Source organism: Zonotrichia leucophrys, chromosome 5 (genome assembly GCF_028769735.1).
Source record: "Zonotrichia leucophrys gambelii isolate GWCS_2022_RI chromosome 5, RI_Zleu_2.0, whole genome shotgun sequence".
Taxonomy (NCBI): domain Eukaryota; kingdom Metazoa; phylum Chordata; class Aves; order Passeriformes; family Passerellidae; genus Zonotrichia; species Zonotrichia leucophrys.
In genome coordinates, this window is record NC_088175.1 from 24,002 (window position 1) to 145,897 (window position 121,896).

A 121,896-nucleotide genomic window follows, 5' to 3' on the forward strand; every position below is an offset into this window, starting at 1 on the left:
ATAAGTTCAGTCTAAGGTGGAATTCCCAGCGAGGATTTCTAAAGGAATTCCCAGTGAGGCAGGTAGGAAAGCCAAAGCAGACATCCAGCCTTGAGCCAGTGATTTCCAGTTTGTCTCACCACTCATGCATGCCACAGGCAGTGCAGGATCAAGCTCTCAGCAGGTTCTGGCCCCTGCCCCGTGGCAGCCAGTGGTTCTGGTGCCATCCTTTGCTCCTGCTCCTAATGGAAGTGATGACTCAGGATTTATCAAGGAGCACACCTTCCTCAGTGTGCGAGCAAGCTCCGTGTCATCTTTGCTTTACCATGGCTGGTGATGCATCAGCCTCCAGGCTCAACCAAAAAATCTCAGTTCTCTTATTTTGTAAACAGAATACAGAAAATAATTTGCTTGGAAATCACCAACAGATTAACAACCTCCAGCTGTAACTTTGATGACTAACTCAGCCTGATCTAACTCAGCTGTGCCAAAGTTCTCATTTGTTTAATTTGACATTTTCCTACGGGTTCTCCACAAGGAGGATGGAGAGGAGATGGGTTGTCAGATGGAGCTGAGGTTTGTTTGAGGTTTATTTTGAAGCTGTGCACTCGATGGGTTTTGAAGATTGTGCAGATCATGTTAGGATAACCTGCTGCAGACCTGTCTGAAAGGAGAAGTAGAAAGGGCTGATCTAGAAATCAGAGAGACATTTTTGCAAAGCTGCAGGCCTGCTTTTGAAAAGCAGTGAATTCAGTTCCACACTCACAAAAAGAAGTCTCCAAGTTAAACACTTCTAATATCTAAGTCAATTCCAGCCTGTTTTCAACATGAAGGCATGTGTAAGCTTTTGTATCAGAAAAAAAAAGCAGGATAAAAAATTGAAATGCGGATCTGTATTTCTCATGGCCTTCAGATTCTTTGTTTCTCTTCCAGGCTGATTTACTGTGTTACTGTGGATTTATTCAAACTAAGAGGGTCAGCACTTCAAGAAGAACAGCTAGATAAGCCAAATATGCCCAATCCAATGCCCTCCATTTTCAGCATTAATTCAGAGCAGCTTGCATGTTGGGCATGGGTGAATAGATCCTGGATGAAGTTAAAAGCAGAAAATTCTCTGTGTGAGCTCAGGGTACCTTTCACCTCTGCATCACAAAAAGCTGTAATATTCAGGAAAATATGCCCTCTGCCTTCCTTATGGCTGACTTAATATCTAAGATCAAGTTGTAAAGATACTTTTTGACCATGCAGAGTGTGTCTCTTTGCAGGAAGGGAGAGAGGAGGCTGAGGAACAGCCCAGATCCATGAACAAAGGGAACAATAGGAACTATTCTGCAGGCAGAGGCTGCTGCATTCTTGAACACATTCACATGGATAAAGGAGATCAAATAAGAACTTCCAAAGCTGCACGATGATAAGAAAAAAATATTACAGCGCTGTTCTGCAGGCTGGACTGTGCAGTGATTATACAGCAGTTTGTCCAACACAGCTCCCCAGGGCCAAAATGCAATCAGTAACCCTTCCCTTAGAATCCTGGCTTCTCTGCAGAGCCACAAGAGCATCTGATAATTCCCTGGCCTTGTGCAAAGGCTCAGTGAGTTGAATGTCCGGTTTGTGCACTTTTCTCACACACAGTGGAGCTGTCAGGGATGCACAGCACAGGCAGGGATGTCCACAGCGCTCCTCTGACACTGATCCACTCCTTGCACTTGGGCAAGACTGCTTCCAGTCCAAGCTCCAGGAGCTGCTGGAGGCATAGAGGGCACCAGGACTTGGTGCTGGACATCTGCACCCAGGGAAGGTATGTCCCAAAGGAAAGGGATGGGTATGGGAGAGACAGGGAGCAGATGGAGCTGGGCTGGTGCTGGCAGCGGCTGTTCAGCAGAAGAGCCCAAGGTGGGATGTAGGTGGGTGTACCACAGGTGGGGAGAGGGATGGAGATTCCCCTTCTGTGGTTCAAAAGAAGGGACAAATTCAAAATTCATCCCTTCTTGCCTGGCAAGAGCTTCAGTTAGAGGCAGTGCCAGGGCATTACATTCCTTAGCAGCTCCAGAAAGCTGGAGCTGGGATTTTGAAGGGGAGCCCACAAGCAAATATTATCCAGAGCTTCTTCCAGACAGCTCTGGTTGATGTGGAGTACAAACAGCAAGCAAACGAGCAGTTTGTGTTGTAGCTCCATTAGGGCTTCGTGCATGTGCTCTGGGGCTGGCAGGCTGCCCCTGGGCTGGGCTGGGAAGGGAGAGGTGAGTCTCCCAGATCCCCTGTTTCTCTGCCAGGGCGTTTCCAAGCAGCTACAGATTGCACCACGTCTGACGCAGGAGATCCTGTAACCGCCCTGCTCTGCCTCACTGACTCTGAACTCGAGTGTTTATACCAAACCCCAGGGATGTGGCACTGCTCTGAGAGGCTTGAAAGATGGATGATGTTAAACATCTCTAAAAGGAGTCCTGGATGTGGAGATGATTTCTGAGCACGTCCAAAGGAGCCTCTTCACCTCTGCTTCCCGCCAGCAGAATCACTCAGGGCATCTGTGTTATAAACACATGGATAGCAGCCCAATAAAAACAATGGCAGCTTTTATACACAGCCTCCAGTTCAGCCTTCCAGGAGAGACTGCTTCAAACAGCAAAGAAATACACATCAAAGCTGGCCCCCAGCATCTGCCAGGTTTGTTGGGGAGCCACAGCATCTGTGTGCTGGGTGCATCACAAGCAGTCACTCCCCAAGTGGGAATCCTTCTTACAGGAGTGAAGTGGGGAGAGCAGGGCCCTTTGGGGCTGTCAAGAATGCCCCACCTCTGCTGGGCTCAGGTGGGGGATATGACATTCCTAGAGCGTCCTGCCCAGGGAGTGGGTCAGGTGTCATGTGGGGCTGTGCTCAGCTCTGGAAACAATGGGTGCCAAGAGCTCACAGGGAGAATGTGGGCCAAAAAAAACCCAGTGTCATGTGAGTCCCTTTAATCCAGACTGAGCAATGTGCTAATAGGATGGTCAGCAGCTCTGATTGCAAAGAGAGTCACTTGGAAAGAAATTGAGAAAGTGGAGTGCCCTGTGCCAGAAAAGGTGCTTTGCATCCCAGGGAGGAGCTGGTTGTCTGAGGGGTCAGGCTGTCAGCTCCTGTTTTCCATGACAAGGTCATAAGGATAGGGCAAAGGTGAATGGATTCTCAGCTGCTGTCATCCCCCACAGTCATCCTCTGCAGTGACACAAAGTCAGAGGAAAATCTGGACTTGGTTACATCACTAGCACACAGTGCAGGACCTCCCAGGCAGCCCTTCCAGGAGCCAACTCCTTGTACCCAGGACTGGTTCTCTGGGCTGCCACAGCTTTGCAGTGGCCCAGGTGCTGTCTTGGCTGATGAGCAAGGCCAAAGCCAAGAGCCCATGCATTTATCATTAAATCAGTCTAATTCCTTTTTCAGGGGAGAGTGAGGGAGAATGCCATCTTGTTCCAGCCAAAAAAGCGTTGGTGCCAGCCTGTGCAGGGACAGGATGGATGGCTGGAGACAGACAGGTCATGGGAGCTCAAGAAAAACACCCTAGTGAATTGTGCCATGAGTGTCAGCTGTCCCTGGGCCAGGAGCAGCCCTGGCAGAGCCAGCACAGCAGGTAACAGGACACAAACAGTCCATTGCCTGGGCTGAAATTCTAGAAAATTATCTTTCCACACTATTAGCATCTGGTAGGTCACTCAAAACACCTACAGCTTCCATGAGCCAAAAAGACCTCACTGGCAAGGGTACTTTTGTCCTGGTACTCCTTCTACACAGGATCTTTGCTCCTGTAAAAAGCAAATGTTTTCTGACAAACTGCTGTTACTGTTTCAGCGAAAGCTTTGAGTGTTCTTGACTCAGTGTAAATAAATAATGTTGAAAGAATAATACAGAGCTAATAAAGCTATTATCTGGGAATATTGCAGCCTAATCTTCAGCTCAATGAAGATAATGAGTGCTGAATCATGCCTGGAGCATCCTAAGTAGCAGTGGTTTTGATAAAGGATAGGAGCAGATTTTTGGTCTCACCCTGTTGCTTGCCTATAGATTTCTGGAGTGATCTGTGTGGGTCCTTAAGCTGGCCATGGGTCCACATTTCTCCTGGTGGCAGAGCTGGCTCAGCCTCCCATCACCTTCATCCTGGAATGGCCTAGGGAACTGGCTGGCTTGGCCACAGCAGTGTGACCAAGCAAGTGGCACATGGCTCTGGAGCAGGATGGAGATGCCATCCCCAAAGACAATGCCATGTCACACAGACACTGCTAGACCCACAGGGTGGCTGTGTGTCACCAAAGGGGATCAGCCTTCCCCATACAACTGATTCCCACGAGGGAATCATGGCACATGGCCCTGGAGCAGGATGATGGGGATGCCATCCCCAAAGACAATGCCATGTCACACAGTCTCTGCTGGACCCACAGGGTGGCTGCGTGTCACCAAAGAGGATCAGCCTTCCCCATACAACTGATTCCGATGAGGAAGGGCCTCCATCTGTACCCCACAGATGTATGGGCTGCAACTGCAGCTGGGGAAGGACACTGGCCTTGGCTGTTCAGGCACAGTGAAACCTTTCCACACCTTTCCCTGGGGCTCCTGTGATGGTGAGCCCATGGCCTGAGCAAATTCCTGCTTGTAAAATCCTTTATCCTCGCAGAAAGGCAGACACAGTGCAAAGGGTTTGCAGGGGCTGGACTCAGTGGTGTTTTGGAGCTTACATTGTCATTTGCAAGGAGCAGAGTGTGGCAGGAACAGGCTGCTAAATGGACAGCTTTGCAGCAAGCAGCCGTCCCAAAATAAAACACCTCCGGACAAGTTGAGAATACACAAAGGAACTGACAGCCTCTGAATCTGGCTTCACATCAAGGAGTCGTAACTTGAAAGCTTTATTTAGACTACTAAGAAAAACAGCTGCAGAAGAGTACTGATGATGTGCTTTAAAAGGGGATTTCTGCAAGGAGAGAAGTGCTGGACTCCTGCTGGAAGTGGAGCACACAACCCCTTCAAAAAACCCAGCATTGGACTGGAGAGCATTGCAGAAGGGCAGGATTTGTATTACCTGAAGAAAATAAAAAAACTTCTGGAAAAAAAAAATCCCAAAACAAAAAACCTCACAACAACTTAAAAATAATAAAAACCTACCTGGAGGAGAGCTTAGGGGAGTCGTGAGCAAGGGATAAGTCAGGGAGTGGATGCAGTGCTTGGCAAGATTTCGGTTTCCATCTGCCCCACACCAATTCGAGCTTCCCAGTGCTGGGTGGTGGAAATGCTGGCGAGAGCAGCCCGAGCAGCACACGGACCTGTGCAATGTTGGAGAAAAATATTTGCAACTGTCAAACAGAGCGAGCTTGTTACATACCCAGCAGGGCTCTATCGCTGAATCCCTTTCTGCAGAGCCATAAAGAGCGGGGAGGGGGAGATAACTCCAAGGCGAGATTCTTGTGAGCTCATAAATCTCCACAAGCTGGGTCCCAGGACTGATGAAATCACTGGGAAGCCCAGTGGCCTGGTTTCTGCAGCACTGCCCTCCCTGCCTCCACTAGCGACGGCATCGCTGGGAGAAAAATGGAGCCAAGCTTTTGGGAGAGGGGTGGCGTTTTCCGAGCAACGGGGAAGCTGTTACAGCCCAGGGCTTTCTTAGGATGAAATGATTTAAGCACCTCTCTGGCATCCTGCTGATCTTTTGGAGGCGGGGAGCCCGATAGCTGAGACTCCTCGGGATGATAATTGTGGTGTATTTGTAGAATCAAAGGTTTCCCCTTGGAGCGGGGCCAGCAAGCTTTGGGAAGAAGAATGGATCCAATACAAAGGGGTTTTTTAAAAGCCCATTAAGTCGCCTAGGGGCTGAGCTCAGATTCCCACCGCCTCGGCAGCCAGGGCTCAGGGAGCAAGGTTTCATTCCCATCCCCTTTGCCCAAGTGGGAAAGTCCTTCTTCCCCATTCCTCCCTTTCCCAGGTCTCCAGAGAAAGGGGGATCATGCTGGGGTCTGGGTGCAGCCCCTGGTCCTGGAGGGAACTGGGGGCTGCCATCTCCTTCTCCTGCACCCCAACAGCCCAGCTGGCCATGGTGAGGCTGAGTCGGGGTTTTGAGGCTCCTGGGATACCCATGGCTGGGAGTTGCATGAAACCTGTGAGAGCTGGTGTGTGTTTGAGCCCTATGCTCATCATTTGCACTGTCCCTCACACATAAACCAGCATCTGGGAGATATTGAGACACTCCCAAGATCAAATCTCACTCCCAACTTGCCATTGGTCAAAACAGGGACAGAGCTGGAGGGGCTGGGGGATCTTCTCCAAGGCAAGTCCATGTCCCAAATATAATCTCTGGAGGGACAGAGGTGCTGCAGATACTGTGGAAACGGCTGAACCGTGCATGCCCATCCCCTCCCAGTGACACTGCCTTGGGGGATGCTTGGGGCAGTCCTCAACATCCCAACCCCCCAGGCTGGCTCTGTCCTGTACCTAAGTCACCATCCCAGTCCTTGCACAACCACATCAGGGGATGAAAAGCCAAGCCTGATTGTCCCATCAGCATTTCCCTCCTTAAGGGTTTCTGGAGGCAACAGACATCCCTCGGAGTCAGCTCTTACTCATGCCGCCCCCATGGAAAATATAAGGATGGAGTTGGTAATCCAGCTGTGACTAAGGAGGTTGCAACTGGGGAGGTCCCTCTTGCTGTTGTTGTGACTGTGATTTCCCTCTCTGCCAGTTTAGCAACACCCTTGTGTCATCAGTAACCTGAGGCAGTGAGGGCATTTTCAGGCTTCCATCCACCACAGTGATACAGAGAGGCTGCTGTTACTGCCACACCTCCTAATGCCCCCAGGTGCTCATCCCTGCACTCCCAGGGGCTCCTCCTGTGCTAGGGAGGTGCTGCTCTCCCAAGGCTGCAACCTGAGTCTCAGACCTCTGAGCATCACCAGCCATGGGCAGCTTTAAGATACTGAGGACTTCCTGCCAGGATATCAGCCAGAGTCTGTGCATGGACCTAAAACTCCTGCAAGGCAGATGGGGGAGGAGAGGTTTGTGTGCTTGGCAGAGAAAAGGCTGAGCAGAGGAAAGAGAAGATCTTTCCTGCAGAGTCCAACCCCTTGCCAAGCCAGGAAAACTTTCCTAGTAGGGCTATTGCTGTGGGTACAGCCTGGATCAGCCAGAGGTGGCTGCAATACCTCCCCATCACAAACATTCCCAGCACAGTGGTTCTGACAGCTGATGGAGCCACAGCTGCATGGAGACCCTGGGCTGGAGCAACATCTGGGCAGCATGGAAAAGGGAACATGAGCCTGTAGAAATCCTGCAGCAGAGAAATGCAACCAGAGAGTAACCAGAAGCCCTCCAGGGAAAACCTGTAAGAAAATCTAGCCAGTCAAGAGAGATGATCTCATGGTGCTTATGTCACCCCAGGAGTGCCCAGGGATGGAGCAGGGAGGCTGGAGCAGTCCTGTGCTGCTCCATCCATGCAGGATGTGACCTCTTGGCAGGGATGCAACAGGACCCTGCTGCTCTGCTGGCTGCAACATCACTGTTCAAGTCCTGTAACAGATCTATCCTGAATTCTGCTGATTATGGAAAAATGCAGCAGCAGGACGTGTAAAAGCCACACTGATGCTCTGAAAGATACCAGGAGCATGTATGTCCAGTTACACAGCTGTCAGGGATGGGAGAAATATTCCTGCCTGTGCTGCTCGCTGAGTCTTCACATTCCAGCCCTTGTGCTGGGAGGAACAAAACCTCTTAGCTCTGCAGTTGCTGGAGACAGGAGGCACAGACTTTAAGTCATCTGGAGTCAGGCACTGTAAAAATTTAATGATGCAGGACAAATCAGGGGGACCAAAATAGTGAGCAGGATGGAGAGGGTTTTGTGATTTATTGTGCTCAGCCAGGACTTGGGGTATCTGTGAGCCATTCCACCGACTGAGTGACCTTGGCTGAGTCACTTTGGACAAATTCTGCCTAGAATTTTCTTAGGCATCTTGCAAAAGTGAAATAGGTACAGGATATTGAATCGTGTCAAAAATCATGAGGATTAAGACATTCCAAATGCAGGTAGGCCTTGATGAGGGCTCCTAATTCCTTTGGGTAAGTTTCTTTCCTTAATGGATGGCAGAATTGAGACCCACCTGGTGACCTGGGGGTGAACTGGGGGTTTTATGCTCCAATAAGAGGCTGGAGGCTCATCATGAGTGTCAGGTGACTTGGCACTTCCTCACTCTGTTGCTGCTACAGATCTGGAGCAAAGGATGCTCCACTGATAAAACAACAGCCTCACTTGTCCCCATGTGGATTTGTATCCCACTCCCCCAAGCAATGGAGCCAGATCTGGCCAGGCTATTTCCACCTCCCTGTTCTCCCTTCCTGCAAAGCCTTAATCTGAGGTTTTAAATGGGATTTAAGTGATGCTCTGGCTTTTTGCTGGCCCCTCTGCAAAGGCAATAAATTCAACCCCTGCTAGATGTGAACAAATAAAAGCAGCTCTCCCTGTAGGCTGTGTGTGCACACATCCCTGTTAAACCCTTCTCTGACAGCCCCAGCAACAGCTGGTGGAAATCTGCAGCAGTCTCTGGCCTTGAGAGAGAGGCACTGATTTACATCCCTCTCCCACCCCTTCACTCCTCTTCCTCCTGCCTCACCTCTTCCCTGGATGCTACCCCTCATCTCACCTCCCTTCCTGCTCTCAGCAGATAAATAACCAAGGATGGGAGGAAGAAAACAGGGCACTGAACTTTCTTCCATTGAGAATTTGTTCTGGTGGTTTTTGTTATTGTTGTTTGTTTGGTATCTTTTACAACAATTCATGACTTGAGTGCAAGTCATCTCTAGGAATAGGGAGGAGGAAAAAGACTTGGGCAAAGTCACAGATCCCTAATCAGGAATGGCTTGTTTTCTAGCCGTGTTGGGAAGAGACAGAGACAGAGCCCTCCAGCCACCCTGAACAACACATGTTCCCCCAAACCCAGCATGTGAGGCTGGCACAAGGCTGTGGGTGAAGCCTGGCACTGGCAGGACAATCCAGGGAGGAAGATTGACCTTTGGCTTCGTGAGCAATCAGGAGCTGAGTGTCAGGAGTCTGCCAAAGACACACCAGGTACCAGCAAGATGATCCAAACCAGGGCATGGCCACACCTGCAGCATCTCCCAGGAGACAGGCAGGAGGATGGATGGCCAGGGCAGCACAGGGGGCTTCTGGCAGCTCCAGGGACCAGTGGAGAGGGGAGGAAGGCAATGACAGAGCACAGAGAGGGGTGGGGTGAAGGGCCCTGACCAAGGCACTGCGATAATTTAAAGCTTCCTACACCCCAGCACACTTACAAGTGTTTTATATCTCTCTGCCACTCATCTGAGTCATCTGTTTCCCACAGGGCATGGTGTTCTTTCAGGTGGAGCAGCCAGGAGAGGCTGTGCTCTCCCAGCAGAGTGGCTTTAGACAGGGCAGGGCTGGAGTAAGACCTTGTTATAACTGTTTACAATAAGTCTCACAATCTGCTCTCCAATTATTTCTTACATTTTTTATTTCTTAGAAAGACCAGCTGGATGGGGCACTGAGCAACCTGGTCTAGTGGAAACTGTCCTTGCCCATGACAGGGGGACTGGAACTAGATTATCTTTAAGATGCCTTCCAACCCAAACCATTCTATGATTTTGTAATATGATTCCATGATTTTACCTTTCTCTGAGCACACTGGAAAAGAATTTGGTTGCTTGCACTCCTGATATCCCCACCTCCAGCAAGGTACAGCTCCCTGGTACGCCATAAAGCACTTATGTACATGTGATTAAATGCCACTGAAGCGGATGGGAATTTGCTTACAAGCAAATTACAAATTCCTTACAAGCTTAAGGACTTTGCAGAATCAGGGCCTAAATCCACTGAGTCTTTGCTAATGCTCCCAGCCCGCTGAGTCCTGCCTTGGGAACGTGTTTTATTTTCCCTTCTGGGGCTATGAAATGTTACTCTGAAGCTTTGCCTCCCCCTGCCAGCTGCTGATGTGAGCCCTGGGGTGAGATTGGGCTCGGTGCTGTTGGAGATAACATTGGTTTAGGGTGTGGTTTGTTTTCACACAGAGCATCCCAGCCCAGATACAGAACCTCTAAATGTCCTCTAAGTACTCTAAAAAGCTAATATCAAAGAACAAAAAGCATAATGCTGTCTCCTCCCTTTGAGCCCAAACCAGCCCTGATTGCTGTGATGGAAATATTCCCACAAGCTCCAATGGTCTGGGATGGTGGTAGGGGCTCAGATGGTGATTTTGTTCTTTTGGTGCAAGTCTTTGGTTTAGAGCAGAACAACAATTAAATAAAAGCTGTGCCCTGTTTTTCTGCTGAGCATATCATCTGTGCAACGTGAAAGACTATAACCTCGAGAGGGCTTTTTTCCCCTCCAAAATCAATTTTACTTAATTTTTGTAAGGGGATGGGTTCCATATTCCATTACTGTCAGCTGAATCAAGAGTGTCCTTTTAGGTTTCACTGGAACACATAAAAACTCTTCCCCAGGGATAAGACAGTATTGATCTGACATGGATTGGCCCCAGAGAACATTTATTAGGGTCTAGTGAGCATCTAAAGACGAAGGCTACCAAGTATATTCTTACAGATTTAGAACAAGACACCCATTTTCTTTCCCTCAGCCCTGAGAAAGTCCTGGTTTAGTTTTTCATCCAATGAGCAAACCCTGCCAACCCCCTCCTGTTCCAAGGCATTACAGGGATTATTTTCCAAGCAGGCTTGGTACCCATGCTCTCCCCTTCTCAGGGCCGGATGCTCATCAGTCTTGCACTATGACTATTGCATGTGTCCTACTTATCCAGAAAGGCTCTGGGCAGCTGTTTATTGGGTTTTCCTGTCTGAATACAGGAGCTTAATTTAATAGGCGGCTGTTGGAAAAACAAGCAGGAAAGCAACACAATGGGGCTTGATAAGCAGCGTCCAAACAAGCTCTGAGGAGGCAGTCACCAGAAAATGGCTGAGCAGTTTCCATGAGGAAGATGCAATTCCAGATGCCAGCCATTAAGCGGATACTTACCCAGCAGGCTGGAAGCCTGCAGATCAAACCATCACTATATGGTTAACAAAAATCTTTGAGGAGGAGAAGAATGGGAAGGGGGGTCCTGGGAAGGCATTTTATGGAGGAAAAATAAGATGAATGGAAGAGTAAAAGAAAAGCTGTGCTGGGATGGAGGCAGGGACCATTCTGCCCAGCATACTCTCATAGCCAATGGTGTATGATAAGCCAGGGGTATGAGAAGTGTTCAGGGATATTTTCCCATAAACTCTCCAAGCCCACAGCAGGCTGCACGCAGCTCCAGGACTTCCTGAGTCTGGGGCTTGTATAGAAATACTGGATTGAATATTCCTGGCTTAACCCTTTACCTCAGTGAGAAATGCTCCCTATCTTTAATCACTAGTTCTTTGGTGAGAACAGAGGCCACAGCTGCTCACAGCATTCAAGAGGAGAGCAAACCAGGAATTTGTGCAGCACTTTTCCCTCTTTCCTCATTAACTCCTATCCATCTATTTGCTTTCTCGACTGCTGCTCAGCAATGAGTTGATGCTTTCATCAAATTCCTTGTTATAACCCGGGATCCTTTTCCTGAGGGGCTGCAGTCAGTTCAGAGCCCGTTGCCATTTGCATGATGTTAGGAGTGCTCCCTGTGAGGCTCATCACTTACATTTGTCTCCAGAGAATTTCAGCTGTCATTTTGTCACTGAGCATCCTGAGGTCTCACTGTGGTTTGGTGCCATTGGCCTTTCCAAGCAGCTCAGTGTCACCAGAAGCCAGCACCATGTCCCCACCCACCCCTACTGCTACATCACTGATGAAGATGCTGAGCACAGACCCCTGCTCAGATCTCTGTGAAACTCCCCATCTCAGCTCCAGAGCACACTGACCACCCCAGTCTGGCCTTTGTGGTTTCTGTCTAAAAACCACTAAGGCTTTTTTCATGGCTCCTTACTCCCCTCAATATCTTTCGATGAAGGATTTTGTCAGAGCCTTTAGGAAATCAATATCTCTTATCTCCATTAGATCTCTGTTTTCCCACCACATATTTGGCTCCATCAAGGACTGTGGTAGATTTTGTGAGCTATAATTTCTCTTGCCAAAACCTGTGCCTGGGTACAGATGTTTATCCTCTTATCCCACCAGTTTCACAACACCATCCTTGGGTTTGCTGCTCCAGAAAACCTGCACTTGACACCTTTTGTTCCAAAACTGCCTCTGTGATTGTTGCCTCCCATTTGCTTCAACACCCAATGGGCAAGAATTAAAGCAAGGCAGGCTGGAGGCCAGCATGGCTGAGCAGAGACCTGCTCCTCTAACTGAGGAATGAGAAGCAAATGCTCAGGGAGAGGTGACCCAGAAGAGTACAGATTTTGATGTTTAAGGATGGGGTCAGGAAAGCTAAGGCACAGATGGAAAAGGCCAATGAGAACCTGGTCTAGTGGAAGCTGTCCCTGCCCATGACAGGATTGGAACAAGATGATCTTGAAGGTCCCTTCCAACCCAAGCCCTTCTGTGACTCTGTTAATTTTACTCCACATTTTGGTATCAACTCCATGGATGCTCTTTCTTTACTTTCCCAGTACTGGCTTTTCCTTTGTCCCTGCATCAATTTCTGTGCAGACTCCATATGCAATACAATCACAGTAAATCCCTTCCTGCCTTTCAGACCTTCCTATATAGTTGTTGCCAAGAAAGAAAAAAAAAAATTATTCAAGATGTAATAGCTTGACCTCTTCTCAAAAAAAAAAAAAAAAAAAAGGCTACTTAAGGTACAATGTTCCACGCTATTAATTTGATCTGAGTTTTGATTTGCACCAAGAACACAAACCGCTCCTTCTGCCATCTCATGCAGCGAGGTTATTCCCATGCATGCGGGAACCCAACCGCGTATCCAATCGCTGCTCTGATTCACGTGAAATGGGAACCGCTGGACAATTGATTTCTTAAATCCAAGCGGAGACTGCCGCATCTTGGGAGGCCTCTGCCGAGGCAGCTGCAACACAGAACCCGCGCGTCCGTGTCGCCAGCCGGCTGAAACTTTATCTTCGGCGGGAGCGAGAGCGGGACCCTCCTCTGCAGCACGGGCAGCGCGGGGCCCGCAGCGGAGCGTGCCGGTGCGGTGTCCCGGGTTTGGTGTCCCGGTGCGGTGACCGCTTGCCGTACCCTCGGTGCGGTACCCCCGGTAGACCCTCCGGTAGCGCGGTACCGCCGGCAGGGCAGCCCCGGCGGCGGAGCCCCCGCCCCGCGCGTCACTCGCTCGCAGGGCCGGCGGCGGGCGGGCGCTGACGCCAGCGCGCCGGGCGGGGCGGGCGCGGCCCATTGTGGGCAGGGGCCGGGCGGGCTCCGCGCCGCGCAGCGCAGCGCCGCGCCGGCAGGTACGGCGGGCAGCGAGCCCTCCGCCCCGGCAGGAACGGCGGGCGGACCGGGAACAGCCAGCCCTCCGCCCCGGCAGGAACGGCGGGCGGACCGCGGGCAGCGAGCCCTCCGCCCCGGCAGGCACGGCGGCCGCGCTGCGGTGAGTCCTCCGAGCCCCTCGGCGCTCCTCCCCTCTCGGTTCGGCGGAGTGTGTTGCCCTTCTCCCACAGCCCGCGGCCGTGCTGGGGAGGGGTTCGGGAGAGCCGGCAGCGGGGCGGGGGCCGGCGCTTTTCTGCCTTTTCCCCGCCGTGCGGAGGGCGGCGAGCCCGCGTCCCACCCCGCCCCGGGCGCTGCGTGGAGCTGTTGCCCTGAGGGGAGCCCCGGGCCCCGCGGCGCCCGCCCCACTGCCGGCGCCTCGGAGCTCGGCGTGTCCCCCGGCGTGTCCCCCGGCCCCGGCGTGTCCGGTGTCCCGGGCGGTGCCGGGCAGGGGGCGCCCACGCGGGGGCGTGGGATGCGGGATGCTGCTGCTGCGCTGCCTTCTCCATGGCAACGCCTCCGGAGGCTGCTGCAGCCCCGGCGCCGGCTGGCACGGCGGCTCCCACCCCTGCGGCGACTCCCACACCACCGATGTGACCCCCCCACGATGGGGCTCCCGCGGGCTTTGGGGGCCCTCAGGCTCCTACAGCAGTTTGGGACTGCCGCATGGTGTGTATGTGCCGAGCCTCTGGTGCTGGTGTCACACGTTTTGCTTGCAGGCGTGCTCTTGTCCAGCCGATGCTTTGATGTGGGAGCTGGGGTGGGAGTAGGATTTTGGCAAGTGCCGGTGTTGGGCTGTGGCTTGGCTACAAGCAGGTGTGTGGCTCAGGCACCAGGTGGGGAGCTCGGGTCTGTCACTGGTTGTACCCGCCCGAAAATTCTGGGAGGGTGGATTCCGGTCAGGGGTCCACCTGGAAGAGGGACAATGCCCTTGCTGTGTGGAGCCTTGAAGGCTGGCACCCTGTGCCATTGCTGTGCGATGTTTGTGTTGGATCCTGGTCTTTTGCTTGTCCCGAATTCTTCAGTGTGAACAGTGGGGTTTGGTCCCTGGGGTCTGCAATGCTCATGGCTTTCACACCGTGCTGCCTCCAGCATTGGTGCTGGTGTGAAACAGTCTGCATCTTTAAGTGATCAAGGTTAATTTAAGGCAAAGAAGGATGATAATGGACGATAATGTGCCTCCTGACAAAAGCCACGTGAATCGACAGGGCTGTGCTGCCAAACTGGGGATGCAGAGCTCCCTGTGGAAATCTGAGGCAGGTGGAAGATCACGGGGTGCAGCCAAGTCCCCTTTTCCAGGGGACTTGGATTCCATGTCAGATCAATACACTTCCCTGCTGGGGAGAGGGCAGCCCCTGGCACGGGGTGCCCTCGTGGTTCTGACCAGGCCTGAGCACTGCAGATGCCCGGCATTGTACAGCCAGGCAGCTTCTCCCGGCAGCACAGAAAGGGAGAAGCCAGCGGTTTCCTTTTTTTTCCTCTCAGGAGGTTGATTCTGATACTGAGTAGAAAATCAAGTGCTACTGTGTATTAATGCCTCAGTGGTCAGCTGTAGTGCAACCTCTTATCCTCCCTTGCCAAAACCAATGTATTCCAAAGCTATCGGCATTCCCTGCCTGCCCCTCTTTGAGTCCCATTCGGAGCAGAGGTGTCCTGCAGCATCTGGACCTTTTTCCACGAGCGCTGGAGTTTGTTTTGGCGTGCATTTCCCCCCAGACCCTGCGGGTCAGGCATCCACCTTGCTGTTCCTCGATTAATGAGTGACTCACCCTGCTCTCCCCATGGCCATATGCCGGGACCTGCCTCTGCTCTGACAGGAGCAGGAAGCAAAAGCCAAAGTCCACGATCTCTGAACGCCCAATGTTGTGTGACACAGGGACAGGAGGAAGCAGTGACACTTCCTGGCCCTGGCTCAGCTGGTGTGTGGCTCTGCTCCTTGTGCTCTGACACAGCCCTGGGATTTTTGGTCCAGCCAGCCAGGCGTGCACCCTGCTCCGTGCGCTGGCCTCTGCCCCGGGGAGGCAAACAGGATGGGTGAGGTGTAAAATCAGCGCTGAATCCGCTCCCCTGGGCTTGAAACGGAGTCAAACCGGTCTTGACCTGAGCTGGCTCCTTATCTGACCCTTTGTTTGTGGCAGGGGTGCAGGAGGGAGCAGGAAAGGACAGCCACGGCGGGCGGGCTCCTCCGGTGAGGACAGGCGGGACCTGGGGACAGCTGGTCTGACTGGATCGTGTTTATCTCCCTTTGCTTCTCTGCTTTGTTTTGGTTCCTTCCTCCACGTTTTCCCGCGCTGTCAGGTCACAGCTGAGGAGCCCAAGGCACTGGGGACATGGAGATGTTGGGCAGCTGAGCTTCCCAAAAATTCTGTTTTGTCAGCCAGCCAGCAGCGTGGCTCCTCTCGCTCCATCTTCCTGCTTTGAAGTTTCCATCCCTGGAAACTGGGGATCCCTGGGGTGCTGGGGATCCCTGCTGGGTCCATCCCTAAAAGCTGAGGATGCACTTGGAGCAGCCCAGGTTGCACATTGGTGCATTTATAACCTGAACAGGCTGCATGGGGACCCTGACAGATGCACCACCCAGAGCTGGTGGTCTGCCCATCCTCCTGCTGCACAGACACCCACTGAGCTGCTCCTACACGGCCACTTTTATCTCTGAAGTATTAATAAATGAAGCCAGCCTATTTCTGTGAGCCTTTTTAAGAGGCTGGCAGGGCTGCCTTGAAGGCTTGCTCGGCACTGCAACTATTCAGAGCTTTTTTCCGCCTGTGCTCTAGCAGTCGATAAGCCAGGGCATCCAGCTGTCAGCTTTGCAGATTGCCAAAGCCTGCTCAGCGACATTTCTGCAGCCTTCGCTCACAAATGAGGATTTTGTTGGACGCTTTGGTTTCTGACTTGATGCTGGTAATTAAATATCTTAACTTGGCTTCAGAAAGCTGCCACTGCTGTGGAGTGACTGGTGAGGCCATGTGAAGCAGGATGTGCTTGTTCTGCTGGAATTGAGTGTGACCTAACTATGATTCTTCAACCTGCAATTTATTTTCTTATAAAAATATACTTTTTTATATAAGCAAAACCCTTTTAAAGGGGAAGAAAAACCTTGTGTGTTACTGCTGTGCTGTTGAGCTTGCATGGACCTGCTGGGACAGCTGTTTATTTGCAAGTCGTGGCAGCCAAATGCTATAAAATTCAAGTCATGTCCACATTGATTTTTTCTCCCCCTCTCTCTTTTTTCCCCTTTCTTAATCATATATGTACTTTTTGCTCATGCAACACAACAGATGTCAGTGCCATGCTGGAAAAAAAAGGAGCTGATCTGAGCAAAGGGCCATAAATTGGGGCAGAAATACTGAATGCTTGATCCTGACTTGTGTGTTGGTTAATTTAGATGCTAAGTCACATAGATTTACTTGCACTGTGTATTTAGCATACTAGGGGATGAGAGAAACAGCTAGTTAAGGGTTGGAAAGTCATTAAATATTCCAGTCTTCTGAGTATTGCATTAGTTCCCTCACCCTTCATGACATATTCTTTGAGCAACTTAAACTAGGGGAAGGGGGTTGGAACCAGATGGTCTTTAGGGTCCATTCCAACCCAAACCATTCTGTGATTCTATGATTTCCAACTTTCTATTTAATGCAAAAATTAGAGGCTCCACAGTCCCTTGCCAGATACATGTTGTAATTTGCTGTTTGCCTTTGATTCGTCTTTTCTTTCTTCCTTAATTGGGAGAAAAGCTGTGCTGGTGCCTACTTAACCCTCCTGCCCTCTCAGGAGACCATTTGCACTTGGTGTCTTCTGTCCTTGAGGCATGTCATAGCATTCTGGCATTCACTGAGGAACCAGGAGTTCTGGGGTAGCACAGAAAATCTCAGCTCAGTGAGTCATGAAGCTTTCAGATCTTTGTGGCCACTGAGAAGAAAACCAGAGGAGATGGAAATGAGAGAAATGGCCCTGGCACACTGTAAGGACGTGGTTAGTTGACTGAGGAGTTTCAGGATCTGAGCTGACAGCACTTTGTTTCGTGATTGGTGTGGCCTGAGCACCAGCCACCTGAATTACAGCAAATTAACCAAATTAATGCCTGAAGTTGTCTGAACATCTGGCCTGTGTTTTCCTCATGGTGGGGTTGGGTGGGGCCATTCCCAAGGGCATCTGTCCCATGCTGTTCCCAGGTCTGGAGCAACCTCTGTGCCCTCACATGAGTCTCTGATTACCCCATCCTGTTCATGCTCCCTCCTGTGTTTACCCCCAGCCTTTTGGGGGGCAGTTTATTGTAAATGTGGGACATGGAGGAGGTTTGTGCTGCCTGGAACACCTGGGAGATGAGGCTGCTCCTGGTCTCTTCCTGAGTCAGCCAAACTGGATGGGGTGGCCCAGCCTAGAGGCACTCACTGGTGACTCAGTGTGACCGTGACTCAGAAGGTTTCTCCATGTTCTTCTCCTCATGCCTGAGTTGCCTTGAGAAAAACTGTTCAAAACATTGCTGTGACCCGCTGGAAGGGCGGTGTTGGATGGGTGTGTTCTTATCCACCAGTTTGTGGAAACCTGGGAATATTTATTTCCCTGTCTGCTCTGGGGTGTCCTAACCCCTAGGGGAGCACTGACTTTGACTCTCATTCATGGATAAAGTTTCCTAAACTCCAGCATAGACTGGAATCCACTAAGGTGTGAAGTAGATTATAGAGAGTAGTGTAGGTGGATCACTTAGGTGGGAAATTTGGGGTTTGGGATTTTTATTACATTGTGGATGGAAGCAAGTTGGAGGGCACAGGGTGTTGTCCTGGTTTTCTTCTTCATGCGTCTTCTTCCTTCTTCTTGGGTTTGGGTGGCATTTTGTAATTGGGTGGAAAAGTCTGCATTGCGGGCTCTTGGGGATCAGTTATTGGGTTAAAAGGGAAATAATCAAGGATAAAGGGAAATAATCAAGGTTATTAATTGGATAGTTTAGCTTTAAAGGACATTGTAATTAAAGATTGTTGGCCATTTTTGTGGTGCTTTTCCAGCATGCTGAGCCTGGTTCGGACAGTGTGCAAAACTCTAGATAATAATAAACAAGAACCTGAAGACCAAAAAAATCCACTGGGTCTTTCTTTCCTTACAAAAGACCACTCCAGGAGGGTCTGCCCTAACAGGGGAGCCTGTGGGAGGGCCCAGCTAGAGTCCCAGAAGTTGGGGAATCAGCAACAGGTACCCTGACACCAGCGAGCTGCTCACCATGCCAGTGCTGATGGATACTAATGCTGCTTTTCAAAGCAATGCTGCTCTTCAAAGCTTTTCTAACATTGCTCTTCAAACCTCTTCTCTTCCTGCAGTACCTGCCACTTGCTTGGATTTTTATTTTTGAGTTTGGAGCTCGCTTGCAGGCTGGGAGGAGGCGCAGCAGTGCCTGGTGGTGCGGTTGGTGGGAGCTGATGGCTGGAGACATCCTCTGCTCTCTTTCCCAACCCTGAGCTCCCGGCAGGGCCTGGCTGCTGGATGACTGAAGGATTATTTGCCGTGCCAGACAAGTGGCTTCATGTTTCCCTTCTGCATTCCTGGGGCTGAGCACTGCATAGCGATGTTGTGCTTTCAGCTACGTGCTGCTTACCTGAATCATGGCTCTCTCCTGGAGTCTGGGCTCTCCCTGTCCAGGCTGCCCTGTCCCTGTGTCACCGAGTGCTTTATGAGAGGTAATGAAATGAGGTGTGCAGGGTGTGGTGGAGGAGCTGCAGGAGTGTCCAGCTCTGTCTGTGACTGTGCCTGTGTTCACCACACCTCCTGGAGGAATGGTTTTCGGAAGCTGAACCCAGTGACCCAATTACCGACCTCTGGGTTTGGGCTGCTGCCAGGAATTCTGTGCTGAGGCTCCTCATCGCCTTTGTGCAGGGCCTGCGTGGAAAGCAGCCATGCCAGAGCTCAAAACAACTTGGCAGCAGCCAGAGATGGCGAGATAAAGAGAGGGGAAGGACCCAGTTAATCCACCTGACCTGTGCCCATCCCTGGGGGAGCACAGTGGGATCTCCTGGTGTTCCTTGCTCCCTGCTGCTCCTCTTTCTCATGGGGCTTTCATCCTGTTTCCCTGGCGATGGGCAGGGCTGCTGGCAGCTCCTGCCTTGGGGCAGCATGGCAGGAGGAAGCAATTCAGAATTGTGCCATTCAGAGGCAGGCTCTGGGGGGTGGTGTGTGAAACACCAGCAGCTGGGCTCTGTACCAATATGCAAAACTGAGCTGCAGAGCTTGGCAGCTTTTGGGGAAGCTCTGCAGGGTGTGGGTTCCTCCAATGCTTTGCCGGAATGAGGATCAGCTTGTCTCCCCTTCCAGTGAGCAGAGCATCCTCAGAGGTTGTAGGGTCGAGCATTTGAGGGCAGACTGGCACCAAGCAGGGAAGTCCTCACACTGGTTTTGGGCAGGAACACAACTGTCCATACACTGAGGCTGCAGGGCAGGGCAGCTGGGGCTGTGCTCTGCACTTAGAGCCAACTTTGCACCACTTGGGCTGGGAGGAAATTTTAAAATTTTTAATTAAAAAAATAAATTTAATTTAAAAATTATTTTAAAATAAATTTATTTTATTTCTTTAAAATTAAAAACCCCTGGAGTATGAAAATGGGGGATGTAGAGGGGCATTGTTCAGGGGTGAGATCTGCAGCAATTCAGGTCTGAGGTGTGAGAAGGAGGGTGCATTGTGTTACAGGGGTGTGTGGAAAGATGTTTTATGCTGCTCAGGTGATTTTCTAGCACCTTGGTGCCTGTTACAGGCAAACTCTGTTGGCAGGCTTTCCTCCCAGCTCCAGCAGGGAGGAGGAGGAGGAGGATGGAGGAACAGTCCAGAGACTATTTCCTCACCCCAAACAAGCAAGATTAATTGTTTGCTGTGGCATGGCCATGGAGGCAGCGCAGGAGGATGCTTTCTGTCTGTGATGTGTTATATGACAGGAGTTCAGTCCGTGGTGGGTCTGCCCTGCTGCTGCTCCCTGGTGTTTTTCTTTTTTCCAGACTTTTCTGAGGTGGCTTTCTGGAGCTGCACATCCATCTGACTTTTACCTAGCCATGACGTGATTTAATTTTTTTTGGTTGTTGTTTTTGGTTTTTTCTTTTTTTTTTTTTTTTTTTTGAGTGCTTGTTCTTTGCCTGGCTTCAGCATCAACTTAATGAATGGTGCTTAGAGGAGCTGTGAACTCACGTCCCATCCTGGAGAGTTTGTGTCAGCTGTGCTCCGGTGCAGCTGTTTCCTTCAAGGATGCTTGCATGGATGGGAGCCGCTGTAAATCTGTTTGTGCAAAGCTTTCCCTGCCGTGACTCCAGTCATCCTTCATGTTCCTGTTGTTTCGTGCTGCTGGAAACCACAGCACCTTCTTGCCAGGGCTGAGGGTGGGGGAGATGTGTCAGGGAAGGTGGGTGCCCTGTCGTGCCTGGCTTCCCCAGGAATCGCACGCCAAGGACGCTCCATGGGCTGAGCTCTCCTTCCCTGTGCCCCCGAGGCACGAGCAGTGTCTTGGCTTGTGTGCCCAGTGCAGGGAAGAGAGGCTGCTCTGTGCCTTGATGTCAGGGCAAGCCTTTAGGCTGCCTGCTGTTTTCCAGCTGCCCTGTCTGGCTTGGCACCATTCCCCTGCATATCCCGTGCATTGCTTTCAGCTGCTGTGCTTCTGCAGGGGGACACTCGTGTGCCCAGATTGGTGTTGGATCTCATCCTGCAACACAGGGAGAAAACAGCCCCACAGTGCTGCCTCCTTGGGTTTTCTTCCACTAAGTCCTGTGAGCAAGCACAGGGCTCCTGCCATGCCCATCCCTGTCTCTAATTCCATGTAGGAAGCAGCAGGGTTAAGGCTGTCGGAGCTCTGGTGTTGTTCTGAGGTGCTGGGTGAGCGTCAGGCAGGAGAAAAGCTGAACTTGCAAATCTGTTCCTGGGCTCTCTGGGAAGTCATGCCAAGGACTGTCTGAACAGAGCTAATCCCAGGTGCCTCTGGAGCAACCTTGTTTACAGTGCCAGCGCTTCAAATGGGTGTTCTGACAGAAACCTTACGCAAACCATTTGCTTACCAAAGCTCTCCAGCTCTGGGAGATTGGTTTTCAGACCTCAGTGTGTCACCTCCTTGTCCCAGTGTTTTGGAGACACCCTGCAAAGACACTGGAACCTTTTTGGGGACCACCTGGATCCATTTACAAGCTCCATCTATTTTTCCATGGAGAGTGCTACTAGCAAATTGCATGTGAGGTAGCTGGTGGCTCTGGAGGCACAAGAAATCCCTGTCCATCACATGGAGCAGAAGGATGTTGAGGAAAATTTTTGGAGCATGCTAAATATTGTAATCCCTATAGTCAGTTCTGCTTTTGGGACTGGGGCTTGAATTGAGCCTTTATGCTCATTTTTTCCCCCATTTACTTATGTATTAAATGCTGCTCTTCCACTTAGCAGGTTCAGCAAAATTTGTCAGTTCTTAATTGATGCAGTGGTGGTCATAGCTGTGTTCAGACTGCAGTGATGTGTGACAGGCTGTGATTTGGGTTACCTAGTCATGAAATTGTGCCATTCCTTTAGCTGGCACACTAGGACTTAACCTTACATCCAGGCTTTTCAAGCCATTCTATAGCATGACAGCTTTCATCATGAGAAAAAGACAGTAAAGAGGGACTTTGGCCTCAAAATTCTCTGGATTTATTCCCAAAGGATTGCTTGTAGTTGCATCACAGGAAGCTTTGTTGGTTTTGCTCTGGGGATGAGGCTGAGCTAGGTGAGAGACGTGTGAGACTGGTGATGATGTGTCTCGCAGCTGTAGCTCAGCTGCCTCATGTTCGTGTTTTTATTTTACCTTTGCCTTGTGGTTTGGACTGTGTTTTTCATTTTGAAAAGTCAAACTCAGACTGTGTCTTTGGGGTCTGGCATCCCCAGTTTGCTGTGAGGTGTGGGATAATTAAGGAGGGACCCATCCCTTGGGGATGGCAAGACCCGAGCTCCAGCTGTGCTAATGGGCTGTGACAGTGTGCTCTGAAATGTATGCCCTTACTCTGGGAAACTGACTGCAGGCAACACAGAGTAGGGGAAAAAAGACCTGTGAAAAATGGGTGCTCATTTTTCCAGAGGGGAAAAAAGCCAAGGAAAACAAATCCAACAGTCGTCTTGTCAGATCTGTCACGGGAATGTCCTTATCCAGCCCCTGGGTCGGACTCAGTGCTGCTAATTACAGCTTGTCTCGCTGCTGAAAGGAAAAGTTTGAATCTGTTCACCCCGAGTTTCCCACAGCAGCGTTTTGGGACAGCACCAACCCCATATCTCCATGCCAGGAAGCTCTTGTCCAGTGCCAGAGCCTGGGCTGCTGTTTGCACCAAGCCTTGGATTTGTGCTCACCCATTGTGGCTGAAGACCTTGGAAAAACCCTTCTCTGTCTCTCTGCACTGTTCTGAACTCGCCCTGTGAAGGTGCTCTGGAGCTCAGGGGACGTTGCTGTGAAGATCCCAAGCACAGGACCCCCCATCCTTTGTGGTGCTGGCCCTGGTTTTGGCTCTGTGCTGCCAGAGGATCCATTGCAGCTCAGCTCTCCCGTGGGTGCAGTGCTTCCCACCCAGCAGAACTGGCTGCCTTTCAGGAAAATAAACAGCCCTTCCCTCTCTGCTGGAGCTGGGAGTCCTGGGCTGCTGCACAGGGGGAGAAGGGTGTAACCAAAGGACCCTTTCATCACCTGCCTGTACCTGTGCTGCTGCTGCAGCTGCTCTGCAGCGCTGGGGCTGGGCTGTGTCTGATTTATAACACTCTGTATTCAGGGAACAGCTTTATGTTCTTGGTTCTAAATTCTAAATTCTCTAAATTTTCCAGGAGGGGAAACCATCCCCAGCCTTTCCATTTTGCATGTGGCTGTGTTTGTGTTGGGAATCCAGTGTTACAGAAGCCTGTGAGATGTGAGCCCATGGGCAGAGCAGCAGGGCAGCTCTCACCTGAGCCTGTGGGATGTGAGCCCATGGGCAGAGCAGCAGGGCAGCTCTCACCTGAGCCTGTGGGATGTGAGCCCATGGGCACAGCAGCAGGGCAGCTCTCACCTGAGCCTGTGGGATGTGAGCCCATGGGCACAGCAGCAGGGCAGGCTCTCACCTGAGCCTGTGGGATGTGAGCCCATGGGCACAGCAGCAGGGCAGGCTCTCACCTGAGCTTGTGGGATGCTCAGTGCTTTCCCAGCAGCAGCTCCAGGTCATGCAGTGCCCAATACAGATGAATGTTCTATATTCAGCTTGCCAGTGCTGGTCTAACCCCAAGCTCATTAAAAGCCCACAGGACCGTGTCTTCCCCTTCCTCCTCCTGCTTCCTCCCCCCTCCCTTGGCTTTTCAACACCAGGCTTTGAATAAATCATCTAGGATGTGATCACACAGGAAATTCGTGAATTTAATTTTATTTTTTTTTTACAGCCAAGTTCGGAAGTGAATTCAGCTCTCCAGGGTTTCAGTCCTGTGCTTTTTAATCACAAGGTTCCCCATCCTTTCCACTCTGTCACTTGTGACATGACGTCTCCTTGGCCGTGTAAGCTTTTCCCCTGCCCACAGAAACAATAGCTGCTGGAAATGCTCTTCAAGAATAGCTGGGGATTGCCTGTGGAAAATGCAGATTTAATCTATGTTAGGTCTTTTTGTTGTTATTTTGTTTACTGCTTGGTTATCCTTTTCCTTCAAAGAAAAGCAGAGGGCTTGTTCTTGTAGAATTCACCACTCGTGATATGTTCCTAGCTGGAAGTAACACGCTCAAAATCCTGCATTCCTTTGTGCATCTTTGCTTTATTTTCTTTTTCTTTGTGGGTGGGAGCTTAGGGAGTATAATGGGCAGATTAGCAACTGTATTTGTGGAGTAACCCATCTTTGTGCAGGTCTGGCTAGAAACCAATTAAGCTTGTCTTGATCTCTAAATGAGATTTTTGTCCAACGCCTCTCCCAACCTCCTTCTGCATCCATTAATAGCAGGGTGGGATGGAAACAGCTGAACGAGTGGAGATGGAGTGTTGGATAAACACAGAGGCGTTGGCTGCAGGGAGGTTCCCGGGATGCGTGCGAGCTGCTGCCTCTTTGTGTGGTTGTTTTGCAGCTCTGCTTCTTGAAACCTGGGATTAGCAGGGTTGGACTGCAAGTGTGCAATCCCCTGTGGAAGCAGGAGTGGGGTTGGTGGGAAAAGCTGCTGGATAAAATGGGAGCATCCTGTGGACTTCATTGCTGTGCTGATCCCTATTGCTGTGACATCCCTGGAGTGTGTTTGGGAGCTCCTTGTGACTCCCAGCTGCAGGTCCCCCAAAGTGCCTTGGCTTGGGTGTATCTGTCTGGTCTTAAGTTGCTTTTTAGGCTGGAAAAACCATGTGGCTTTCCAGGGGGACACAGGACCTCGCCAGGCTGGGGGTGTTTGGTGCTGCTGTGATGAGAACCAGTCCGGGAACGGCGCTTCAGTGCGGTGTTTTTGAAGAGAGCTGATTAAGGAAAGATGCCTTTAATAAGCTGTGCCTTCAGGGAGCCCTTCTATCTCTGTCCCAGACTGTTTCTGCATCAAGATAAGCTTGCAGAGCAGCTGGATCTGTGTTCTGCTTTGGGAGGTGTAGGAGGGGGAAGGGCACTGGGGTTTCTTCTAGGTGTGAATGTTCATTATGATCACTTTTATTTGTAAAGTAGCTGCAGATAAGCCATGCACAGGTGATGCCTTCTTCTTCCCTGCATGCCTGGCCTCACTGTCAGGGGACAAATGATGGCAAAAAAGTGATTTCAGGGAAAAGGGGAAAGGAAAACTTACTGGGTGAACTTGCAGGGTGTAGCTGCTGCAGATGTGCTGTAACATGCTGCAGACCACCCTTGGAACTCTCCTAGGGACAGGAAAGCACAAAAAGCGCAAACCAGCTTTCCCCTGCATGCCTAGAATTTTGCTCTCTGTCTCCCCACTCCCTAAATTCCAAAAGCTCTCGGGTTATTCATGTAAGTCCTGCATTTATTTCTTCTCTCAGTGTGAAAGTGCCCAACAAGAGATGTGGGTCTAAAGACATGGAATGCTGTGCTGACGCCCATCAGGGAGGTCATGCTGTGGACCTTGACATCATGGCATGGCCAAACCCAGTCACTTTCTGTGCTGGGGAAATTTGGGAATCCTCAATCCACAAAGATCTGGGTGTGGATGAAGCAAGTGTTCCATGAAAACTGCAAAAGCCTCAGAAAAATCTAAAACTGGGATGGCTGGAAGATGGTTTCAGTGCTTGGGTGGGAGTTATGGAGAGAGGAACTGGAACAACCTCCAGGACTGGTGCTGTTTTGCTTCTTTGGGATGCTCTTGACTGAAAAGCTGCTGAGTTTTGATGCCACTGAGACAGAAAAATACCTGGTGGCAGAGTGTCCCCCCGACTTCATCGTGCTGTCGTGGGGCTGAGGCAGTTTGGTGCACTGATCTGATGAGGCATGGCAGCCCTGCCCTGTGGAGATACCATCTCCTGGGAGGAAAATATAAAAATAACCACGGCTTTGGCTGCGTCTTTGGGTTGCGTGAGAGCGCAGCACAGGAGGTGGGGGATGAAATTATATCCATGGAAATGAGGCAGGAGAAATGAATCTTTTCCTGGGAGGCAGGTCTGAGGGAAGGGTCCTGAAGACCATGAGGGAATTGTCCTCCTGTACTGTGCTGGGGTGCAGGGGACACACTGGAGCTGGGCTCTGGGGTGGTTTCAGGGGGTCCCCCAGGGCTCCCTGTCATCCTCATCCTCACTGTGGGCTGAAGGAGGTGCAGCCCCATGTGGGTTCCTGCACTCATCCCATGCCGTGGCTCCAGGCTCTAGACAGATGACACAAACCCTTGGGAGAGACTGTGTTCTGCCCAAGGCTTTGGAAACCTGTTGGACCCATTCTTCCACCTCTTTGCTTTTCAGAGCTTTTGTGGAGCAGGTCTGTTCCTCCATGGGGGACCACTGAAGTGTGGAGCTGGGAATAAATCCATGGGAGCTGCTGTGCATGGCAGACGGGAGCTCCTGGCGTAAACAGGCTCAGCTAATTGAATCTGTGGTGGACATGATCTCCTTTGTCTTCCAGTTGAGCTAAATATACCTTTGGGTTGTGGTTATGGAGGCTAACTCCCTTTTTGATTATGGAAATCACACTAACAAGGGATGCAGCTGGCTGCCTCCGGATGGAGCTGGGAGAAAAGCAGGATTAGGCATCCCATGGCTGAAACTCCCTCCTGCATACCTGTATCTGGACCAGGGCCAAAGTGTGGGATGCTGGATGGGCATCTCTGTGGAGGGTTCCAGCTCCAGAGTTTCATGTGATGGAGGTTTTGGAAGCACACGGAATTCCAACATAGCCATGAGCTTTCCATTGTCCGACAGGTTTTGGAGTTTGGTGGCTGAGCTGCACCTTCCTGGGCATGGCTGGTGGCTTCAGGACAGAGAAAAGGTCCCTCTCCATCTTTGCATGATTCCCAGAAGCAGCAGTTCTGTATTTTTTGGATGCAAATGAAAATAAAAAGCTGTTGGTCAGCTTGAGCAGCAATTGGGAGAAGTTTTAGTCTTGGAAGGCAAAAGGGAAATTAAGGGCCAGTGGTGAAATTTGATGTGTCAGTCCAAAGGTGCCACCTGGCAATGTGTGTTCCTGGGATTAGGCACACAATACACAAAAGCTGTGTGGTGGAGGATCCATTCTGTCTTTGGGGTGCTCTGCCAGAGCTGCTGGGTGAGTTTTGGCTTTATCTCCTGATGTTTGTCCTGTGTGACAGCATCTCAGACTCTTCTGTGTGACAGCATCTCAGACTCTTCTGGTTTGGCCTTGAAAGACCAGAAGGTCACAACAACAGGTAAATTTGCTGCTGCATCTTCCCTGCCATGCTGACCTCAAAGCCAGGAGTCACTTAATTTTTTCAGCCCTCAGTGTTGCTTCAGAGGAGCCAGGAAAGTAGTTCATCAGCGGGAGAACTTGAGTGAAATGTGGCTTCAGGCTCTCTAATATTGGCAATTTCTGAGTTAAATACCCAGTGTCAGCCATGCAAATGCCTTGTGCAGGTATTTACTGGAGGCTGGCAAACCTCTGTTCCCCCATGTGCTGCCCTGGTGTGTAACCAGCTTATCTCTGAGCAGCTGGATTTAACCCTCTTATCCACCTCTGTGCCAGCCCTTCACACTCTGCTGCTCCTCCCTCCCTGGATGCCAGGAAAAGCCTGGATGGCTTCCATGGGAAATGGATGTTTGCCCTCCCTGGGATGATTACTTGTTATTTAAAAAGCAACAAAACAAAAAAATGCACCAGCAAACTTCTGGATTGGGATAATTAAGCCAATTGATGTGTTTAAGTAAATTAGTTTCCTTTTAATTGAGAAAAATATATATAGTCTCATCATGGTTCCTAAAATAATGAGCTACTGACCTGCTTTATCCCTGATTTGGCTTACAGATGGAGAGGGGAGGTGAATTATCATGGAAGCATAGAATGTCCTGAGCTGGAAGGGACCCTTAAGGATCATTGAGTCCAAACTCTGGCCCTGCACAGGACATCCCAAGAATCATACCCTGTGCCTGAGAGTGTTGTCCAGATGTTCCTTGAGCTCTGTCAGGCTTGGTGCTGTAATCACTGCCCTGGGGAGCCTGTTCAGAGCCCAACCACCCTCTGGGGGAAGAACCTTTCCTTAATATTCAGCCTAAACCTCCCCTGACATAACTTCATCCTGTTCCCTCAGGTTCTATCACAGAGAAGAGATTGGTACCTGCCCTAAATCTAAGATAAAAGTGGGGGAAATCAGCTTCACATTGAAAGACCAGCTCCTTGTCTTCTGTGTCAGTGCCTGAGTCTGTTAGCTCAGGGAAGCAGAGACTTGCTGTCCAGGGACAAGGCAGTTTGTCCTTCCTGTCCTGGTATCTCTGGAGCAGAGCAGCATTCCATGGTGGGACCAGTGAGATCTCACCTCCCTGCCCTTTCCATAAGCCAGGAGGATGCTGGGGAGGCAGGAGCTGTGCCCCGGGGCTGGGAGGAGCCAAGGGACCACATCACACCTGAGATTGCAGAATAAAATGCTGATGGCTCTCCCAAAGCCAGTGCATGTGGGAATGGCACCCCCTGAGCGGTGGGTTCAGTGATGTGATGTGATGAGACACGTTTATTTATCCAAATTCTGATCAGTGCCGAGGGAAAGGGGTGTGTTTGGGGGAAGGGGTGAGGCAGCCTGGCAGGGTGGAGGTGCCTGAGATCAGCAGGGACCACAAACACAGCTGTGTGTGCCTGTGTGCCCTGCTAACTCCAGCTCATTGCTGCTGGGAGCCCCTGCCTCACACTGCTGCCAGAGATGCTGTGCTGTCGTTAATCTGCTGAGATAATTGTGGTTTTAGTGTTTCCAGCGGGGGAGTTCACAGGAGGCAGAGGCATTCCTGGAAGGTGGGTGCCATCCTGGAGGCATGCAGCAGCCTCCAGTGACTCAGCTGGTGCTCTGAGTGGTGCTGATTGTCAAAGCTGGGAGGTAACATGAAGAGGACAGGGAGCACAGGCAGTGATTTGGAGCTGTGGAATGGCATTTTCACAGAATTCACAGAATCACTGGGTCACAGAATTACTGGGTTGGAAGAGACCTTCAAGATCATTCAGTCCAGCCCATCCCCAACACCTGAACTCAACCCTGGCACCCAGTGCCGCATCCAGGCTTTGTTAAACACACCCAGGGATGGTGACTCCATCACCTCCCTGGGCAGCCATTCCCAAACTTTATCACCCTTTCTGTAAAAGCTTTTTCTTAATATCCAACCTGTATTTCCCTTGGTGCAGCTTGAGTCTGTGTCCTTCTGTCAGTGCTGCTTTTTGAGCTGTGATTAGCAAAAGAGGGAGTTTGGGAGCAGGGCTGCTGCTGAACCCATGGTGTAAAGGCAGTGCCTGACCCCTGCTTTGGCTGATGAGTGTGCAGGGAAGTGCTGCACGTGCATGAAATCTGGGGAAATGTTTTGTGCTGGGGAATGGGAATGCCCCTCTTGCCTTTTCATCAAGAATCTATAAAATGGCATCCAGCAGCTCTTCAGCCCATGCCTGGAAGCCAAAGCCAGGTGCATGCAATCCTGAACAAGGCACGGGGACATCTGGATGTTTATTTCTATTTGAGCTGCATTTGGCTACTGGAACAAACATTTGCAGAAAGTGGCCTTAGCCTTGGCTCAGCATCCTGAATGCAGAGCACAGGTAGCCCTGAAGGGAGTTTGAGCTTGATGAAAGCACATTAAGCCATCAGTAGCAAGAAAAGCAGATAAGATCAACAAGCTGCAGTGTTTGGGAGCCCCATCCTCTAGGAGAAATCACTTTTAGAGCAAACACTCCTAATGTTTGCTCACAGGGTTGGAGTAGGATAATGCAGGAGAGATCCTTATGGATCTGTGCCACATCCCCTTCCCTGTCCCACAGTGAGCAGACCCCAGAGGGATGACTGGGGCAGTGTTTGGGAAGCTGTTGGGGGCAGCAGCCTCTGTGTCCCATCCCACCTGGTGGCTGCAGCCCTGTGTAAGCCAGCAAACAGGTGTGGATGGAGTTTCTGCAGCTGTGAAAATGATGTCAAGCGGGTTTTTTCCCCATTTGCTTGCAAAATCATATTTTGGCTCTGCCTGCTGTGGGCCAGAGAGGTGGGACCAGGTGAGATGTGACACAGATCTGCACTGGCCCCTGTGTTGCACTCTGCCAGCCCCCCCAAAAATGTAAGAATGTCTGAAATGTAAGAAATGTCTGCTCTGAAAAAGTGATTTCTGCTGGAATGTGTGACTGAAAGGGCTGCAGTGCAGCCTCTCACTGCTGAGGAGAGTCCTGGTTTTGTCTTGTCCCGTTGATGTGAATGAAGTGATTTATAAGGACGTTTTCCATGAATCAATAAATCCATGCTTGCTGCTGTGCCTGGGAGGTTTAATTTGCTCTAGATACTGCACAGAGTATCTCTGTCCTGAATTGCACTGCCAAGTTCTGCTCTTTGGGAGAGGATGAGGATACAGCTGGATCCTCTGGGGATATGCTGCCAGCATCTGATGGTGCCTGATCCCTGTTAATTATTGTGCACCTTGTGGGCTACAGAGTTCAGGCAGGGGTAAAAGCAATGGTTTCCCTGTGTGTGGAGTTTGAGGGCTTAGTCCATTGTGCCAAACATTTCCTGATGTTACAGATCTTGGGGAAATTGAAGCCAATAATAAAAAGGGAGAAGTGGGATCATTGGCCTTTGAAGAGACCACAGTGCAGAAATCTGGGTTACAGGTAGGTTTTCCTTCCACATCTCTGAGTGATGCTTCCTCTCAAGAAGAATTGAAAAATTCCCGTTGCTCTGCACCACCTCCCCTCCCAAAAGCTGCTTTTATGAGCCCCTTGGAAGCAATGCGCGTGTGTTTGCAAAGCCTGCCACTGGATCTGGCTGGAAAAAGAGGGTTCAGAAACACAGCTCTGCTGCACAGAGAGAAATCAAAGGTACCCCCAACTTCCTCCAGTCCTGAGCTTGCTTCTCTTGCTTTATCTGAGCACTGTGGTCATGGATGGATGAGGGGACCTTGCTTTATGCTGTACACTGGGATTTGGCGTTGTTCCTGACCTATTCCTGTGCACAATGGGTGTTTTGAAAGCTCCTGAACTTTTGGGGCATGGACTGGCTCAGCTGTCCCTCCCTGTGAGCACCTGGATCCCACCACACCTCTCACGCTGCTCCACCTGCCTGGCTGAGCCCCCAGGGACCCCTCCACTTCTCCTCCAGAGCAGCTCTGAAACCATTTTACATCTCTTGGAGGTCAGAGCTCAAGCTGGAGGATCCAGAAACGTTCCCAGAGCCAAAACACGCCGTGGCAAGCGGGTGTGTGCCTGCTCTCTGCTTCTCATTTCCTCCAGCACTGTGAGAGCACTGCAGCTGCACATGGGGTTTCAGCAGGGTGTCCCCTCTTTTGTTCCTATACATTAGAAAAGTCTGTGCATGTGTTTATATTTAAAAACAATATGTGTATATTTCAGCATGGCCGTTTGTGAGCTGGGCTCCTCAGGACTGGTCTGGTTGGGCAAAGGAGGGATGAATTTTACAGCTGCCTACCTGTTGCACTGGCAGCTGTATGATGGTCCTGATGGTTCTTGCACTTGGAAATAACAGGGAGTGATCCCAAACCTGCTCAGACCCAGCTAGGAAGGCTCCTTTAGAAGTGAGCAGGCTTTGGGGTAAGTCTGGCAGCACCAGTGGAGAGGCTGTGTTGCTGTGATTTGTGTCACACAGCCTGGGCAGTCCATTCCAAGTGTGCCCATCCTGCATTTTCCATGCCCTCTTTCCCACATGCTTGCTGGTGTGTTGGAAAGAAGCAGATGCAGCTTCTGGAAGCTGTAGGGGCTTCATGTTGGGCTTGTTGCACATCCCCTGGGACAGCAAACACAAGGTCAAACAATGGAGCAGCTATAGAATGTTGTCATTTTAAATAATTGCCATAATGGCTTCTCCTCCCTTTCTTCCACCCCTTCCCCATCACCATGTCCTTCCCCACCCATAACCTGGGGGCTGCCTGGATCTCTTCAGGATTTATGTTAAAAGGGAAGTGTTTTGTGCATAATTAAAGCATCCTATTGCTGGATGGAAATGGGATTTGGTGCTTACCGCTGTGACTCTTTCTCATGCATGAGGGTGAACTGATTGATTGCTGAGGTTTGAGATTAAATATTCCCCTGAGCTCCACTGGCATTTAGTGTGCTGGGGAGGGGTGGAGGGGAATTCTGGTTTTCCTGCAAGGCAAGGAGAGCACAGGAACGTCTGCTGAGCACATCCCCTCGTCCTGCTCTGCAGCATTGGCTGTAACAGGCTCCTGGCATGGCTGCCTTGGGCACCAATAAAACAGATGCCTTTCTCCATATCCACACTGGTGGATGGGATGCTGGTGGGCTTTGCAAGCTCCTCTCAGTGCTGCATTGAGCATCCCATTGCATCCTGCCCATTCCTGGTGACTCAGCTGCCTCCCCACCTGCCCACACCTAGCAGTGGGGCAGACCCGCTGTCCCAGCCTTTCTCCTTCAGAGTGCACCTTATTTGTTTATTTTCCTTACCTTCTTTTCATCCCCAAAGCCCTCTGTGTTTGGTTTCGATGGGAAAGGAGGAGAAACCCCCACACTCCTCTCCTGGAGTGCGTGGTGGGTTGGAGACGCCGCCTTCCCCCTTCCCTTGAAGTCTAATTTTAGCTGAAGGCGTCGGGATCCCTCCAGGGTATGGCAGAGATTTCCTATCAGCTGCCTAGACCTTAAGAAACAAAACACACAAACAAACACAGCACAGAAGCACTCGAGGTTTATTTGGGTGAATTCTTTCAAAAAAAAGGGTGTGACTTTTTATTTTTTATTTTTTTTTTTATGAGCAGCACACGCTGGCTTTGTTCTGCTGCAGTCGGGAATTTCAGGTCTTCCAAGATTTAATCAGAATAATTAGTTACTGTCTGTTTGTACCTTCTGTTTCTGTTGCAGGGTTACCAAAGGGTGTATTTATCTCCCAGAGGGCTGCCTAAGTGTGGCTTAATCATTAAAGCATCCGATTTCCTCCAAGTTATCTGCCATGAGGCTTATGTAAGTAAACAAATAAATAAATAAATGAAAGCAGGGAGGGTGGGGATGGTGTTGGTGGATTCAGCTTGGGGGGGGGGAGCTGTACGGATTTTTCCTGATTGTCACGGGTTTAATTGTGAGCTGCCTGTGGTGGTTCCCAGCCCGTCATGTGGGGATCAGAGGACTGAGTGTTTGGGCTGGCACTGAACAGCCAGCCAGTTTAATGAGGCTGCTCCCAGCCAAGCCTTGACCCCACTAAACTGGCAGGAGCTGTGTTGCTCCCTGTCATTTCAGGAGCAGGGGGGAAAAATAGACCTTACAGGAATGAAAGGCTTTTGCTTTCACTCATACAGTTATGGCTTTGACTCCTTAACCCACTGGTATCCCTTATAAAAAATCACAGCTCTATGTGGATGGACATAAGTCACCACTGTAAGTTTGGCAGGATTGGGAATTAGCTGTTTGTCAGCCTGTTTGCCATGTTTGGATTGGGGAGGGGGGCTGTTAATGCACACATTTCCCATCTCTAGCACAGGAGATGAGAAAAGCTCAGGAAGTCACTGCAGAGGAGGGAGGGATGGCAGGGGAGCCTCACAGGGAGAGAGCAGTGAGATGCTGAACCAGCCCTGGTTTGTGCCTGGAACCTGAGTGAATTGTGGGATGTTTTCCCTTCAGTGTTTGTCACCAAGAGCAGATGAGTGGCCCTGTTCTGATGGCAGTATGGAGCTGGACAGTTTGCTTTCTTCCATTTGGCTTCTCTTTCTGCCTGAGCTAGTGTGGTAGAGGTTGGGTTCTGAGGTGCTGCCTTATCAGCTGTCTTTGCTGCCTCATTTATCATGTGCAAACCCTGGGAGTGAGGGTTTGGGGTGCATGCTGCTTCCCTGGTGGATTTAGATACTTCTAAATCCAGAAGCAGCCTTTGCCATCAGTTTCTCTGCTTCCCTGTGTGAGAGGGAGCATAATTTTTTGAGGATGGTAGCTTTGTGTTAGCCTTTCCTAGAAATACAGGTGTGCAGCTGGGCTTTGTTCTTCCTGGGAGAAGCTCTTGAAAGGGAAGGGGCCTGAAGGGGACAAGGTGGGACCAAAGGCATCTGCAGGGCTTTGGTGGCTTCAGGGAGAATTGTTTGTGTGCAGGTTGAGGTTGAAGTCCATCTTCTCTCTGCGTTTGTTGGGAAGAGTAGAGACAAGTGATGGGGATGTGTTGGACTCTGCTGTGGCAGAGCTGAAGCTGGGCATGATCCCACATCCTGTCCCAGCTCCAGAGTAACAATTTGGAGAGACAGATCCCCTGGTAAATCCCCTGTCCCCTCTGGGAGTGATGTGAGGCTGTCACAGCCAGCAGCGTGTTGCTGATGCCCTTTGCTCTGTCTGCTCCGGTGTGTGTGGAGTGGGAAAAGTCCTGCTTGATGGAAATACTCCTAAGAAAGCCTGTCAGCCTGATTTGTTCCTTGATGTTTGCCCAGCTGGAAAGCTGGTGGCAGCTCAGACAACACCTCCTGAAGCACTGGGAGTGTGTGATGTGCAGCACAGCCAGTGCTCCTGCCTGGCACAGGGAGGGCTGCTGGAGGGCTGGCAGGTCTCTAATCCCCATCCCACCCCTGTGTGCCTGCCTGTTTCACTGGGCCTTTCACAGATCTGCTGGGTTTGGGCACAGGGAGAGCTGGGGAGGAGAAGCAGGGCTGCTGGAAGCATGGAGGGAAAGGGAGATGATAGACGATGGAGAGGATGCTGGGAGGAAGAGGAGATGATGTGGCTCATTTGCCTGATGCTTTGGAAGTTGCTTAGCTAAATTAAGTGCTCACTAGGGAGTCTCATTTGGATTTTAAATAGCTTTGGAGCATTTGAATGCTCTGTGTTGCTCTCTTCTTCCTGCAGTGTCAGCCACCTCCTGTCTCCATCTCTGAAGAATATCCCCAGAAGTCAACCTTAGGATGTGGGAGGGGAAGCTTGGTGGTCACCTGCTTTCCAAAAGCTTTTCAAAGTTCTCTCCAAGCTCCTCATCATTCCAGACCATCCATCCCTTGTTTTTTCTTCCAGTCTGGACACTGAGCTTTGGTGATTGGGACTGACCACAGGTTCCCTCTCCCACAGAGGCCACAGCATGCCAGGAGCTCTGTGCTCATCACACAGCACCAGCTGCTCTGGGATGAGCTCACTGGTCTTCCACCATCCCTCCTTAAGCATCCCACTGAAGGCAGAAGTTGATGCCCCTTTGGCTTTCCTGTTCATTTGCAGGACTGTGTATTTTTTCTTTCCTTTCAGCCAGCTGAAAACCTGCTCCAAGAGCCTGGAGAATGATTTTAAGTACCTTATTTCCCTGGTTCTACCTTGGTGCAGAGCTGGATGTTATTTGTGCACTTGATCATCCTGCTACTTGGTAAAGGAAATTCCTAGTAAAGGAAATTCCTTAGTTTTATTTAATTTCTGTAGAAAATGAAAGTATCTCAAGATATTTATTTTTCTTTGTCTCCAGAGTAACACGCTCAGTGATGAAGGGTGCCAAAGGCAGGCACAAATCCTGAGGATGGGGATGCAAACCATGTTTGGTCTCCAAAAAACTGTCTCAGTCAAGGATGGGGAATATTCCCCACACCTTGGGGGGTTCAGCTGTGTCCCCCCATGCAAGGAGATGGTGGCCACCAGGTGCCACTGAGGTGTCCCCAGCCATGGGGCTGCCTGCCTGTTCTGCTCCTCCACCATGTGCCCACCAGCCATTCCCAGACGTGCTGGGGGGAGCTTTGGGAGGAGCACACCCCGTTTTCCTCATAAAACTCCAAACAAGAGGCTTGGCCTGGTTTAGATTTTAAAAATAACTTGCACATTTGGAAGCTAAAGTTTCAGAAGGGCTCTGGATGGGATGATGGCTTTGATCGTGACAGTCCGAGATCAAGGCAGGGCTTTTTGGGTTTGCTGCATCAGCTGGAAAATATATTGTAGTGTCTAGACTTTATCATCCTCAAGAAAGGCTCTTTGTTTTTTTTTTTCCTACTCTACAAAAGCCCATGTACAGTTGGTAGGAGGGGCTCTGATTGTGTCCAGGAGCATGTTGGAAGAGGTGGAAATGAGCTTTGGGCTTTGAAGGGCTCAGACCCTGCTTTGCAGGCGCTGCTGTTTCCAATGGAAGTTTGGGATGTCAGCAGTGGGATGAGGATGGGCACCAGCTGTGTGCCAGAGGGGTCAGTCCCTGCAGCTGAGCCCTGCTGACACCTCAGTGCTCATCCTTTGGTTGCTGTGCCTGTGGTCACTGCTCAGACCAGCATCTCCGACAGCTGAGTTTCCTCTGTGTAAATAACCATAAACATCCATCTTTGATGATGTGTGGACAGAACTTCAGCATTTTTAGCTTGAGTGTAGAAAATATACAATTTCCTCTCCTTACCATTCCATAAGTAGGTTCTCAAGTTTTTTTTTTATTATTTTACTGAATTCTTTTATTACTTATATCTTTTTGTAATTCCAAAAAAGAGGCAGGGAAGGATCTTCCTAATTTGCTTGGAATAAACTCAAAAGCCTGCTGAGAAGGTGAGGACATCTGGCCACATGTGTTTATAGAACCATTAAAGTTGGATAAGCCCTCCAAGATCACTGAGTCCAGTCTTTGATCAAACACCACCTCGTCAACCAAACCACAGCACTGAGTGCCATGTGCTGTTGTTTCTTGAACACCTCCAGGGATGGTGACTCCACCACTGCCCTGGGCACTCTGTCCCAATGCTTAACAACCCTTTGAGTGAAGGAACTCTTCCTGATGTCCAGCCTGATCCTGTCCTGACATAGCCTGAGGCCACGTCCTTTTGTCCTGTCCCTTTTCCCTGGGAGCTGAGCCTGAGCCCCACCTGGCTGCACCCTCCTGTCAGGGAGTTACAGAGTGAGAAGGGCCCCACTGAGCCTCCTGTTCTCCAGGCTGATTCCCCCAGCTGATCCTTATCAGATGTGTTCTCCAGACCCTCTCCATCTCCTTTCCCTTCTCTGGACACCTCAATGTCCTTCTTGTTGTGAGTGGCCCAGAGCTAGACACAACACTTGAGCTGTGGCCTCACCAGTGCTCAGTACAGAGGGACTGACTCCTCCTGAAAGCCCACACAGCTCCTCTGTCACACTGGAATATGCCCTGTGGAGGAAGCAGAGGTAGTTTTCCTTTGAAACTCTGTGTTTTGTGTGCAGGGCTCTGGGGTGTGTTTTGGCAGGTGTGTCATTGGCAAAGTCACCCCCAGCCATTTCCTTGGTGTCTCTGCTGCAGCACACCATGATGCCAGGCTTAATGCCCCAGGCTTTGGAGGGGTTGCAGCCTGGTTATGAAAGCTTCATCTGGAAGCTTTGAGGAACATTTGGAAATGTTTTGGAAAACATTTGGATCGAGGATGCCTTAGCTCTGTGCTTGGTTGTTTTACTTTGCTTTGTCCTTGAGCGAGAAAAGTGCTGTAGGGTTTCTGTTTTTTTCTTTCCACCAGTTTTTCTTTTGGATAGACTTATTTCCAGGGATAAATCAGAGCAAATGCCAGTGTGAAAATAGTTTGTGGTGTAAAATGGCACTAAAATTGTGCTGGAAGGGATCTTGAGAGGTTACCTTGTCCCCAAGGGTAGCTGAATACGCTCATTGGTCTGGAAAGTGAATGTCTTTGCTGGGAGTTGTTTTGTCATAAATTGTCTCAGGAGCAGAGGCAAAAATCTACCAAATAATGCTGTCAGAATGTGTGCACGAGCCTTCCTCAGTTTATTCAAATCATTTGCTGAATAAGTGTTGAAAATTAATGCTGGGTTTGTTCCCAGAGCTATTCAAAGTAATATTCCAGGGTAACCTTTTCCACCTTGGCATTTGCCAATATACTGAAACCCTTATGGATGAATTGCAGTTACCCACAGTCTGTATTTGACATGGAGCCATCCCTAGTTTACCCCATTTCTGAGACAGCAAGTCCCCAGAAGTCCCACTGGGATGAGGAGCAGGTTTTTCTTTGTTTCTTGTGAATTAGTTGTGACTTTTCAGTTTTCCAGGTGGTCACCAGCCCTGTGGAAATCCACAGCAGCCTCTCCCCTTGACATCTGCAGGCTTAGATAAAGCTGTAAGATCCTGGGCAAGGATCACCAGAAATCCTCATCTGCTTTGAGACTGAGCCAAGTGATGACTTTCAGTTAATTTCAGTTAATTTCTCCTTCATCTCCCTCTGTCCCACCTTTGTGTCTTTGAATGATGAATCCAAAAAAAAAAAAAACCATACCCAAGAGCCCTACTTTAATGCCCCAACCTTTTAAAGGTGCTGCAGAGCTCCATAGGGTTTTTCACCTTGCTTTCAGCTCCCCACTTCAGTGATGGAAGGTTCTGAAGGAGATTCACCTGCAGCCAGCTGGATGCAGGCTTGTTCTCCAGCCAGCAGTGTGTTGGTGTTGCAATCCACACAGCCCACATGGAGACTGGTTTTCCTTCACCTGGTCCTTTTCCCAACCAGTTTCCAGTAGGTGATAGGGGAATTCACCCATTTCTGGCTGTGGGGAAGGCTTGGCAAGCCCCCCTTGGCCCATCTGCACATTCACAGTGAGGATGACTGGCATCAGCGTTATTGTTTGGCCAAGTGTATGCAGGGATATCACAGCTTAGATTTGTTACAGATGGGTTTCTGGATATAGTCTGAGGCATTCTGCCAGCCAATTTTATATCTGTGTAAAAGTGATTGGCATCTCTATAAATAAAGCTGCTGTGGGATTATAAATCTAAATATACTTATTCATTAAATTATTTTTACATTTCCACTGGGTTGTCATCCTGGCTTATCACAAGCAAGCCATGCTCTCTGCCTGAGTATTATCCACAGCTCCAGCAGTGCAGCTTCTGAGGCTTCGAAATATTTTTTCACTTGTGTGTGAGCTATCCATGAGTCCCTGTGCCATGGATCTCTTCACTTGGGCTTCCTCAGAGTCATCACTGGGAATGACTGTGTCCTGGACACTTCTGTAAATGGCTGTAAATACAGGAATGTGAGTTTTTCTTTCTTGCTTCACAAGTGAGCATGACTTTGCTGGGCTATTTAGTACCTATGACCTGGTAAATGCTGTTTGCCTGGCTCCTTTGGTGCTGGAAAAGGCTCCTGCATAAGATCCTCCATCTGTGTCCTCAGGCAAGGAGTCTCACAAAATTTCCACCTTCTGTGCCCCAGGCCAGGCTGGATGGAAACAGGGCTCTGTCCACCTGGTTTAACCATCCCTGCTGGTTGTTTTGGCTACAAGAGCAAGGAAGAAAGTCCCCCAGACCAGTTCCAGGTGCAGCTGTGAGCTGGGGAGGGGCTGGAGGGAGAGCAGCAATGCAGGCACTGGTAAATCTGGCTTGGGCTTTGAGCCGGTTGATGAGAAGGAACACTGAGAGCTGCAGCCTCCTGTTTCTCTGGGTTTTTTTTCCTTCTCTTTTCAAAGCATTTGATTATTAATTCAGTAAATGGTGAAGCACAGAGAAACATGTGCCTGCGTGGCAGAATATCAGCTGCCTCACTCTGCTTGGTAATAACATTCATTGTTGAAAGTTAACCCATGATTTTTCTAATTTCCTAATGAAGGGAAGCTTTAAAGTCAGTCTGTCCATCTGATCCTCCTTCCATCACTGACAATTCATTAAGTTCATTTCCTGGTTTTGTCCTTTCTTTCAGTTTGGTTTTTCATCTCAAATTTGTGTGGGGCTGTTGCAGTTTTGGTCAAAACAGCCATCGAGTTAGTTAGAAGGGTGTTAGGGAGGTTTTTTATTAAGGAATGCAGTGAAACCTCAGCCTGCACTAGACACCAGGGAGCACACATAAATGTTATGAACATCCCAGCCATAAAAGAGTGCTTTAGTTGGATTTGCCACATTATGAGACAGCAGAGAGCCCACGCTGCAGGTCTCTGTGCAGACATGTAGGTGTTACCAGGGGGGATGTTCACCTCAGTGAATCCTCTGGTGTCTAATAAATGTGAGTTCATCCTGCTGCCTCACTCTAAAAGTGGCTTGTGTTGCTGAGAGTCACAGGAGGAAATATTTCCATTCATGCTGGTATTCCTAGTGCTGCTCACCCCACCAAATGTAGTTTTGGTAGCATAACAGGGTCAGCACTGTTTTGTAGGGCCTTCAGAAACTGGGAGCAGCATTTCCATGTGTGACTGTGTTCACAGGGGTCTTAGGATGAGGGAAGAGATGAAGATCTGACTCCATGTTTCAGGAGGCTTGATTTATTGTTTTATGATATATATATATTATATTAAAACTATACTAAAAGAATAGAAGAAAGGATTTCATCAGAAGGCTAGCTAAGAATAGAATAGCAAGAATGATAACAAAGGTTTGTGGCTCGGGCTCTCTGTCCAAACCAGCTCACTGTGATTGGCCATTAATTAAAAACAACCAACATGGGCTAATCAAAGATCCATCTGTTGCATTCCACAGCAGCAGATAATCAATGCTTACATTTTGTTCCTGAGGCTTCTCAGCTCCTCAGGAGGAAAAATCCTAAGGAAAGGATTTTCCATAAAAGATGTTTGTGACATGGTGCTGCTGTATGTGGGTCCTGTGTGGGTGTGGGATCATTTCATCACCTTGTCTTAGGGGGAAGGGAGAGACCCTGGAAGCAAAGAGCAGCCACCAGCACTTCCCTGCAGGGCTGTGATGGGGTGCAAACAGGATCTGACATTCAGTGTGTTCTTGGTGAGCTGCCAAATGTTTGCATATCAGCCTGGCTTTTACTGGTAGGTGTCAATGCTTCTTTCCAGGCCTGGTTTCCACCAACACCAGAATTCTTTGCAGTGTTGGGGTTTGGTTTTTTTCTTCCCCTCTTTGTTTCCTCTTTTCTTTCTCCATTCAGTGCCTTGGTAAGAACACAGCTGAAGTGCTGGGAGCCCAAAGGAAACCTGTCTATTACACATGACCCGATTAGAAGCCATGGTAATAAGCATTTGAATCTAAAGCTAGATTAGGCAGGGAGCAGTCTGAGGCTGGATTTGCATAGCACACATTCCTTTTCTCCTTTTCCATAGGACGTGTTGGTAAATCTCCTGAAAGTGAATTTAGAAAGGCTGGCATGTGTCAAGTGCTCCTGTTGATGCATGGGTTGTTCTTCTCACTAAGCTGGGAAAAAAAATGCCTGTGATTGCCTGGAAGATGCTTTTTCTCCTCTCTGCCTGCTCTTACAGCTCATGTTGCAGCCCATGGGGATGGGTAGCTCTTCCCAGCTCCACAAATCTGCATTTTGAGGGCATTTGGAAAGTTTTTGCCTGGAGAGGCAATTATTTCAGGGTGCTTTCTGTCTTCCCGTGACAACTCTGGCAGTAGTGGAGTGAATCTGGAATTTTCAGGTACCTAAATCCAATTTGCAGCTTCTTCAAGCTTTCACTTCAATGTTACTAGTCTTGTGCTGGAAAATGCTGCAAAGATTTGTTATCCAAAAGCCATTTAATTCCCTTCCCCTGTGGCCAGTCAGAAGATTGTGCATGATCTGAGGGTCAGTCTCTTGTTGTCTGTCATTACCCTGTTTAGGCCATCCAGTGATGGTTTGGGGCAATGGGATGCAGAGGTCAGACAAGGGAGGAAAATATTTTTCAATGTTTAGGGCAGTGTCTGGGCAGCAAATCTGCAGTCTGTGTGTTCTAAGAGAGGGTTTGAAATGGAACCATGTGTTTCAGTCCTGGTTGGTTTTTTTGGGCCCCACTTTGTTATCCATGGTGTTGTCTGGGCTGTGTTGGAAGACCTGACATTCTGGTGAAGGCAGAGCTGCCCCCCTGAGTGGCCTCTATCAGCCAATTCCATTGCCACTTTTGCTGATAGAGGTGTTCCCAGAGCTGCTGAAGGAATGGGAGAATGTTTCAGGGTGTTGGGGATGAATTCCCTCGCTGGAATTCCCTCACCTGGTATCAGTCAAATGCATTGCCCTGAAACCATGACAGGAGGGGAGCTTTGGAGGAATCCCACCAGTCACTGATCCCCTGAAGCCTTTCCCAGGTGTGGAGAGCTCTGCAGGACCCACCATGCCCAGGACTCACCTCTTTAAAGTGTGAAGTTCTCCATGGGTTTGCATTGTGGGTGAACCCAGACTGGTGCTGATGGGTTCAAATGCCATCACTCCAAGATTTAAATGCTGAGCATGACTCCAGCTGCTCTGGAATAAATAAATAAATAAATAAATAAATAAATACCCCTCTAGATAGTGACCCCCCTTTGGTCACTTGGGGTCATCTGTCCTGGCTGTGTCCCCTCCCAGCTCCTGGGGCACCCCCAGCCTCCTCTCTGGTGGAGTGAGGATCAGAGACCCTGACTCTGTGCCAGCCCTGCAGAGCTAACGCAAACATCTCTGAGTTAGCAACACAGTTTACAGCACAAACCCAAAGAAAATGAAGCATTCCAGCCACAACCAGCTTGGGAAGGGGCAGGGCTGGTGTGGGGAAGGTAAGAGGGGTGGGTGCATCTCTGCAGAGAGCACTGGGTGGGTGTCAGAGTTCGTCAATGCTTCTTTCCAGTTTGGTTTCCACCAAAACTGGAATCCTTTGCAGTGTTGGTTTTTTTTTTTCCCCTCCCTCTTTGTTTCCTTTTTTTCTTTCTCAAAGAAATCCAAGCATTCCAGCCACAACCAGCTTGGGAAAGGGCAGGGCTGGTTTAGGGAAGGTGAGAGGGGTGAAATGGAGGTGTGGGAGCATCTCTGCAGAGAGCAGTGGGTGGGTGTCAGAGTTTGGTGCTGCTTTATACAACCATCTCCCTTTCCATTAAAAAAAAAGCCTAGAAATTGCAAATAACCAACATGAAAAAGTGACCCAAGGGGCTCCTGAGAGGCTCAGACACCCTGAGAGGACATAACTCTGCACTGTGTCACTCTGAGCCTCCACCAACCCTGCAGTGGCCTTGGGGAAGCTGCATCTGTGCTCATGGGCACTTCTGAAATGTGGTGAGTCCCAGATATATCAACACCCACTCTGCCCTCCTGCTGCAGATGCAATTAAATTTAAAAAAAATCAAACATATTTGTGTTCTCTCAGGGTGTCTGAGCCTCTCAGGAGCCCCTTGGGTCACTTTTTCAAAAGGGTTATTTGCAATTTTTTTTTAATGGAAAGGGAGATGGTTGTATAAATATCTACAGGGGTATTTATTTATTATCTACAGGGATATTTATGTATTACAGGGGTGGGAAGCTTGTGCTGCAATTTTTACCAGGTGCAGTGTGAAAACCTGCAAAGAAGAGAAATCCACTCCCATATGTAGCCCTGGCAGGGATGTGACCACTGTAGCTGTGATATTGCCCCTCCAGAGGGTTTCCTCACTGAAATGTTTGCTCAGGATGGGTGGAGAGCTCATTTTTTGAGCAGTACATAGAGATGAAGCTGCCTGAAGCACTGGAGATGCTGTGCATGCCTTGTTTGGACTTCAGACTCTCTGGGGAAAAACCAGATTTGGTTCAATCAATGCGCAGAGGAAAAACTAACAATCCTGTGCATGTACTCAGTGTGTTTAAATTCAGTTTGTATTGACACTGCTGATGCTGATACTTCCCTGGATTAAGCATTAAAATAGCCTCTATTGATTTTTAAATGCATCCCCTTGGGACCTCCACTGGGCTGACATTTCCCTCTGGATGCTCCAGCAGGAGAAGAGCAGCTTTCCTTTGGTCCATCCCCAGCAGCCATGTGGGGAAGGCTCCCTCCCCTCTGTCAGAAGCTGGATAATTAGGCAATTAAAACCACGTGTTCCCATTAAGAGAGGTCCTGTGAATTGCAGGTGGTGGATTGGAGCAGCTGTCCTGGTGGAAAATCAAGTCCTGCTGCCCTGTGCCTCAGGATGCTGCAGATCCATCCTGGTCAAAGCGTTTGCCATAAGCTACATTTTGTGTTGTAGCCACATGAAATAAGTCTGACCAAGCCTTCCAATTAATTTCACTTGCTGTGCTAGCCTGATTTTTTTTTTTTTTCATTTAAATACCAACAGTATTTCAGTGAAATGTGATAAAAGTTGCTGTTTTTTCCCAGGCTGGGTGGGAGCTGTTGGGATCACGTTGTGCCTGCTCTGAACTCACATGCTTTGTTTTTTGGTGTTCATCTCCTGGAGCACAGGGAGGTATTAGTGTCACACTGGGAGGAAAAGTGGCCAGAGGGCCTTTTCTGCCATTAGACATATTTATCAAGGAATTCTCAACCCCAAGTTTGTACTTAAGGGGAGAAAAATCACTCTGGATTAACATCAGAATTTAAAAACCTTTAAAAGAAAATCAGCATTGCAGATGGGTAGGCCAGCTGGGAGATCTGACAAGTGTGTTTTGTTTGCTCTGGGCACCTTCAGTACTCTGAATTTAATGGTATCTTGAAGTTTAATGATATTTAGCCATCAGGGTCCCTGCTGGGAAGGACTCCTACTTACAGCAGCCTTCATCCAGTTTCCATTTTGAGAGAGAAAGCAACCAGCTTGCTCCACACCACAAAATGCCTCAACACCTGTGTCACAGACAGCTTTTATGAAGAATCCTTTCGTTGGGATTTTTCCTCCTGAGAAGCTGAGAAGCCTCAGGAACAAAATGTAAACATTAATTATTTGCTGCTGTGGAATGCAACAGGTGCATCTGTGATTGGTCTCATGTGGTTGTTTCTAATTAATGGCCAATCACAGTCTGCTGGCTCAGACAGCCTGAGCCACAAGCCTTTGTTATCATTCTTTGCTATTCTATTTTTAGCTAGCCTTCTGATGAAATCCTTTCTTCCATTCTTTTAGTATACTTTTAATGTAATATATATCATAAAATAATAAATCAAGCCTTCTGAAACATGGAGTCAGATCCTCATCTCTTCCCTCATCTTCAAACCCCTGTGAACACCATCACACACCTGTGGTTCCAGTAGCCTCACCTTAAGCACAGATAATGCTAAAAAACTCCAAACACCACCCAAAAAAGCCCTCTGGGACTCAGCCAGCAGCTCCTTGCTGCCTTGTCCTGGTGGTGGCCCCATGGCAGATGTTGTTCTGGTGATGGACTGGAAGCATCTGCTGTGAGAAACTTGGAAGCTCCACTTTGTGCAGCCAAATTTAGAGGATTTAAAAGAGGAAAAAAAACCCTGCCTGCCTTCAGCGAGTGTCACCCCAGGGATCACTGCTGAAATGGGGAGCAGTGAAATGGAAAGCTCAGCATTTGAGGGTTTGCATACAATAAATCACAGGCACAGCCCAAATATTCATTGGAGGAGCAGGGATGAAAAAAAGGGGAAGAATTAAAATAAAGGAAGGCTGTTGATTGAACTGTTGTTCTCCAGGAAAAGGCTAATTGGGCAAACAAATCTCCTCCTCCAGTGGGAAATGCAGCTCCTCTTTCTCTTGCCAGGCTGCTCAGTTTGTATTAACAGCATTTGCATTGTCAAAGGGAGTAGTCAGAACTTGTGATATCTGGTGGAAATCAGTGCAAGGCTGGGCTTTACAGCTGGTTTTAGCACAGTCTGGAGGTGTGCTGTGCTTTGAATGAGCAGTTTTCTCCCAGCTGGGGCCAAAACCAGCTGTGGAGATGGAATGGGGCTGGATTGATCCTTGTGCTCGGTGATAGGGATGGAGGATGGAAGAGGATTCTCCCCCCAGGATGCTCAGTGAGGCTGTGGGAGCCCCCTGAGCTGCCCAAAGGGTCTTGAATGCCTCTCTTTTACTGGTTTTGTCTTTGAGGGCTGCCTGGACAAGGCTGGGCATCACCCAGCCCAGATACACCCTGAGAGACCAGGTTCAAATGGCACAGGAGAAATTCTGGGAGATCTTCCCTGCAAGGCTTCAGGCTTTCAGGAGAGCCTTGGGTGGGTGCAAATTCCTCCCTGCAGGTAACCCCAGCTCTGAAAGGGTTGTGTCTGCCCCTCTGAGCCCCAGCACAATGCAGCACTGACAGCTGCTGCCCCAAAACAAAAGTGGTTTTGTTCTTTTTTTTGGGTTTTTGGGTTTTTTTTTTTTTTTTTTTTTTGGGGGGGGGGGTTTGGTTTTTTTTTTTTTTGGTTTTTTTTTTTCCTGTGTTGCCTTTTAGAACTTGGCTGGGACACAGGGAGGTCAGGGGAATGCCCCAGCATCTTTCCTGGATGCTCTTCCAGCTCTGCCTTCTGGGAAAGTCTCTTGGGCTTGGATAAGTGTTGTTGTGCCTGGGTTTCAGGGTGCAAATCATGGGGAACAGATAAAGGAGTGCTGTGTGACTTGAGAACTGTTTCTTCCTCCCACCAGTGCCAGCCCACCCCACTTTTTTGGTTTGATTCTGTGAAAGGAGGACCACGAATCCGCCTGGTTTCTGGGAAAATGGAATGTGTGCGTCTGTAAAATTGGGTCATTCATTCACCCTAGTGAATATCAAGAAATATATATATTTATATAGGTTTGCAAACTGGGTCTTGTCTGTGGCTCCATGTTGTTGTCCTTGTTCCTGAAATAAATGGTATTTGCCTGAGCTGATCTGCTGGGGCTCCTGTAAGATCTGTAGTGGTTTGGAGGATCTCAGTTTGTCACTGATGAAATTTACCCTTTTAGTGGAGCACTTGTCATCTCTTGTGTTACTGTGCTGCTCACCATCTAGATGGCTGGGAAACTTCCAGCAAGGTTTGGTTTTTTAATCCTCAAAAACCAAACAGAGTTTTGCTGCAGCAGCATCTTTCCTGGTTGGATTAATGTGTGCACCGAGCCGTGCACCACAGGGGCTGTGTGGGATTCCCTGGCCCAGCTCCTGATGGATGCTGCAATTCCTCAGCTTCTCCTTGGATCCAGGCTTGTCTCCATGGCCTGTATGAGAAATGGCTACTCACTTTTCATAGTTTAGGAAGGTTTATTAAACCTTATAAAAATACAACAGAAGACTGAATAAAGAAAAAAGGGTACGGTGCTGGGAGCAAAAGATTTTTCCTGCCATGTGCTCAGCCCCCTCACAATGTTTTTTTTCCTTTTAACCCTTCCCAAAGTTCTGTCCATCAACACCTTCTTCACTGTCCAGTGGTGGAGATCCTGACTGGAGGTCAGATGTCACCACAGTGACAAGTGAGCCCTCCCAGCTGTCCCTTGATAACCACGTGAGGCAGTACAACATACCTATAAATCTATAAAACTTTTTTAACCTATATGCATGATATTTGTCCATTAATTGTGGGAGTCAATCATTGCATTGCTCATCTATCACAACTTCTATGGACATCCTGCAGCTCACCATCAGCCATCCCCTGCTCCAGACTTTGACTGGCTTGGCAAAGGGAGCAAGGATTGATTTCAGCTGGAGAGTGTTAAGACAGATCCCGTCTCACCCTGCTGTGCTCCACACTCTTCCCTCTGAAAAGTAGATTACAGAGCCAGCAGTGTGTGTGCTTCCCTTGGCAGGGACCTCACTCATGTGCTGGAGGGGTGACAGGCGGGCCAGGCCATGGCACTCTCACTGCACCCTGGAGGTTGTTGCTCTTTTCCCTGAATAGCGTCAACACCTCCAGGTGGGAGTCCCATGCAGTCACAAACAAAAAAAACCTCTCTCCCAGCACCTTTGTTAGGTGTAAAGTGGAAAAAGGAGGGCTTTTCTGGAGTGTTACAAATTCATTGAGCTATGTCTTTCCCTCACTGGCTCTGTAATAAAATTGGTCTAATTTTTCTTGCTGGATGTGGCCATGAAGCCCCCAAAGCTCATCTGCCCTTGAGCTGAGTGAAATGTTTTCTTGAGAGACAGCAGGCCCAGATGTGTGTTTCAGGATGTGACAAATGCCACAACAAATGGTAAAAATAGAAAGAGGAGGTGACACATTTTAGGCAAGCACTGGGTTTTTGATGATGCTGGCAGATGGGGCTTTGCTGGAGTGAGCAGAGCAGCCATCTCCTCATGGCATCAGGGGCAGGGTGCTGATGGCCTTCAGGTACCAGGGAGCCCAGGCAAGGTATGGAGACACAAAACACTCATTTTGTTGGGATCATAGAGTATAATAGGATTTCTGGGATGGGGAAAGAGGATCAGGGTAATTCAGGATTTGGCAGGTGTATTTATAAATACATGAAACGGGAGTCCTTGAGATTTGCTTGTGCTGAGAATCAGAGCTCTTGTGATGCACTGGTGATGAGTCAGGCTCCTCCTGGCAGCTGCATCATGGAAAGGGTCCTGTTCCCATCCCTTTTGGGCTGCTGTTCTCAGAGTAGATGGGTGGAGAAAAGGCAATCAATAGTTTAAAGCCTTTTTGCTGAATATTTTGGGCTTTTTGCCCCCTCCTGATGACGTGCACTGATTTCCACCAAATACAAACATTGCTCCCCTGTACAGCCTATGCCTGAAAACAGCTTTACAGTGGAGAAAGGGGGTTTGGAAATCAGCATGAGACTTTGTGACCAAAAAATCATTCTGGTTGTTTTAAACAGGAGCAGCTGTGCTGGGGATACCAGCACCATGCTCAGCACAGTGGAGATGCTGGAAATGGGCTCAGATCCTTTAAGCTTCTGTGCTGGAGGGGAGATGATTCCTGCTCAGGGGAAGGCAATCCTATTTCTGAGCTTTTCATTCATGCAAGAGCTCAATGTCAAACCTTATATTTTTAAAATTGAATAATCCTTAGACCCTCATCTCAGTAAAAAGTGTTTTCATGCACCACTGCACATTTTCATTTTCACATTTGGTGCAAATGTGAAATGGAGGAGCACTTTTCTCTCTTGAGAGAAATGTGCAGCTGCCTTTTGGATCAGCATAGCACCATGAACATACTTTGGTGGGCTCACAATCCGAACCAAACCCAAGAAGAGGTTGGGTTACTGAGTGGAGCCAAGGAAGGTGCTGACTGTCTTGGGTCTGTAAGGTGAAAAATGAAAATGTGCCTGGGAAGGGCTTTGGTGCTTCTCAAGGAATGCTGCAAATGTACAGCTGATCTGAAAAATGCTGTGGGAGTGTCCAGTTTTTATTGCTGTGGAGGTCTGGATGTGACTTATATGGGAGGAAAAATAATCTGGAATTGTTTATTTAGAGAAATAGTGCAAGGTGGCTTGGACTGTGCCCTGCCCTGGGTATTGAATTCATGGGGAGAAGCCCTGAGGGAGGATAAGCATTGCTCAGTGGTGGGGTGGGACAACTACAGGGTGCACTGTGTGAAATGCCAAATTCCTGCTAAGGTCTGAGAAAAGGGGTCCAGGTCACCTGGCTCTAACACTTGGTGACAGTGGTGGTGTCTTCCTAAAGTCCTTGCTGAAGCCACCATCACCAGCCAGCTTCACAGTGATGGATAAGAGTTGGAACATTTCCATTGTTTGGGAGCATCCCAGGCTGTGCTGAAGCTCTGGCAGAGTAAAGGCAGGCAGAGCTTGGCATGGCCCAAGATGCTGAAATTGCTGAAGACACCAATTCCCAACTTGGTGAGCACACCAAGGCAGAGGTGGTCAGTGAGCACTGTTGCATCAAAACCACCTGGAATAAAGCTCCACATTCAGAGACACAGCTCACTCAGGATCTTGCCTCCTCACTTTGGGAGGGGAGCCAGGAAAACAACAAGCTGATATTCATGTTTGAGGATTTAGTGGGTTTGGAGGAGGCGGGTGTGAAGGGGAGCGTGCGCTCCTCTGCTCCTCTGCGTGTGTTTGTGCCCTTGTTGGGTATTTTTAGGCTGCAGACCGCAGTGCTGCAATACCGGTGCTGGCTCCCAACCAGCTGGTTGGGGCATCGGTCACAGACAGGCTTTGGCAGCTCGTTGCTCCAGTTTAATTTAGCTTGCTGAGGAGGCTGTTGAATATGCAAGTGGTAATTGCTGCTCTCCTTTCCTTAAAGCAAAGGCGGAAGCGACACCAGGCTCCAATTTTCCCCTAATGACTGATTTCATTTAAACACTGCTCAGGGCGATGCAGGCTTGATGCTTTTCTTTTTAGGGCTGGGGAGAACTAAACTTCTATCTCTGGGTATCACTGAGCAGGATGGCCTCCATCCGTCCTGGTCACACACATGAGCTAAGCTCCTTCTCCTCCTTCTCTTCAGTCTGGGTTTCCAGTTTGAACCCATCACAAATACATTTTCACCCTTGTTTCTGTGCAAACAGAGTTGTTTGGGAATGATTCAGCCCCATCAGTCCTGTCTTGAGATTTGGGCTTGGCTGCAAGTTCCCTCAGTGACCCTTCCCAGCCTATCATCCCTGGCTCTGTTCATACAGGGGCAATTAAGCTTAATTTATTCTGGCCTGCTCAATAGTAGAGGCCAGAAGGCACCATCAGATCACAATCTGACTTAAATTTATTGATCTAATTAGCAGTCAAAGGTACAAGCAGGAGGTGGGAGCAGGACACTTAACATATGATGCGGCGTGGAACTTGTCCCTTCTGTTCTCCTTAACACAAGCCTCCAGATTGCCAGGGGCTGATGCTTTTTCTTCTTGAATAACCAATTTCTGCAGGATTTGCAGGGGAGGAGGAGGCTGTGTAGCTGGACTTTGTTCTGACGATGCAAGCTGCTGTCTGCAGCTCCCGAGGACCTGCCAGGGAGCTGTGTTTTGATTTTGATCCATCATGTCAATGAATATTCATCAGCCTTCTGAAGGTTTAACGCTATTTGCCTGGTAGCTAACATATTCTCTCCCTAACCTTTTTTTAGCCTTGGTTGCTAATAACCTACAGCCCACTCAGTCTACATTATTAAGGTGGTTTGGTTTTTTAAATTGTTTATAGATGAAAATGAGGAACCTCAGTAGCTCCAGAGCTGGAAGCACCTCAAAAGTACCTTTTCTTGGTTGCTGTATGGCTGTCTGCTTTAAACCCCAAAATAAAACCCTGCCTTTTGGTCTGTCATTCAGACTCCTCATAAAACATTGTCAGGAGCGTGCATCTCTGAAGAGCAGGTGTTGTTCTGATGAAAGCTTTCCACACGTTTTTGTAAGCCCAAGTCAGAGCTTGTATGTAGCAGCAGGTTTCAGGGATGAGGCTGACATGGTGTTGAAAAGGGGATGGAAAATGCCCTGTGGAAGAGTTGGGTCTGTTTGCTCCACACCAGCTCCTGGAGCAAGAGCTGCTTTGGGAATGGTGTGGCTGTACCCATGGACTTGGAATCACCAAACTTTTCACATTTGGGGACTCAGTGTGGGTTGGGACAGAGCTCCTGTGCTGGGCACAAAGCACTGAGCAGCCACCAGCAGCACCTCCCTTTGCACCCTGCTTCTTGTGACCCTTTAAAACCCAAACCTGCAGTGTTTTCTCCCATATTGGAGTGAACAGAAATCTGTGTGCCTTTGGCTTTTTGTTTCCCTCCTGTCTTTGGGAGACAAGCTCTGCAGCAGGTCCCCAAGCCCTGCTGACACCAAGGGGATGCCAGCAGGCAGCTAATGGATTTGCTGCGGTGCTGGCTGCTGGGGAGCTGTGATGAGAGAGCTCTCATGGCAGCTGAAATTCCTCCAGAGGCTGCATATTTCTACATCCAAGATGTAAAAAATGTGAAATGAGATTTGGGGCCCTTCAGGAAGGGGGGGGACTCTCCAGGCTGGGCACAGAGCAGTTGCACAGGCTGGGATTATCCTGCGGGAAGATCCATCGTCCGTGGTTCAGCAGATGATTACACCATGTGCTAGAAACGTGCCATCGGGATCATTTCAAGGGTCAAATCCTCTGTTAAAAACTGTGGGTAGAGCTGGAATTTTCTGCAAGCTCCCTGCTTTGAGAGGGCAGTGTTTGCCATGCTGTGGTGGTGCAGGGTCTGACCTGAGGTCAGACCCCAGCCCTGGCTCTCCACAGGGCACAGCAGCTGTTTATTCTGCTGTATAAATCCATAGTTGGAGGGAATGGCAGGCTCCAGGGAGATCAGACACTCCTTTCCAAATGCTGACCTTTTTTTCCCCGAGTCTCTTCATAGCTTTGTTAATAAATCTGAGTCATCCATATTTCAACCTTGGCTGTTTGTCCAGTCTCTTAACATCTCAGTGTCTTGTTTCGCAGAGATAAAATATGTGGGTGTGTAACTTTGTAAGACAAATGTTTAGGCTTTCAAAAATTCCCTACTTTGCTGGTTGATTTTTCTCATTAGAGTGTTTCTCCACACTCCTCATTCCTCATAGGTGACTCTCTTGTGTTGTTGACTTAAGAGTCCCAATTTTGTGGCAGTTTTTTCTGATCCTTGCTATCATTAGGCAGGCAGGGCACATGGTTCCTGCCCTGAGCTTTGCTCCCAACCAGAGTTTCAGAAATCAGCAAAACCCAAGCGGCTGCCAGGGCGAGCGATGCCCGACGTCAGCACAGCTTAGGAAAATCTGAGCTACCGGCCCCGTGTGATTTTTATCAGCTGAAATCGCCTCTTGTAAATATTTACTGGAGCTGCAAGTAAGGTTTATCTAATTAAAGCCAAGCAAAACTTTCCATGAAAAGGAGCTGCTGTACAGGGGGTTGCTGGTGGATGTTTAGGGACACGTTTAAGGGTTGGGGGAAGCATGCAGATTTTTTCAGCTCAAGGCATGCTGAGCCATGTGAGGTCTACAAGGATTGAAACATCCATGGTGAGGACCTGGTGGCCCCAAGGACATCCAGCTGTTCTTACAGCAGTTCCCTGGATAATTTTCCATACCCCTGGCATGAAGGGATGTGAGGTGTGGGTATGAGGGGGGCTGGCTGCCATGGCATGGGGAGGTTGGTGCAGGTTTGCTGGGATTGGCAGCACCAGTGGGGCCCAGGACCCCTCATTCCATGGGGACAGCAGCGTGACCCCTGCGGCTGCCAGCTCCAGCATGAGGCAAAGCAAATGCATCTTTTTTAATTTGCGTGGTCCTCAAGGTTGCCAGGACTGTAAACGTCAAATCTGAGCAGAAGTATTTGGCACGAAAACCGTCTGTGCTCTTCCCCTCAGTGCCGAGCGCGTGGGTGGCTCGGTCCCTCCTCCCACCGCGGGACGGGAGCACTGCGCCGCGGGGCTCCTGCTCCAGCCTCCTCTCTTCTCTTCCCTTCAGGATCTAGTGCCCAGCAGGGAGGGACACGCAGGATTGTGGCCATGGCCCCGAGGAAGAGGAGCGGCCGGGGGATCTCCTTCATCTTCTGCTGCTTCCGCAGCAGCGAGCACCCCGAGATCACGTACCGGCTGCGCAATGACAGCAGCTTCGCCCTGCAGACCATGGAGCCCTCGCTGCCCATGCCGCCTGTGGAGGAGCTGGATGCCATGTTCACCGAGCTGGTGGTAAGCAGGATACTTCTTAATTCAGTGTTATTTTTTGGGGTTTCTCCCTCTTTCCCCTCAGCCCACTCTTTGTAGTCTCTCCACTCTTGGTTTTGAGCTTTCAGGCAAACTTTGGCGTGAACTGTTGCTGAGCCCTGAGCTCTGCTCCTCCCTGAAGTCCTGCCACTTTGGGGTGGTCTCTCTCATTAGAAACTCTTAATTTCTTTTAGCAGGGGGTTGGGTCCAAGCTGGTATAGCAGGATGTTCTCCACAGATGTAAAGTGACTTTATTTGCTGAGTGATTTTATTTTATTTCATAGAAATTATCAGGTGTAGGCTACACTGAGATTTGGAAAGTCAGGATATTGTTTCTTTATCCCTTGGTTCCAAAATTTGGAGAAACATGGATTAAGAAAAAAATTGACATCCAAAAAAAGCTTTAATTTCCTCTAAGCGAAAACATTTTGGTGTGGTATTTTGGATGGTGTTCTACTTTGAGTTCAGTCAGCAGTGAAATGAGCTTTTCCTACAGTGCTTGGATGCGTAGAGGGAGCTGGGAATTGTGACACTGGTCACACCTCAAGGTACAGCACATCCCATTAGATGCCAGGCAGCATGGACCTGTTGAGCCAGGCCTCTTGGTAGAGCAAAGCTCCAGGTTGTATTATAAAAGCTGGTTTTGCCAAGACATCCTTCTCCAAGGGTGTGGCAGGCCAGGACACCAGCACAGCACAGTGGGGATGAAGCATCCTTGCAGCAGAACTCTTCTGGTTGGATTGGGTTTGTTCAGAAGTGGCTGTCTCTGTCCCAGTTTATTCTCCACTGATAACTTGGCCAAATCACGTTATCCTGGGGAAATTCTTTCCTATGGATCACTTATCCCCTGCCCCAGCCAAAGCCTTGTTGGGCTGAAGGAGGCATCTCTGGAGGCTCATTTGCTGGAGCTCCACTGAGCTGTGCACCTCATCTCAACCCAGGATTTTCAAAACATCTCTTCCAAACTCCTCCAGATGCTTTATGCAGTGGCAGTGCCACAGGGAGGAGCCAGTCCAGCCTGGGGCACACTCTGGCATGACCCTTCTGCTCCCCAGCCCTTCTCCATGCTGTGGAGATTTTTAGTTATTTTCTCCCAGCCAAGGATGAGAAAAAGGCCCAGAGGCAGCTGTTGCTCCAGGGCAAGCTGGCAGCAGGAGCTCCCTGGGACTGAAGCCATGCAGGGAGGGGGACAGAGGGTGCCCACCATGCCCCTGCACAAGCAGCTGCAACCCCCTGGCTCCCCAAAAAACCCCATCAGGCAGATCTCAACCCAGGAGGGAGGGAGGGGGAAGCCAAGCTCTGCCCTGTGGGCACAAGGAGGCAGATTCCCATTCAGGGCAGTGCAGTTGCAAATCCCCCGTGGTCCTTACAACGGCTCCTTCTTGCTCTCTGTAACCTGTTGGTGTTGGGTGTTGAATTTCAGCATTAGTTAAGTGGTTTGGAAAGTGTCCCACTGTTCCTGTACAAACCCTCTGTGTAACATTTGGAAGAGAGACAGAGAAAGCACTCAGAGGTGCTGGGCTGATCTCTGTGCCTGCAGGAGCCCCATGCCTTGGTGCTTGGCCCTCCTGGGTGGGATGGCTTGTGCTGCTCTGTGGGACTGAGGCTCCCTCCAAAGCCCTTGGCTGTATCAGCCCTTTGGGTTGAGGGAAGTTAAAGGGTTTGGAGGGGATCTGGAGGCTTTGCCAGCTGGAGTTGGTCCTTTGCCAACTCTTCCCTTGCAGCTTTATCCTGACTTTTCTACTCCACTTGTTTGTGTCAGGGATCAGAGTGCAGGGATGGAGGATTTCAGGGCTGGGATGGGGGGGATCTTTGGGGACATTGCAGCAGTAGACATGGGCAATCCTCCCACAGACACAGACAGCAGAGTGGGATCCCTGCTCCATAGATTTTCTCCACAGATTCCAGCCTGCTGCTTACATTGAAGGGCAAAGTCCCTTTCTTTTTGGAGCCATCCTGCAAAATATTCCCTGAGCTTTGTGTGTTTTTAAGTGTGCCTTGTTGATCTGAGGCAGGAAACATCCACAGTGTGAGAAATTGGTGATTGTCCCATGCCAGCAGCAGAGGGTGAGGGCCTGAGCTGCAGAGGGATGTGGAGCAGCTGTGACTCCAAGGTCAGCTAAAGGCTTGGGCTGCTCTCCCAGTGTCTGTTTTTTTGGCCTGTTTTGTGTTAGATGGACACTTTGGATTTTAATTGGGATAGGTTAATGGAACAGATAAATAGTTAGGGGTTTATTTTGTGTCTGTGCAAGTGTTTTTCACTTAGTTGCATTAGAAACAACAGGAAAATGGGATTTTTTTTTTCACCCGGGCACAAATTTCAGCAATAAGAAATGCCTGATCTTCATCCCAGACTGCAGGGACGATGCTCCCTGTCCCAGCCAGCCACATGCAGCAGGCAGGGGCTTTTCCCTGGCTTGGGGCAGATGCAGATGTTGTTGTTGAGGTCAATGACTGATCACTGCTTCCTCCCAGAGGAACCTTTTCCCTTTCTCTGCCTCTCCCCAGCCTGGTCTGAATGGGTTTTGTTGGAGCATTGTTGGGATGTCGCTCAGGCAGGCACCGGCCCTGTCTGAAAGGATTTTCTTTGTCCCCCTGTCCTGCCGGGGCTCTGGCCAGGCTCAGCCACCCAGGGAGGAGCAGGTGCTGGCAGAGAGGCACAAACAAAAGCAGAGTATTTCAGCAAGATTTACTGATTTGCAGCTCCTCTGGCTGGGACAATGCTTTATGATTTTGTGCAGCTTTCTGTGTCCTGCTGGCTCGGGTAGGCAGTATTTGCTTCCTGAGGCTCCTGCAGAGGTGTGGCACCTGGCAAGCAGCATCCACTGGATTTAGGGAGTTTCAGGAGCCTCCCATAGGACACATCAGGAGGATCACTGTGCCCCAGAGAGGAGGAAATGTGGGGTTGCACAAACTGCCTGCGAACCAAGAGAACAAAGCTGTGCCATCTGCCACAGCTTCTTTCAAGAGGCTCCTGCGTATCCAGGCTAACAATACAGCATTTCTTCAAAGGCTGAAATCTTGCTTGCACACTCAGAAAAAGCACTTGCAAAGCTCCACATAATGGTGCCATATGGTAGATCTTGCCATAACAATCCTCTCTATTTTCTGCCAGCAACTAGACTTTCCAGCAGATGGGTGAATGACTGATGTCCTTTATATCTGCTTAACACTCCTTGTCACTCCGAGGCTTGTAATGAAATGCTCTGTGTGTGGTGCTGTGCACTGGGCAGGGGGCTGGGGTGGCTTGGTTTGGGGAGGATAGGAGGAGCCCTAGCATGACCCAGGACCCCTCTCTGGCTCTCCTCACAGTGGGGTGGGTCACAGTGGCATCTCTATCCCTGCAGAATGAGAGTGATGCTCTGGTGGCTGCTGACATAGCTTAGATGTTCAGAGGAGCTGCTGAGTCTGGTGTGGCTTTGCTTGCCCCTGAAGCACAAATTCTGCCTTTCCCTGATCCCACAGGCCGCTCCCAGCCTGCATCCCTGCTGCTGGAGGGATGGGTTCAGAGGAGATGCTGCCCCAGACATTCCTCAACACTTGTCTTGCTTTGAGGAAATTCCATTTAGTGCTCCCGATGGGGCTTCACAGCCTTTTCACTTCTGAGTTAGTGATGCAGAAGAAATTAGAGCAACCTCCTTCCTGCCCTGCATCCTGCCTGTGTGAAGTGTGCCCTGTGATGTGCAGCAGGCTGTTTTCAGCCTGTGAAACCAGAGCAGGTAACCTGCCCTGGGTGCCTCTGCCCAGACTCCAGCAGCTGACAAGTTTTTTGGGATTTGGAGAGGTGACACCAGGAGGTGAGTGGCTGTGCAGTGTCCCCAGCTCCCCAGACTCAGGATGGGTGCAGGCTTTTGCCCACTGATGTTGCCTGGGCTTTTTGTGCCTTCCCCTCACATGGAAGGCGGCTGTATCCCCTCCCTGCTGCTTTATGAAGTAGTGGAAACTTGTGAGCCTGAGGAACAATAAAAAGGTCTCTGGCAGCTTATAAGATTTATCACAGCATTTGTTTTTACTGTACTTGGGGCAGCTAATGCATTTCATCCCAGCTGCTCTCTGGATGCTATCAGGAGATGGTGAGGAGATAACATCCCCTGTACAGACTTTAAATCTGTTGCCTTTGAAATGCTTCCTGATGGTCAATAGGTCTGTGGCTCATGATGTGCAGTGCTGGGGCAGGATTCTCCATGGATAAGTGTCCCTTGGAACTGTGCCTTGCCTTCCTCTTGGTTTAATGATGGCTGTTTTATGTGCTGCTTGAGCAGGGAGCATAGAAACGTGAGGAGAAATGGTGGTGTGGTCAGTGCGAGCACTGCTGTGTGTCAGTAACAGCTCAGCCTTGGGAACTCGGTGCTAGCAATCTCCATTGTGCTCAGGAACTTCAGCAATGTGCTTTCCCCCCCAGTTTCTAATCCAATAAGGAGAAAGTATGAAGTTTTGGGCTTTGCAAAACAACACGGCTTTTAAGTAGCAGCTGAGGGATCAGCTGCAAAGCCAAGCTTTGCATTTCATGCTTGCAGGTCAGCTGTCATATTTTGCTGCCTGGTCCTTCCAGCATTAAGGACTTCAGGATTTTGAGAACCACTGGGTGGTGACCAAAGCCATTTCCCCTATATCTGCAAAGAAAAGCATGTGGTTGGTGTCTGGAAAAAATGACAATTTCAGTAGCCCTTGTGTCCTGGGCAAGCCACCCCTTTCTGCAGGGTCCACCCAGAGCCAGATGCTTAACATGGAGCTCCTGACCACTGCTGTCTCCCAAGACCAAACTCCCTGGGCTTATGAATCACTTTTAAAAAGGCAAACCAAATGATAGGTAACATCTGCTTTTAAATTCACTCTGCAGGGATCCGTGTGCCATATGGACACTTCACCAGGCTGCCCAGGTTTTGTTTTTTTTTTGTTTTTCTGATATGAGCAGTCTGGACCTGCCAGGCTGCCATCCCAGCCCAGTGCTTACGGCACTTGTTTTCATCACCTGGTGTTGTTAACACCCTCCCAGCTAATCTCTAAACGTACCTTTTGATAGGCAAGCATCTGATAGAGAAGTCACACACCTACTCAGTCAGAAAATAAGGGTTTTCTGCCTGCCTGTGTTCCCTGGACCTGAATGAACCAATCCACCAAGGAACTCTGTATTTCAGCAGAAACAGCCCTGTAATTGCAATATCTGTTGCTGCTACAAACCAGTGTGGGGGCTTGCCCAAAAACGTGCTATTCCCAACACCAAATTCTACAAAGGAGCCATGTTACAGCACAGTGTAAGGCAGGGAGCACATAAGGAACTCCTTTGTTTCCAGGAGAAGTCCAAGTGGAGTGGAAAAATAATACAGTCTACCTGCTAAATGCTTTCCACTTTGCACTTCGTAAAAGAGGAGTCCACATCCCTGGGAGATGCCTGGCAGCTCGTTTGGTAACACATCAGTGACCTTAAATGAGGCATTTAGGTTTTTGGCTTGCACTTGCTCCCAGTATTCCTGGCGCAGGTCACCATGGAGGTACCAGGCTCTTTGGACAGGGAATCTGCTCCAGGAGCAGTCTTATTCCCCACTGCTCAGTGGTTGGGTGGTGTTGCTGGAGTTATGAGCAGGACTGGACAGCAGATGAGCTGTGCTCTGTCACCGTGCTCAGCTGGAAGCATTCCTGCCGGGAATAGCCTGTGCCTGCCTTGTATCCATGTGCAGATACCAGTGGAAGCTCTGAGTGTCCGTGCTGCTGTAGCATCTGCTGCTGGCAGAGCCTGGCTGTTCCTCGGCGTGGGAACATCACCAAGGTCAGCTTTTGGCAGCTGAGGCTCTTGCAGCCCTGCAGGGAGGATCCTGCCCGAGAGCCCAGTGATCCCAATTCCCATGAACTCCAGTGTTCCAATCAATACCATTATTTACAGGGATCAGCTTCCCTTTCCCAACCACACCCAACATCTGTCAACCAGTCTGTGCCTGCTTGCAGGTGACATCTGCTGGGTATCAGACCCTGAAATCATAGAAATCACGGAATGGTTTGGGTTGGAAGGGATCTTAAAGATCATTCCAACCCCCTGCCATGGACAGGGACACCTTCCACCAGACCAGGTTGCTCCAGGTCTCATCCAGCCTTGGTCAGAAGTGTCCTCCTCTAAGGATGACTCTGCTTTGCACCTGAGTAAGCTCTTAAAGATGCTGTTAGGGTTCCAGGTGTGACTGAAGCCAGGCCTGTGAGGGGTGGGGACTTGTCCCATCCATTTCCATCCTCTGCTGCTCCATCAGCATCAGGCTACAGCTGGCTTCTGCTTCCAGTGACTGCATTCTCCAGTTCCCACAACCAGAGTGGTATCTCTTGGGATACTTCCAGGATTAAGTTGTGGGATACTTTCAGGATTAAGGTGTGGAGTTTTGTAGCCTCTTATTCCATCCAGCCCCTTTTGAAACCCTTCCCAGAGCATTATCTGGGGAAACCTTGGCATGGTTTAGCCCCAGACCAACCATTCAGAGTGTTCCTACCTGAGCATCCCTGTCAGGCTGGGGACATCTGGAGACACTCTTGACTTGATTTCCAGCTTGAGCAGCTCCCTGGGATGCCAGCAGCAGCAGTGTAAAATCTGATTGAAAAGGCAGCTGCTGCTTGGATTCTGTAAAGAAGTCCACATTTGAAACCTTACTTATTTGCCAGCTCTATGCTTTATTATGGTAGGAGGTGCTGCCATCAAAGGACAGCCATCCCCAGCTCTGGTTGATTGGATTGAATCCATCTGAGCTGTCACAGTAGTGGATAATAGGCTGAGACATATTTTTGTTGTTTTTTCAGGGTGTATGTACAATTGTGTGGAAAAAGCTCGCTGGTGATGCACCTGCAGGGCTTCTGGATCTGAGAGTGCTCTGCAGGGTGAAACTGTGGAGATCAATAACTCAGGCTGGAAAAGTACCCTGGGTTAATTAAAATGGGAGAAAGGTTTTCCAGATGAGGTCGGTGAAAGGTCACAGGAGGCTGAGCTCAATAAATAACATTAAAAAAAAAGTATGTATATATATATATATATCATAACAGAAAAGGAGAAACTAAGTGGATACCTCTCTTAAAACACACTAATATTGAAATATGAGCAGCTTTGAAACCTTTCGCCTTTTAAAATAATTATTGAATTAAAATAGTAAAGCATGACATGCTGTCTGCCTCAGTTAGGTGTCTGAACTGATGGGAACATGAATCAACAGCAGCTGGAGTTTATTGAAGGGCTAAATCAGCTATTGATGGCCATAATCTTTCCTGCAGGAGGAGGAAGGAATACATATTTCATTTGTGTCTGTCCAGTGTGTTCAGGTCAATAACAGAGCAGGGTGGATTGGGGTCTTTCTGAGACTAGGAAGAAGAATTCATTGTGGGAGGAGGTTAACCAGGCATGAGCACTTCCAAGTGCTTCTGTTATTCCTTGTTGCTGCTACTCATTCACTTGGCTGTAAGCAATTTCTTTTATTCAGGAAATTCATAAAGGCAAAATGAATAATAATCTTTTATCTGTAATGCTTATTCATTAAATATATGAATAGTTGATTTTTTTGTTCATGTTCTGTAATTGCAGCTGCAAGTTGTCATGGAGAAATTAAAAATACACAGTGATAATATTAGCAGGGGTTGGCTTGTCTGAGGAGCTGTTTTTAAGCTCTCAGGGTACTGTAGCTGAAAAGAAGTGTGCTGAGGAGGAGGCATTCTTATTAGTGATAATAAAAACAAAAGGCTTTTAAAAAAACCCCTGAGATAAATCTGCATACACTGAGAATTGCAGAAATAAAGCTGCAGCTGGAGGAACTCCTTCTGCAGCACAAGGTGGGTGTGGAGACAGGGGCTGTTTGTAATAAGTATTGGTTAATAAGGATTAATATGCCTTTTTTTCCCCAAGAAAACAGCTTAAAAGGAAAATAAGGAGCTGAGTGGGGTGTGCTCTGGGGCAGGGGTTTGCTGAAGGAAGCAGGGCCAGCACTGGAAGCAGCAGCTGCTGCTCCGGCTGCACAGGCAGCGGAAAAACAAGGGATGAGGAATGGGGGGAGAAATGCTGATTGTCATTTCCCCTGAGACCACAGCCTTCTGGGATAAATCACATTGATGAACTTGGAGAAGAATGCCTGGAAGAGAGTGAAAAAGCAATATGACCCCTGAGAAAGGAAGGCAGTGCGGGCTTCAACAGCACATTATTTATGGACTGCTTAATTCCCATGCTGGACCCCTTAATGCCAAACTTTGCCAAAAAGTTCACACTTTGTTTTTTCCTTCTATTTTTTTTCCAAATTTTTGAACATTCTTGGATCCCTCTCATGCTTCATTTGATGATCCAAGAGATCTCATCTTTAAATGCTGTAGCTTCACTTACAGAAGGTTCTAAACTCTGTGCATCCATCCACCGGGAGTAAATTCACTTGCTGTTTATTATGTTGGTCATTTATTGATCCAGTGACATCTTTCTGTATGTGTGTGTATATAAATAAATATACATATAAATATATATATAATAGTATATAATATATAATGAATAAATATATAATGTATTATTATATATTATATTATATCTTAATATATTACATTATCATATATTATATTATATTATATGTTATATGTTATATGTATTATATATATATTATAATATATATATAATATGGATATGTATATGTGCACACCTGTATGTATAAGTAAATCCAGATAGAGAGAAGTTGTGGATGCCTCATCCGTGGAAGTTTTAAAGCCAGGTTGGATGGGACTTATAGCAACTTGATCTAGTGTGTGGCATCCCTGCTCACAGGGAATGTGTTAAAACTAGCTGATCTTTATGGTCCTGCCCAAAACAAGCTTTTCTGTCATTCTATAAACATATATATGTATGTTTATACAAACCCAGCACAAACCAGCAAATTTTAAATAATCATTATGTCAGTTATGGCAATGGGTGACACCCAGTCTCCTCCATGTACTAAACTTACACAATTTATCAACCAGAAAGGAACATTGGATTTAAAGGTTTTTAATATTCTTTTCTTACAACCTCTCAGGATATTTTGGAGTTGCAGACCCCTCTATTGGAAGCTGTTTCTTATTTAATCTCTACTCCCCAGATGCTTCGTGCAGAATGTTTGATGGCACAAAGGACCTGTGGGATGGATGGGAAGAACCCATGCTGGTCACACTGTGGTCTTGTGGACGTGGGTGGGCAGCATTTGGGCTCACCCAGCTCCAGGAGCCCATCCTGGAGGTCATTCCTGAATGTCATTCTGTCTCCCTCCTGTTGCCCCCACTAATGCTCTCAGTCTGTGGAAGGTGCTCATTAAAACATGGCAGGAGTGAAGTGGCAGGGACAGGAGTTTGTATCAAAGGACTGTGCTGTGAGTCTGAGCCTGGACTTGATGCTTTTCCTGCTGGGAGAGTCGAACATTTCTTCCAGTGTTTTTTTGGCTTTGCCTTCAGGAGGTGGTGGGAGATGGCAGTGGCTATCAACCAGAGACGTGGTGACATCTCCCTCCTTGGAGATACTCAAAAAGCCATCTGTACATGGCCCTGCTTGACCAGGGGGTTGATTGCCCACAGAGCACCTCACACCATCGAGGTGCCCAGCTTGGGGAGGTGCAGGCCATGGGGACATCCGTCCCTGGGTGCTGCTGTGTGTCCTCCAAGGGAGAGCTGTGCGCCACTTGTTACTTGTTTGGCTCACAGAGTTGTGCTCACCATGTGCTGAGCTGAGCCACACGTTTCTCAGGTAGCTTTAGGTGACATCTCACCTTCAGTGGAGCTCATGCTGTGCTCAGAGAGAGGGAGTGAGGTTTGCTTGGCTGCAATGGAGAGCTGTCAGCAGAGCACACAGCATGGAAGTGTTGTACTCCTGGAAATAGCAAAATACACACTGAGAGTCAAGGCTTCCTTCCCTATGAGTTTTTTTTTTTAAACCATATTCATATGAAGATTTAATGTGGAAACCTGTTTCCTGATGTAAAGGTGAATAGTTTAGCTGTACAGGATAAATATTTAAGAGTAGCATATCTCTTTCCAGTAAAAACACTCTGGGCAGAGACTTCCTTTTGGTGGTAAAACTAGGCTGTTATTTTTTTATGCCACTGACCTGATTCCAAAAAAAGTATTAAAAATAGTGAAGTTGGCAGATCCTGACACAGGAGCAGCCAGGTGGAAGGGGCAGAGCTGTGAAAGGTGGGGGGTGAGGGCTCTGAGGGTGATGGACACCGACCCATGATTGTCTTCTCACTCTTCAACAGCTGCCAGCATCACACGCTGTAGCTGTAGTGGGAGTGTGTGGATTGCAAATGGCCCATAAAATGAATTTCCAGTTAGAATCACCTAATTATCAAGCTCATGATTATTAATTGAAGGCCCATATGGGTGTGATTTTCTGCACAGCTTCTCTGCCACGCTGTGACTCGGGTTGATTGTTAAAGGCTTTGTGGGAGCTGCATTTCTACACCTATAGCCTCCAGAAAACAGGTGCTGCTCCTGTCCTTTCTTGATCTTTGGAGCTGGAAAGGGCAGTTTCTGAGCAGCCTGCACTGAGATGCATCAGTGAGCCTAAGCAAAGGGCTGGAGGTGGCTGCAGGAATCCCCAAACACATAAAAACCAGCAAAGACCTGACTCTTCCCAGCTGAGTCACTGTTGGGGCTCTGAATTACAGTCCTTAGTCACTCTTTGATTATGAGGATTTTCATATTCACTGGGTGCCACACAGCATTTATTCAAACACCTCTCCCAAGCATCCTGCAAGATATCATTAGGTGGGTGTTGTTGAGTGATGCAGGGCTGTGATGACTGAATGTGTTAGAGCTGAGGCACAATGAAATGTGCTGTGTGAGACTTAGAAGCATTTCTGCACCTTTTTTGGATGTGTTTGTACGTTGTCATGTGCCAGTACCTACCTAATATGTTCTTCAGTTTTGTCCCTTCTTGCTCCTGCTTAGGTTTCAGCTTGGTTTAGGATTTTTAATCCTTGTTAATAAATCTTCGCATTTGCACAAGTTGTCTTTTTAGGGTATGGGCATTTTGAAAGTTTCAGTAAATATTTTTCTAAGGATCTAAGTGCAGATGTGTGTGGCTAGTGCTTTCAAGCCAGACTATCAGATTCACATGGCCAGAAGGTGGGGTCACAGTGGAAGCAGTTTCCTGTGCTCTCTCAAACCCTCACCGCAGAGGTAAATATTCATCAAGAGCCCCTTGTCCTCCTCCACACTCCCAGATTTACTTTTCCAGTGAGCTGAATTTCACCTGGGTCCCTGTGTGGGTGTCATCCTGTTGGTAACCTTCAGACTTCCAGAAAAGTGTTCTAGGCCAGGTTGTGTGGGACTATGAGCAACCTGGTTCACAGGCTGGGGAATGTTGGAACTAGATGATTTTTAAGGTCTCTCCCAACCCCCACCATTCTGTGATTTCTGTGAGCTGAGGCTGAAGCAGAGCTTGGATGTTTGACTGGCTCGTAGCCCGAGGAGACAACGGGGAAGTGCAGTTTTGATTTTGAGGCATGGAAGGGTGACAAGGCTTGCCCAAGGCTGGGGTGGAGGTTGGTTGCTTGATAGGGATCTCTGACCTCGCAAGCTGTCAGGACATGGGAATGTTTGAGCATGGCACTGGTTGGAGTTTTCCCTAGCCCAGGTTCTCCTCCTTGGGTGCAGGAGGATGAAATGTGTCTCGCACTGGGCTCAGGTTTTCTCAGTCCTCTCTTTTCCTCCAGTCCCTGTTACAGCAACATGGCTTTTTCTGTTGTAAAGGTGTCCAAGTCTGCTTCCAGAACTCCACTAGCATCAGCTCTGTGCAGCATGGTGGTTTGAAGATTTACCTCAAAAAGGTCAGGAAACAGGCAAAGCCTCCTCAATGAGTGTGTAAAAAAAAACTCTTCTACACCATTCCTTTTGAGGAGTGATTTCATCGAGAAATCAATACCTGCAGTACATAGATAAGCCTTTCTGAGGTGTTTGGGAGTGCTAGCAGCCCTCTGTCACTGTTGTTGTGCTGGAGGGCCCCTGGGTTTGGGTTACAAGATAGCTCAAAGCTCCTTTCCTTGGCAACTGGGTGCAATATGAGCTTGAATTATATCAGCTGAGTTTCCTGGTGGCCTGTGGGCTTGCTGGTGCAGGGACCCATCTTTTGCCAGAGGCATCTTGCTCAGCCTTCCCCAAATGAGGCTTTGATTAGGGTACAGAAGCTGTTTTAGTTGCTGAGTGTTATTGTTCAGGCTGGGAAGCTTTAACAGCTCTCCATATGGGGTTTCTTTTGGTTGCTGGAATTAAATGTGTAATTTTTAATGGGGATCCTCTTACTTAAATCCACAGTCTGGGTGGGATGAGTTGGCTTGAAGCCATGGCAGGGCTTTCCTGTGACCTTCTGCAGCCTCTTCCTGCTGCCCCCAAACCCCTCCAGCACAGGGATTATCATCAGTGCTGGTGGTTTTAAGAGACACCCATGGCTCTAAGATCGATGCTGCCTTTAGCAACGAGCCTCCCAGCCCTGCCTGAATGTTTTATTTACTTCCCTCATAAAAGCTTTGACCTACATCTAGCACCAGGAAGCGATGAGGCTTTGATAATGCCTGGGCATCCCGGCGGAGGGCACGCTGCTAAGCGAGCTTCCAAGTCAGAAATGGATGTGTGCTTTAAAATATCAGATAAACCAATAAAGGCTGCAGTCAGTAAACAGCTTTATCTCTGCCAGGCAGTACGTGATGCAGTTTTGATGGGGAAGATGTACCTCTTTATGATCTGTAGGTATTAGGAAAAGAGCTTTCTATTTTTAGCTGGAGGAAAACAAAGCAAAAGCCAAACAGTTTTTGATGATATGAGGGTGTCAGCAATGGAAATGGGCTGGACCACTCAGGGTGAGGTGCTTCAGTGAAGTAATGATGATAAAAAGAAAGGTCCTGTTTGAATTTTTCTTTGCTGTGTGTCTTAGATGAGATGGCTCACCTGAAGCTGTCAGTATGAGTCTTGTGGGCAGCCCTGATGGCTTCATGGGTGTCCTTTCCAAAATACTTACAGGCTTTAAAAGCAATGAAGGAGATGTCTGGGAGGGACAAGGCAGGCAAATTTGCAGCCCAGAGTCAGGAGAGGTCAGCAAGAGCAGGATGAGGATTGGCACCATTGTCCTGACAAATCCAGAGTCACGGGTGATGCTGTGGGGTCACTGCTGTGCTGTGGTGTGACCCCACTTGATTTACACTGCTTGTCTGGGGTCTGTGTCTGTGCCATCAGCTGTTTGAGTACTCATGGTGCATGTTTTGTGTTTCTTTCCCCCTTTCCAGGATGAACTTGACCTCACAGACAAGCACAGAGAGGCCATGTTTGCACTGCCGGCTGAGAAGAAGTGGCAGATCTACTGCAGCAAGAAAAAAGTAAGAGACTTGTTGGGTGCTGAGCCTCTTCCCTCTCATGCAGGATGGAGAGGAGCTGAGGGGAAGGACACAGCTCTCTTGGGATGCCAGGTGATATTTGGGGTGTCTCAGAAACGGGTCTGTGTGACGGTATTCACAGGGCTCCCAGGATGAGGGAAGAGACGAGGATCTGACTCCATGTTTCAGAAGGCTGATTTATTATTTATTATTTTATATATATTACATTAAAACTATACTAAAAGAATAGAAGAAAGGATTTCATCAGAACGCTAACTAAGAATAGCAAAAGAAAGAATGAATAACAAAGGACAGACAGTCCAAGCCAGCTCACTGTGATTGGCCATTAATTAGAAACAACCACGTGAGACCAATCACAGATGCACCTGTTGCATTCCATAGCAGCAGATATCAATGTTTACATTTTGTTCCTGAGGCCTTTCAGCTTCTCAGGAGGAAAAATCCTAAGGAAAGGAGTTTTCATAAAAGATGTCTGTGACAGGGCAGCTCTTGGAGGGACCCTGGGAAAAGAAACTCTTTGGTCCCCAGCCTGTCCAGGCTGGAGGAAGTGTCCCCACAGCCCACATGGGTGTCCCCACCTCCATGAAGCACATCAGGGCCATGTGGAACTCTCTGGGCACTGAGGTTGGCCTTGCAGGGGTGAGGGGCTGCTCACCACCTCCTTAGAGCCCCTCCCAGTACCTAAAGGGGCCTGATAAAACAGATGAGGACAAACCTTATAGTAGGGGCTGTTGCAGTAGGACAAGGGGTAATGGTTTTAAACTGGAGGTTTATTTAGGTTAGATTAAAGGAAGAAGGTTTTTGCAGTGAGGGTGTTGAAGCACTGGCACAGGTTGCCCAGAGAAGCTGTGGATGCCCCATCCATGGCATTTTTTCAGGCCAGGTTGGGTGGGGTTTGGAGCAACCTGGGTTGGTGGCAGGTGTCCCTGCTGGCAGCAGGGGCATTGGAACCAGCTGATCTTTAAGGTTCCTGCCAACCCAAACCATTCTGGGGTTCTGTGATTCAATTGCCAAATTTGCCACTGTGCCCCTCACCTGTCTGCAGGGGTGGCTGGGCACTCACTGCTCCACTCAGAGGCTGCTCTCTGCTGTAAATGTCTCTTTTCTCCTGCTGTAGCAATGGCACCAGATTTTCCATCCACATTTTAGGCCAAGAGCAGGCTTACCTTGCTCATGTAGGATTAAGTTTTAAGCCTCTCATAAATACTCCTGAAATCCCTGTATTATTGTTAGACAGAGGCCTGCCATGCCCCAGATTTAAATGGGAGGGGAGAAGGGATGTGAACAAATTACAGGCACTGCTCTGGATCAACAGGAGAATGGGCAGGGGATGCTGCTCCTCACTCCCTGGTGGATAAGCAGAGCCTGGCCCTGGTGTGTCTGGATAATGGGAGAGTTAAATCAAGCAAAGCCATGTAATTATTATGGTGAGTGCAGATTACATGCTATCTAATCTCCTGAGGAAGGCTTTAGATGGAGCTGATGGTGGCTCTTTCCCTTTCCAGACCCTCCTTGCTCCCATGGGTTTTTAAATGCTGAGCTGTGAAACTCCTTGCTCATGGGGAAAAGGAGCCACAGAAGTGCCTGTGGCATCTTCTGAGGATCCATCTGATCCTAGATCCTGGCTGCTGCTCTCCTCTGGTCCTCATTCCTCTGGCTGTTCCAGCCATTCCTTCCCTATTTGTGATGATATTAATATAATATAATATAATATAATATAATATAATATAATATAATATAATATAATATAATATAATATAATATAATATAATATAATATAATATAACTATATATAAATACAAATATAAATATAGATATAAATATATCTAATCCAGAGAGAGAGAAGTTGTGGATGCCTCATCCCTGGAAATTTTAAAATTTTAAATTAAATTTAAATTTTAAATTCAATTTAAAAGTGAGCTGCACAGCACACATGCCACTGCTTGCTCTGATGGAGACAAATGCTTTTTAATTAAAAATGAGTGAGGCCATATCAATGAAGGCTCCAGCCATGGAGGAAATCAGGAATGACATGGGCTGGAGAGCAATGTCTGTGCACAGCAGGCTCTGGGCTGTCCTGCCCTGTGTGGTGATGACTGGTGAGCAGCACAAACACTGGTGGATGTCCTGGCAGCTCCTGGTAACTCTCACTTGTGCTCCTGTGTATTTATGAGGTCAGATCACCTACATGACAGCCGGGCATGGAGGAGGGGGGCTGCATTCTATCTGAGAGCAGTGTCTGCTTTTTTGGCAGGGCAGCAGGGCTGGGGATGGGACAGTGGTCCTGCCTCCCTGAGTGGCAGTGATTTGGGAAGTGCAGGGTGTGCCCAAAGCCTGTGTTTGACAGCAAACTGTTGCTTGAGATGCTTCTAACACTCAGTTTCACCTGGTGGGTCCCAAAGGTGGACATCAGTGTCAGGCAGCTGCCTGATTACCGCCAATCCAGAATTGTCCCCTGAGCAGTTTTTGCTCTTCACTCTGCTGCCAATTTTGGCTGCACTTCTGCTTTGCTGTTGGTGTCATCCACCACACTCAGCTCTCCAGAGCACATCCCAGATGTTGCTGGTTTATGTATTCCCATGACAGGTAAGATTTCATAAAAGGGAACCAAAAATGAGACATTTTTTGCTGGGTTGTCCTGGAAAGAGACCTGACAGCACCTGTTGAGAGGAAATAGGGGAAATCCAGCTGTACACCAGGCATGTTTCTTTCCCTGGAATATTTCCCCCTGGCCTGCAGCCCTGCTTTTATCCTGGTTTCTCTGCCCTGCTAGCAGCTGGTTTTATCCCAGCCCACAGGACTGGTTTGGCAGGGTGGAGGCTTTGTCCTCCCTGATTCTCCATCCATGGAGGGAATGGGTTTCATCCCACCCTTGGGAGTTGCACTGCATGAACTCCTCGTGGTCCCAGCCCTCCTGCATCACCCTGTGTCACTCAGGGGACAGACAGAGGGACAAAAAGCATCTCGTGGTGGGGCTATTCTGTCAGCAACAGCCTGAGGAGGAGCTGGACTCTGCTCTGAATCCAGCAGCCCTGCAGTGCTGGGGTCAGGAGAGAGATTTATAGATTATTCTCTGAAGTTGTCAGCCCCTCTGCTGCTGGGGTAAAGCAGGGAAATGCAAAGGCAGGGATGAAATCTGCTTTTAGAAGTGGTATTTCTGGACCATGACTCGTCTCGTAGCTCATCCCAAAATATTTCACTCCCTGCTGGTCCCGCTCTCCAGGAGAGGATATTGCTAGGAAGTGCAGAGAGGAAGCAGGAGGGTTTCCAGATTTGCTGTTTCTTTGGCTGTGGGTTTGCCTCAGTGCAGGAGTGTGACTCAGGATGGCCTTTTTCCAGAGGGAGTTAATGATTAACCCTTGGTGCTTAGTCTGCAGGACCTGTTTAACCACAGGAGATTTGGCTCCTGACAGCCCACGCAGGTCATGCCAAGCTGTTAAAGCAGCTCAAAGGGTGGCTTTTATGAGCCTCAAAATATAGATTGGTGCAAGGTGTTAGAAGCTCAGAATAAATAACCAGGTGGGAGGGATGGGTAGTGACAAACAGCTGATGTAATGCAGGGTTCTGCTCCTCTCCCTTTGGGTCCAGCTGAGCGTTTCCAAAGCTGGAGCAGAGGAAAATGACCTACAGGGATGCCAAGGGATGCTGAGCTCTGTCAGCTTGTGCTGAAAACCCAGTGGCATCACCAACCCTGGGTGCATTGCTCTGAGCAGTGTGAAGCAAAGCTTGTATCTAAAGTTTCCTCAGGGGTCAGATAAAAACCTTTTGCACTAGGAAAAGGCAGCAGTGGTGATTTTTTCAGGGGAAATATGTAATAAATGAGTGATGTCTCTCCAATAATCCTCTATTTCCCAGGCAGACAGCCTCTTTCCCTTCCAACTGCTCCTTCCACCCACTCCCTCCAGAGAGCTTTGCTTTCCAGCTCCTTCTTCCACTTGTCCTGCTCAGCCCTGCAGCTCTTTTTTGGGGCTTGCTGTCCATTTCCTTCATTTAAAAAACATCAATCCCCCATATTTTTTGCTGCAGTAGCCAGAACTAAGAGAAAAAGCTGACAGAGATGGCATGTAGGGGAGGGGAGGATAAATCAGCTGGGCATTTTGCCATGCTCCAGGGTCACCTGGGATGGATGGGAATGATTTCATGACCTCTGAACATACAGATAGACCTGCTGTTATTGCAGCAGCAGGTTGAAATACCATCTCAGGTGTCATTTGCTCAGGCTGACAGAGAGAAACTGCCTGTTTTCATGGCTGGGGATGTTTTTCACTGGGAAATGTTTATAGTTTTTATCTTTCAAGGTAATTCCCCTTTTAGTTCCAATCACAACACACTTTTGTTTAAGCAAGGTTTTTCTCCCTCACCAGCCAAAAAATGCATCTGTTAGCAATCTTTTTTGGATTTTGAAGCAGAGCTTTTCAAACAATGAACCAGCTGACTACCAAAGGCATCTGGTCATGCTATATTTGCTTATGGGGAGCATAATTTTTAAACCCTGGGAAAAGTGTACAGGGGCACGTGTGTGTGTTTGTGGAGGAGAGGGCATAGCAAGTGTTAGCATATGGAAAAACCAGAGCAGGCTGGGCTGGGCTGGTTCAGACCCTGAAATCCCAGCTTGGGGAGAGTCTGATGAAATTCCAGCCCTTTGCAGCAGCGCTTCATGGGGAAGCAGCTTTGGTGAATCATTTAGGTTCTGTTTCAGGGGTACCTGGAGGGATAAGGGAGCCCTGGGGGGATATGGTGGGGTCCAAATCTTCACCAGCACACTCCTGGCAAAGGCTGGGCCATGCTGGTGGAGCTGGGCTGGATTTAAACATCTCAGAGAGGCTGCTTGGCTTTAAAACCCATCCATGCCACAGCCTGCTTCCTCTCATCATCCAGGTGGATCATCCAGAACAGTCAGGGAGGGAAGGGTTGCCAAAATCCAGTGAGCTGCCACTGCTGCCAACTTTCCCTTGCCCTGTTGTTTTGGAGCAGCAAGGAGGGGTGGAGAACACTGTGCAGAATAAAAGTTATGTCAGGACAATGTGTAAAAATGAAGGGGGTGTTTCTGTTTTTGCAGCTGGTGCCAGTTGAAGAGAGTTGGTTTTTTTTAATCCTTTCCTGAGGAGTTCTCCTGGGGCAGACCAGGCTTGCAGGTGGTGCCAAGAAGGAGGTGAACCACCAAAATAATGGAATTTTTAAGGTTAGAAAGACCTCTGAGATCACTGAATCCATTAACCCAGTGCTGCCTTGTTCACCCTTAAACCATGGCCCCAAGTGCCACATGCCCACTTTTCTGAACACTTCAGAGATGGTGATTTCACCACGCCCTGGGCAGCCTGTTCCAGTGCCTGACCACATTTTTAATGAAATTATTGCAGCCATCCAGTCCAAGCCTCCCCTGGCACAACCTGAGGCCATTTCCTTTTGTTCTGTCACTTGCTACCTCGGAGAAAAGCCACTGGTGGTGTCACTGAAGGGCTTGCATGGAGCTGGCTGCTGTGAGCCAGCCCTTTCCATCCAGCCCTGTAGGATGTAGACTGGTGTGTTGGACATCAGCTGGGTGGGGAGCTCAGCCAGCCACCATCAGTTATCCCAAAGAACTCCAAATCCAGTTATCCCAAAGCCCCACCATGGTAGGGAAGCAGGCTGCTGGCTCAGGTGTGACAGGCTGAGGAGCTGTGAGATGCTGCCAGAAGCTTGTTTAGGAAGCAAAGCAGGTGTGACAAAGCACTGAGGAGCATCTCAGGTGTCTTTGTCCCTACCACCATGGGGACATGCTGGGGGGCTGCACTGTTCCCAGCAGCTGCATCCTGCAGGTCAGAGCAGCAGGAGCTTATGGGGAGGCTCCTTCCAGGTGCAGACAGGTTGAGAGAAGCCTTGAAATTGCTTTGAGCCACTACTGGCTGAGCCCCCACCTCCTCTGCATTGGGAAGAGAAGAAATTCTGGCAGTGGGAGCTGCTGACACTCCAAGGGGGAGGCACAAGGGCTGTGGAAGTGTTAGGCTCAAAACCAAGACATGACAGGGCTGGGGAGTGTGAAATCTCTGGGATGGCTGGAGCTGCCAGATTGGTGACCTTCACATGGGAAAGCTCTTGCTAATGACTGGGCACTGCTTTCCCTGCAGTGCTGAGCAGGGGATGGAGCTCATTTATGGGGTTCACATCACAGCAGCCACTGCCACCCTGGAGCAGAGCAGCATCCATCAGCCCCATGCACAGAGCTCAGGACAGCAGGGGCTGTGACATGAGAGGGTGACCTGGTGACAGCAGGGCTGCAGCTGATGGGATTTGTGGTTTTGCCAGGTCTCTGGAAAGAAGAAACAGGTGAGGGGCTCAGGTGGAACAAAGCAGGGGATGCAGCAAGGGCTGCCCTTGTCTGTGCAGCTTTGGCACGGCTTAATTTTTGTAGCTGAGCCCATGTGGGCCTGGAGGACAGTGAGGGATGTTGATGTGCAATTAAAGCCATCATCAATGTCTCCAACAGAGCAGCTCAGTCTGGGTTCCAGCAGGGTTCAGATCAGCCCTCACTTCTCTGCTGTGTGAGAGCACCCACATCCTGGAGACACTCACCTTGGAGGTGCTCAGCTCTGTGTCTTGCATCCCTCCCTGCAGGCAGGCTGCAAAACCCACATCCCCAAACCCACCCTGCGTGCTGGGAAACCATTTTTCACACTCAACTTTTCAAACCCTGATGCTGGAGAGGTTCCTCCCTCCCCCTGGCGCTGAGCAGAGCCTTGTGACTTATTTCCCTCCGGGCTGTGGCTTTGTCAGGAGGTTTCTTTACCACCAGGAGCACACCAAAAGACACTTCTCAGTGTGCTGTAGACCATTAGCCCCAGTAATTACCACTGAGCAACATCCTGCAGGGAGCTGAGGGGAGGGAAGCCCCTGCCCTGATCTTTGCCTGCTTTATTGTGCAGTCCCCCTTTGCCTGGGAAGCTGCTTTCTGAGGAGCCTGCCCAGCTGCTCGTCGGAATTAATGAGGTTCTGCTGCACTTAATTGAGAGCACTCTCTAAATTGGGGGTTTCAGGGAGGAAATGCAAGAGCCCGAGGGAGCCGAGCAAAGGGAAATATTTATAATGCAGCACGTTAATTATAAATGAGCAGTTTAGCCAATTTTGTTGTTCAGCCTCCCCTCCACCCCCCTGGAGACCTTTATTTGCTCCAGTGCTTCTTTTCAACCCTAAATGAGCAGCAGGTCCCCATCTCTGGCTGCCTCACAGGTGTTCCCAGCACAGGTCCTGGGCTGTGGGGTGAGCCAGCCCTGCTGCTTTCCCTGCAGGGATCTCACTCCCTGGGTACATCTGGACACCTCTTGCTGCTGTGCCATGCTGGGGACCTTGCCACCTTTCCCAGCTGGTGCCTCTGGTGAGAAAGTGTCCTGGTTTAGGGCAAATTTGGTAGAGAATTTCCAAAGGAGGGCCCCTACCCACAACCGGTTCAGGAAGGAATCCTGGGAGAGAAGTGGAAAGAACCTGTTTATTTAACAGGCACAGCACTCCCCAGCACACAGAATGAACAATACTGGGTGACACCACTCTGTCACTGCTCTGAAAAAGATGACAAATTCAGAAAGTCTCTCTGCGGGTGCTCGCTCTGTTCTCAGTCCCTCCGGCGCTGGGGCAGCTGCTGCCCAGAGTAGGCCCCGCTGGGCCACAAGGTGCAAACTCTCGGGGTTTGCCAGGCCCCAGCCCAGAGCAGGCTCGAGTGGTTCCAAAAAAAGGAAAGGAGAAACAGTCCAGGAAGAAATTTGGACTGTTTAGCTAAACTAGCTAATGAGCAGAAGCAAAAGCAAGCAGAAGCGAAGCAGGAGCAAGAGAGCAAAGTGAAAAGCAAAAAAGCAAAAGCCACATTAGCTCCTGCCCTGTGTCTGTGTCCCAGGCTGATAAGAAAACCCAAACAAAACTTTCACTCTTCAGAGCCAGTCTTGAAGGCACAGAACATAATATCCAGCATAAACAGAACACATGAATGGGGATACGAGCATCATAACATCACCCTAGGACAGAAAGAGATGCTTCTTATAAGAGGGACAATGGGAAGGACCTTCTCTGACGCCTCCAGGAGGTGACAGGACCATACTCAAGGCACCTGTGAGTGTCCCAGCTCTTTTGTCCCCTGGAGTCCATTTGCATGCTGGACTCTAAAGTGGGGCAGGAAAGCTGGGAAATGCAGAATTCCCACAAGCTTTGTCAGAGCCTTGCCCTGGCAGGGCACAGAGAGGGTTGGCATGAGTGCCCAGGGCTCAGTGAGGAGCTGAAAGCCCTGATGTCCATGTCAGACAGAATTGACATTGAGCAGACAGGTGGCCTGAGCCTCAGCCCAGCTGCTTGGCACCTCTGAGGGACTGTGGGGTCAGGAGAAAGTGTTAAAGCAAAGGGCAGAGCTTTCCAGGCCTTTTAGTGCTCTCAAAGTTGTGGCAAAGCCGAAGGAAGGGTCAGGTCTGGAGGCACCCCTGTTCTGCCCAGGGGCAAACTGAGTCTCATCTAAATTACCTGTCCTTCAATCTGCTTGTCCTCATCTTGGAAAGTTTGGGATGCACAGAAGTTTTCCACATAAGCCTCTTGAGGCACAGTGAATGTCTGGGGCTCTGCTCCCCGGGCTCGCTGAAGCAGCCACAGTTGTTTGTGAGCACAGAGGTGGGGGCAGAGAGGAGCTTCTGTCCTGCTTCCCCATCACAGGTGTTTGGGGTGTGAAATGAGGTTTACAAACAGCTCTGAAAGTTAGGGAAGGGGCGCAGCCATGCAGCCAGTCAGGCTGTGCTGGTTACTGATGGAAGATGTTTGGGACCTGTGTAAAATTTCTGCTGTGAAATCCTCTTCTTCTTTTGGTATATATGTTTTTAAGAAAACAAAGTGAGGGAAAAGGTTAATTATGAAGTATTCCCTCAAATTCTGCCTGCTTGCTCCATGCAGCCCCTGGGAATGTGCAGCATTAGTTACCTGAGCTGGGCTCACAGGTACTGAGGGATTTTAATCCTTCAATCATGTCCTACAAGAACAAGGTAGAACTTGAAAACCCCTCTTTAACCCTGACAGATGCAGGGCACTGTGGACCAGGATGGCCAGATGAGACTCTGCATCACTCAGTGTCACAGATCACCGGCCCAGGGGTGACACCCTTCAAGAAGTGACATTGCCAGATGCATGTTCCCTCCCAGTGACTTATGAAGTCCCCAGAGGAGCTGTTGTGCCTGGAGTCTCTCTTAGGCTGTTGATAAGTCATGGTTCTGCTCCAGGAGAGCAGCCTAGACCATGTCACATTTAAACATTCTTCATTGCTTTTAAACATTTTCCCCCCTGAGCATACTCAAGGCTGTGCAGCCAAATCTTCAAGGGCACTGTGGAGTTGAAACGAGAGAGATTTGGATGTAAAATTTCAGTCTGGTTTCCCTGAAGCTGATAATCACAAGACTGATGCAATATCAGTGGGGCAGTGTTTGGTCACAGGCAGATGGTGTAATTGTATTTATGGCAGTTCAATAAATCAGGTAATGTTTGCATAGCTGGAGTCAGGGGGAAGCTCAGAATATAGAAAGTCACACTTATATTAACATAAAATAATGCAAGAGCTCAGGAGTGCTTCAGAAATGGTTGGCCATGAAGGGCAGGCAATGTTAATACTATTTTTTTACTAATCTGGCTTTGTTTCACTTTTTTTTTATCCCCTACCCAGGACCAGGAAGAAAATAAAGGAGCCACCAGCTGGCCAGAGTTCTACATTGATCAGCTGAATTCCATGGCTGCTGTAAGTATCTCTGGTGACTCTGAACCCCAGGTGGGGCAGCAGCAGGGTGGGGACAGTGCCAGCACTGTGCCTCAGAGGGTGGCAGTGTCACCTGTTACAACAACAGCTGCACAATGGAGATGTTCCTGCTGAACCTGGGTGTTCTGTGAGTCACAGAACCGTGGGTGGGATGTGGGTGGCAGTGTCACCTGTAACAGGTACAGCTGCACAATGGAGATGTTCCTACAGCTCCTGGGGTGTTCTGTGCAGCCACAGAACCATGGGTGGATGGGGTTTGGATGGCAGTGTCACTTGTTAGGTGACAGGTACAGCTGCACAATGGAGATGCTCCTGGGGTGTTCTGTGCAGCCACAGAACCATGGGTGGGGTGTGGGTGGCAGTGTCACCTGTAACAGGTACAGCTGCACAATGGAGATGTTCCTACAGCTCCTGGGGTGTTCTGTTCAGCCACAGAATCCTGGGTGGGGTTTGGGTGGGAAGGGACCTTAAAGCACATCCAGCTCCGACCCCCTTCCACCAGACCAGGTAGCTCCAAGCCCCATCCTGCCTGGCCTTGAGCACTCCCAGAGGGATGAGCAGGGGCTGTGAGCCAGCAGGGAGTGTGCTGATCCCCCTGGGAAGGCAGGAACACCCAGTGCTGGCCATGGGCTGCCAGCTGGAAAGGGCCCTGAGCCTGAGCAGAGCTTGTGATCAAAGCCTGCCAGATGCCTGCAGGGTGGCTTTGATCTCCCTGACGTGCTGCTGAAGAGGAGCTGGGTTAAATGGAGGGGTCAGCACAGCTCCTCATATCTGCTGGGTCCCTTTCTGCCTTGCATTAGCCTCAGCCAGGGCTGGCAGGGCTCACCCTGACACCTCTGGGGCCCAGCACTGCTGGGTGCTGCAGGAACCACTCAGGGAGCTGCTTTAGCTGTAGCTGTGCCTCATGCATGCCCAGGGAGCAGGCAGCCCTGGTGCAGGAGTCAAATCCCAGCCCCAGCCCCAGCTGGAGAGCAAATTCCAGTGTGGGAGATGCATCCTGTACACACAGACACTGTCCCCAGCTGAGATCCACACTGCTGGGTTGCACTAGGATGCCTGTTCACCATCCCCGTGGCTTACTCTGGATGATCTCCAATAGCCTAATGCCTTTTTTGGGTGTCTTTTTTTACATTGTGGTGCCCCAAACTGCCCCCAGGACTCCAGGTGAGGCCACAGCAGTGCAGAGCAGAGCAGGAGTTGTGTGAGAGCTTGGAGGCAGTGCCTTCATCCCTCTGTCCCCATCCAGACCCACACAGATGGTGTGCTTTTCCTCACTGCTCCTTTTCCCAAGTTCTGAGATTGCCATAAGGATTCCAGACTTCCAGGGTGGGTTTAGGATCCCCATGGCTTGGCACAGTGGGTGGTGGCACTGCCACTCCTTGGGCACACAGGGACATTCCCCTCCTGACCTCTGCCTTCCTCCTTGCACAGAGAAAATCCCTGATCGCCTTGGAAAAAGAAGATGAGGAGGAGAGAAATAAAACAATCGAAAGTTTGAAGACTGCACTGCGGACAAAACCAATGAGGCAATTCCTTTTCCCTTCTCCTTTCTCTTCTCCTTTCCCTTCCCCTTCCCCTTCCCCTTTCCCTTCTCTTCCCTTCCCTTCCCTTCTCTTTTTGGTATTTGAGTTTTCTAGCAGACCAGGGGGTTAAATAGGAATATAAATGGGAGCTGTACAGGGTGAGAGAGGTGAGGACTCTGAGGCACTAACGGCCTTTTTTTTTGTTTCAGCAACTGCTTTTTTTGTGTCACATTTTGTCATTTTGTTCCTTTTTCTTGGTCCTTTTAGTGACCAAGAGCCACCAGAACCTCCCGGTTTATTCAGGCAAATCAGGCAACTTTTTTATTTTTCCAAATTTTCCTTTGTACTGCACAGAATGTAAAAATTCCTTGAAGATTTTTTTTTCCAAGAAAACAACAATTTTTATTGGTCAGCTAGGACCTTTGTTTCAACTTCAGCTCCCCTTGCACTCTATAAGGGAATAAAGTCACATGAATCTTCAGGCTTTTATGAAATGGAAAACATGTTTTGATGGGAGGATAAATGAAGGCTGGGATGCTTTCTGAATGTCTGCAGCTTTTCCTAATTTAATTTTCTCTGGAGTCTGCATGCACACTTTTGCAATACCTAAAGTGCCTCACTTGATATCTTCTGATGGGAATATGTTCCATTGGGAAGTGCCTGACCTGTTTTGGTTATGGAAGAAACAAATTTACTATTGCTTGGAAATACCTTTCCCTCTCCCACCTGTGGTTAATAGTAAGAAATTTCCAGGGTCTGGGATGAGCACCTGATTTCTGTGACACCTGGACCTGTGGGTGCTTGTGGGACCTTTTAAGGATTTTATAAAGTTTCATGGTGGCCAGCCATGAAACTTTATAAAATCCTTAAAAGTGGGATTTGAGTGTTTTTTTAGGGATGCAGCAGGCTCTGTAGAAAATTTTACCTGTTGGATCCACTTCTGCACCCAGGGAAGTGAACACCAACTTTCCTGTTGACTTTGGCTGGAAGAAGGGCAAGCTTTGAAGCAGAGAAAGCAGTTTCCCCCAAGCCTGCAATTACTCCTTTTGTTGCTGCCCATCAGCATGGCTTGTTTTGAATTAAAATCATCCCAGTGTTGGGATGTTCTTGGCTCGTTTGCTTTCCAGCCTTTTGCCAAAGAAGAGATCACCCAGCCTGGGTGGCACTGGGCATGGGGGCCCTAAAATGCCTCACCAGGGTGCAGTGCTGGGTCTGGTGGACCTGCTTGGGCACTGCCCTGTGTTTGCTGACTGCTCTATGTTCAGTGGTGTTGTAAATCATCATAAAAATCAGAAATCTTTTAAAATTGGGGAGCTGTGCCTGAGGGAGAAGAAGAGTGTGGATGGTGAGATGGTGAGGCAGGAGAGGTGACATTGAGGTGTCTGCAGCTGATGAGGAGGTGACTTCAGGGCTTGGAATCTTCTTCCAGCTCAAAAATTGTCTCAAAACTCAGCTTGGTATTTTTTGCAGTGTGACTGCAAACTTCCAACCTCCATCCCGAGACTTGTGTTGTTGGCTGGGTTAGCTGGTTCTCTTTGAAATATCCTCACTCTGAGGAACCTTGTGCAGGTAGCACAGGCAGCCAGGCACCAATTAAATTGATTTTTACACCCCCATGGTGTAAAAATCAATTTATTTGTGTCTGGGCCACGGGAATCCTTCAGGCTTTCTGCTATCCATCAAAAAGTATACAGGAAGGTTCTAGGTGTACATCAACAGACTGTTAGGGGGTAAAAGGCCAAGTATAAATAAATAAATAATAAATAAAGAAATAATAATGGATTTATAAATAATTATAAAGTGAAAACTCTCTTTTCTGGCAGATTTGTGACCCGCTTCATCGACCTGGATGGCTTATCATGTATCCTCAACTTCCTCAAAAGCATGGACTATGAGACAGCAGAGTCTCGAATACATACCTCGCTCATTGGATGTATAAAAGCACTAATGAACAACTCCCTGGGCAGGGCCCACGTCCTGGCCCACCTGGAGAGCATCAATGTCATTGCTCAGAGTCTGAGCACAGAGAATATTAAGACAAAAGTGGCAGTGCTGGAAATCATGGGCGCCGTGTGCCTGGTTCCTGGCGGCCACAAGAAGGTACTGGAGGCCATGCTGCACTACCAGAAATATGCCAGTGAAAGGACACGTTTTCAGGTAGGTGGGTGTGCTGGTTTTGGTTTGGTAATTTGAGATTTTTTACTAATTTTGAGATTTTTTTTTTGGTTAATGGATTAAAGAGTGTGATGGGTTTGGTGTCGGTTAATTATTGGTGTGTTTACTTCTTCTTGTGAGGTAGGATTAGGTGAAAGGTACAGCAGGTTCAAAACTTTAAAGGGTATAAAAATTTTATCAATAAATTAAAAGGAAATAAGGAAAGTAATTAAAGAAAAAAGGTAGTAGGAATTAAAATAAACTCTTCAGAACACTTCACTCCCCAACCTTTTTTTCCTTACTGATAATGTAAAGAAACAAAACCTACAATTTCTAGTCAGTTCATTATTTCTAAAATAGGGGTTTTTACAGTTTGCTTAGGGAGAGAAGTTTTTTTTTGGGTTTTTTTTTTTTTTTTTTTTTTTTGTTAATGTTATGGAGATTTTTTATAAGAGGGAAAAACCCATTTCTTCTGTGGTTTCTAATTTCTTCACTGATAACAGCTGTTTGGGGAGCCCTGTTATCATGAAGCCCCTCTTGTTTTCTACAAGTTTTCTTACAGTTTGTTGATGGGTTATGTTGATTTATGGGGTATTGTTTTCAAGATGAGTTGTTTAAAGGTAAAAATTTTCATTATTTAATTCTAAATAAGTTCCTTTATTTTAAATTTTGTTCCTTGGGAACGAAAAGTTTTACATCACTTCCCTAAATTTCCTCCATTCCAAACCACAACAGTGGCTCTCCACTCACCCCTCAGCCCCTGAAATTCAGCGTTCCTGACCCTTTCTCCTCCCAAATATCTGAGTGGCAGCTTGCAAATGTTTTGTTATGGCTGTTTGCAAGTTGAAAAATCCAGAATTACCCCAGAGCCGTGTCTGATGAGATCTGCAGCCAAGCAAGGAGGGAGGAAGCAGTTATTTAAGGTGAAACCCACCAAAAAAAAAACTTGTTTGTGCAGGGTCCCTGGGATCAGAGCTCTGCAAGGCTGCAGCATTCCTGGATGGGCTGGTGCTGGCCCAGATGGGTGCTGGGGTGGCCAGCAGCTGCTGGAGCATCACCAGGAGCTGTTCCTGCCCGTGTTCCCTGGCTGTTTGGGCAGCACTGGGGCTGTCACAGGGCACTGAACTGACCCCTTGTGTTTGGCAGACACTGATCAACGACCTGGACAAGAGCACGGGCCGGTACCGAGATGAAGTGAGCCTCAAGACAGCCATCATGTCCTTCATCAACGCTGTCCTGAGCCAGGGGGCAGGCGTGGTGAGCACCAGGGAGGCCTTGGGGTGTGCTTGGGGTGTTTATTTATTTCAGTTAACTTTCTGAGGGTGTGCACCTCGCTGTGCTGAGCCCACACCTGTGCCTTGCAGGAAAGCCTGGATTTCAGACTCCATCTGCGATATGAATTCCTCATGCTGGGCATCCAGCCAGTCATTGACAAACTAAGGCAACATGAAAATTCAACCCTCGACCGGTGAGTAGGGACCCCCAGCACATTTGTGATTTTCGTCTGCTGCCCTTCCTTCAGGTGTTGGCCTAGAGTCACACCTCTTATAGAAATTCCTTGCTGTCTCCGGAGAGGGAGAAAAAATTCCAACAGGGTTTTGCTGTATTCTGATGTAGGGTTGAGCTGGGGAGGATGTGCCATCAGGGGTTCAGGGGATGCTGTCAGCCCTCATCCACCTCTTCTCATCCCAAAAGGCTCCTTGCACATCCTGTAGTGATTAGGAAGTCAGGGCTGAAGGTCCACTTGGTGTTTCAAGCCCTCCCAGCGTCTGGTCCACTGACAAACCAGCTGCCTGGTAATTTACTCATTGTCACATTTATATCTGCTTTTAACAGGTTGTTCTGGTTTGGTTTTTTTCCCCTTTTCTTTCCTCAGGCACTTAGATTTCTTTGAAATGCTTAGAAATGAGGATGAACTGGAGTTTGCCAAAAGATTTGAGCTGGTGAGTACAAATGCTGCTGATGCAGACACTGGCACTCAATGTCATAGTTACAAAAGAGTGGTCAGAGGGACAAAGAGTGGTCTTCTGGATAAAATGTGGAGCTTGGAAGTCTTTCCTGTTGCTCTGCACTTTTGCAATATCTGTCCTAGAGCCTGCTTTAGCCCTTTTGTCCTTTGCCTGCCCAGCAGCTCTGTTTGCCCCTCGCAGGGCAGTGGGGCTGGTTTGTCTGTCAGTTTTGGGGTGGGGGTGGCTCGTGGGGTGGGGAGCTGAGACTCAGGGATCAGGAGATGCTGTTGTGGCTGCAGTGACCTGACCTTGCCTGTCTCCTGCCCACAGGTCCACATTGACACCAAAAGTGCAACTCAGATGTTCGAGCTGACGAGGAAGAGGCTGACGCACAGCGAGGCGTACCCGCACTTTATGTCCATCCTGCACCACTGTCTCCAGATGCCTTGTGAGTCCCAGGAGAGGCCAGGAAAGCCAGGGCTTGCTGGGGGCTTGGCAGCCCAGCCCTCCTGCCCAGCAGTGTCACAATTTCCCCTGTGCTCACGTCAGTCTGTCCTCTTCCTTCCCTGCAGATAAAAGAAGCGGCAACACCGTCCAGTACTGGCTGCTGCTGGACAGGATCGTGCAGCAGATTGTCATCCAGAGTGACAAAGGGCAGGACCCTGATGCCACTCCCCTGGAAAACTTCAACATTAAAAATGTTGTACGAATGTAAGTGCTCAGGGGTCACGGTTCCCTGCTGGTCACTGTCACACAGTGATGTTCCAGCATCCCTGGAACTGTTGGCTTCATCCCACCTTAGCAATGAAGCCCATCCCTTTTGTTAGACAGCACTTGCAAGTAATATTTGAGATTTAGGAGTTTTTGTGGGTTCTCTGATAAATTTTATATATTAGAGATCTCAGTGTCCTTTGTCTTCCATCAAATTGAATCCCATTTGAATTCTTCTGAACGATTGAGTTTTGCAGATGCACATTTAGCACAATTTCACATATCTTTTGTACATCCCTTTTAAGTTCCATGGTGACAGAGTGACAATTAGCTATGGAGCTTGTAGTAATTAAAATTGTTTATATGCTTTCTGACTTCTCTCTATGCCCTCTGCCCTGTAAATCTCTTCCTATCAGAAAAAAAAAAATCTCCCCTCTCTGAGGGGAGACACAGCAGAGCTATTAGTTTGGAGCCTTAAATTCCACTTCCTCAGTCGTATCCTTTGCTGATGATGGTCTCCTGTTTGCTGTAGTAGGATTGTCTCACATGCTACATCTCTTCTCCTTTTAGGTTAGTCAATGAAAATGAAGTGAAACAGTGGAAAGAGCAAGCAGAAAAAATGAGAAAAGGTGAGTGGTGGAGGAATATACAATGTGAACTCTAACCTTGGATAAACAGTTACCATACCACATATATTTATATGTTTATTTATACGTATGTCTGCAGGCTTTATTGAAGGGCTGAGATAGTGTCATGCCATGGGGCTGACATGGAAAGTGGACAAAGAAAATATTTTTTTTTTTTCATGGAGAGGCTCCAAATGGGGTATTGAGGCACAACACAGGCTCCTTTTTGCCAGCTGCAGCTTCTCTGCAGGGCAATGTGGGGTTTAGCCCCCGTGGGCTGCTGTTGGCAAAAAGGAAAGTTTGTCACCCAAAGTGTTCTCCTGGGGCTGTTTCAGAGCACACAGAGCTGCAGCAGAAGCTGGAGAAGAAGGAGAGGGAGTGTGATGCCAAGGCCCAGGAGAAGGAGGAGATGATGCAGACGCTGAACAAGATGAAGGAGAAGCTGGAGAAGGAGTCCAGCGAGCACAAGCAGGTCAAGCAGCAGGTGGCAGATCTGACAGCACAGCTCCACGAGATGAGCAGGGTGAGACCTCAAACCTGCTCCTGTTAGGGCCCAGTCCCTAATCCCCTGCATGTGCTATGGGGTGATTCCAGGAGGCTCATCTGCATGGGGGGACTGAGAAAGAAGCTTGTTGGAAATGCCACCAAGGTGTCTGTCCCTAGTGATGGGCTGATTCTGCCTCTCAGTTGCATTGAGCCAGGAGTGTTGAAGTCTTTGAATGCTTAATTTTTCCTAAAATTTAACCAAATTAATTAAAAATCAGCATGGGGGTATTTTTTAGGTGGTGTCCCCACCTCCATATGACCAGTCCCCATTCCTCTTTCTCTCCCAGAGGGCAATCTGTGCTGCCAGCCCTGGAGGACCTCCCATGCCACCAGGAGCACCTGGGGGCCCTTCGCCTTCTCCAACTCCCGGCTCCCTCCTGCCCCCTCCACCACCCCCCCCACTCCCAGGGGGGTGTCCCCCACCTCCTCCCCCACCTCCTCCTCCTGGTGGTCCCCCCCCTCCCCCTGGCCCCCCACCCCTGGGGGGGCTGATGCCTCCCCTTGGAGCACCCCCAGGCATGGCCTTCAAGAAGAAGAGCATCCCTCAGCCAACCAACGCCCTCAAGTCCTTCAACTGGTCCAAGCTTCCAGAGGTAAGCTGGGCAAAAATTTGGGCACTGAGGTGCTGGGTGGTGATGTGAGGGCAGTGGGTGAGGACCCCCACCTGCAATGCTCCTGCTGTCTTGCAGAACAAGCTGGCAGGCACCGTGTGGACCAACATAGATGACACAAAAGTGTTCAAAATCCTGGACCTCGAGGACCTGGAGAGGACATTCTCAGCCTACCAAAGACAGCAGGTAACAGCTGGCCCAGGGTGGGCACACCTGGGTGAGGTGCCACCATTGTGGGATCATGTGGTTTCACTGGTGGTCCCAAAACACATCTCCCATCATTATTTCATACCAAAGCCATGTTGGCCAGATCAGCTCCATCTGCTTTGTCCTCTCATCCATGTGCCAGAGCCTTGGTGTTGAGGCAGCTGTTCATGGCTCACTGTGCCTGATTCCACACACTTGACCATGTGCACCCTGAAGATGGATCACCAAAAAAACACACACAAAAAAGAGACAGGGAATGTTACGAAAATAACCCCCAGATGTGGCCACAGTTGGGTAATATTTTTGGATTGCTGTTAACAGCAACTTCTCCATGTGTCTGTATTGGGTGGAAAATTTCTATCCCTCTCTGGCCAAGAGGGACTAAGTTTTGCCCACATCTACCATGGGTGGGTCTCTTCTTTTTATTTTTGTAGTGAGCCAAGAGCAAAATGTGAGCTTTGAACAAATATCCCAAACCAAAATAATGTCATTGCAGGCAAAACCCTCTGCTTTTTAATCTCCTGCTCAAGCACTGTAGGCCCAATTTGGAAGGCATCAAAGCACATGAAGAAAATTAGACACTTATTTTACCCCAGGCAGGGTGAAAATGGGAAGAAGTGTTTCAAGAAGGCAGGAGAAAAAGCAAGGAGAGAGGCTGAAAAAGGATAAAAAGGATGTTCACCTGCTGAACACCTGGCTGTGTTCCTGGGAGGAGAGAGCAGCTTGTCTCCTTCGTGCCAGGAAGGAGTGGACCAGACCCATAAGCCCATTAGGCAGTGTGAGAGTTTAATCTGTTCCAGAGGCTAATTGAAGGAAAGATCAGGGTGGATTAGAGCAGGACAAACATCAAGAGTAACCCACCAGCAGTATGTGCTGCCTGCCCCAGTGTTTTGGGAAGAGGTGACCACAGCAATGTCTCCTTCTCCTGGCATTTTTTGAGCTTGACTCATTCCTACTGGAGGGCATGTCTGAGGACAAGGGATGGAAATGGAAGAGGAGCAAGAATAGAAACCTGAGTGTCAGCAGGATGGTTTGCCCTCAGGCCCCAGCCCATGAGTCACCTGGTGTGATGAGGATTATTGCCAGGCAGGAATTTAAAAATAATTTGGCTTGGCTGAGGTCCTGCTGGGTGAAGTGGCTGGGTAGGTTTGGGGCCAAGAGGAGCAGGGAGAGCTGTGACATGGGATGAGGACCAGAAGGGAGCTGAATGGAGGAGCCAGGAGCTGTGGTGGGACTGGCAGAAGATGCTGTGAGAGCATCTGAAAGGCAGATGGGAAAGACAAGGCAAAATCCCACCTGTGAGATGCTGCTTGTGCTGGAGCTGCCCTTGGGGATGTTGTGCACAAGTTCCTTGTGGTCATTCTGTGTGAGTGGAGCCATGGGACACGTCTGGGGGCTGGAGCTGCCCTTGGGGATGTGATGCACAAGTTCCTTGTGGTCATTCTGTGTGAGTGAAGCCATGGGACACATGAGGGATGTGTTTGTCCAGCTGGGAGTCCCCAGGGTGCTCCCAGTGTTAGTCCCAGCATGGAGAGGGGTGCATGGCTCTGCAGCCAGCAGCAGTGTTTTGGGTTAGATGCGCTCCATGAGATCAGAAGTGGAAGTGTTGCAGGCTGGTTGAGTGGAATGTTCCCTGCCCATGGTTGCTCTAGAGGATCTTTAAAGACCCTTCATCCTCAGCCATTCTGTGATTCTGTCACACATGCAAACCACGGGGCTCTGTGTACATGGAGGGGGGCTGGGGCAGTGAACAGCCTGTCCCTGAGGCACAATGAACTCATAATAATGGTTTCACAACTCCCAGCATTTTCAAGCTCTAGCAAAACTTGGTTTCTGTCACGAAGAAGCAAGGGAGGAGCAGGGTTCTCCCTGCCTGTTCCCTGTCTGGAGCCACTTGCTCAGTGGTGATGCCTCTCCCTTGTCCTGGATCACAACATCCCCAGGACATGGGGCCTGTGCCCATGCCCCCAGACAAAGCAGGGCTCTGGAAATGCCTGGTCAAGGGCTGCATCCCTGTGGCCCTGCCCCAGCAGCACTTGGGGACAGCAGGCAGAGGTGTATGCAGTGCACAGAGCTCTCTGACCCCCCCAGGGTGGCTGCTGTGGGGCTGCCTGTGCTGGGATTTGTCTGGTTTTGCTGCCAGAACGCCTGGGAATCCCAAAGTGCTGCACACACCCGAGGCTTTAACCATGTACTTAATTTTAAGCATCTCTTTAAATGTTTTTTCCCACATCACAGGCTGGAATGTAAATGCAGGCTATTAGCTGAGCTCTGCAGCTTTTGGGAAGGGCCCTTTCCATGTGGGGAGGACAGGAACCCTCTGGGCTTCCTGGGGCTCATCCCTGCCTCATGAAGCTGCTAGGAGAGCCTGCAGCCTCCCAGCCAAGGCTCTGCAGATGTCCCTGTCCCCAGAGAAGGTCTGAGCCCTGCAGCTGTACAGAATAGCAGCATTTACAAAAAATCCAACAGGAGTTTTTGGCTGTGGCATGAGAACTGGCAGCAGCTGTGTGTGTATTTTATTGTGTATGTATTGCAGCAGGGTGTGCATGTAGTGAAGGAGAAAGGCAAGTCCAGGACCATCAGGGCTTAAACTACACAGGGGTTTGTGCCTCTGTCAGGGATGTCTTGAGAGTCTTCCTGGGGGTAGAGGCTGGGAGTGATGTTGATAAGCAGCAGTGACACAGCCAGGGCAGTTCTGGCAGGTCCTGCAGCAGTGAGTGATGTAAAAGAGTCAGGGCCAAGTGGAAAAAAACGTGTTGTTGAAGCAGGGGCTTAGCAGTGAGCTGGGAAAGAATTCATCTCCCAAAAAAGGATGAAGGAAGGAAAGGCTCCAGCTCCTCTGTGCAAGGGAGAGTGGCCTGTGCAGGGGCCAGGGACAGCAGGGCTGGGAATTGTTTGTGGGGATGGTGGCAGCACATTTAAATCTGCTCCTCCTTACCCTATCCTGCAGCAGGGGCTGGATCACAGTTCCTATGAGGGATAGGGGCAGGGATGAGGCTGGTTTCAGGCCTTTTTGTAGTGAATCTTTTCTCTACCTTAATGCATGAGGAGCCCTCCCTCTCCTGGAGCAGAGAAAGCCACCATGTCCTCCCTGTCCAGCAGCCTGGAGCAAGTCTGAGCATTGTGGGGCAGGTCTGAGGGCTGAAATGGAAGGAAGAGCTCCTAATTAGGGACCAGTTAAATGAAAATAAAGATACCCATTGCAGCTTGTGGGTGTGCTTTGTGCCTGTCCCACAAATGAGACTGCCTGGTAGAGATTGATTAGTGAAACACCAGTCCTTAGCCTTAACTGAACCAGAGGCTTTTAGCCACAAGATTCTTGATCAGCAGAGCTTAGCCGAGGGGATGGGGAAGGAAAACTCTGTGTGTGTGCACATGTGTGTGGTGCCAGCTCTACTGCTCCTGCTTCCAGCCTGCTGGGGAGAGCACAGCCAGGTCTGGGGAGGGACATGCTGCTGGTGGGCACTGGGGCCAGGCTGCTGAGCCCTGCAGAAGCAGGGAGGACGAGGAGGATGATGAGAACTCGAGGGGAAGCATGTTGCTGTGGCCACTGGTGAAGTTTTGCTGCGGCCAGATTTGCTGCGAGATGCGCCTCTCCTTATTTCCACTCACAAGCCCTGTTTTTCCTGGCACTCACATTGGCATTTCAGTCCCTCAGATGTGCAGGAACCAGCAATTTTCCTCCAGGCATGGCAGGCTGAGCAGTGCTGTGCCTTTGGGCCAGTAGCAGAGCTTGGCCAGCATCCTCCCACCTCACCCCATGTCCCCTCTTCACCCCTGTGCACAATGTGCCTCGGCCTCATCCCTTCATGGAGCCTCCTCTTCATCAGCTTTGCCCTCCTGCACATCCCATAACCCACATTTTCACCTGCATCACCCCTATTTTAGCACTGGCACCCCCAAGTGCCTCCTCTTCATCAGCTCTGCCCTCCTGCACATCCCATAACCCACATTTTCACCTGCATCACTCCTGTTTAGGCACTGGCACCCCCATGCTGCCAATCCCCCCCCATATTGCACATTTCCCTTTGCTGTGCTTCAGTTCCCTCTGGTTTTGCTGAGATCACTGAACTGCATGTGTTTTTACTGCCTTTTTCCATGCTTCTGCTATGGCTGTAGGACTTCTTTGTGAATGGTAGCTCCAGACAGGTAAGTGAGCACCTGCAGGAGTGTGATGTGGGGCTGGGGACAGGGACATGGGGACACGTGGCTGCTTCTGAGGGGGGTTCATGTGTGACAAATGGGGTTGGATCAGAGAGGTACAAAGATCCCCAGAAGGAGCAGCTTGAAAGTTGGTGTGAGGAGGCTGGTGAGGCAGAACCCACCCTCTCTGCTGTCTGGCCTGAGGTGAAACCAATGTCTGAGTCCAGGAGTTGGATTTTTAACTCCACAGAGAAGCTCCTACCCCTAAGCAGTTTTCATTTTCAAAAGGTGGAAATAAACCCATGGGTGGAAGCTCTCTGCTTGGTCAGAGCTGGCGAGGCACATGAGAGGGGCAGCTGGTGCTGGGTGACTTGGACTTCTTTTCCATCACCTGCCTCTCTTCCCGCTTCTCATATCTGCATGTTTTCTTCGTTGAAACAAGAAAATGAGTAAAAAATGATAATTTCAGTCCTCACTCTCAGCCCTTGCAGCGACCATGTGCCATGCTCATGGATGTTTAGTGTGGATCTGTAATGTTCAGAACCTTGCATCTCCAGATTGTGTTCCTTCCAGAAGGATTGAATAGCCAGCTTTTAATTGATTAACCTCACTAAAATATGCAATATGGTAAATTAAAACCTGGGGCAACATGAACTCCTCAGGCAGCCCTATAAAGCTGCTGTTGTGTAGATCTGCCCATTTGCCCACAACCACACTATTGTTACTCATCTGAAGGTAAAGTGTTTAAACCACTTAGGAGATACAGGTGCTTATTCCACACCAATTCCTGCTTTCAAATCCCTTATTTTGGGAGGATTTCACTGAAAAAGCTGCTGGTTTCTTTTGCAAGTCTGACAGCATGTATTAGTTAGCTGGCTCAGGAGGGCTGATGCATGAAGGGTGATCACAGATGTTTGGAGCAGGGGTGAGGAACAAGAGCAATGCTGAGTGTGTGCAGCAGCCCATAATAAAATCCTCCATGCCAGGGTTTAATGAAGTATCACAAGTATGTATGCTGAGAAAGCCAGCCTTTATTTATTCAGCAGCGCCCCTGTGTTTGCAGATTTTTAAATCTTCCCTGTCTGAGAAAATATTTACATTTCTAACCAGTGGCTTCAAAGCCAGCTCTGGTTTATGAAATGACTTTCTGTGTTTCAGTCACAGGCGAGGGGTTTTACCCATAACCTGTGGTGCCACTCCTGATTTATGGGGCCCACTGTGTATCACACTGAGAGTACTAAATGTCCTTGCTGCTCCATGGCTCTTCTCCAGGCTTTTCTTCTTCTTATTTTCTCGTAGAAGGAAGATGCCATCGATGACACGTTGAATTCCCGGCACAAAGTCAAGGAGCTTTCTGTCATAGATGGCAGGAGAGCTCAGAACTGCAACATCCTCCTCTCCAGGTATGGTTCAAGCCTTGCTGTGGGGAGTGGGGTGTGATGGTGTTCACAGGGGTCTGAGGATGAGGGAAGTCATGAGGATTTGACTCCATGTTTCAGAAGGCTTGATTTATTATTTTATGATATATTTTATATTAAAACTATACTAAAAGAATAGAAGAAAAGATTTCATCAGAAGGCTAGCTAAGAATAGAAAAAGAAGGAATTATAACAAAGTTTGTCTCAGAGTCTGAGCCAGCTCACTGTGATTGGCCATTAATTAGAAACAACTGCATGGGCCACTCAAAGATCCACCTGTTGCATTCCACAGCAGCAGATAATCAATATTTACATTTTGTTCCTGAAGCCTCTCAGCTTCTCAGGAGAAAAAATCCTAAAGAAAGGATTTTTCATAAAAGATGTCTGTGACAGTGGGGGGATGCTTAATACCCTGCCCTGGGCTGCCTGAGTGTGCTCCTCATCCCTGGTTGATGACAGGAGCCAGTGCAGCAGGAGAGCAGTGACACCTGAACCCAGCTATAGCCTTACAGCCTCAGGGTGAGGTGACTGGAGGGGGGACAGTGCCATTAGGTGGATATGTGGCAATTTGGTGTCCCTGGAAAGCCCTCAGGGGGCTGGGATAGCTGGGAGGTTTCACTGGGATCCAGTGAGGTTTCACAGGAGGTGGAAGGGAGTTGATTTCACCTCTTATCTTTCTCAGCCTGGGTTTTGTTTACTCTTTGCTGGTGGTTGAAGAGGGTCAGTCTGGGCTGGGGAGGTGCTGGGTGTCAGCAGGAGCAGCAGTAATTCAGGCAGGACCTTGCTGCCCACATCTGAGTTTTGGGGGTGGGATGTTCCCCTCTTAGAGCTGCCCTGGTGGTCTGACAGCCTCCCTCACACTCCTCAGCAGGCAGGCTCAGCACTGCTACCAGCAATTTAATCTGATCTCCAAATGGCTGCCAAAATTACAAAAATTGCTTTGGCAAGATAAACTGCACCAATAAGACTGAATTTCCTGAGAAAAAGGAAACCAGGTTGTGGTGGTCTGAAAGGATGAGCTGTCAGTGTAGCTACTTGTGAAAAAACACCCAAAGAGCAGCAGAAAATGCCATTTGTTTCTGACTCACACAGCAAAAAATAAATCCACCATCAGTAAAATTTAAAAATATTCACTCTGCTGTCTGGAGGCACAGAAGCTTCTGTGCCACCCAGGACTGGCCAGGATGCTGCAGCATGGCTGGCAGGTTGGCTTTGCAGCTGAATTCAGTATTTTCCCAGGCTGTGGGTTCTGTCTGGTTCTTCCAAGTGGAGATGGTGCCTTGTCTGGGCATCCCAGCTGATTTCCTTCCCTAGAAAGCTTGGAGAGGCTGATGTCTGCAAAACAAAACCCATCTGGGTGGGTACCTCAGCCCCTGGTGCTTTTCCCAGAGGTGGCTGGCAGCCTGTGGGCAGTGAGAGTGCCACAGCATTTGGGGGTAATGGTTTTGGCTGGCTCTGCTCTGGGCTGCTTCTGGGGATTTTTGTGCTTCCTAGCAGTCCAAATAAAAAAGGATGATGATGAAAGCAGAGTTTAAAGCAGGCAAATGAGTGTGTCTGTGGCAGGCAGCTATTAGCAAGTAAAACGATGGGATTTGGGGCTGAGCTGCTCCTGGCATTGGTAGGCTGAGTGTGGAGTGGGTTTAGGTGTGATTCAGCCAGAGGTTTAAATGTATATTTGGAAGTTAAGCACACAAATAGGTCCTTCAGTGGGAAGGGGAGAGACCCAAGCACTCAACTTCAAAGGCATCTTGCACATCCTACTGAGTGAAGGTCTCAATTTCATCTCACCAGCAAACTCTTCCAAGAAAGCAGTGGCTGGAAATGAATTGCCAGTAACTAATCCCACAAAAAGGGCAGGATGGAGGTTGCTGCCTGCCTGCCTTTCCCTGTGGGCCAGTTCCTAGGGGAGAAGCAGGACCAGACTTGCCCTGCAAGGTGGTCCTCAGGCTTTCCCCAGGCCCATCCTCATGCAGGGATGTGTGGCTTTGAAGCTGCAGTGACTTGCCCCAGGTGCTGCTTTGGAAATGCTTTGGAGTGCATCCCATGGTACCCCCAGGACCACAAGTGAGCTTCTCTCCCCTAAATCCCTTTGGGTGGTTTGATGCCAGGTGTCTCAGAGGTGGTGTAGGGATAAAGCCCAAGAATCCTTTTAGCATTCTCAGGTCCAGCTCCTGCATCTCCAGCAGACTCTGTATCACTGGGCAAACCCTTCTGCAGCCGCCCATCCCAAAGCTGGGCAGAGCAGTGGATCCCTGGTCCCAAATGTTCCAAAGGGACTGATCTGGCAGCTGGGCTGCTGCTGTCCCACCTTGCATGGCCACCGTGGGGCTGAGCAGACTTTCACATGTGAAAGGAGCTGCAGGCTTGGCCCCTGTTTTAGCCCAGATATTTGTGAGCTCACCAGGCATTGTCTGGCTCACAGCGTGGAAAGATTACAGCCACTGAGATACTTTATCTCTCTCTGTAGATTTATTTTTTTGCCTGTTTCCCTTGCTTTGGGAGAAATTACTGCGCAGTGAGATCACTGGATTTTCCTCCAGCTTGTAATGCAGCACAAGAACATTTTTAACACTTGCTTTTTCCTCCTGTTCTTTGGAGAAGGCTTTGCTGATGTCAGTGCCTCGCCGTGTCTCCCTCTGTGAACCCACCACGTCCTTGCTTTTGCTCCCTGTGCATGGGTGTGTATTTTTAGCCCTGCTTTCTGCCAGATGCAAACCCACCCCTCTCTCCATCATTTTCCTGCTGTGAATGGCTCGTTTGATTCCCCTCTCCCAGCGTTTTTTTTCCCCCTCAAATCAATGTGGCTTTTCAGGAGGGGCGCGTCCCTTTCCTGGCAGAATTTGTTTTTCCCCTTCACACTTATTACATCCTCCACGGGGTCTGACAAAAGCAGCCTGGGCTGGTGAGCTGTCACCTCTCATTGCCAGGCTGCTGCCTCTAAATCCCTGTGACAGCAAGTCCTGTGACCCCGTTCCTCTCAGACGGCTCGCCTTCGACAGCTGCTGCCAACAATGATAATTATTGTGGTTATAGATAAGCTTCTAGCTTTCACTGGCCCCTTTCCCATCAAATTGTCTGAGAAGCTGTTTTCTTCTTGCTCTCTGCTGATGCAGAGAGCAGGCTCTTGTTCTTGGCACTGGATTGTGATGATTCCTGAGAAAAGTTGGCTGGTTTTTTTTTTTTGTCCGACTTCTTTCTTTTTAGATGCGTTTTTACCATTGACTGTGCTTTCAATGAGTAAGGGCTTAAAAAAGTCACCCCCGTCTTCCCCCACCCTCCTGGAGATGATCATGGTACTTTTTTGTGCTTTTTAGGTGTTTGCTGTGGATGAGGAATAGCTGCCTAAGCACCCCCTTCTCCCAGGAGCATCTGTGCCTCCCCAAATACCCAGATCTAGCCAGTGTCTGCTTTTCATCAGGGTGGACACTGGTGTTGGTGGTCTGAGCATTCCTGTTTCTGCTTGGGTGTAAAAGTTCTCCTGCAGTTTCACATCCCACCTCAGATCATGTCCCATTCTGGCCAATTCCATTGTAGGGGACAGTAGGGTGACCCCAGGATGTGGCTGCTTGTTATTGCAAGCAGCAGAGGGGATATTTTCCAACGATTCTGGATTTGTTCCTTGTATGATGACCCCAGCAATTGTCTTGGCCTCTGCTCAGTGCCTTTGAGGTAGATTTTAATTCACTCCTTAATTACCAGCCCCTCTCTGGGGTGCTCCCTTGAGGAGGAGGCCAGAGAGGACTGAGTGCAGGATGAGAAACATGGGCTCCTAAGGAATGAAGATTTACTTGCCAGGTCTGTAAGATGCACCTGTCTCAATAAAGCTAATCCTTCACTTCCAGTCTTGAGCAAAATACCCCAAGCCAAACCAAGCTCTTGCTACCCTGGCCTTAGAGACCAGAACCCTTCCTGTATCAGCTTTAGCTTCCAGAAGCCAACTCCTCAGTCTCAGTCTGCTCCCTGAAGAGATGTGGGGGTGAAAAACGCCCTCCTTGTTTAGTTACTCAGAGTGATCAGGTCAGCTCCCCATCTTCTGTTTGAGCTGCTGATCAGGTTGACTTCCAAGGTCTCACATCCTGCTCTAGGGTGTGTTTCTGGTTTCAGCTCATTCCTTTGAGCCACATCCAGTGTTCCAGCATCACTTGGCAGCACTGAGCACTGATACATAGGGTTCCTCAAACAGGTCTTTTCAACTCTGTGGTTTTTCTCTGCATGCAAGTACAGGGAATTACATTTTTTAAGCTGGGTCTGTTGCAATGGCTTTAACCATGACTGCACGCTATGAGAGGGAGAGAGAGGATGTAAATGGAGTTACAGGAGTTTCTGGGCTTTCCCTTTATTTAATTTAGATTATTTTATAGACCACAACGCAAAGAATAAGAAAAATACATGTGGTTTTGCAATCAAAGTCCTTGCAGGGAGTGGTTCCTTGCAGTCAAATTAAAGTGTAATTAATGGCTGCTGCAGCCCAGGAGGAGCTGAGGGCGTCTCTCCATCTCTCTGTTGCCTCAGCTCAGTGTGGGCTGCTGGCAGAAAGATCCCTGCCAGGAAAGCCCAGCCTGGTGCTGCTTGCTGTGACACAGTGGTCTGTGGTTTTGGAAATCTCCAATTTGAGGCTGCATCTTCAATTCCTCTTAGGTGAAGGAGAGGAAGAAAAAGGTGGAGTAGAGGCTGTTTTCCAATATCTTACACTTCCAAGAACATTGAATCCCTACCCTTCCAAAGAAAACCAAACTGATGGGTTTCCTGGGATGCTGAACATCCACTTGTCCAAATTTTGGATTTCTTTCTAATTTTTTTCCTAGAGGAAGACTCCAGCCAAAGGTGGTGAGGAAAAATGGGAGAGACAATGCTTTAACCCAAGAACAGGAGTGGAAATTGGCCAGATTGTCCTTAAGGGTTGTGGCAGTGGGTTCAGGAGCAGTGCTGAGCTGCACTCCTGAGCCTGGGCTGGGCTCTCTTCCCTGTGGGAATGTAACCTCAGTGGCCCTGTGGCCTTTGGGGTGCTGGAACTGCAGGAACAGCATTGCTATGGGCAGGAGTTACATCTGAAAGTTGGATATTCAATATACTGCTTACAATCCTTACATGAAGTACTGTTAAACAGGGAAATAGGGAATGGCAGTATGGGGAGAGGGAATTGGTTTGGGGGAATTTGACCCCCTGTTTGCAACAGGGCCAGGGCTGCTCTGTGCTGTGCTGAGCCTTGGCAGAGCATGATCCTACCACATTTCTCACACATCCTCCTTCATATCATGCTGGATAGAGCTGTTTGTGATGCTGTTGCTGGCTGGGGGTTCAGCTGTTCATGCTGCACAGGTTGTAAGGAAATGTTCCTGAGCCTTCCCTGACTGCTGGGCTGGGAATAACTCTCCTTTCCCTCCACCTCCCAGGCTGAAACTCTCCAATGACGAGATCAAGCGAGCGATTTTGACGATGGACGAGCAGGAGGACCTCCCAAAAGACATGCTGGAACAGGTGGGCAGAGTGTCTCCTGCTCCTCTGTGGCTGCCTCATGCTGTGACAGTGCTGTGCAAAGTGCTTGGGACCAAAAGCACAGCTTTGAGTGTGCTGGGCCCCAAATTTTTTACCAGCCACATGTTGAAAAGCCACCCAGGTGGGTGGGAAAGCAGCTTGGTTGTGGCATCACTGCTGGGAGCAGCATGGCCCCCATGTGCCATTCCTGTACTTGGGTCTGCCCTGGAACCTTGAGGTGGGGCCATTTCACCTTTTTGTGGCTGCAGCTTGAAGTTTGTGCTCAGTAGTGGTTTGTTTTTGAAAGGTTTGACAGTGTTTTTGCAGTCCTCAAAAGGGGAATCCCATTTTCACTCCCTCTGAATCCCTTTGGAGGCATATTATTCACCTGTCCTTAAAGCTGAGCTGGTAATTGCACTTTGAGCAGAGATGTGGGAGGATTCATTTCACAAAATTTCCATCTACTAATAAGTAGAGTTGCAGCAAATGGGAGTCCCTGACTGACATCTCCTCTGGCAGAGCTGATGTTGAAACCTCCTTGGAGCAGACTTAATTCATTTGTTGTAAAAGCTGAGTGATGGCAGGGCAGAGGCAGGAGAGACACTGACGTGATGGAGTAATGTGAGGAAGGTCACAGGGACAGCAATAACACTTATTTCACAGGTGCCTTGGGGTCACTGCTGAAAAGGTGTTAGACTGAGGGAAATAAATCACTTTTTAGCTCCTGAAAATGTGTACATGGATCTCATATCCACTGGTGTGCTTTTACCTGTTCAGCTCCTGAAGTTTGTTCCTGAAAAGGGAGACATTGACCTGCTGGAAGAGCACAAGCACGAGCTGGACCGCATGGCCAAGGCTGACCGGTTCCTCTTCGAAATGAGCAGGTTGGTGCCTCAGGGGACACATTGGAAATGAGCAGGTTGGTTCCTCAGGGACACAGTTTGGCCATTGAGAATGAGCAGGTTGGTGCCTCAGGGTTGTGGTTTGGAACGACAGGAGTCTGCTGAGGAAGGCAGGAGCCTCTCCTGAAATGGAGAATATAAACCCTCCCCACCCCTCCAAATTGCTATAAATTTTAAATTAAGGGGGTCTCAGGAAAAAAAAATATGGAAGCAGGAAATAATAGTTCTTTAATAGGGAAGAAAATAAAAGGATAAAATAAAGCAGTGCAGTAAACTAAACCAACACTGACAGAGTCAGAACCCAGCCTGACACCCTGTGGGTCAGGGTGTTGGCAGCAGTCCCATTGGAATTGTGCTCAGCCCTCCTGCAGTGTCAGGGATGGTTCTGTTGGAGCAGGGATCCTGGAGAAAAGGGCGTAGTCATCCTCTGAAGGTCCAGTGGAAGAGACAGCTGCTGTTCCTCTGGGAAATCCAGTGGAGAAGCCTTGCTCGTGTTCCAGGATCTCCAGATTATATCCAGGTAGCAATGCTTGGCTCCTCCCTCTGGGCTTACATCTCCCAGTGGGATGCTGTAGTTCTTATCAGCCATGCAGTGACATCCAATAGCTGTTATCAGCAGATGTCTCCCTGGAGGGAGGAGTGATTGTGGTCACTCAGAGAGAGAGCTAAGGCAAACTGCTCACTTGACAGAAGACAGCTGCCATACAGATGGTAATAGAAAACATCTTGCCTTGCAGTCTGGAACACTTAGGGGACACATTTTGTCCATTGGGAATGAGCAGATTGGTGCCTCAGGGGACACAGTGTGGCCATTGGCTGCAAGGGTTGGTCAGGAGGTGGCTGTTCCATGGAGCCTGCTTGGGAAATAAGCCCTTCTTACTGTTTTTCACATCAAGAAATGAGTGGGCCAAGCAGACAGGAGGGCAAGCAAGGTGCTGCAAATTATAAGGATTATTTGTGATGCTGTGGTGCTAAAATCAGGGTTGTGCTCCCATACAAGCAGCAGCTGGACAGAGCAGGGAAGATGGATTTTTTTGGTGGTTCTGGGTTGATGGTTGGACTGGATAATCCTGAATGTCTCTTTCAGCCTTGATGATTCTGACATTCTGTGATCTAACCTGGTCAGGTGGAAGGTGTCCCTACAGGGCAGAAGGGTTGCAATAAATGATCTTTCAGTTCTTTCCAAACCATTCTGTGATTCATTGTGGCCCAGGTGGGACCTGCTGTTAGAATGATAACACAGTGCTCCTTTCCCTTTCATCCTAATGAATATTCAAGCCTGATGTATGTACATTTTGTCCTGCTGTGTAGATGAGTCCCACTTGTCACCTCAGAACTGACTCATCTCCAGGGCTCCTGAGACTATATAGAACTGAAAGGAAATGTCATTTCTTCCTGCTCCTGGTAGCAATCATTTAAGACTTAGGAGTCTTCAGGGATGAATAACCTTATCTATTGCATGCACATCCTCTAGAGGTGCTGGGTTAAAATCTTGAAGCTCCTTATTTGAATTGCACTGGACTCTTTGAATTTCTTAGCTGAACTTCAAGCCAGTCACTTGTTGGCAAGGTCAGTGAATTTTACAATTGGAGATTGCACTGGGAGATCAAAAATAGAAATGCTCCCATCCTCCCTGAGCAGTGAACTGAGCATGGGCTGTGTGCTAGCTGAGTGTCACAGGCAGGCAGGATGGAGCTGTACAGTTCAGACCTGAGCCCTCAGGGCTCACTGACACTCAGAATTAGCTTTTTCTATCACAGGTCACCTTTCTTCTTCACAGGCTCTCACCCAAGAGTTGTTCCCATGCCTTCATCCCTTGGAAAGCACAATGTGCTGATGCAAATGTTTTCCTTGATTTTTAATTTTGCCTTGTGGTCTGTAACTGAGTGTGATGTCTTTGTCACCTCTGATTCGTACAAGAGTGCAGCTCATGGCTCTGTGTGTGAACACGTCTCCCGTGGGTCCTTGGTCCTTGTGACTCCAGTCAGACTGCCATGTGCATACAAGTGAGATCTTGGTTAGCATAAACACAACTGACACAAGAAGAGCCATCACTGACTTGCCCAGGAAAGGGCCTTTCCAGCCCAGTCCATCATTTTGATGATCAGGAGGTCCAGTTTCATTAGTTCTGGTCATAGGTGAGCCTCTCTCCAGCTGCAGCTCATCACAAAGCCATAGGGAGCCCAGACCTCATCAGCACCTTTGCTCAGGAGTGGTTGTGAAAGAACTGTTTGTTCCTACCAGTGCGGTGTAAAGATGCACTTGTTGAACCTGCTGAGTTCAGGGGATAGGCTCAAGCATGTACTTAAAAACCCATGGGGATCCACCCTAGGACAGCTGTACCTTCAGTTGTCATTTTTTCCCATCCCAGCACAGTTTCAGGGAGAAAAGGGGTCATTATTTTTTAATCACCCTGGCTCAAGCGTGCTTTGTGAACACAGCTGTGAGCAGTGCAGCAACAGAGCTCTGCCTGGAGCAAGCAAAGCTCAGCCTGCTCCTCCTCCTCCTTGTTTTCAGGATAAACCATTATCAGCAAAGGCTGCAATCCCTCTACTTCAAGAAGAAGTTTGCAGAGAGAGTTGCAGAGGTCAAACCCAAAGTGGAAGGCAAGTGACAAAGACCTGTGTGTGCCAGCACAGGGATCACTCCCAGGAAGGGCATCCTCTGTGCCAGGATGAGCCTGGATGGAGCGGGAAGGGAAAGGGAAAGGGAAAGGGAAAGGGAAAGGGAAAGGGAAAGGGAAGGGAAGGGAAGGGAAGGGAAGGGAAGGGAAGGGAAGGGAAGGGAAGGGAAGGGAAGGGAAGGGAAGGGAAGGGAAGGGAAGGGAAGGGAAGGGAAGGGAAGGGAAGGGAAGGGGAAGGGGAAGGGGAAGGGGAAGGGAGGGGAAGGAAGGGGTTGGTGGTCACTCTTTGGGGGTACTGAGGGGGGGTGCTGGTGGGCTCTTGTGGCAGGGGGTAATGTCCCACCCCTCTCTGCTTTCAGCCATCCGTGCTGGCTCCAAGGCAGTGCTGCAGAGCAGCAGCCTCCAGCAGCTCCTGGAGGTGGTCCTGGCCTTTGGGAACTACATGAACAAGGGCCAGAGGGGCAATGCCTTTGGGTTTAAGATCTCCAGCCTCAACAAGATTGCAGACACCAAGTCCAGCATTGACAAGTGAGCAGCCCCTGCCCTTATCCTTGGTACCATCCACGGGCCCCAGGGGTGCTGGGGGATGCAGGGGTCCTTGGCATTACCTCTGGGACTTGGGTAGGTGGGAGCAGTCCCCTCCTCCTGCTGCCCAATTTGGCACACCCAGTGATGTGAGTGTGCATTTTTTTGAGCAGGACAGCTTTCAAGGGAAGCCAAAATTCAGATCAGCACAGTGATTGATGGGGCCTTTCCTTCCTGGGCTGGCTAAATTCCAGCCAAGGCTGATTAGGATGGTCATCTTCCAAATGCTTTTTAACCCCCTTGGAGATACCAAGAGCCAGAGAAAGGATTCCCAGGGGCTTTTCTCCACAGGAACTCCCTCTGCCTCTCTCCCATGCTGATGCAGCCATTGCCTGGTTTGCTTTACCCTGCTGAGCTCTATTCACAGAGCAAGAGGAGCTGGGTCAGGTCTCAAACCTGCCTGGTCTCATCCATCAGTAAAGAGCAGTGACGCTCAAGTCACCTCCCCTGGGTTCCTCCTGTGGAGAACTCTTGCTTGCAGGGCTGCTCTGCCCTGTAGCTGTGCATGGGACAGACCCCTCCCATGCCCCCACACAGGCATCAAGCAGCATCCTTGCAGAAATCCTCAAATAGTTCATTACTAGAGTTGGGGTTTAACCAGGGGTTTTGATTGAACAATGAACCCCCCAAGATGCTGCCACACTGACCTCTCTGCTCCTCTCTCCTAGGAACATCACCTTGCTGCATTATCTCATCACTGTTGTGGAAAAGAAATATCCCAAAGTGCTCCGGCTGCACGAGGAGCTAAAAGACATCCCCCAGGCAGCCAAAGTCAAGTAAGCAGGGTTGAGGTGGCACTTAGGCAGCCCTGGGAGCACCTCTCCCCTCATTTCAGCCTGCTTTGCCATGTCACCCCACCCCAGCTCACCCTCCTGGCCAGATCCTGGCTGCTGGGCTGGGTATCCCCTGCCACGGCCACACTGGCCCAGAGCAGCCCAGCACTCAGGAGCAAACATCACCTGGCAGCTTTAAATCCCAGCCCTTGCAGTGAAGGCTCTTGTGAGCTTGGGGGAGGAGAGCTGCTTGGAGCAGCCGCTTCCTGCTGTTATCTCACCACAAAAGCATTTAATTAATTTCTAATGGTGCATTAAGTAATGCGGGAGGAAGCGGTTGCGGTGTGGCTGCAGATAAAGGGCAGCTGTTTATCCTCATGTGCCAGGGAGGCTCTGCCTGCAGCACGGGCAGGACCAGGCAGCTGTGGGAGGGACTCACCTGCATCCAGATCCTGCCTGCTTCTTGTTCTGCCAACATGGAGTTTGTGGGGTTTGCAACCAGATTTTTAACCCTGCCCAGTGAGCTGTTGGGAAGAGGCTGCCCCAGTTCAGCAAAGCCCTTAAACACAGCCTGAGCCTTTAAGATCAGGAGGAATCTGCTGTTCTGTTGCCCTGCAAAGCCCTCAAGTATGTGCTGAAGTACCTGTGAAATCAGTGAGGCTCTGGTTTTAAACTCCAGCTAGAGCTTCAGGGATGTGAGCAGCAAAGACCACAAATTTCTGCAGCCAGTTGTGTTAGCTGTGGACATGAAAAGGGGCTGAAACTGCAACCCTTTAGAGAGGATGCAGCTAGAACAGGTTACCCAGAGAAGTTGTGGATGTTCCCTCCCTGGAACTGCTCCAGGCCAGCTTGGATGGGGCTTGGAGCAACCTGGGATAGTGGAAGGTGTCCCATGTGTCTTGGTTTGGAAAGACAGGAATCTGCTAAGGAAGGCAGGATCTTCTCTTGAAATGGAGAATATAAACCTTCTCCACCTCTCCAAATTGCTATAAATTTTAAATTAAGGGGCTCTCAGGCAAAAATATGGGAGCAGGAAATAACAGTTCTTTAATAGGGAAGAAAATAAAAAGGATAAAATAAACAATGCAGTACACTAGAACAACACTGTCAGAGTCAGAACCCAACCTGACACCCTGTGGGTCAGGCTGTTGGCAGCAGTCCCATTGGAATTGTGGCTCAGCCCTCCTGCAGTGTCAGGGGTGGTTCTGCTGGAGCAGGGATCCTGTAGAGAAGGATGAGTTCTTCCTCTGAAGATCCAGTGGGAGAAGAGACAGCTGCTGTTAGAACAGGTTACCCAGACAAGTTGTGGATGTTCCCTCCCTGGAAGTGTTCCAGGCCAGCCTGGATGTGGCTTGGAGCAACCTGGGATAGTGGAATGTGTCCCATGGCAGCAGGGTTGAAGCTGGATGGGCTTTGAGGTCCCTTCCAATCCAAACCATTCCATGATGCTATGAGATACACATGGAGTTTACAGTGACTTGAGGGTCTTCTAAGCCTCAAAGGTCTCTTGTAGCAGTGGTGGGTTCCCAGGGAAGATATGTGTTGGACAAAACAAGGATCCTCATGTGTAAAATGCAAAATAATCATCAGCCAGGGGTTGAGCACAGTGACAAAACAAATCTTGGTGTGCAGGCTCTTCAGCTAGAGGGTGGTTGGGCATTGGAACAGGCTCTCCCAGGGCTGTGGTAACAGCCCCAAGCCTGACAGAGCTCCAGAAGCATTTGGACAATGCTCTCAGGCATGGGATGGGATTGTCCTGTGCAGGACCAGGAGCTGGACTTAGAGATCCTCATCAGTCCCTTCCAGTTCAGGCTGTTCCATGGTTCTGTGGGTGTGTGGTGCTCAGTTTGCAAGCACCAGCTGAGGGCATGGCTGAGCGGGACATGCTCCGTGCTGCTGCAGGCTCTGCCTTTCCCATGCTCCTGACCTGCAGCTGTTGCACAGACACACGTGTGGGAAAGAAAATGCCTGCACAGAGGGTTTCTTCACCCCCCTAAACTTTTATCATTTCTCTCTAAACTGGACACCATATGTAACATTTGGGTTTGGTCCAATCCAGAGCAAAAACCAAAAAGTTTCTAAAGCTCTGGAAAACCCTGAATTCCCCCCAGTCCTGCAGCTGTGAAGCAGAAACTGCTGCCTCTGTCAATCCCACCAGTAGTAATGAACTGCTGGAGCACAGAGCTCCCAAAAGTGCATTTTCCCAGACTAAACCTGCCAGGAATGCTTGCCCCATGACCCAGAATCAGCATTTCCAGGGACCCCAGCCCTCGCACAGACACCCCTGGAAAGGCATCAAGCCTGTGGTCACCGAGGCTTTGTGAGAAAGCTTCCCCTGACATAGTAGTGGTAGAAACCCATAAGCACTTGAATTTGAAGCTCATCAGGGGCTTGAGCCTTGTGTAAACAAAGGCAGTGCCAGACGTGGTGATTTATTTTGATTTCTCTATATTTGGGCTGTCTCCCTTTGTGAAAGGCTCACTGCTCCTCAGAAGGATGCTTTGCCTGGTGTTCACCCAGCCATGGTACCCTGAATAACTCTCCTCTGTGCACTGGGACAATGATCTTATCTTCTTCTGGACCTGGAGAGAAATCTGTGCCCAGCACAGATTTCCTGAGCCATCCTTTCACTTGGAGAGGGCTGGAGGCTGCTGAGCTTGCTAAACCTTGCAATCCCCTTTGCTTTGAAACAAGCAGCTGCAGCCACTGTGAGCTAGTCCCAGCTTAGAGGCTGTCAGCCTGATCTGCTGCTTGAGACATGCTGATCTGCAAAAAGGAGGCAGTGTGGGCATGGTTGGGGTCTTTTCAGTGGGAAAACCATGGTGAAGTTGGTCAGAGAGCTGTAGATTTTGCTGGGAAAAGCTGCAAATTAACATCCTGCTATTTCCAACAGCATGACAGAGCTGGAGAAAGAAATAAACACTCTGAGAAGCGGCCTGAGAGCAGTGGAGACTGTAAGTATTATTTAAATCAAGTACAGTCCAGCCTGGCTCTGAGCAGCACTGCATCCCTCCTTGGGGAGGCAGGCCAGGGAGCTCCCAGTGAAGCTGCTTTTATCTCACATCCTGGAGATGTGTTTGCCTTTCCTTCCTGCCCTGCACGTGTGCCTGTCCTCTCAGGGCTGTTCTGGCTCTGAAGTTGCCATGTTTAAACGCTCATGGTTTATGTCAGATACATCAAGGGAGGCTGAGTAAGCCTAGTGATGATGCCCAAGGAGTTCCTGTGATGTGCAGAGGGGTCTCCCCTTGGCTGTAAAACCTCTGAGGGTTGGGGAACAGTTCTGCAGCACAGCTGGAGTGGTGATGAAATGGTGGGAGTATCCCAGAGGACTCACTGTCTTGCTGAATTATCCTGCTTCCATAAGCTTTCCTGCAGGATTTGGCTGAAAAGCTTAGTTCAGGCAGTGTGATCCAGGGTGTCATGCATGGCAGGGGGAGCAGCAGTGCTGGTGCCAGCAGAGCCCCTGGCACTGATTCAGGCACACTCCCAATGATGTTACCAGATGATACCACAATGGTATTTGTGTCCCTCATCAGCCAGGCCTGACCAGATTCACCTTTTTTTTCCCCCCAAAGGAGTTGGACTTCCAGAAGTCTCAGGTTCAGCAGGCAGGTGACAAGTTTGTGTCTGTGGTCAGCCAGTTCATCACATTGGCCAGCTTCAGCTTCTCGGATGTTGAAGATCTCCTGACGGAAGCAAAAGAGCTGGTAAGGCCACCAAAGTCTGTCCTTGAGATCTGAGCAGCTTTCCAGCCTCACCTCCTTCTCCCTGGCTGTACCCAGCTGGCATTGTCCTACTTACCCATGCCTGGGCATTATCGTGGACCTCCCAGAGGCCATGGCTAAGCCAGGCCACCCCTTTGGCCTGCTGATGGTAACCTGGCAGAAATATTCTCTGCAGAATAGAAGTGGTGACAAATGCTCTGAAAGGTGTATAATCTTCTGCTGACTTGGCTGGGTCTGGAGGAGAAGGTCTGGTCATGGTCCCCAGCATCTGTGGAAGCCCACTCTGAAGCAATTTTCCATGGTTGTTGGAAGGGATGGGCTGTGTGGAGTGCTCCAGCTCTTTGCTGTTTAAACACATGTCCAGATTCAAGTTGTGTTCCTGTTTTCTCTTAGGAAAGCAGAAACATCCCTGTTTTATAAACTTTATATCACATGAGGAGAGCGTTTTCAGCCTTCCCTCCCCCATCAGAATCTCTAGTAACATGGCAGAGAATTGTAACATCTTGATTAAAATCAGCAAGATTAACCTCAATTATATTGACTTATATAGTGGCACTTCTTAGATTCCTCCCTGCATCTTGAAGTGTTAAGTGTCTTAAGTAAACAAAGAAATAAAAATGCACAAAATGTCTTTTGAAGAGCCAGGGGCAGCCCTGCAAATAAAACTAAATCATACAGGCAGGCTTTAAAAATGTTCCTCTTGGTCTACCCTGCAATATCAAAGCAACTAATAAATCTGTTGGTGCTTTGATTTTGTTTTTCTTTTCTTTTAAGCGTGCTTATCTCCAGAATGTGCCTTCACAGTTTTAACAAACTTGCTGTGCACAAAGAGTCTCCTTCAGGCTGGAAGTGAGAACAAAGAGTGTCAGTCCCAAGGACAGCTCGGGGGCTGCTTGGGGACTGGGACATGTTGGCAGATTGTGGATGTCCTGTCCTGACCCCTGCTACGGCCTCATTCGACTCCCTCACATTAATGGTGTGCAAATAGCACAAGAGGCAGGAAAACTCCCTTATTTCCCTGCCCAGGGCTGTGCCTGAGCCTGGGCAGAAATCTCTTTTAGAAGTTTCACCAACACATTTGGTTTCAATAGCAGAGCATGTGGCAATGATAAATAATACCCCAAAAATACTTCAAAGAAAAACTTAAAAGTGCAAGTTTCCCTTCCCCTGCCGTGTTTACTATTAGTTTTATGTCTTCAGTCCCACAATATTTTGCTTCCTTGTTTTTACTGCTGCTTAGTTAATAAAGTAGAGGTGGGGCAGGGGAGGCTCAGCAGAGCCAGAGGCAAGATGGGGAGAGGGGGCTTGATAGTGATCCAGGTCTTGCAGGGCAACAGGTAACATATCAGGTGATTTATTTCAGCTTTAAATCAAGGCTTGATGAGGTAAAGCCCTGCTGTGTGCTATGGCTGCTGGCAGTGTTTCACTCTGCTCCATCAGGTTGAAAGTTTCGCCACTCCAGTGGCTTTATCCAAGACTGATGCACCCCTGTCTTCTGTCTTCCAGTTTTCCAAGGCTGTGAAGCACTTTGGAGAAGACACAGACAAAATGCAGCCTGACGAATTCTTTGGCATCTTTGACCAGTTCCTTCAAGCTGTGACCGAGGCCAAGCAGGAGAACGAGAACATGAGGAAGAGAAAGGAGGAGGAGGAGCGCCGGGCACGCATGGAGGCACAGGTGAGCACACACCAGCGAGTCTGGCAGCACGTCCAGGGCATCTGGGAGTGGCAGCTGTGTTATGATGTCCCCATGGTGGCACAGGCAGCACTGAAGGCTAGGAAGGGAGATTCTGCGGTCTTAGACCCAATGGCTTTTCACTTTTGATTACTGAGTAATGACCTTGGGTTGGGGAGGTGTTGCAGCTGAAGTGTGCAGCAGAGATGGTGCTGTCAGTCAGCTGCTGTGACCCACAAGCAGCAGCCATGGGGCTGTGACCCTCAGCCCATGGGTTTTATCACACAATCTCAGAATCATAGAATGCTTTGGACTGGAAGTGACCTAGTTCTAGTTCCAACCCCCTCACTGTGAGCTTGGACACCTTCCACCAGACAAGATTGCTCCAAGCCCTGTCCAACCTGGCCTTGGAGCAAGGATGTGGTCTGTCAATAACCCTGACCAGCTCTCATGTGCTAAGCACTGGGGTGGGAAACAACCCTTGAGTTCCATGAGTTTGGGGATCCATGAGCAGCAGCCATGGGGCTGTGACCCTGAGTCCATGGGTTTTATCACACAATCTCAGAATCATAGAATGGTTTGGACTAGAAGTGACCCAGTTCTTATTCCAACCCCCTCACTGTGGGCTTGGACCCCTTCCACTAGACAAGGTTACTTCAAGCCCTGTCCAACCTGGCCTTGGAGCACTTCCAGGGATGTGGTCTATCAATAACCCTGACCACTGGGGTGGGAAACAACCCTTGAGTTCCATGAGTTTGGGGATCACCACAACCACCCGTGTGAGACTGAGCTGCCTTCTTTCTCCCCTCCACCATGGCCTGCAGCTGAAGGAGCAGCGGGAGCGGGAGCGCAAGGCCAGGAAGGCCAAGGAGAGCGGGGAGGAGAGCGGTGAGTTCGATGATCTGGTGTCAGCCCTGCGCTCAGGAGAAGTCTTTGACAAGGACCTCACCAAGCTGAAGCGCAACCGCAAGCGCATCACCAACCAGCTGGCCGAGAGCGGCCGCGAGAGGCCCATCACCAAGCTCAACTTCTGAGAAACAAACTGACAGCAAAGCCCAGCAAAAGACACGTGGGTCAGTCTTTCTGAAGTGGCTGTGGTTTTTTGGGTTTCTTTTTTTTTGTTGTTGTTTCCATGACACTGCCTTGCGATTCCAAGCGGAACAGTGACACTGGCACACGCTCTGTCCCCTGTGGGCGAGTGTGTGTGTGTAGATACTGTGTAAATAGTCGGGTCGGGGGGTGTGGAGGGAGGTGTGTGGGCAGCTCAGTGCCAGCACCACCTCCTCCCCACTCCAAAAAGTAGTTCTCCCCATGCACAAGCACAATGCCGCGTCCGTGGAGCAAGAGAGGACCCAAGCCCAAGCCGCCGGTTGTCCCCATGGTCCCAAAGCCAACGGGGAAGCTGCCTCCTGCTGCTCTCCTGCTCAGAACCCCCCAGGGCCATTTGCAGGGGACGCCTTGCACACAAGCTGAGCGGTTTAAAGAAGAAAAGACAAAAAAAAAAAAAAAGTTGACTGAACTTTAATCCATTGTTTGTTTGTTTGTTTTCTCTCATTGTTGTGATTATTCTGAGAAACTCGCAATCCGTGCGTTCGCGCTGGTTCCCAGGCTCGGCGCCACGCGTGCTCCCAGCGATGCTCTTCCCGTCATCCTTGGGAAATGCTCTTTTTCCTCCTGCTGCCACCTTGCTAAAGGACAGACTTTACCCCAAAGTCCTTCTCGCTGTAACGCCACACTGATGTATTTATACTTTTGCAACGTTTTCTGGCCCAAGACGGTGGGAAAGGTTCGGTTCTCGGAGGAGACGAAGAGCATAAACTTTTGCGTTGTAACTTTTGTTCTTGCTTTCTGTTCAATGGGACAAACTGTATCCTCTGTCAAGGTGGGTCAGGACCAAAGGTCTCTGAAATACAAAGGGGTTGGGGTAAAACCCAGCAGCTTTCACCTGCCTTCTTTTCCTTTTTCTTTCTCGGACACACAGAAGCAGTGATGCCAAGAAACACTCGTCTCTTAGCCAGGTCCTTTTTTTGACTGGTTTGCTGTTCATTGTCATTGCAAATTTGTAAGCAGAACTACCTGTCAGATGTCAGTCCAAAAAAAAAAAAAGAAAAAGACAAAAAAAACCAATAATAAAAGTAATTCAGAGCTCTCAGGGAGTAATAATTTAAGGGTTTAGAAAATTAAGAATTGGAGAATAAAAAATAACCACCATTAACATATTAACATTTCTATTCTTAAATTATGCTGAGTATATAGAGGACTGTTACTTTTTACTTTTATTTATTTGTGGTATGTTTTTTAAGAAAGCAAAACAAAACCTTTTTATACCACCAATACTTTTGTGATCTTTTTTTTTTGTTTGTTTGTTCTTTTTCCTGTGGAGAGATGAGTTTGTCCCTGTTGCACTAGATATTAACACTATTTGAAACAAGGTTGGTTGTTCTTTTTTTTTTTTTTTTGTCAGATAATCGGTATTACTGGTGAGTATGGGATGTCAGTTAACTATATGTACTGTATAGCAAAAGTGCTGTTTAAACTAATTTGTATAAAAAAAAAAAATATGGTTCTAAGCACCTGAAGGCCATGGGGTCTGTGTGCTGAGTGAAAGCTGTGAAATCTCTCTCGAAGCAGAGTTGTCAAGAGCTGTGGTTTTACCATTTTGTTCTTTTCTTCATTGCAACGTTTAACGCACTGTAGATTTAAAAAAAAAAAGAAGAAAAAAAAGAAAAAAAGAAGAAAATACTTTTCTGAGTAGCATTTAAAGCAGTAATAAATAAAGCAGGTAAGTGCAAAAATAAATAAGGTCCAGCACCTCATAGCCAAGCAGCTGCAAAACCTGCAGATTATGTTCAAAGGTGGAGTTAAGCACTTTGCTTTAAGAAGGAGGGGGAAATAAAGACAAAAGGTAATGATAATACTATTCCTTAACTAAAGTGCCTCTATTTATATTTTTTATTTATGGCTGAAAAAAATGGGGCTGATACAATTGAGGGAATGGACTACGGGGGGAATTGAAAATATATAAAATAAGAAGGAAAAAAAAAAGGTTAAAAAGAAAAAGTTTGGCTTCTGATGGTTTAAGGAATGGTTGGTCACACGTGTTTAATTGGGCAGGTGGTGGGGTCAGAAAGGGCAATCTCCTCCCGGGGCCCTGGGTGCCAGCACCCACCCCGGCTCCTGCCTCTGCAACCCCAGTGCCACATCAGGACCTTTCCTGACAGATTTCCTCTTGCCCTTCCAAACCTCTTGGGTTGTTATTTTTTTTTAAATTGTTTTACAACAGCCTGATTATCAGGCTGACTTTGCCATTTCTTTGTTTTCTTTCAAAAAAAATAGAAAAAAAAGAAAAAAATATTATATCTCTATAAATAAATACAAAGGCTGTGTGCAGGTAATTCCATGTGCCATTGTTGAAAACTACTTTTAGATTGGTGCTGGTGTAAGTAGCCACTCTTTTCTCTTGGGTGTGTATTTTAAAGATGATTTTTTTTTTAATAATGCCAAAAACAAAACAACAAAAAAATCCATAATGATTTGTAAACAAAAGTTTATGTCTTGGACCTTATTAGCTTTGTAGTGACTAAGGTAGTCTGTTAGGTGCAAGGATGTTAGTAGTTCTAGCTAGTGGGAAATGCTGTGTAATGTTATGAGACTGTACATTTTCTAAGACGGCAATATGCAATAAAGCAAAACGATTTCGGTGAGTGTACACAGCAGAGCCTGAGTTGTTATTTAGGGGAAATAAATGGGATAATTAGGAATTGAGGCAGGTGTTGAAAAAGAGGCTCTCTGAGGGTTGCTCTTTTTTGGGTGTGTTTGCAGGCATTTCTGGGGTCAGGTGATAACCCCTTCACCCTTGCCCTGAGTGCTGGGGTTTAGGAGATTTGGGTTTTCCCACCCTGCTGGGTTTAAGGTAGTTGGGTTTTTCCACCCTCCAGGATTTGCAGCATCCTCATTGTCACCCACATGTGGGTTCTGAAATGCATCTCAGTTGGTGAACCCGTTCAGTTCTCCTCCTTTTGTTGTTGCTGATGCCTGTTCCCACCTTGGTGGGAATTTTTCCAAAAGCCCACTGGGGCTTTTCCAGGATCCTGCATTGAGGCAGCAGCCAGTTTTGTATCATGGGATTGGACCCTGTCCCTTTTTCCAGGAGAAGTGCTGGCTGGGCTGGCCACTGTGCCTCTAGCTAGCCTATCTAGTGGTGTTTCCTTGGCAGTAGCCCAAACCCCTCCTGGCTTATTCCTGCTCAGCTTTTCCTTTCCCACACACCTTTCCATCCAGGCTGTGTAACTTTCTTTTTCCAACACCCCTGAGTGAATTTTGCATCACTCAGACACCCCCAGGCCCCACTGCCTGTGCCAGTGGCCCATGGGCTTCCCATTTAGGATTGGGGCTGGCAGGGAGCACAGATTCCATCACCACCCTGGCAGTTGTGGGCTGGTGATGCCATGGGAAAGCAGCCCAGGGCTGGGTGGTGATAGGACCCAAGGAAAACAGGAATAGCTTCAACTTCTCTTCCCATCATAAATCCCCATGTCCCCAGTGTAGGGCTGGTTGGGGTTTGTCCATAAATAGATGGAACAAGCTGGCCAAAGCCCACAAACCAATGAGGACCTGAAATTCTAGTTTGTGGCAGATTGCAGGTTTCCTGGGCCATGCCATTGTGTGTCACGGGGCAGGGTGGCTGTGAGTAAGGTCAGGACACAGCTTTTTATTCAACCAAGATACTTGATGGGAAAAAATATCCTAGTAACTTTCAAGCTTCCTCCACTTCAAACCTTTCCACGTGGCTGGATTAGCAGCATCTATTGTTTAAGAATACAAATTTCAGATACAATGTTTGTTACCCAAGGGGAAAAGGGGCCAGGGTGGGCACTGGATTGGCACAGCTGTGCTGTGTGAGCCCATGCCCACTGATGGGTTTTCACCTGAGAAAAGGCTCCTGTGCCCCAAATCTTGCAGGCTGTTCCCTCCTCTCACAGCACACCCTGGTGTTCTGGATGGTCCAAACCTGCCCAGACCCGCTGGTGCCAGGGAAGCTGCCGGGCACGGCGCTCCTGCAGGAATTGTCCCGTGGGGCCACCCGGGTTGGTGGCACCAAACCTGCTGAGCCAGCCCTGGCTGTGCTCTGCTCCAGCCCTGCAGCTTTCCCTGTGTCAGGTGTCACCTCCTGCCCTCAGCCTGTCATCCCTGGCACTTCCCAGCTGGGAAAAGATGAGTCAAGGGCTTGTGGCAATGCCTGCTGCAGGCAGGGCAGCAATGCAGCATTGCATGCAAACTCAGCTCAGCAAGCAGGGCAGGCACGGCCAGGTGGGGAGACACACCCAGCTCTCATCCCGCTGGCAGCCACCCTGCTGGAATTCTGGACTAGTTATTTAATCCCAAAAAAAGGGGACTGTGAGCCCAATGGACCTGTCAGACTTTGATATCCCTGCTGGAGGAGGGAAAGGGTAAGCAAAGCAGGGATGTTGCCAGTTCTGCTCCCACCTGTGCTGTGGGATGTGTCCCCACTGCCACTGTCCCCGTGTCACACCTCAAGCAGATGCTCTGGGGTAGAACTGCACTTTGCCATGTCCACTTTCACACAGTCTGATCAAATCTGCAGTCCTTGTGCAGGGCTGGCACTGCTGGACTGCCACAGGACAGGCAGTCCAATGTCGAGTCTGATGTTCAATGTCAAGTTTTATGAGGAGCAACTGGGAGAGCTGGGGGGGCTCAGCCTGGAGAAAATGAGGCTCAGGAGGGACCTTCTCACTCTCTACAGCTCCCTGAAAGGAGGGTGGAGCTGGTGGGGGTTGATCTCCCAGGTAAAAAGAACAGGATAAGAGAAAGCCTCAAGTTACCACAGGGCAGGTAATATTGGATATTAGAGAGAAGTTCTTTGTCCAAAGAGTTACCAAACATTGGAACAGGCTGCTCAGGGCAGTGGTGGAGTCACCATCCCTGGAGGTATCTAAAAGCCATGTAGATACTGCACCTGGGGACATGGTTAATAGTAAGATTGGGCAGTGCTGGGGGAATGGTTGGATTCAATGATCTTTGAAATATTTTTCAGTCTAAATGATTCTGTGATTCCAAACAATTCTATGATTCTATGATTCTCAACTCCCATGAAATCTGGTTATTTCATCAGCCTGTGCTTTGGGTGAAAACATTCTTCAAGCTTTGCTTCTGGGGGAGACAGGAGAGGCCAAGAGGACACAAAGGTGATGGATGCAGGAGGGAGGGGATGAGCCCCATCTCCACTCCATCTCCTGCAGCAAATCCTGCAGACATCTCTCCTGTGAGCTCTGTCCCTGTCATTATTCAGGGTCCCCCAACACATGCATGTGCAAAGGAGAGTTCTCTGTTTGAACCAGGAGTGCTCTGACCTGAAACCTCTGAGTGTTTTTTGCCATTTTTAGCCTTAAAGCAGGCTTGCTGAGAGTGTGCAGGTAAGCCAGGGAGAAATGCCGTGCTGCCGGGCCCCACCGGAGCCTCAGCAAAGGCAAAGTGCCATCTGCTGGCTCTTTACACCTGCAGCATTTTAGAGCTGCCAAGCACAAAATCAATTCTGCTTCTTGTTTTCCTCTGTGATCTCTACTGTGGTCTGAAATGTTCTCATGCTAAGTTTTCTATGGAAGTTTCCCCCAGCATGGTAGAAGAGAGCTAATTTTATTTCTCTCCATTGTAATTCGAGTCAAATAGCCGAAGGTCACAGCCTGTGCCTTCTCTGTGACTTTTGGCAATGCCCAACCTTCAGGTGGATGCTCAGGGTGTGCACGTGCAGGCACCAAAAATGCACGTGTGTGTAAGATAAAGTAACTCAGAACAGTTTCATGGGTCATCTGAGCTTACTTCCATGGCTTTTGAAATGACCACAGAATGCCCCACAGCACCACAGTGTCCCCAGGGCTCACCCCAGTGCCAGGGTTTGTGCTGGGAGCCTGTTCCTACCCAGCTTTCTGTGAGGGTACCAGTCCTTGATTTCTCTGGGTCTGGATTGGAGGCACTTGAGACAGTAATTCATGTTCAGACTCAGGTGTTTATTATTTCCTATCAGTAAAACTGCCTCACTACTGTAGGTTCATTAGCAAGGCACAAAATGGCCAACAATCTCTTGTTACAAGTCTCTTTTAAGACTAAACTATCCAGTTAAGAACTGACACCTGGATTATTTTTCCTTTTAACCCAATAACTGATCGCACAGAGCCCCCAGTGAGGACTTTTCTGCCCAATTACAAAATGCCACTCAAACCCATGAAAAAGAAGAAGGAAGAAGAAGCGTGAAGAAGAAACCCAGGACAACACCCTGTGCCCTCCATCTTGCTTCCATCCACAACATACTAAAAATCCCAAAACCTCAATTTCTCACCAAGTGATACCTACACCACTCTCTATAATCTATTTCACATTTTTGTGGATTCCAGTCTATCTTGAAGTCTAGGAAACTTTCTCCGTGGAGGAGGGTAAAAGTCAGTGCTGCCCTGGGGGCCAGGAACAGAGAAATATTCCCAGTGCCCTGGGTTTGCACATTTTGTATGCACTCTGCTGTCACACTGCAAAGAACTTGAAATTAAGCTGGAGTTTCCCAGTTCTCAGAGCAATTCTGTGAAGGTAATTCATTGACATTGCCATTTTTCCATTCCTCTCTTTACTGGCCCATATTCCAGTATTTGCTCAGGGGTGGCTCTGCAGGAGGGGCAGGACGAACCCACTTTAGTTTTGGGCAGCAGCAAGCAGAGCTGCTCTAACCCAGGATTATCCTGGGCACCAGCACAGCAACTCTGGAGGACACAGCTCTGTCTAACCCATGCCTTTGGCCTGCCAGGACACTGCTGTAGGCTGGGCTGGGACAGTGCCCCTGCCTTTACCTGGGCTGTGCGTGCTGAGGGGCGCCAGCAGCTTTTCCATCTGCTTGAATTTGTGCCTGTGTACTGTGACATGGCTTTACTTTGCCAGGCTCTGTGCAGAGCATCCCCCGGGCTCAAGGAAAATAAGGAAGTCCCAGTTTTGTGCTTTGCCCAGCTCCTGATCATTGCCTAAAACCCTTTTTGCTGTGAAATCAGTGAGAAGCACTCAGGCAAGGCCTGGTTTCTATGGCAAATCTTTCCAATTTAATAGCAGGAGGCAATCACCATTTGAGTTACATTTTGTTGTAAAGACTCCACAATTCAGATGCTGTATTCAGAACTTGACATGACCTCAGGGATGCTATATTACCAAATGTTCTGTAAAATGCACCAGACTGAGCACAGAAGCCACAGGCACAGATCAGGCACATTAGATTCCACTGGAAAAAACAAGTGACCTGGTTACTCAGAGCATTTTTCATCCCTGATGCTGAGATTAGTTCAGAGTATGCTGCTAAATCAGGTAAGCAAATTACATTTGTGGGGTCGTGAGGGAACTGCTGGGAGGGCAAGAGGAATTTCAGAGAAATTTATTTTGCTGGTTTTGTCTACATCTGCCCTGGGGTGTGTGTTAATTTGTAGGGCCCATCCAGAGGGGTTTTGAAGAACCAGCATCCTCCCAGCTGCTCTCTGATGGGAGTGGAGTGGGCTGTGCTAGCCTGGTGTTTTCCATAATTTCCATAGGAGCCAGCCTGGTGTCCATGTGCAGCCCCAACGTGGGGACAACTGTCACCTGCTCTGAGTGTGAATCCCTCTGGCCAAGCCCCCAGGCACCACCCAAAGTGTTTGAAAGCTGCAGGCAGAAGCAGGAGGAGATATCCCTGCTGCCTCCAGCCAGGCTTGCTCTGGCCCCTGGGAGAAACATGGATGTTCCTCCAGATGTGGAAGGCTGATCAGCACTATTTCCACTCCCCATCTCCATCCCAGGAACTGAGGAATATCATTTTCCTAAGTGATTCCCCAAAGTCATCACAGCTGCATCCTTCTGCTTTTCTTTATGGTGGCAAGGAGGTGTCCCCATGTCTGAAGGGACAGCAAATGTGTGGAGCTCTGTGGTTTGCAAACACCTTTAACTCTTCAGTGCACACAATAAAAGGCTCCTGAGGAAAGGCACAATCCTCTGGACTAAACAAAGCTTTTAAAAGAACTTTGTTACCTTTATGATTACCTTTTGATGTTCCCTTATCTTCTGAACTGACTATGCCAGAGATAAGATTAAATATAAAGGCAAGAATAGTGGATGTGTAAAATTAAGGATCCCAAGTACTCAGAAATTGCTGCCTGGTTAGTTTTGTGGGCTTCTGGCAGTGCTTGCCTCTGTGAAAACAGCTGAACCTGGAGGAGCTCAGTGCCAGCAGTCAAGAAATACACAAATAACAAGCAGCTCCTCTCAGGGTGAATTTACTTCCTCTGCTGAATCACAGCTGGATCCTACTCACCTCCTATGATCGCCAATGAGCCTGTGGGCACACTGGTGTGCTCTGCCACCCAGTACAAGCAGCACCAGCACACAACCCTCCTTGTTAAATTTCCTTCTGTCACAGCCCCCTGGGTGTTCATGGCTGAGCTCATCCAAACTCCCCAGACAGATTAGTGCAGGTCTCAGTGCTGTGCCCTGGGGTTTCTGCTGCTTTCACTCTGATTTCCCCTGTGACTCATCCATTTCATGCCACTGAGAGGGATTCACAGTCTGTCTCTCCCCATGTCACTTTTCCTCCTGCTTCTTGCAGCAGTGATTTCCTAGGAAAAAAAATCCTGGAAATTCTGAGCTGCTGCCCAAGCACTTTGGCTGTGGTGATGTGGATGCTTCAGCACTCAGGGAGTGTCCTGCCAGCAGCATGGCACTGAAAACCATCACTCCTCTGCAAACTGGGAGCAGCAGGAGGGCTGGCCATGCTCTGGGAGGGAGGGCTGGCCTTGTCCTCCCACATTCAGCCCAGTGAAACCACTGGGATTCACCCCAGGATCAATAATACTGGATCTTATTGCGGGTTATTCCTCCTGGAGGACTTGGGATCTTTGCTTTCTAGCACTTTGTGGCTCACTTTAAAAAAAAATAAAAGGACAATAAAAATAGAATATCTTACTGAAAATGAGCAAAAAATTGGTTTGCATTCTGATAGTTTCCTGTAGATACGTGCTTATAGTTTGTTAGAATTAAAGTACTAAAATATATTATTAAAATTATATTGTTATATATTGCAATTACACATTCTCTTAACATTAACTACTACTATAAATAAATAATAAATCTATTTCCTTTTGGTCTTAGATCAGTTTTAAGAACGTAGGAAAATCCATCCTGTGGAATTTTCCTCTCTACCCATTTATTATTAATAACCAGAGTCATCATGTGAAAATACAAAAGCATCCAGAGAGCAGAGGCAGCTGTGCTGCTGAGCAAAGCATTCTGTCAGCATAGGGACTGATCTCAGCAGCCCTCCAGGCTGCAGCTCTGCGTGCACAAAATGCCACTTTTCTGATGTGCTTCCCAAATTTTTCATTTCAGCCTGCACAACAAACTTCCCAAAGAGCAGCACGTGTTGATTCTGTCTTTTATTAGGTTTTGGTGAGGTGCTCTTTGGGCATCAGTCACAACTCCTACCCTGAGTGCTCATATTTGGGATGCAGCAGTTGTGGGGGTTGATCCCATTAACAGAAAAGCTTTTCTCAGAATCGCTGCTGGGACAGCTCTGCTGCTGCTGAGGTCTCTGCTGGCATCTGCTGGATACAGGAATCAACACCAGCGCTGAGAGAGAGGCAGCAATGGGGTATTTATTTCATACTCCTGAGCTCTCCCCGTTCTGGTGATTGATGGCAGCTATTACAGCCCATCTGGCTGTCACTTGTAAATACTGCTAATTGGACTGCTAATTGTTCACAGCTCCTAAGCTACGCACCCAGCATTTGCTTTGAAAGGAGGCTTCATCCACAGATTAGGAGGGGAGTGGAAAATAACTACTTGAATGAATCTGATGATTAAATCAGCAGGAAAACTACCACTGCGTGCAGTTGGAGGAGTACTTTCTAAAATGCTTGTCATTCATCAAGACTTAATGTTTTCCTTCTAAGATATAATGCATTAGTTCAGTCAGTGGCAGGTTATCATTGCCAAATAGCAAGGTACTCTTAAACTGAGGGTTTAAATATGCTGGAAAGTCAACAGGAGACTAAAGAGCCCAAATACTCATTTTTAATTTGCCTTTGACTGCAGCTGTCTCTGGTATCCAGGGCTGAACTGGCCTTCAAATCACTTGAACTCCTCTTTCTCCCATGCTGAATATCCTGCACAGAATAATCCACGTGATTTTTGGTTTGTCCCAATGTCCTTGAGCAAATAAGATTTGTGCAATTTGCTTTGTCCAGGCTCATCTCAAGGGAGGAAAAAGGAAAGGAGCTGGAGGGTTGGAGCCTCAGAACCCATTTTGTAGCGTCTCAAACATCAGTGTCTTCCTGCCTTCAGAGAAAGGGGATCTCTAAGTGTGGTGACTCCAGCATGGGCATGTGGGAGATGTGGGGGTAATGTCCCATCGTGGCTTGGCCAGAATCCACCTGCTGAAATCCTTTCTCACCCAAGAACAAGCAGCTGCAACCACAGAGGGCAGAGTTTTCAGAGCTGGAGTAAAACAGTGGCTTAATCCACTGTTTTCTTTCTCCCAGATGAACACATGGAGCCCCATGGTGAGGTGAGGGACAGAATTTCTCACCCGCTCTGCTGCTGGGTGAGAAGCAGCAACCTTCACCAGAGCTCATTTCAAGGGCTGTTTTGGCAGGCCTTTGGTTTGGTTTAGTTAATACCATTTGCTTTATTTTTTAAAATACCTTTTTAAAAATGTGGCTGTAGAGACCTATGTACCTTACTTGTTCAACAATGCTGTGGTGTGAACAGTGGCTGAGGGAGAGTTTAGCCAGGAGAAAAGGAGGTTTGGAAGGAACTTTTCTACAACTACATGAAGGGAGGTTGTAACCAGGTGGGGTTGATCTTTTCTCCCAAATAACAGTAACAGGACCAGATGAAAATACCTCAAGTTGCAGCAGAAGAGGTTTAAATTGGATATTAGGGAAAGTATCTTCACAGAAAATGTTGCCAAACACCGGAACAGGCTGCCCAGGGAAGTGGTAAAGCCACAGTCCCTGGAGGCATTTAAAAGACGTAGGTGTGGCACTCAGGGACATGGGTTAGTGGTAGATCTGGCAGTGCTGGGACTCGATGACCTAAGAGGCCTTTTTCAAGTGAAATGATTCTGTGATTATGAGAAGCACAGGCCAGGCACAGCTCTGAAACACAAGCTGCCTCTCTGCTGAAGCTGCAGCAGGTCCATGTCAAAAAGGATCAGGTCAAGAATCTCCCCTTGCTACAGCCCAACTTAGCTTTTCACAGAAATGTGCCAATTTGTGATGCCTCCAAGCCCACAGTCAGCTGCCCTCCTTCAATTCCTCACAGGCAAGACTAACATGCACCACTCTGAGCTTGTAAAAACTATGTTGAATTTTGTGTTATAGCAGTTTCACCACTACTTTCCTAGAAAGCTGTGTTATTTCCACTCCCAGTGCAGCTCCTTCACCCTTTCCAGGGCCTTTCATGCATGATCAATTATCCCCCACCAATCTCCTCGTGATCACCACCTGCAGCTACGCAGGTGAGAGTTCAATGCAATCCCACCATTCACAACCACCCCTTTCCATTTACACTGAGCCAGGCATTGCTGTGCCAGGAATTCCTCTCCTGCCCTTCCAACAAGCCACCCATGTCAAACAGCTCCTGTGGGCTTTCTGCACAGCTTCTTTCTGAAACACAGCAAGGAAACACTGCAAAATCCACTAGCTGCAGGGCAAATTAGCAGTGCTAAGTAGTCCAGATTTTCCCTCACGGGCTTCAGGAGCATCACAGAAGAAAGTTACAGTAATGCTTAAAGCTTGGAAACCAGCTGCATTTTAATTTCACAAACAATTAGGTCTCTCTGCTATCATTCATCTGGCAATTTCTTTACAGGAGTTCCCCTCCCAAGGCTGGCCTGAGAATGATGCCAGGCTGAGACGCTTTCATTTCCTGCATAAAAGACAATTTATTTCTTCACTTACAAAATAATGACAGAGTGTTCACTTGCGTCACAAACAGCTGAAAAATCCAGTAAAACCAAAACACTGTATTTTAAAATTAAAACCAAAACACTGTGTTTTTAAAGCCTGTACAAGGAAAAATACTGTCTCACACTAAACTCTGACAAAGACAAATGAAGGCCAAATCTTAATTTCAGATTCAAAATACTAATTTAAGGCTTTGGGCCCTTGAACAAAAAGATGACACTGATAAATTTATTCACATTAATGCTGTGCAATTGCATTTCCATGGTGTTATTTTCCTTTTTTTTTTTTCAACAGCAAACAGCTGTTTTTAAAATATTGTATCCCAATGGATTGCTGCCATCAATACAACAATATCTGTTCTGTGCATACACACATTTTCACATGCTGCAGAGCACACAGAGGACACGTGGTATTGCTTTGCCTCTCCTTTCAGACACTTCTCTCACATAGCTCCTCTAATTATGGTAAAACCCTTGGAGATGAGAGACACTCTGGATGAGCTCAAAAAGAAAACATACATCTTGTGCACACCACAGTTTACACCCACACCCTTTTCAGTCTGTCTGAGGAACTCATGTTTCTCATATTCATAGTATTTTAAGTTGACTGTACCTGCAAAAAAAGAGAAAAGGCTGCTGAAATTCTGACACCTGAGGTATTTACCTTCCTTTCCTTCCCTCCCTGCATCATTCATCTTTCACAATTACTTTTCTTGTTATACTTCAGAGTTTAAATTAAAAAAAAAATACATATAAATAGATCACTTTTTCAGCCCATCCTACAGTCTGTGACTTTATGACTGTTGTGTCACTTCCACATACAAAAGATAAAAGCAACATTTTCCTGCCATGATGCTGTTTTTCACAGTGTGGTGTTTACAGAGTGGCTTCCAGCTGCCAGTGCTCAGCCTTCAGTTGCTTTTTTGGCACTTAACAAACAGCTCCCACAGGCATTCAATGAGTTTGGTGTGTCAGCCCCGGAGTTCACAGTGGCACTTTCTGCAGGTCTGGAGCAAACTCTGTCCTGTTCCCGCAGCTCTTGTTTTGGCTGGGCTTGGTGGCTGTCACTGATGGCCTGCTGAAAAGGAAGGGGGATTCCCCTTCTCTTTGGAGTTCTTGCTGCTCGCAAATGGTGTCACCAAAGCAGAGCTCACACAGTGGAGAAGAAACACAGTCCCACCACAGATTCTTGGTAATCCTGCTGCCAGTGCTCAGCTTTCAGTTGCTTTTTTGGCACTTAGCAAACAGCTCCCACAGGCATTCAGTCAGTTTGGTGTGTCAGCCCCGGAGCGGCACAGTGGCACTTTCTGCAAGTCTGGAGCAAACTCTGTCCTGTTCTTGAAGCTCTTGCCTTGGCCGGGCTCAGTAGCTGTACCGATGCATCCATCAGGCCTGCTGAAAAGGAAGGGGCATTTCCCTTCCCTTTGGAGCTCTTGCTGCTCACAGATGGGGTGACCAAAGCAGAGTTCACACGGTGGAGAAGAAACACAGTCCCATCACAGTTTCTTGGTAATCCAGCTGCAAAGGGCTCCAAGCAGCAGGTCTTTGTTCAGGAGGCACCCGGGGCCCGATGCCTCCATGCCGGCCCCCATCCCTTCACAGGCTGGTGTCGATGGCGCCCGCTCTGCCCCTCAGGGTGCCCTCAGAGACCGTGTCCGGCTGTCCATCCCGGCAGAAGAGCACAGCGGGAGTCTTGCAGGCCCACATGGCCACCTCTGCCCCGCTGGCCGGGCTGGACGAGGACACGGCGCTGCCCGGGGGCCCGCTGTGCCGGTTGATGTAGCGCTCCCGGACCCGCTCAGCCCGGCTCCGCGGCTCCGGCTGGCGGCCCGGCACCGACAGGTAGGCGACCATGTTGTTCCTAGTCCTGTAGCCGCCCTCCCGGCTGCGCCGCAGCAGCACCGAGATGTTGGGGTTACGGGCGGCGTAGATGAGGGGGTTGATGGCGCCGTTGGCCCAGGCCATCCCGCTGGCCACGGCGTCCATGGTGGGCGAGAAGGGCAGGCGGCCGGCGGCGGCGGCCAGCCCCAGGATGCAGTAGGGCCCCCAGCAGCAGATGATGGAGACGATCATGATGAGCACGGTGGTGGCCGTGCGCATCTCCCCGTAGGCGCGCAGCAGGTGCCCGTAGGTGGTGAGCGGCCGCACCCGGCTCTCGGCCAGCCGCACCGCCCGGCAGATGTTGAAGTGGCAGAAGCACATGACGGCGAAGGGCAGCAGGTAGCAGAGCACGATGAGGGCGGCGCCGTAGGGCGGCCCGAGCCGCGAGGAGCCCCAGGGCAGCACGTAGACGCAGCGGTAGGCGCCGGGCCGGGCTTCGCGACGCCCCTCGCCCGCCAGCCCGTACCAGGGCCCGGCCAGCGCCAGGGCTGCCAGCCAGACCGCGGCTAGCAGCTGCGCGGCGCGGCGCCGGCCCATCTTGTGCCGCGGCTGGCGGACGATGGCACAGTAGCGATCGAAGGAGAGCAGGGCCATGGTGAGCGTGGCGGCGATGCCCAGCCCGGCGTGGAGCGCGGCGCTGGCCAGGCACAGGCGCTGCCCGAAGAGCCAAGCGCCGGGCGGGCGGCTGAGCAGGCTGAGGAAGGCCAGCGGCAGGCAGAGCAGGGCGCCCAGCAGCTCCGACAGCGACAGCGACAGCACGAAGGCGTTGGTGACCGTGCGGAGCTGCCGGTGCCGGGCGATCACCAGCACCACCGCGCCGTTGCCCAGCGCCGAGAGGGCGAAGATGAGCAGCAGCGCGGCCGCTTGCGAGGCCAGCGCCGCCGCCGACCAGCCCGCCGCTCCCGCCGCCGCCGCCGCCCCGCCGCTCTCGTTGCCGCCGCCGCCGCCGCCGCGGGAGAGGTTGCCCGGCACGGCCGCCGCCGGCTCCATGCGCAGCCTCATGGCCCGGCCCCGCCGCGGCTGCGGAGGCCCCGCCGCTCCCGGCCCCCCGGCCGCTGACGTCGCTCGGCCGCCGTTACCTGGGGAACCGGCCCGGCCCGGCCCAGCCGGACCCGGCGGCGGCGGAGCGGAGCCCCGACAGACGGGCGGTGGGGCCGGGGAATTGCGGCCCACAGCGGCACCATCCCATGGTCCCCACAGATGTGCTCGCCTGGCAGCCCCGGTCAGCGCCTCTCCCCGCACAGCCCCCAGCCCATCACGGAGAACAGATACCCCCAGACCCTCAGCTGGAGGCCGGGACCATCACCCCGGCTCACCAGGCTGGGGTTTGAGGGATCATCAGGTGTAAGATTGAGGGATCAGGCCAGGAA

The 121,896-nt window shown here is 49.2% G+C and overlaps 2 protein-coding genes and 1 long non-coding RNA gene across 4 annotated transcripts; 1 reads left to right on the top strand and 2 right to left on the bottom strand.

Moving 5' to 3' along the window:
• Positions 1-4,814: 4,814 nt before the first annotated feature.
• Positions 4,815-5,411, bottom strand: LOC135449254 (uncharacterized). Its single transcript, XR_010440698.1, has 2 exons — positions 5,107-5,411; positions 4,815-5,023 (listed from the first exon to the last, which is right to left on the bottom strand). It is a non-coding gene; the product is annotated as an uncharacterized LOC135449254 (long non-coding RNA).
• A 7,896-nt stretch (positions 5,412-13,307) lies between these two features.
• On the top strand, positions 13,308-109,375 carry DAAM1 (dishevelled associated activator of morphogenesis 1). 2 transcript variants are annotated; one of them, XM_064713897.1, is made up of 27 exons: positions 13,308-13,481; positions 32,751-32,849; positions 52,683-52,906; positions 66,166-66,255; positions 75,932-76,003; positions 77,453-77,547; positions 79,368-79,701; positions 80,845-80,955; positions 81,063-81,166; positions 81,575-81,641; positions 81,978-82,095; positions 82,220-82,358; positions 82,929-82,987; positions 83,320-83,507; positions 83,818-84,123; positions 84,220-84,327; positions 88,468-88,497; positions 89,791-89,894; positions 95,303-95,387; positions 96,162-96,268; positions 98,804-98,892; positions 99,269-99,437; positions 100,163-100,270; positions 103,161-103,221; positions 103,843-103,974; positions 105,499-105,669; positions 106,491-109,375. In XM_064713897.1, the coding sequence occupies exons 3-27, from the start codon at positions 52,724-52,726 to the stop codon at positions 106,698-106,700; spliced, it is 3,240 nt and encodes a 1,079-aa protein (XP_064569967.1). In that variant the 5' UTR covers positions 13,308-13,481; positions 32,751-32,849; positions 52,683-52,723; the 3' UTR covers positions 106,701-109,375. The 2 variants fall into 2 exon arrangements, with proteins under 2 accessions (XP_064569967.1, XP_064569968.1); XM_064713898.1 differs by lacking the exon at positions 88,468-88,497.
• Positions 109,376-118,628: 9,253 nt separating this feature from the next.
• Positions 118,629-121,528, bottom strand: GPR135 (G protein-coupled receptor 135). The gene has a single exon (XM_064714215.1). The coding sequence runs from the start codon at positions 121,526-121,528 to the stop codon at positions 120,242-120,244; it is 1,287 nt and encodes a 428-aa protein (XP_064570285.1). The 3' UTR covers positions 118,629-120,241.
• Between the last annotated feature and the right edge of the window lie 368 nt (positions 121,529-121,896).

Bases quoted from the DNA above. Each gene is read 5' to 3' on its own strand.
- GPR135 (XM_064714215.1), bottom strand. From the start codon at position 121,528: ATGAGGCTGCGCATGGAGCCGGCGGCGGCCGTGCCGGGCAACCTCTCC.
- DAAM1 (XM_064713897.1), top strand. From the start codon at position 52,724: ATGGCCCCGAGGAAGAGGAGCGGCCGGGGGATCTCCTTCATCTTCTGC. The intron at 79,702-80,844 runs GTAGGTGGGTGT...TGTGTTTGGCAG, and splicing joins GTGAAAGGACACGTTTTCAG to ACACTGATCAACGACCTGGA. The intron at 96,269-98,803 runs GTTGGTGCCTCA...CCTTGTTTTCAG, and splicing joins TTCCTCTTCGAAATGAGCAG to GATAAACCATTATCAGCAAA.